At 40.0% G+C, this 144,179-nt stretch overlaps 3 protein-coding genes across 8 annotated transcripts; 1 reads left to right on the forward strand and 2 right to left on the reverse strand.

The window, feature by feature from the left end:
* Positions 1–409: 409 nt before the first annotated feature.
* GMNN (geminin DNA replication inhibitor) lies at positions 410–13,404 on the forward strand. Of its 2 annotated transcripts, none has more exons than XM_070747387.1 (7): positions 410–872; positions 2,798–2,872; positions 8,062–8,157; positions 8,799–8,934; positions 10,742–10,824; positions 10,898–11,008; positions 12,334–13,404. In XM_070747387.1, the coding sequence occupies exons 2-7, from the start codon at positions 2,819–2,821 to the stop codon at positions 12,508–12,510; spliced, it is 657 nt and encodes a 218-aa protein (XP_070603488.1). In that variant the 5' UTR covers positions 410–872; positions 2,798–2,818; the 3' UTR covers positions 12,511–13,404. The 2 variants fall into 2 exon arrangements, with proteins under 2 accessions (XP_070603488.1, XP_070603487.1); XM_070747386.1 differs by having other exon boundaries at positions 732–872; positions 8,059–8,157.
* A 948-nt stretch (positions 13,405–14,352) lies between these two features.
* Positions 14,353–18,256, reverse strand: ARMH2 (armadillo like helical domain containing 2). The gene is made up of 2 exons (XM_070748633.1): positions 18,058–18,256; positions 14,353–14,798 (listed from the first exon to the last, which is right to left on the reverse strand). The coding sequence occupies exons 1-2, from the start codon at positions 18,254–18,256 to the stop codon at positions 14,353–14,355; spliced, it is 645 nt and encodes a 214-aa protein (XP_070604734.1).
* A 915-nt stretch (positions 18,257–19,171) lies between these two features.
* On the reverse strand, positions 19,172–115,820 carry RIPOR2 (RHO family interacting cell polarization regulator 2). 5 transcript variants are annotated; one of them, XM_070747389.1, is made up of 22 exons: positions 115,753–115,820; positions 75,327–75,453; positions 73,866–74,021; positions 72,871–72,949; positions 71,340–71,363; positions 70,704–70,757; positions 66,770–66,919; positions 64,258–64,321; positions 59,590–59,633; positions 58,679–58,804; positions 48,659–48,807; positions 43,560–43,689; positions 41,301–41,978; positions 36,890–37,071; positions 34,875–35,043; positions 33,395–33,530; positions 32,279–32,440; positions 30,124–30,282; positions 28,843–29,048; positions 26,272–26,355; positions 23,111–23,201; positions 19,172–21,618 (listed from the first exon to the last, which is right to left on the reverse strand). In XM_070747389.1, exons 1-22 carry the CDS (start codon positions 115,811–115,813, stop codon positions 21,518–21,520), a joined length of 3,132 nt encoding a protein of 1,043 aa, XP_070603490.1. In that variant the 5' UTR covers positions 115,814–115,820; the 3' UTR covers positions 19,172–21,517. The 5 variants fall into 5 exon arrangements, with proteins under 5 accessions (XP_070603490.1, XP_070603489.1, XP_070603492.1 ...); XM_070747388.1 differs by having other exon boundaries at positions 34,875–35,052; XM_070747391.1 differs by lacking the exon at positions 115,753–115,820 and adding an exon at positions 113,810–113,848 and having other exon boundaries at positions 34,875–35,052.
* Between the last annotated feature and the right edge of the window lie 28,359 nt (positions 115,821–144,179).

The following is a 144,179-nucleotide window of genomic DNA, read 5'->3' on the forward strand; positions in this document are numbered from 1 at the left end:
TGAGATTGACCTACCTTTGGCGACAGGAATACTAATTCTTGCCTTGATGATTATGTTGCCCCCCCCCCCTTTATTATTTGCGGGCATGTTATGTTTTGCAACCGCAGAAGTTTTAATTATACAGTACTTGTGTTTTAGCAGACTCTTATGAAGTGGATGGCCTACAAATAAAGGGAAATCAATCCATTGATTGTTATTAAGGGGTCTTTTTCAGCCAGGGCACATCTTCCCATGGATCTAAGATATTAACGCCTTTCTACTCGCTTATTTGAAAGCACATCTCAAATCTTCAGACGTTATCACTGAACTCGGGAATGTTTACCTTTGATTGACGCATGCGCAGGATTGCGCCACACCCGGAAACCTTTCTTCCAGCAACCTCCTCCCCCCTTGACCCCCAACCCTCCCCACAGACGACTTCTTCCAAATATCAAGGTAGGCCAGGGGTAGGCAAAGTTGTCTCTTCTATGACACGTGGACTTCAACTCCCAGAATTCCTGAGCTAGCATGATTGGCTCAGGAGAGTCTGGGAGCTGAAGTCCACAAGTCATAGAAAGAGCCAACTTTGCCCACCCCTGAGATAGGCAAAAGGCACAACTCACGTGGAGGGGGGGCGGGATGGGGGGGCGGGCAGATTGAGGTGAAGGGAAAGCCCCGATTGGCTCTAGGTTTTCCGAATTCGGGATTCGATAGGCTAAGAGGCATTGGACAGTCGGGCGACTATTGGCGGCGAGCCGACGTACGTCACAAATCCCGCCCGCCGACGCAAGCGAGGACTTTAGGGCTGCGCGCGAAAGGCTCCTCTTTCAAGCGTGCGCGGGAGTCGCGGTCGGAGCGTTGGCGGCTTTTCAAAAGGACGCCTCGAAACTCAGGTTTGCCGTTTCTCCCTTTTCCTTCTCGCGGGTTCGGACTCAGAGGCGTTTTTTCCCTGAGGGGAGCATGAGGGAAGGGGGGGGTACTTTCAGAATGGCAATACGGTTGGCTGTGGACTAAAGGAGAGGAAGGGGAGCCATTTTCCATTGGGCGACCCGCCGCCCCTTGAGTCGCTCCTGGGATCCCTGCGCTGCTCAACCCCATCGTTGCCGGGGATAATGGGAGATGGAGTCCCTCCTCTTTAGGGGTTCTCTTGAGGTTGGCTAATTGGGGCATGCATTTCATCACCCCTAAATTTGAGGTTAGCATTAACATTTAGACTTATGTATCACTTCATGCTTTTACAGCCCTCTCTAGGTGGTTTAACAAAATCAGCCTATTGCCCCCAATATGTCTCCATATCAAACCATGGTTTGACAAAACAATCGGCTTGACAATATCTTTAACTGAACAATTATATTACATTTGTTCATAGTGTAAATCTCAATAATCTTAAAATCTCAATATCTTAAAAGCAAGAAGTTATACTTAATTGTTGCTGAAGTGTTTTATAACAATTTCAGACAGTTTTTAAATCAATAAAATAAATATTGTCATTGTATGCATGTACATAATATGTCTATACAATGAAATTCACACGATGCCTTTATCAAGGGTCAATTTTTAAATTTCCCCAACCATATTAATTTCCAAAACATTTAGCTAACTGAAATACTGATTAAAACGGAGGTCATCAAACTTGGCATCTTGAAGACTTGTGGACTTCAACTCCCAGAATTCTCCAGCCAGCATAGCATCTTTGCTGGGGAGAATGGGAGACAGAGTCCGTCCTCTTTAGGGATTTGCTGAGGCTGGCTAATTGGGGCACACATTTCATCACCCCTAAATTTGGGATTAGCATTAGCATTTAGACTTATGTACCACTTCATAATGCTTTTACAGTCTTCTCTGAGTGGTTTAACAAAATCAGCCTATTGCCCCCAACAATCGCTCCTCATTTTACCCACCTCGGAAGGATGGAAGGCTGAGTCAACCTTGAGCCGGTGGTAAGATTTGAACAGCTGAACTACAGCTAGAAGTTAGCTGAAGTAACCTTCAGTGCTGCACTCTAACCACTGCCCCCCCCCCTTTTAAAGGGGGGTTCCTCCCTTTAAAAACAGCTTCGCTTCCCTCCCCCTTTAAAAACAGCCCTTTAAACCTTAAAAACAGGTTTAAAAGATAAGCTGGGGCTTCAGAAGTTAAAGGTTGAACCTACCTATGCTCAGCTGGGCTTAGTTCGGACTTGCCTATTTACATTTTATTAAGTGCATGTCTACACAACAATTTATGTTGCTGTCAAATGATACTCCGGTCACTTAAATGAGGGATTGAGATGCTTTCTAAATGAGTGATCTATGAGTAAATGATCTATTTTGGGGTTTTTAAATTGTTACTATATTGTTTTAAAATGTCCACTGCCCATAATCTGGCAGGAATTGGGCGATTTATAAATCAATTAAATTAAATGAGGCTTTCAACCCATTTAAAAAAAGAGAGTGTCATGCATGCAAATGAAAGCCCGAGAGCTTGGTTTAGTCTTGGCGGAAAAAAACATGTAGCTGCAAGTGCTGCTTTTTTGTTGGTGACCTGCTTTCACCTTAAAATTAGAGGATATTGGTGCAAGATGCAACATGAGGCTGGCTTAGTTCTTTTCACAGAAGCCCGTTAGGGTTTGGAGTTTTTCTTTTTTCTTTTGGATGTTGTGAATTGTTGTTCCAAAGTTCTCAAGTTTCTTTTCTTTTCATTTGTGAGGTTCCAAAGCTTCCAATGTAGAAGGACTAGCATGAAATTTTAGCCTTGAAAATGTTTGAAAAGAGCTTGAGGGGACTTTGGCTGCATGGGATAATTCTGTTTGTCTTAATGTTTTCATTGTGTTTGTTTTTAGGTTTTGGCTTTAAAAAGAAACATGAATTCTAAAAAGAAGCCACAATCCAATACCGAAAAGCATCCCTCTGTGAAGGTAACTAGCATGTTAACAAAGTGAACTGATGTCGACACTTTTTAAGATGTAACACAGATAGTCATCGACTTTCAACAGTTCATTTAGTGACTGTTCAAAGTTACAACAGCACTGAAAATAGTGACTTATGATCCTTTTTCACACTTAGGATTATTGCTGCATCGCGTGATTTACATTCAGATCGATGCCTGAACCTGATGGTTGCAGTGTCCCGGGGTTATGCAATCTCATTTTGCGACCTAGCAAGCAAAGTCAATGGGGGAAACCAGATTCACTTCACTGGTTTACTAATTTAACAACTTATTTAGCAAATGTGGCAAGAAAGGTCATAAAATGAGACAAAACTCACTTAACAAATTTCTCAGCATCATAAACTTTGGGCTCAATTGTGGTTGTAAGTTGAGGACTTACCTGTAGCTGTAAGTTGCTGTTCATATATTCTTGTTATTTCAATGTTACATGTCCTAGAATAGGTGAATATTAAACTGGTATTGTATATAAAACTAATAACCTGGGCTGATAAATTTAATTTTAATATATGAAGCACAATTCTATGTTACATGAATCACTTGTTCAAACTATAGCACTCTGGTTTTTTTCCCTTTACTTCTAATTTAGCATTTGAGAGAAATCATTCTGCTGTCAAGTTGCATTGACAGAAGATACACAAAATGCAACCATTTTACTGAAGTTTGTTTTCTGTTGAACTGCAGGGCACTCAATAGACATCATTTTGATGCTTAGGGTTATTTAATGTCTTAATTAAGGGCAGGTGAAGGAATAGCTGGTGGAGGGCTAATTGCTTCATACTTTTGAGATTAAATTGGCCAAATTCAGTGGGGACTGGAAAGAGAATTGACAGAGAAGTCCAGTTACAAATATCCTGTACAATTACATGTTGATTATGTGAATGAGAGTTAAAGTTCAAAAAGAGCCTTTTAACATGTCATACATGATGCAGAACTTTTCCTAAATGGGTTTATATATTTAGAACTGCTAGCACAATATGAACATCTTAGTCATCTCAATCCTTTAATTCACTTCTTTGTCCCAACATTGTAGGACTGATTTTTATAATTTTACCTACAAGTGCAAAGGAGATTGTCAGGTTGTCAATTTTTGTCACACTTCCAACCTAACAATATTTGAAATAAATTATAAAGAGATCAGTACTCTGCCCATGAGCACAAGTAGTAAACAAAATGGGATCAGAACTGTTTGGTGAAGGAACTAGCAAAGTTTTATCTAGAAGATTTGCTAGCTTAAGCCAGGGGAAGGGAAAAAGCTCAGATGCTCAGAAAAATGTGGGAAAGGCTGTTGGACAGCAAGCCAGAAAATTGCTGACTCTTAGGTATAAGTCCCTTTCTCCCTGATTATATGATCCTTACCACCACATTTGGGACCAGATCATCTGTTGCTAAATGATGAGGTTGTTAAATAAGCCATACCCTATTTTATAACTGTTTTGTCATGGTCATTAAGGGAATCGGACTTCATTGATTTTGCTTTTCAGAAGGCCATGGAAGGTCACACATAGAAATCACGTGACCCTGGGAAAAGCTGCCACTGGCATAAATATATGCTGATTGCCAAGCACTCAAATTTTAATAGCGTCACTGCAGGGTTGCTGTGATAGTTGTAAGTGTGAGGACTTGGTGACTTTTTCCAGCACTTTCAAGTGGTCATAAGTCGAGGTTTGCTTCTAAAATTTAAAGGGAGGACTGAACATTGAACTTTGGGGGTGTTATGGTCATATAACATCCAAACAATAGTTAACTTGACATGACTGAATAAATTTAACTCAATATGACCAAAAAAAGACTATTCTGTAAAAATTAAATTTAATTCTCCAATAAAATTATTTAATTATTTGAAAGGGTTTACTAACTTAACATGAAATATTAAGCTTCCCGTGATACTCAAATGTGTCATGCAAACAGCACTTTGAAGTTTTCAGAAAGTGAGCTTGAATATTTCCAGAAATGGACAAAATTTAAAGGTATAATATCCAAAGTTAGGACTTCAGCACTAAATGCTGTTCTCAATAAGCTTGTCAACAGATGTACATAAAATAATTTTCATTTCTAGAATTTTGCATTGCTAAAAGTATATCTGTCAGGGTTCCAAATAGCATTTGGAATTAAATCAGAGTCCAAGGCATAGTGTTCCTTAAAGTTCCAATTTATTAGCAGAGCCATGTTGTCACATCTGTGAGAAACCCGAATCTAAGGCTACCAAGGTTTCTCCACTCCTTGTTCCCATACACCCCAAATTCATCACATTGACCAGTCTCCTTCATGCCGACATGTCCGTTACTCCCATCCACTTCCGGGTAGGTGTTGAACAAAGAATGATCTTGGGAATCTAGGAGACTACATTTCTACTTCCTTCATGCAGCAACCCCTCCCAAATTCCCACGGCACGATACAGTCTAGTGCATATGTGGCAGGCCAAAGTCTCCATATCAAACAATGGCTTGGCCTGACAATATCTTTAACTGAATAATTATATTACATTTTTTCTAGTGTAAATCTCAATATCTTAAAAGCAAGAAGTTATACTTAATTATTTTCTGTTACTGAAGTGTTTTATAACAATTTCAGAAGTTTTTAAATCAACAAAATAAAATAAATTTTTGTCATTGTATGTATATACACAGTATATCCATACAACGAAATTCATATGATGCCTAAATCAAGGGTCACTTTTGAAATTCCCCCTACCAAAACGTTTCCAAAACATTTATCTAACTGAAATACTGATTAAAACAGAGGTCCCCAACATAGCTGGCTGGAGAATTCTGGAAGTTAAACTCTTAAAGTTGCCAAGGTTGGAGACCTCTGCAAAGCAGTATTTTCTATACATTCATATCCCTTGCTATTCCAGGGCTGGATTTCAGGGTTTAGCTCAGACCTTTAACTATACTAATTGTATAGTTAAAGGGTTTATCAGGCATTGCTGAGATGGCAAAATTAGCATGGAAGTGGGAATTAATGAGCAGCATTATGTATACATAATCTAATTGAATAGTGGTAAGTTTTCTATATTGACCATCTATCATGGTAGTGCAAGAAAAAAGATAGTATCATGCTTCCCCCCAAAATAAGACTGTTATATTCTTTTGAACCCTGAAATAAATGCTTGGCCTTATTGCCATGTGCTCAAAAGCCTAATTGGACATATTATCAGGGGATGCCTTATTTTGGGAGGAATTTATGTGTTTCATTTGAATCATGGCTCATTACTGCCTGCACTACCATATTCTGGACCAGTTGTTGTTTTCAGTGGTTCTTCAAGGGTAGCTCCATATAGAGCACATTGCAGTAATACACTTGGGAGATCATTAAAGTATGACTGACTGTAAGCAGAGTCTTGTGATCCAAGAAGCTCGGAAGACAAAGTTATACAAAAATGGTTGAGTTGTAGAATAATCTAAAGTAACTTTTAAGTCCAGTTTCACCTTCAGTTTCAGAGGTGAAACTTTGCCCTTTGAACTTATCTCCTTGTTCACCTAAGAGGTAATGATTGGAGCTTGGGTACTAAGTATACAGGAATGTATTATGACACTACTGGCAAAGAACAGAAGATGGAATAATAATTAGATAAAGAAGACCTACATTGTCTCGAGATGAAATGGGTATCGGACTAATGTGTTCTTTGCTTATCATCAATATTCTTCGTGTTTACTTTGTACTTGCTATCTTTTTAACCTTCATCGGTACTTATTTGGTTAAACATAAAATATTGCAAGTAATAGGTTAATCCAAGCAAGGGATGTCTGTGAATATTTCAATTCAATACCTACAGTTACAATCTGAAAATTAGTGCAATGTTTGTTCCCAAAGTAGCTGGCAGTTGTCCTCAAGTTCAACAGTAAATTAATTGGCAGCAGAGACCTTACCGTGGGAAAGGTTAGCACTTGTCATGTGAAATATAGTGTGAATCACAGACTTTCTCACGCTAGTGTGACATTATGTTCCTGCTATCCCTGTTTGATTATCTACTATTGTTTACTATCTCATGGTGGCAGTGTAACTTAAAAAAAAAGAATGCAGGATATTGCTATTTACACATGACAGGGTGCCAGGCATTCTTTTCTTCCTCCCCCCAGGTCCCCCCCCCCTCCAGAAACCCAGTGCCCTGGCTAGATTGGTATATTGTCTCTTAAACAAATAGTAACCTTAAGAACTATATACTCTGCAGTATTTTATTTGTATATATAAATCTCTCTCTAAAACTTTCTTCACTAATCTTCATTATTGATGAAATTATAATAAACGGAACTACTTTGAAATTAACTTCAATTCCAGGCAAAGGGTAAATACCACTGTTGATACAAGACCCAATTATGGAATTGGTTGAAGTGCACAGGTAGACTTTAACAATGCATAAATTAACCTGTAAATTTACAAATGTTTAGGGATCACCAACTTAACTTCTGGAATTTAAAATAATGCAGAGCAAAACTACTTCTGAATGAATGTCTCTGGTTATGATTTCTGTCATGAGGGCAGTGCCAGGAGCTTCCTTGGTCTAATTTACAAGTACAGTAGTACCTCTATCTACAAATGCCTCTACTTACAAACTTTTCTAGATAAGAACCAGGTGTTCAGGATTTTTTTGCCTCTTCTCAAGAACCATTTTCCACTTAAAAACCTGAGTCTCTGGAACTGTAACCGGAAAAGGCAGGGAGAAGCCTCCATGGAGCCTTTCTAGGAATCTCCTGAGAGGAAACAGGGTCAAAAAAGCTGGGGGAGAAGCCTCTGTTGTGCCTCTCTAGGAATCTCCTGGGAGGAAACATGGCTGGAAAAGGCAGGGAGAAGCCTCCATGGGGCCTCTCTAGGAATCTCCTGGGAGGAAACAGGGCCGGAAAAGGCGTAGAGAAGCCTCCATGGGGCCTCTCTAGGAATCTCCTGGGAGGAAACAGGATCTCCACCCTCCCTGTGGTTTACCCAATCATACATTATTTGCTTTTACATTGATTCTTACAAACTTTTCAACTTAAGAACCTGGTCATGGAATGATTTAAGTTCGTAAGTAGAGGTACCACTGTATTGACTTTACATGTTTTAAATCTGAGAAAAAGTTCCCATCAGTCATAATAACACTCTTACTAAATGTGAGCACGTTGGTAATGTTTAAATATTAATATGGTCCACTTAAAAACTCTATATGTTGTTTCTCAGCAGGTTTCTACAAATAATACAAACTGCACATCACAGAGACAGACCCTTAAGATGATACAGCCATCTATTACAGGTTGCCTAGTGGGCAGAGCAAATGAGGTATGTTTTTCTTTTGGAACGGAATCTAATTAGAAGTCGATTCGTTATGAGCTGGCACAGGAATTGCAGTTTGCTTTTAATTAAACTGTAATATGTATTAAGAGTCCTAAATAAATGTTGGGCAATCCTATAAAACAACAGTTCTGAAGTACAAAAGAAGATCAAGCTATACAGCCAACTTGGAGAACAGTGTACCATGTCTACTTTTCACTCTCATGACACCCCCCCCCCCCCCCCAAGAGGTTTCCTGCCCTGGTTAAACTACTATAACTGAACATTAAAGTAAGAGAGATCAGTGACTCATTTTCTGTCATCGTAGCTCAAGGTAATATTAATATGAACTCTAACTGGATTCTCCAATAGAAGAAAATATATGTAGCTCAGGTTTAAACTTTAGTGCTCTCTGAGCTTGGTTGCAGACATTTCGGTACCCAGGTAACATCATCGATGCAGGTGGGGGTGGGTGAGTGGGTGGGTTGCTTCCTATTTTTAGATAGTGGCCTCCCAGTTTGGGGGGGGGGCTGTGGTTTTCTCCTTGGTAGTTCCTTATTGGGGTATTATTTTCTGGACTCTTCGTTTTAAGTTTAATTAAATGGTTGGAAATATGTAGGTTGTCTTTCTAACCTGCTTATAATTTATAGCAGGCTAAGTCGTCAATCAAGAAAAAATGTTGGGATGATCAACTTATTTCAAAAGTATCCAAACCTGAGGCTACTGATAAAATAGAACACAGAAACGTAAGCGGAGTGATCCAAGCTTCTGATCTTACAGCAAAAGGTTTGTTCCAATTATAAGCACCATAGCAAATGATCATACTGGATTAGATCGGTGGTTCCCAATCTTTCTGCTTGCCAGTCTGGCATGTGAGTGGTAGGCACATGCTCACAGCTCCATTTGTGAGCAGTGTGTGTGTGTGCCCTCCATTTGGAGCTTCATGTCTGAGGGCGGAGGCTGCTTGTGCGCGAAGGCCCACGCATGCTAGCAGCAGACACGTATGCTTGTGCGCGAAGCTCCACTTGCCTGAGGGAAGGGTGCTTGCAGTTGCTTGTGAAGTGCCGTCCGCTTGTGTAAGTGGAGCTTCATGCATGGGCACTTGCCCATCTTTCCTGCAGTCCAGTTTGGAACAGACCATGGCCCAGGGTTGGGGACCCTTGCATTAAAGGGAATGCCATCTTATTTTTTCCAACATCTAGCCAGAGGCTTTGAACACCCACAGCAGAAGAAAAAAACTCTTGAATTGGAGTTATAACCAAGTAATAATATTTAGAGGTACTGTATTTACTGCTGAACCTAGAGCTGTAGTTTTTTAAAATTATCTGATCTCATCTTTTATATTTAATGCATTATATAACTTCTCCAAAAGAAAAAAAACCCCAAAACTTAGCTATTGGGACTATGAAAAATCGAGTTACTGGTCTTTTTGTGTTCAGTATATTTGTGCAGGCACAGAACCAAAGTAGAGTGGCACTTGATTGGGACTACTATGAAAGGGGGATGGAGGTGATGGTTAAGTGACTAATCTCATGAAAAGCAATTTGATGTTATTTCACTTATGTATCATATCAGCAGAAAACTAAAAAAAAAGAACCCAATAACTGTATAAAACTCTCATCATTAAAAACTAAACACATGAGCAGGGAGGATGATAGCCATAAGGGAGTTGTTACAGGATCTCCCTGAGATATCCAAGTGTTGAGAGATTTGGAGAATATTTGAAAACGAGCTACTCCTCATTTCTGATGAGAAGATTCCATAATGCGGATGCCAAAGCAGAGAAGGACCACCTTCTAGGACCTGCCCAGTGTAATTTTTTAATAGAGGGACCAGCTGGATGCCTTCTCTGCCAGTTTTGGTGGGACAAGCAAATATAGTCAGAACAGGTGGTCACTCAGATAACACGAAGGGCTCTAAAAAGATCAAAACCAACATCTTGAATTGGATCCAGAAGCACACCTGGCAACCCGTGCAGCATGTAGAGCAAAGGTGTAATGTGTCATGGTGGGGCATATAGCTGCTTGGTCTCAGCCTAGAACTGGGCTTCCAACAAGTGGAGCCGAAATAAAATCCTAATTAGAGTCATGTAAAGAATAAGATTGGATAGAAAAATAAGGGCACCCAGATACTGGAGAGATTGTGAGAGACTTTAACCCAACTGTTAATCCTGTGGTTCCAGCTGGGTCAGCCTTCAAGATAACTCTGGAATAATTTGGGAGTGGAGGTGGTCTTTTTCCCTATCTGCCACTACCATGAGGAATATGTTTTTTAAATTGTGATATTACTAAAATTTTGGAACCGACTGTTCATTTTTAAGAACACTGATACCATGTTATTTCATAGATGTCTGTTAAAATAATACTTTACATCTGGTGGGCAACTATGGTAACTTTATGACTTGTGGACTTTAACTCTTGAAATTCGGAGGTCAACATGGTGGCTTTGGAATTCTGGGAGTTGAAGTCCACAGGTTATATAGTTGCTGGGCTTGGCCACCCCTGCTTTATGTGATTTAGAATGTTGCTAGAGTAATTCCAATAAATTATGTCCAGGATTTAATATCATTACTTACGAATTTTCCCCCCGCCAGGCAATCCTTCATTCCAGTATTGGAAGGAATTGGCTGAGGAGAGGAGGAAAGCCCTGCATGAGGTTTTACAAGAAAATGAAACGGTAATGTTCTTACAAATCACAGAAGACATGCTTTGAAAATTAGCATTATCTAAAATCATCTTTTTTTCTCTAGTTGCATCAAGAAATTGAATTAAAAACTAGTGAAATTGCTCATCTAAAAGAAGAAAACGAAGAACTGGCAGAACTAGCTGGCCATGTTCATTATATGGCAAACGTGATAGAGGTAAGCTGCTCAGTTGATGAAACAAAATGTTGATTGGAAATTGGAAAGAGTAAATAATTTAATCTATGTGGGGTGGAGGAAACAGTGATTCTGAACATCCTGCTACAAGTGCCCTTTGCGTGGCAGATATATGATCTTTTGAACCCTGGTCTTGATTTCTCAACTTAGAGGTTGAGAGTTTTGTATTGTTCCATAGTGCTTTGCAGCCCTCTCTGAGCAGATAACAAGGTCAGCCTATTGCCCCCAACAATCTGGGTCCTCAATTTACCCAACTCGGAAGGATGGAATGTTGAGTTAACTTTGAACCTCCCTCAGAATTTAATGATACGCTGGGGGAAGAGTTTGCCCGCAATAACAATGCCGTCTGGCGGGACACAGGGGGAGAGCCTTCTCTGTGGCGGCCCTGACCCTCTGGAATCAGCTCCCCCTGGAGATTAGGATTGCCCCCACCCTCCTTGCCTTTCGTAAACTCCTCAAAACCCATCTTTGTCGTCAAACTTGGGGGAACTGAGACATCTTCCCCTTGCCTATGTAGTTTCTGTGCACAACATGACTGTATGTATGTTTTTATTTACTGGGTTTTTTTAGATTTTTTATATGTATAATTGCTATTTTAGATTTTAATTATTAGATTTGTCTCTGTGTACCGTTTTTATCACTGCTGTGAGCCGCCCCGAGTCTACGGAGAGGGCCAGCATACAAATCTAATAAATACAAATACAAATACTGTATCCTAACCACAGTTCCATCAAGGAGGATGAGCACCCTGTGTAGACTATGTGTTAATCCTTAGACCTTTTTTGTATATCAATTTTTTATGCCTGCTCATCTCACAAGGAATGCCTCAGGGTAGGGTATACAACACTAAATTTAAAAAATAACAAAACAAATCACAATTAAGAAAACAGAAGGCACAATAGGCAATGAATGCTAATGCTAGTAAGAGAGCAACCTCAAAAATCTCACCAGTGCTTACCTGCACTCTGGCACCTGCCTTTAGTGGCCCCTCACACACACTCCACCATTCTGTAGCGTCCATCTTCAGCACCTTGGTTGCCCCAGAGCTCTCACATTCCAGCTTGTTTGCCTGTGATCCCTGCCTCTTCCTGCTTAATGACCCATGCAGCCCTAGCGTTGCAGCAGTAACAAGGATTTTTGAGATTGCCTTCACTAAATGAAGTCATGTAATGTTGTGTTTCACCACTTGAGTGGCTTAGTGATGGAAATTTGGCCCCAATTGCTATATTATATAGATATAATTTGAAATTTAAAGCTAAATTTATCAAGACTAGAATGTCTTTAACACCATTGTTTCACTTATTTAGCAAATAACTGGAAAAGCACCAGAAAGCCTAGACATTTTGAAAAACGTAGATCTGGAAGAAATTGAATATGAAGAATATGATTCTGCTGAGGAAGATTTAGATGGTGAATCTGAAGAGGAACAGTCAAACTTTCCCAACAGTTCTACGGATGAAGTTGCAGATGTGCCTCTAAATTGAGAAAGTAACCTCTGAAAGTATTGGGCTCCAAAGTGGGGGGAAGACAGCAGAGCAATCAAGAAATCCTCTGAAAACTACAGATTTATCTAAGATTTTGAGGATGAAGTTGCACAACTAATGTGTTGACAGAGTGACTAACAGTCTTACCAAAAGTATTAGATTGGATGTAGTCACTTATTAATTGGAAATACTGTGTATTTGAGCTTGTAAATAAGTTTTTATTCATTTATGACATTTGTAATTACCAAATAAATTTACCCACACAAATATATGGTTTTCAAAATGGAACTTATTTCTTGATACATCATATTATACAATCTAGTTTTATCTGACATGTATCTATCCTTGCTTAGAGACTTCCATTATAGCACAATTCCCAAGTAAATATTTTGAAATTAATAATTTTTCTTCAGTTCTTCCCAAATCAGACATGTTTTCCAGCATTAATTTGCAGATTTATCTTGCCTCAAAAGGTAGTGCCTTTTAAAATGTAAAACACTTTTGTAAATGACTTTATTAAATCCACATCTTGAAACCCCTCAGTCTTTTACCCTATAATTAGCCCAGTGTATGGAATAGACGGTTTTTGGAAGAAACTACCATATTTTGTTTCTAAGCTTATTGTTAAATCTTTATAAAATTAGTGCATTGTAAGAGAACATATTTAATTCAACCGGGTTATATTTAGCTGTATAGATTAATCATTTAACAGGGAAATAAATTGCCCTGACCACTTCACTTTACATAAATATTTAATCTGTATATCATCTGACCTGTTTATTGGCCTGCCTTCTTCTGATTTTTGTAACTTGGTAAAGATTTCAAGAAAATTTGAGAGCTGCTTATTATTTTGTGTCATTTTGATTAGTTTTATTAAAGTTATCTTTCTGTGGATCTCATTTTTTTCCCTTTTACTGGACAAAACTTTTTAAAAATGTTTTATTTTGAAGTTTTGACTACATTTAATTTAATTTAATATTTTTATAATATAATATTTATTATAAATATAATTATAACATAATTTATTTATATCTTTATAATTTATTAAATTAATGAATTTATAATAGATGGGATGGAAGGGATTGTAGCTGTTTCCAACTGGACCTTCCCCTGATAAAATAATCTACAGCCATATCACCCCAGTCACTCAAATTGAATTTTTTTTCTCCACAAATGGTAAAACTTCTTCCCAATCTAAGACCAGATAGATCCATAATTATCAAATGTTTAGCTTAACAGGATCCCTAACAGTTTTCAATATTTTTTAATGGTAATAGTGCATGAGGTATTATTTGCATAATAGCTCATTTGTGTTTGAATGCTGTTAAAATCATTTTCACAAAGCATTTCTTCAGATTGATAGCTTGTAGCAAAATGAAAGAAGCCCATCACCTAGCCCAGGGGTGGGCAAAGTTGGCTCTTCTATGACATGTGGACTTCAACTCCCAGAATTCCTGAGCTAGCATGATTGGATCAGGAATTCTGGGAGTTGAAGTCCATGAGTCATAGAAGAGCCAACTTTGTCTACCCCTGACCTAACCAATCTTGGCTAAACTCAGAGATAGATAGCTAAGGGGACTTCAATGTGAATAATTCTCGAAAGACTGTCAGGAGATCCCAGGGTTAAATGCTAGACTAATACATTGAACATCCAGGCCGCAAGCAATAGAAATCAGTTCTGTTGAGTTTAACGTGGGATATTTCTCCTTTTTTATTCTTTATTGATTGAATAAATCGTAGAATTACACATCAGTTTAAACACTAAGCAGTAATTTTATTATGAAGAAAGTAATACTTAATGCTAAGTCAGTAGCAGAATTATTTGTTTTGATACATATTCCCTTAATTCTCTTTGTATGCCTCCATGGCTGGATATCCCATAAATATGTACATTAATGTAGCATAGTTTTGGGGCCAGCCAAACCATTCCATATTAGAAAGATATTCAAGCCTTTTCTCTAGCATTAGGCCACCGATTTCATGAAATAATTTAATATAAGACAAATTATTACAGCAGACAACAGTCATGAGATAACAAACCCAGAACTTCACCAGGACTATATCTGGGTCGGCATCTGCAGCATCTTCATCTTCTTCAAGATAAGAAAGCAAAATTTCAGGAAGGTGGTGATTTTTGGCTTCATTTTGGTTTACGGGGTTAATGTAGCATACACTACACAGTCCTTTTAAAACTAAGATTCTTACTTTTGTGGATGTATCTGGCATCATCAAAATATCAATCATGTCCCAAATATATTGTGAAGCAAGACTTCCAGCGCCAACCCCACCTGTAAAGTAATCAGTCCGTAAATTCTGGGCCACTTTCTCATTAAGCAAAGACATTTCCCAAATTTTCAATACATGACGAGACGAAGCAGATGCTACTTGCCCCTCTCCTGCCCTCATTCAACTTGCAGAATTTGTTCAAATGATTTGAACGCAAGGGGTCCGTCCCTGCTGCCTGAAACAAAACAAAAACAGCCGCCAAAATGGCATTTCTGCTTCTTCGTTTAACCCAGAGCAATCACTTCTGAGCCCAGCAGAGCAGCATGGGATCTGCTGAAGGTGTCTGCAAAGGAGGCATCAGCTGAAACTGGAAATGTTACTGTGGCAAGCAGAAGTGTCTGCTACAAACGGATCCATAATGGGTATATGATTGGCAAGTGCTGTATGGGATTACATGGTGGTCTTCTCCTTTTACACTCCACAGCCCTACATGAGTCCGTTTCTAAAATAAACTTATTTGAGGAAATTTGCAGTTGAGTAGGGGAAAAAATCCTGAATGAAAAAAATAGCATAAACAAACTGGAGGAAAGTACTTTTCCTGCATAATAAAATGTACTATCCAGGTTTTCCTGAAAATAAAAGTCTTATATTTGTGGTTCCAAAATAAGCACTAGGGCTTATTTTGAGGTGGGGATTGTCTTATTTTCCCCCCATGTAGGAGAAGTCCACTTCTGCTTGTTCGCAGCTACAATGGAGTAGGAGACTGTGGTGCATAATTGCCACCACTATGAGGTGGGGGAGGAGGCTGAAGTTGCCCCAGGCACCTTGCACCGGTTTACCTCAGGATACCTCAGACAGCTTTGAAATTCCCTCAGGGCAACAGCTCCAGTGGCCGTCCTGAAGGATCCCACTGGTCCACTTCTGCTTGCTTGCAGCTGCAATAGAGCAGGCAGCCCAAGCCAATGGGACAGAGTGGGCAGCCTTCCTGCTCTGGCCTACAGACTCTTGTCTTTCCCACATCCCACACGGCACGTCCAAATCACGTGACTCCCCCCACCTCTGCCTGCTCTTTGGACAGTTGACCAGTGCTGTGCAGGCTGCATTTGCTGCCGGGCATGATTAGCCCCTGTGCCCTCGCCACCTCCGGTGTTGGCCATGCCCTCTTGCTGCTGCTGACCTTAACTAGGGCTTGTTTTGGGGGTAGGTGCTATTTGTGGTAAACAGTATCTTTGCATGATTCCACTCTACTGCCGATCTGGCTTGGAGAGAAATTCATTGGAAGGATGGGCTTTAAAGTTTTCTCTCTCTTGATTAAAAAGACGAGGTATGATAGAAACATAGAAGACTGATGGCAGAAAAAGACCTCATGATTCATCTAGTCTGCCCTTATACTATTTTCTGTATTTTATCTTAGGATGGATGTATGTTTATTCCAGGCATGTTTAAATTCAGTTACTGTGGATTTACCAACCACGTCTACTGGAGGTTTGTTCCAAGGATCTACTACTCTTACAGTAAAATAATATTTTCTCATGTTGCTTTTGATCTTTCCCCCAACTAACTTCAGATTGTGTCCCCTTGTTCTTATGTTTACTTTCCTATTAAAAACACTTCCCTCCTGGACCTTATTTAACCCTTTAACATATTTAAATGTTTTGATCATGTCCTCCCTTTTCCTTCTGTCCTCCAGACTATACAGATTGAGTTCATTAAGTCTTTCCTGATACGTTTTATGCTTAAGACCTTCCACCATTCTTGTAGCCCATCTTTCGACCCGTTCAATTTTGTCAATATCTTTTTGTAGGTGAGGTCTCCAGAACTGAACACAATATTCCAAATGTGGTCTTACCAGCATTCTATATAGCGGGATCATAATCTCCCTCTTCCTGCTTGTTATACCTCTAGCTATGCAGCCAAGCAAATAAATGATGACAGCAAATAAATCAATTCATTGCCATTCTCGCTTCTAAACACGATTTAATAACACCTCTCTTTTAAGCCCCAACTAACAGGCAAAGCATAACTTCAGGGTCTGAAGCATCAATTTTAAACTTAAGCTGCTGATACTCAAAAAGACCAGTTTGAAAAATGGTGCAATCGGGCCCCATGGCCCAGCAGCCCCCATATTACTTCAGTCTCTGTTCTCTTTCTACTGACACCCCCTTCTGGCTTGACGTTATTCCAGATTACACAAGGTCTGTTCTTGAAGACTGCTGTTCATAGCAGCTGCCAACCTCCCCCCCCAAAGCATGCCTCATTCATATGGAACTGCCTTCTACCTCATACCTCCTTCCAGCCAATAAGGGCCTACAGAGTTGACCTTCTCCAGGTCCTGTCCAATAAACAATGCTGGTTGGCGGGGCCACGGGGAAGGGACTTCTCTGTGGCAGCTCCGATGCTCTGGAACCACCTTCCTCCGGAAAGCCGCATTGCCCCCACTCTACCGGTTTTCTGAAAAACCATCAAGACCTGGCTTTTTCAGCAGACCTGGGGCTGTTAGGCTGTCATCTGATTCAGCTACAATACTTGAGACTATTTATTTATTTGATTTTTTTAATGCCACCCTTCTCCTTAGACTCAGGGCGGCTTACAACATTGTTAGCAATAGCACTTTTTAACAGAGCCAGCATATTGCCCATAACAATTTGGGTCCTCATTTTACCCACCTCGGAAGAATGGAAGGCTGAGTCAACCTGGAGCCGGTGATGAGATTTGAACCGCTGACCTGCAGATCTAGCAGTCAGCTTTAGTGGCTGCAGTACTGCACTCTACCCACTGCGCCACCTCGGCTCATATTATGTATAGTTTCTTTTTAAGGCTGATTAATGTATTTTTATATTGCTTTTTAATTGCTGTTATTACAGGATGTATTTTACTGTTATTTGATTGCCGTTTTTTGTAAGCCACCCAGAGTCCAATTTGGAGTTGGGCGGCATATAAATGTCACAAATAAATAAATAAAGATTGCCCCCTCCCCTACGTGAATTCCAGAAGAAGTTGGGGTCATGTAAAAATAAACCCCCTGTACCTGAAGTCTTCACAGCCTACAGTTGCAATAATGGGGTTGCTTTGAAAAATAGTGGGTTGATGAATGCTGGCATGACACAAAATGTTGCATGTCGCCTTTGACACATGTCATAGGTTTGACGTCACTGATTTGAGGATAATATATTATTTCAATTAATGTAGTACATATTACTCCCCTCCCTTTGAAACCCTTGAATCTCCTTGAGTCCTTTGGGATTGGGCGGCATAGAAGTCAAATTAATAATAAATAATTATTATTATTATCCCAAATTTAGCTCATTTTTTCATGCATACCTGTGTAAGTTAGTAGGCCTATATATAATGCAGCCTTGGCTCTTTCTTGCAGTGGAAGCTCTGTATTTCTTAGGTCCATGGCATATATTTTAATTTTGTGGTGGTGGAAGATCGGATCTGTCATCTTGATCATTGGTTCCCTTAATGAATCACGATACGCGTCATAACAAGTTTTTAGTGCACTAAATACAATTCCCATGTTGCCTAAAGAAGTATACTTCTTTCATCAAGTAAAGAAATGCTGGAAAAATCAATATATTGATTCAGTTACTACAAAACTCACTCATAACTGGTAACTAGGGAATGAATTCTGTAAACAGAATGTGCGATGTAACAGCGCAGGTTCTTAATGATGTCACGCGTGGAGTTATTCCTCTGTTTTACGAGTTTACTTAAATCCTATTTTAAAAAATATTTCTCTATTAATTTTGCAGTCACCCTTTTAACTTTTCCAGGCACCAACTGAGATTAATTAAAACGGTACCTTCTTCAGCGCCACATTTCAATAAACAGCAGAACAACAAGTTCTAGCTCACGGTTGGAAAAATCCAATATTTAAGAGCACTAGTTGAACTGTGTTCTAGAATTAGCAAAGTTGATGGTTAAAATTCCTTTTAAAAAATACATTCTACCAAAAGTAATAAGGCACCAAGGAAAGCTTTAAAATAGAAGGAAAGAGTTTGCTTTCTTCTAAATATTAAATCATAGCTTCCATCATCTGGGAGCACAGGATACAACTGTTAACAATTCATTGTCAAGGAATATTTGCAGGAAGATGATGACTAAACCCTGCTTTAAAAGCCTTACAGACACACAAGCCCTTACAGGTAGTCCAGATTAGAAGTACAAGCTCTGCCTTTATTGCAAGGTTACATTAACAGAATTTTGCAAGACTGAAAAATATTTCTTCCCTCTTTTCTTTTTGCCTTCTGTGAAAATGGGTCAATCTCATCTGAAACATTTCCTCTTCCCTCCCTCCTGTTATGGGCTGAGAAAACTTTTACACGCTAGTTGTCTACTCTGCAACTCTTCCTCCTGCCTTCCAAAATCATTTCCACATACTTTTACAGGAACTGACAGTCAATAAATGCAAGAAAACTTTAATCACATGCTATTTCGTATTTCAAAAATAATGTTTATTATAACTTAAAGGAAGCAGTAAATACCAGAAATAACAAATACCACAAAATTAGAAGGCATATATAAGTCAAGAATCAGTACAAAAGACGACCATAAAAGGTTGCAAGCTCATATGAGCAATATTATAAAAATCTGAAGCATAATACTTTCACATATTATGAGAAATGCTTGCTTTTTTCAGTAGAATTTTCAGTAACTGTACAAATGTAAGTTTCACCAAGTAATGCTTAGATGTGATTTATAAATATACAGATATATACATTCACAAAAATAATGTCTTAACCATGCATTTGCAAAAGAAGGGCTTCATTAGATCATATTTCTAAACAAAACTCCAAAATCTACCTGATTCAGAGAATGCTTGATTGTTTTTTTTCTGCTTGTAGACACCAACAGTAGCAGAGAAACTAATTGTTTTCATAATTGCAAATCCACAAAAACAGTAGCAAGAAGTTCTAGGGAGCTGCAATTCTATTCATTCTTGTTGGTCAGTAAACAGGATAATCTCAAAAGGACTTTCAGAGAACATCTACATCAGATTAAGCTATAAACTATTTTGATCACTTTATGCTCTGTAAGGCAGTCCAGAAATCATTTTTGTTATCATCTGTCATATTGAAGAAAAATTTAAAGAAATCAAATTAAAAGTAACAGGTAAATTTCACCTCCCTAAAATTTTGTCATTAAGTATACTTCCCTGTTAAAAAAAAACCAAATCACTTTTCACTTGCTTTATATTATACAACTGGTTATCAAAAAAAAAAAAAAGTATTTTAGTATTAATGTGCATTCTGAGTGAAGGGTCAGGGGGAATAAAGGAAGAATGGACATTTAAATAGGGGACATAAATTTCTGGAATTTCACATCCTTAGTTTGGCCTAATTTTGAGTATTGCTTATGCTAACCTAGATTGCTACCAGTAATAAAATTAGACAGTCAGATACAGTGATACCTTGTCTTACAAACTTAATTGGTTCTGGGATGAGGTTCTTAAGGTGAAAAGTTTGTAAGATGAAACAATGTTTCCCATAGGAATCAATGGAAAAGCGATTAATGCGTGCAAGCCCAAAATTCACTCCTTTTGCCAGCCGTTTTAGCGCTGCTGGGATTCCCCTGAGGATCCCCTCCATAGGAAACCCCACCTCCAGACTTCTGTGTTTTTGCGATGCTGCAGGGGAATCCCAGCAGGGGAATCCCAGCATCGCAAAAACGAACGCTTTGCTGGCAACGGAAGTCCAGAGGTGGGGTTTCCCAGCAAAGGGAGCATCATGGGAATCCCAGCAGCACAAAAACGAGTGCTTCGCTGACAGCGGAAGTCCAGAGGTGGGGTTTCCCAGCAAAGGGAGCATCATGGGAATCCCAGCAGCACAAAAACGAGTGCTTCGCTGACAGCGGAAGTCCAGAGGTGGGGTTTCCCAGCAAAGGGAGCATCATGGGAATCCCAGCAGCACAAAAACGAGTGCTTCGCTGGCAACGGAAGTCCAGAGGTGGGGTTTCCCAGCAAAGGGAGCATCATGGGAATCCCAGCAGCACAAAAACGAGTGCTTTGCTGACAGTGGAAGTCCAGAGGCAGGGCATCCCAGTGGCAGCGGTGGGTTTGTAAGGTGAAAATAGTTTGTAAGAAGAGGCAAAAAAATCTTAAACCCCGGGTTTGTATCTCGAAAAGTTTGTATGACAAGGCATTTGTAAGACGAGGTATCACTGTATTTGATGAGATTCAGAAAAAGTGAGAGTCGGAACAGCTTTAAATAGCAATAGCACTTAACTTATATCCCATTTCACAGTGCTTTACAGGGCTCTCTAAGCAGTTTACAGAATCAGCATATGGCCCCCAACAATCTAGGTCCTCATTTTACCGACCTCGAAGGATGGAGATTCCAACTGCCAAATTGCAGGCAACCAGCAGTCAACAAAAGCAGTCTGCAGTACTGCACTCTAACCACTGCACCACCTTATTTAAATGTTTGCTTTTCAATGTTTTCAACACAGTATCACATATTGCAAACTGGCACAATTATGCCCACCAAACACACACTGCTCTATATTTAACACATCTTATAATTTCAAAACATCTCTCATTTTTCCAAAGCTTTACAACAATTACATGGATTTCACAAAAAAGCAAGATTATCGTCAACAAATCAATATTTCACTACATAGAAGAGCCAACAGCAGCCCATACATTAAATCCCCTCTCTCTTTTTTTAATGCTGATAAGTTCCTAAGTTAGAAAACAATTTTCAAAATAATGGGTTTTGAAGTTTCAGGGTTCATCATGGTTCACATGAAATTGGCATATCTTAAAATATAAACTGAACAGTTAAAAAGCTGTAGCCACTTCAGCTGTGCGTCGACCACCAACTTTAACAAATTCACGGGGGAATTTGTCTAGTTGTTCGTATGCCAGGCGCCCTTCTTCTCCTGAAGAGCAAAAAAAAAAGAACAATAAATATTTCATGTTTTCAACTTGTGGTTCTAAACTGCAAGTCACAATCTCACATTTCAAAGAACTCTGATTATGGACGAGGATTACCGGTAGGTCTCCTTTGAGATGACCAGGAGTCTTGGTGATTCCATGGAAGTGGCCTTTCAAGTTTTCTTGGCCACAGTAGTAGCACTCTTTTGTCCATGGGCTTCTTCCAGATTTTTAATTTTGCTTCCTTCGAGGGTTATCCAGAAAGTAAGGTTGCAAGGCACATAGCTCTCGTGGGGAATGTTCGTGGGGGAAGTTGGTATTACTATCATATAGTGGGAAGTGGGCAGAAGAGAACAAGCAGTTCCAGTGGTCAGTAGATCATTGACTGGCATTGTGGTGAAGGTTAGAGATGACTATCCTCATTCCGTTTCCCTCCAAGTGCGAAGTGCGCACTACAATAGGCTACCTGAATGCTAAGGGCATGAACACTGCCATGATGGGTACCAAAGATGCTTACTAAAGTGCACAAAATCAACAGAATCAGGGCCACCCGAGAATTTCTTGACTGTTTCAAGATTGAATTCGAGGCTTTTCTCAACTGTATAGTGACAGGAGAGCAAACATCAATCAATACAGTGATGCCATACCCGTTCTCCTGCAGCCAAAAAATTCAAAACTCAACAATCGGTGAGAAAAATCTTGGGCACCCATCGCGCACAAATCTTGGGCACCCATCGCAGCAGTGTTCATGCTCCTAGCATTCAGGTAGTGTATTACAGCATACACTTCGCACTTGGAGGGAAATGGAATGAGGACGCTCATCTCTAACCTTCATCACAATGCTAGTTGATGATCTATTGACTACTGGCACTGCTTGTTCTCTTCTGCTGTCTTCCCGCTACATGATAGTAATACCAACTTCCCCCGTGAGAATGACGTATCTTGCAACCTTACTTTCCGGATCACCAGGGGTGGGCTACAGCCTGAACCGGGGGGGGGGGGGGACGAGGTAGTAAAAATGGAGCTCCACCCCAGAGCACCCAATTTGCACTGAAAGATGTTAAAAGGAAATGCAGGACATCCTGCATAAGTCACGCTCACAATGTGGTAGTAAACATTTTGGTAGCCCTTCACTGTGGATAACCCTTGCAGTGTAGCCTACAGCCCTGCAATTTTTTGTAAGATTTCTTACCTTTCCTCTCAATAGATGAGGAAGAAAAAGGAGGAGAGAAAAGGAAGCCAGGGAAATTGCTACTTCTTACTTTTGACCTCTTCCTGAGAATTCCAGTGATAGAGAAAGGAGTACATGTTTTTATACAGTAAATCATTTAATTATGCCACTATGTTCATGTCAAGAGGAGATTAGGTAAATTTGGTAATACTATCTCATTTCTATTTTGTAGGGTTTTTTTGATTAACCCTAGATTGCGTTCACTAGTTTTTATTTTCCCATCTGGAGTAAAAAAAGATACCAGAAACATAAAAAACCCAACCTACCAAGAGAGAGCAAGGTTTCGGAAGCTGTATTCCTAACTTCTTCATTGTCAGACTGGCAAAGCGTGACCAGCATTTTAATACTTTCAGTTGCCTATAAAATGATTAAAGAAATAAATATGTAATTCAGTTCTTGTATTACAGAAAATCATCTTTATAGTGGTGAATAGTAATGCACATCTGAGTTTTTAAACCTGTATATACAGAATAGAGAATAAGTGATGGTGAATATTTTTGGGTTGTGTGCCAAAAAGTGGGTGGGGGGAGGTCTGTGTGCATGCGTGTATGCCAACACCTATAATTCCATGCAGCCCCCCCGCGCATGTATGCATGACAAACTCCCCCTTTGCTGGCACACAATGGCACACCCTTTTTTGGTTTCCCCAGGCTTTAGAATCTTTCTAGGAGCCTGGGGAGGGCAAAAATGGCCTCCCCCCCGGAGGTCCTCCTGATGCCAGAAATGGCCTGTTTGTCAAGTTCCCATTGAACCAGAGGTTCCTGTGTTTTTTTGGTCCTCCAGGTTTCAGAGCATTTCTAGGAGCCTGGGAAGGGCAAAAAGGACCTCCACCCCACCCTGGAGGTCATTCGGAGGCCAAAAATGGTCTGTTTGCCAACTTCTTTCACCCTCCCCAGGTTCCTAGAAAGGCTCTGAAGCCAGGGGGAGAAAAAAAAACCCCAAACAAACTCCCCCCAGAACTTCCAGTTAAACAGGAACTTGGGAAATAGAACAGAGGGAGGAAGGCCATTTTCACCCTCCCCAAGCTCATAGAAAGGCTCTGGAGCTTGGGGAGAATAAAAAATAGGTCTTCCCCATCCCCTCCAGAGGCTGAAAACAGGCTGTTTCCCAACTCCTAGTGGGCTCAGAAGCCTCGGGAGCTTGGGGAGAGTGAAAAACAGGCCTTCTGGGCCCACCGGATGTTGGGAGTGGGGAACGGGGAACAGGCACTCATGTGTATGGGGATGGGGCATGTGTGGGCATTGTATTATAGGTGTGGGCACACACATGCATATGATAGCCCGTACACGCTTGCTTTCGACACCTGAGGAAAAAAAGGTTTGCCATCATTATAATAGACTATCTTGACAAAATTATCCTTCAGTTAGATATACCCATTTCATGGGGGTGGAGGGTACTTCTTGACTAAAATCTATGCTAAATGGGTCTAGGGAAAGGAGGAATTATTCTCTTTTATATTTCATCAACTCTCCTCACTAAATCGTTGCATTGGAGACATTCTTGTCAGAGAGAAGTTCCCTGAAGATGGGTTCTGGCATAAGTCTGAAATCTCGGAAGATCAAACTTCTGGTTCCAGTGACCGACCCAAACTGGATCCTGCAACATTATTCTGCGACACATATATTTGCTTTCATTTGTTTTTAAAAAATGTACATAGGTTCTAATTTCAGCCCAGGAAACATTTTCATGACAGAAAGGATGAGCTACACACAACAGGATTTGCCTTAGAAATCTTTAAAAGCTGAGGGAGTTAGCAGAGATGGTAAAATTGACTGTTTGATTAAATAAAAGAATACAATTAATTTTATTTTTACTTGGAAACTGTTTCGGACTTTGTGCTGGGGTGGAAAAAAATGAATATTTGATTTGGGGCTTTGCCGATTAGACAGGTTTGTTGTTATAGAAATGGCTATAAACATAAAATTGAAGTGGTATACAGTATTATTCTGCACCAAAAGGAGTCCGAAATAAACTCTTTCCTTTTTCTTTTTCTGCTTTCCCCTGACTATTTTTCCTCTCCCATTTTCCTATTATTTTCATTTTCTTTGTATTTTTGTATTTATATTCTGATAAACTAATAAAAAATATCAAGGGGGGAAAAGGATTTGTCTTAAGAGATGTTTTTGTAATGGAAATATGAATGAATGCATACACAGCACGTGGGAAAAATCTTACCCAGCCAAATACCACCTCCCCATATTCTAAACTTCATACAATATGAATCCGAGTGTACAGGCCCTTTTCCAAATATGAGGGTCGCCCAGAAAGTAATGCACTACATTTTTTTTCTTGGCCTACAGTAATAGTACTGTAGACCTACAGTAATAGCTGCCCCGAGTCTACAGAGAGGGGCAGCATACAAATCTAATAAGTAATAATAATAATAATAATAATAATAATAATAATAATAATAAGAAGAATGTGAAAATTTAGATATACAGTTTATATCTAAACTGTGTATCTAAATATACAGTTTTGAATTTTGAATTGTCAGGAGCGCGTGTATAAATATTGTGTTTCTTCAGACAGATAGCGTAGCTGCAGCAATGTTTAGAAATGGTGTTTGTAAATGATATACGTTACAAACAGTGTGACGCCATTGAATTTCTCACTGTGGAGAAAGAAACTGTTGGGAACATTCACAAACATTTGTTTACAGTTAATGGAAAATCTACAGTCAACAGAAGTACGGTTAGTCGCTGGGCACAGAGGGTGAGACCATTAGAAGACGGTTCGGCAGAGCTCCAAGGCTTTGTGACCAGAATAAGGAGTGGTACCGACAGGGCATACATGCCCTTGTGTCTCACTGGAGGAGGCCATATGTTAAATATGCATTGAAGCAATGTAAATAGTTGAATCTGTGTTGAGCGTCTCTGATTGGTTGAGACTTTGACAGTTGGGTTTCGGCGGGAAGTTAAAGAGTATAAAAGGAGTGTCTGGCTCTGTAAAACCAGTCGCATTCCTAGCTGAAGTCACTTTCCACTAAGAGCTGAACGAATAAAGAAAATTCTTTGGAACCAACTGCTTCAGACTTTTCACTGGCGACGTCGGACGGTCGAACCTACAACCTGCCTGTCAGAAGAGCTCCTGACTTCTTCGACCCAGATGGAGATAACAGAGTGTGGAAAAAACATCATTCTTCCTTGTGTGTGTAAGTTTCATTGTGTTCAATAAATAATTGTTGAAGAAAAAAAATGTGGTGCATTATGTTCTGGGCGACCCTCTTATATTGTTAGACTATGTGCATCAAATCCCTCCCATTTTGGTAAAGTAATAACTGGACAGCCAATTCAGGAGAACAATGCTCTTCTTGTTGTGTATTCAAGAGGGGTTATTGAAACTTCTAGTGGTTGGGTTTTCTTTTTTCTTTTTTGTTTTGGCTTGGCCTTTTGTAGTTCATGGGAAAGTCAAGAAGGCAGAAGTTTACCTGAAGGCATTTCAAGGCCAGGCAAGCAGCCTTCTGCAGATGGAGGCTGGGCTGGGAAAGGCTCTGGCAGTAATAAATTAAAGCCTGGAAGAAAAAAGAGACTGTGAGACTGGAGAACAACACCCTTTCAAAACAACAGCAAAAAAATTAAAAAATCTTCTGCTTAGAAAAACTAATTCACCAACTAAAAAACAAAGCAGCATTCATCTCTTTGAAAGGAGAGCATTGATTGTTTAGGTGAAGGGGTGGGGGCGGGGGAAGGCAACCAATTACCACAAAAGATTTTTTTTACTTCCTGCCGCCACCATTCCTGTGTAGGATGCAACCAGAGATGTGTAAATATTCTATGAATGGAGCATCACGCTACGTGTGAAAAAGCTGCTTTGAGCTCATGCCCGACCACAACATTTGTTTTGAGGCTTTGGGTCTGTGCCTGGTCTAAAGTGAGGCTATTCTAGGCTATTCTAGGCAAAAGGAGCTAGGGAGATTGAAGAGCGGGAAAAAGCCGGCTTTGCAAAGTGGAGGAAAGAGAAGGCTGTTGTGCGCTGTTGCCTCTTCCCCTTCAGCTACTCCTACCATGGTATAGACCAGTGATGGCTAATCTATGGGACGGATGCCACAGGTGGCACGCGGAGCCATATCTGTTGCCACAAGAGCCGTTCCCCTAGCTCAGCTCCAACGTGCACGTGTATGCTGGCCAGCTGATTTTTGGAGCACACAGAGGCTCTGGAAGGGCATTTTTGACTTCCAGACAGCTTCCTGTAGGACGGTGGATGGTGTTTTTACCCTCTCCTGGCTCCAGGGAAGCCTTTGGAGCCTGGGGAGGGCAAAACAGGAGTCTACTGGACCCACCAGAAGTTGGGAACCTGCTGTTTCCAGCCTCCAGAGGTCCTCTGGGGGCGGTGGCGAGGAAAGCTGTTTTAGCTCTCCCCAGGCATTGAATTATGGGTATAGGCACTCACACATGTGTAATAGCACAATCACATGCATTTTTGGCACCCAAGGAAAAAAAGGTTTGCCATCACTGGTATAGACCCCACCAGTCTTTTTATTTATTATTAGAGTTGGTAGCAGGTTCAACCCCCTGTACAGGCAGGAGACTCTACACCACCCCAGACAGATGGCAATCCAATTTCTTTTTGGAGAGAGTTAGAGCATTCACAACCTCCGCTGGCAAGCCGTTGCACTGGTTGATTGTTCTCACCGTCAGAAAGTTCTTCCTTATTTCCAGGTTGAATCTCTCCTTGGTCAGCTTCCATCCATTGCTCCTGGTCTGGCCCTCTGGTGCCATGGAGGGGCTCTCTGTGACAGTCCCTCAAGTATCTGAAGACTCCTATCATGTCTCCCCTGGACGTCCTCTTTGCTAGACTATCCATGTCCAGTTCCTGTAACCTTTGCTCATATGTTTTGGTTTCCAGTTCCTTTATCATCCTGGTTGCTCTCTTCTGACCTTTCTCTAGAGTTTCAATGTCCTTTTTATAGTGTGGTGACCAAAAGTGTATGCAGTACTCTAGATGTGGTCTAACTAGGGCATTATAGAGTGGTATGAGTACCTCCCTAATTACTTTAAACTATCCACAAATAGGTAATTTGAATAATGATTGACACCCCCGTAACCATGGATACAGAACAAAAATGGGTACGGAAATACAAATTCAAGGACTGAAATTCACAATGAAGAAAGAAGTGGATGTCTGTCTGTTGTGAGTGATGACAGGGTACAGAAAATTAAAGACAATCATCTCTCTGATCGCCGTTCAAAAACTTTTCAAGATTTTTCTCGCTGATTGCTGAGTTTTGAATTTTTTGGCATCCTCTCCATAAACTGTACCAATTTTGCGATGAATCACAACAACGTTCATGCCCTTAGCATTCAAGTAGCATAGTACAGTGCACACTTTGCACTTGGAGGAAAACGGAATGAGGACGCTCATCTCTAACCTCCACCACAACGCCATTCGATGAACTATTGACCACTGGCACTGCTCATTCTCTTCCACTGGCTTCCCATTACACGATAGTACAGTAAGACCTCACCTATCGCTGGTGTTACGTTCCAGACCCGGCCGCGATAGGTGAAATCCGCGATGGGGAATTTATCGACTGATAGTACTTATTTAAGTATTTATATTGTAATTGTTTGGTAAGTTTTCATTGTTTTAAGTGTTTATAAACCCTTCCCACACAGTATTTATTTTAGATATAGTATTTAAATACAGTATTTACAATTTTAGATATATATTTTTTGAAAAACCTGCCGATCGAGTTCCGCGGGCTGTTTAAATCTGCCAATCGACTTCCTCAGAAACCCGCGAACCAGCGAAGATCCGCGAATGATTTTTCTCATTAATGTTTCTTGAAAACCCGCAATGAAGTGAAGCCGCAGTAGGTGAAGCGCGGTATAGCAAGGGACTGCTGTAATACCAGCTTCCCCCACGAATATTCCCCCCAAGAGCTACATGCCTTGTAACCTTATTTCTGGATAACCCTTGTATTATTTAACATGATGTTTAAACACATCTAAAACCTGGTAATGCTACTTATGTCTAATACATTTTCTGTAAGACTTACCTTTTCCCTGAAATGCTTGTTTTCTGCTGCAGCAGTTGACAATATTGTTACCACAGCTTCATAGGTTTCCCCTTTATTTTCAGTTAAAAGGACAGCCAAAGATTTCAGCACTTCTTGTTGAGGCGAGAGACTGATGGAGGTTAAATTGGTCTTATTCTGCAAGAACTTTTCATCTCTTAAAGACTGTAGAGTTTGTACCATTAAAGCTAAAACACAAAAACATTTAACGATTTGTTCCTTTTTGGAGGAAGTTAACAGAGACTAAAAAACGCATTTGGAATAGCATGCCAAACATCCAACAGTATCTGTGAAGTGTAGAATAATTTTAAATATGTGAGAAGGAGCTATGCTACTACCATTGCTGAGTTCAGTCTACAATCTCCAGCATCAAACTATAGATCTCACGTCTGAAACAGATGGCTTAATTTTTGTTTTACACCCTCTTTTTTGTATAGAACAAAATGATGAAAAAAACTCTACAAAAAATGGCTTTAGTATTAGTATTAGTGTGTTGTGGTTAGCTCTGGCCCAGCTCCTGCCCCAAGGACTGTGGATGTGGGGGAGACATCCACATGCTGCAGGTCTGTTTTGCCACCGGTGGAATCTGCTGATGAAGGCTCCTCTGACCAAGAAGACATGAGTGACAGGGAGGAGGAGAGTGGGGCAGACAGCTCAGAAGGAGATCAATTATCTAGCTCCTCCTTGGATTCAGAACAAGAGTTAATGATACAGCCACGCATGAGGAGAGCGATGCATAGGCAACAACAACTGAGAAATTAGTATCAAAGAAAATGAGGCCACCTGTGGTTGGGTGGGGCTGTGGGTTGGCCATTGTGGAGGATTATCTGATCGTTGGGTTTCGTGACTGCTTTACTGACTTTGACCTTTTGTGTGCTGATTTTTCTCCGCTTTGAAACTAAACCAGGGCAAAGTGTGTTTAACTTTGTGAAAGAAGAAGAACTGTGAATTGCCTCACAGCTGCAAGCTAAGTATCACAGAATTGATAAGGGACTTGTACAAATTACCAGTTTGTTTGGAGACGAGTGCTCTTTGCTATACCAAAAGAGGGCTTGGTTTAAGTGAATTTTCATTATAAAGAACATCGTTTTGAATTTTCAAACGTGTGTGTGTCTGAAATTTGTACCTGTGAATTTTTGGGAGGATTCTACCAGAGAGCCCGACAGAACATAGTGTTAGATGTTTTTCTAACAATTTAGTTGTTCCTACTAAAAGTATTGCTGCATAATGGAATTTGAACTTCTAAAAAAGCCTGTTTCTTACCTTCTTTTGCAAGCTGAAGCAAATAGTTTGCCAGATCACTAACATTTTTGTTAGCAAAATAGTTGTAATACTGAAAAACTGTTATGACTTCCAAGGGCAGACTGGAGGAGAGGAGAGGTTCTGCACGGTCCATGATATGAGAAATCAAAGTTCTGAACACTACGTATAACCAGATAAAAGTATTAGTTAGCAAATGAATCCTCATTAATTAGAGCAACATAAAATCACTGGAGATAAGTTGTTTTTAGAAATGGTCATGTGTTTTAGGAAAAAAATAGACCACTTCATACTTTCTAGAAATGTAGCAGTATAATTTCCGGAAAGTATCAATATGACAATTATTAGAGATTATGAAAACTGTAGAATATTGGCAATCTCATGGAAACTGATTGGTACCTCTGCTCTACAATGACACTCAATTCAAAAGTCATTATATTTCTATCATACCCAAATAGAACAAATGGAAATACACTACTGGTATGATATGACATGGATTCAGTTAAAAAAATTATTGCTTAAAAAAACTAAAAATAATTTATTTAAATAGCAATTTTAGAAACTTCAGTTAACGTTACAAATAATGTCATTGTAGCTATCTATCTCTGCCTGTTCATGGTGCCATGTATACAAAAATAGGCATGACTGTAATATATACATTTTGTGTATGTGTGTGTAACATATTTTTGCTGATAATGAAAAGGAAGGGAGACTAGTATAGATTTATTTCAAGCTATTTTGCTCTCATCAGCTAGCCATACCCTTACCAAGATTTGAACCTGGGCAGTCTGCCTGTAAGGCAGTAGCTTTAACCTGTAGGCCACAGGTTCTCCTCCTGTCTCTACACACACACAACATATTTTTCACACAATAAGATGCTCTGGACTATAAGCTGCACCTGGTTTTGGTTGAGGAAAACAAGAAAAAAAACTCCTGCCTCTGCCTCCCAGCAATTTGCCTCCTTGCAGCAAACAGCCTGGTGAGTTTCAGCACAGCCTAATTTATCATGAGCAGATGATTGGCAGTTGGATTGGCCACCTGGAATACCCCCAATTAACTGTTCCAGGCTGCTGAGATTGTCGCTGCCCATCACCACCGACTTTTGTCACCAATCCCTGCTGCCTGGAATGGGCCGTGCAGAGGCCAAAAATGGGGTGTATGGAGGCTGAAAATGCAAGTGGCAGCGAAAGGCGGTGGTGGCAATACCTGCAGCCTGGAATAGGTGATCCGCAGTATTCCGGGAGGCCGATCCAACCACCAATCAGTTGCTCAAGCTAAATCAGGCTGTGCTGAAGCTGACCAGGCTGTTTGCTGCAAGAGAAAAGTGTGTCCTATAGACTGAAAAATACAATATGCAGTTTTCAATCAAAACTAATTTTATACCTCTGGAAAGCTATTCATTTACGTGTTAAGTTCGTAAGTAGAGGTACCATTGTAATGGTACCTCTACCTACGAACTTAATTCATTCCGTGACCAGGTTCTTAAGTAGAAACGTTTGTAAGAAGAAGCAATTTTTCCCATAGGAATCAATGTAAAAGCAAATAAAGCGTGCGATTGGGGAAACCACAGGCAGGGTGGAGGCCCTGTTTCCTCTCAGGAGATTCCTAGAGAGGCCCCACAGAGGCTTCTCCCTGCCTTTTCCAGCCCTGTTTCCTCCCAGGAGATTCCTAGAGAGGCCCCACAGAGGCTTCTCCCTGCCTTTTCTGCTTGTTTCCTCCCAGGAGATTCCTAGAGAGGCCCCACAGAGGCTTTTCCCTGCCTTTTCCAGTTACAGTTTCGGAGGCTCAGGTTTGTAAGTGGAAAATGGTTCTTGAGAAGGGGCAAATAAATCTTGAACACCCAGTTCTTATCTAGAAATGTTTGTAAGTAAAGGCCTTTGTAGGTAGAGGTACTACTGTATTACATAATATTGTATAAGAATAGTGCAATCACATACATGATGTTACAGAATGTAAGGCTCACATTGATTTATTTCAAGGTTAAATGGTTATATAGGACTTAAATCTCAAATTATGTGACAGACCTAATATCTGAATCGTGAAAAACCAAATACTCAGCAGAAAGTACCAATTACTATGTTTTGAAATAGTTGATTAATTACTGGTAATTGTGATCTTTGCAACCACTTTTTTCTGGAAGCATAATAGGTTTCTGTACCTGTTTCTGAAAGTCCTGGATATTCGCCATTTACCACTGTAGAAAAAGTGATATCCAATTGTTTGATCATTTTGTCTGCAGAGGTGTGATACAACCCAGAAGAATTGGTACACTTATTCCAGAAAGAAAGGAGGGATGTCTTTTTCTGAAATTCTGGAATTGCTAATGGAAAGGAATACCATAGTAGTGAATTATTAGTATAAGTTAAAATTGGACAATAGTCAGCTCTATATTGAAAGGAAATGGAAAGAAATTAGTAGAGGGTTATACATATTTACTTGGAAAATGGAACAAAAATAATGTTCTTTGAATGGAAAGACAACAATAATTTACCGACCATGTCTATCATTTTTAGGATCTTGGTCAACGTTTCTTAACCTCAGCAATTTTAATATGGGTAGACTTCAACTCCCAGAATTCCCTAGCCCTGCCTAATGGATCTATTGAGGTTAAAATGTCATGCTAGAAGAATGTTCATAGGAGCGGGGTCATAGGTGGGCCATCTTTGCTGCTCTTTAGACAACTCTCTGTGGTTTTAAACTGTTTTTTCCTCATGTCCTTCCTTATCATAACTTGGAATTCTGTGCATGTTCATAGTTGGCATGTTCAGACCTCTGTTCTTTGCCTGAGATACTGTCCTTTTTCATCCAACTTGATTCCATAAATATTCCCCTGGTTTAATTAATACTTTTCACCAATAGGCTGAAACTTTGTAGCCTATTCCCACATAGGTTTACTTTAAGGTGACCAGATGTCTCATTTTTGGTGGGACAGTCCCAATTTTTAATAATTTTTCCTTCATCCCACAGGATTTTTAAAAAGTCCCGATTTTCTGGGGGCTGGGAAGAGGAAGAATCTTCCATTTTTAATCAAGGATCTCCCCCACGCCCGGTCAATGGTGTCCCGCCTTACCAATGTAAAAATCTGGTCACCTTAGTTTACTTACAACAAAGTTTATGGTATTTAATCAGGCTTACACGGAATAAATAATTAAACAACAGCAGCCTTGCAAGAGTAGATCTGAACATGCACAGAAAAGAAGTGCATAGAATAGGATAAGAAACAGGAAATACATACTCATATATTCACACGAATATTGTCTGTGCTATTTCTCACCTTCACTTATTGGTTTGAAACTTCCCAGGATTTCACTGCTGATCTCTGCAAGATTCTCAATCACTAAAACTTGTTGGGATAGTTTATCCAGAAGAGACCTTGTGACAAAGGGAGTTCTGCTAGAGAATACAATTTGCTGGTAAAATAGGAAAGAACAGTGTAAATATTACTCACCCAGAACGGTCATTAATTAGGTCAAAATTCCAAATGTGAACTAATGCAAATTTATCAAAGAATGATATTATAACTTTATGTGTTTTGAAAACATGATCTTTATCATACACTTTAAAAATGGGATTCAAATGTGATATGTTTCTGTTAATTGCTAACCAGCTATATTGGATTGTGTATTATTTCAGATTGAATTTGGGTGGGAGGAGGAGGAAGAAGAAGAGGAGGAGGACAGTCGTTGCCCAGAGCGAAGGGAGCGTTTCTTTTCTCTGGGCGCTGGAAGAGGTTTATTCCCTCTCCAAGTGCCCAGAGAAAGGAAAATGCTTCGTTCACTCTGGACTGCCAAAGCCTCCTTAAGCACCACCGAAAGGCTCCTCTGGCAGCCCAGAAAAGCCCGAGATGGCCGGGATTAAAGGGGAAATGGCAGGAAACTGGCCAGGCCTTCGTGCCACTCTCAAATTTCCTGGGAAATTTTTCTGGGCTTGGGTTCTTAAGTAGAAAATGGCTCTTAAGAAGAGGCAAAAAAATCTTGAACACCTGGTTCTTATCTAGAAAAGTTCTTAAGTAGAGGCGTTCTTAAGTAGAGGTACCACTGTATAAACTTACATCTCCAATTTAAGTCTAGCTTAAAACCTAATCATCTCATTAGGTTTTCTGCACAATTAAAACCCTGTTTTTGTTTTTCAAACAACTTTGTGCATTCATACCATAGGCCAGAATGAAATGTTAATGTTCAACGGCCCTAAGCCTGCCGGCAAAGGTGAGTTTTTAAGGCCAGGAGGGTGGGGGCGGTGCGAATCTTTGAGGGGGAGTTGGTTCCAGAAGGCTGGAACTGCCACAGAGAAAGCTCTTCCCCTAGGCACCACCAGTCGGCATTGCTTAGCTGACGGGACCTGGAGAAGGCCAACTCTGTGGGACCTGACCGGCAGAAGATGGTCCCATAAGTAACCTGGTCCTAAGCCATGTAGGGATTTATAGGTCATGACCAACACTTTTAATTGCATCCAGAGACCAATCAGCAACCAATGCAGCTCATGGAGTGAGGTGAGATATGCGTATGGCTAGGAAGGCCCATAACTTCTCGCATGGCTGCGTTTTGCACTAACTGTTTATTTATTTATTTATTTATTATTTGGATTTGTATGCCGCCCCTCTCCGAAGACTCCGAACGTTCTTTAAAGGTAGCCCCATGCAAGAGTATAAAGGAAATTAGGTTCCAACAAACAAGGCTGTGTTCACAACCCAGAAAACAAGAGCAGTTGAGTCTTAATAATCTCTTTTTAAAAAACCATGCAACCCTATGGGATACCTGGATAAGCTGTGTGCAGTACTGCAAGTGCTTGACTATGGTGATATCAAGGCTTTCACTTCCGGTGGTCAATGGCAGAGGACTTCCAGCCACGCTGGTTCCAACTCCTGTGTCTTCTGTCAATGCTTCGCTGGGATGCCCTCTGCCTTCTGGGTGTTCTGACCTGAAACTGTTCAAGCTGGGAGGTAAGTGAGCAGTTTGATTTTCGTTTCATGTAAGCAATGCAGAAGAGAAATTGTTGAAAGCACTCTCCTGTAACCCAACAGCTCTTCATAGGCCAGTAACCTTTTAATGAATACACTGTGTCTCAAATTGGCAGGAGCATTAGGTAAAAAGTGCCAAAAAAGTGTCTGCATCTAAAGGATATATCGGTACCACACTAGCCTACTTGTTTCTTTTCAAACAATCACTTTTTTGTAAGGAAGTCTTCCTAAAAAGTCTTTGAAATCAACCTTTGCTATAGCTTTTCTTTTCCTTCCCCCCCTTTTCACCTCTGCTTTGTTGACAACATCCTTTGCCAAACTTCTCTGTGGATATAACTGAGGATATAGGTTTGTGGTTTTCAAAAGTTATAAAATTAAGATGTAATATGCCAGTCCTTTCCAGACATGTGATTAATTGTCCAACTTAAAAAAAAATTAAAAGGCGTGAGGGAGAATCTGTTGGAAAGGAAGTCATAACTGATTGACAAAGAACAAACACCAATTTTCGGATTCCTTTATTCACAGCACACAAAAACCTTTGTTTAAACATCTATTTCGTTCCACTGACTAATTTAAGTCAAGGGGTTTTAAAAGTTTTTTAATGAAATCTTGACCTCTCGGCAGCTTCCAATATCATCAATTATGGAATACATCTACATCAGCTTTGGGAGTTCATGTGGGGAAAAATTTTGATCCCCATTCTCCTCCATCCCCTGTGGTAGATACTCATCACATTGATAGGAGAGGTGAAACCTGCAAAGGCCCACTTTTGTGAGGTGTTACAAATGCCTCAATGCACACTCCACTTCTATTTATTATTTACATAAAACTGCTGGATGATATGATATTCAACTTCCCCCATGAGAGCTACATGCCTTATTTATTTATTTATTGGATTTGTATGCCACCCCTCTCCATGGCCTCGGGGCAGCTAAAAACAGTGATAAAAACAGCATGTAACAATCCAATACTAAAACAACTAAAAAACCCTTATTTATAAAACCAAATATACATACAAACATAACATGCATAAATTGTAGAGGCCTAGGGGGAAAGAATATCTCAGTTCCCCCATGCCTGATGGCAGAGGTGGGTTTTAAGGAGCTTACGAAAGGTGAGGAGGGTGGGGGCAATTCTAATCACTGGGAGGAGTTGGTTCCAGAGGGCCGGGGCCGCCACAGAGAAGGCTCTTCCCCTGGGTCCTGCCAAATGACATTGTTTAGTCAACGGGACTCGGAGAAGGCCAACTCTGTGGGACCTAACTGGTCGCCTTGTAACCTTAATTTCCAGATAACCCTCGTAGATCAAGCAGAAGGGTCATGCCTTGGTCCTCATCAGTTATAGAATGTCCTCTTGTGGGACACAGAAAATGTGCCCTTCCTGAGGTGGTACCTGTCCCCTGGAACACTTCATCCTCTGAGATCAAATTGATCAAATTGATTCTAAGTGTCATTGTTCTCCTAGGCACAGGGATTATGAAGTAAGTGAAACCTGATTCTACATCCTACATTATAGACAGAGATGAGGCAATGGATTATGTACATATAATCTGATAAATACAGAAAAACATTACCATATTCTTTTTCCTTTTCTGTAAATCATTCTGAATGAATGTAGAATGTCTCAGTTTACCAAAGGAATATATCTGGAACACCTATAATCTGTTCTGCCAACAATTTTCTTAGTACTCTTGTCAAAAATTACAAATCTAGGGGCTCTAATATTACATTTCATCTTTCTTGAATGATCACTGCATACTATTCTTGGCAGAAAGGAATAAACTTGAGAAGCATTCAACGCGGGCATTCTTACCTGTTTTTCTCAATTTCCGTGTCTGAGAACACAGAGTCTGCGCCACGAACACCACCGCAAAACTCATCGGTACCACCTTCATCCTCAAAGTCAGAAGTGTTGAGGAAATCAAAACTTTCCAGTGCACTTTCAACTGTTAGGCTTAAGCTGGATGACCTGCTGTGACTTACTACTGGTCTGCACTGCAAGGGCAAAACCAAAACAATACGTGAAGAACAGTTTAGCCATTGAAAATGGTTTGGTTTCAAGAATATGGGTGTGAGAGCTTCTCTTAAAATCCACCAACGATGTCTAACAGTTGGCTTGTTTGGCTTTGTCACCCATCATTTAATTTCCAGGTTTTAGGGTTTCATTTCTCATGTATTTTGAGAAACAGAGGAGGATCTAATTATGGAAATTTATTTAAGCGGTAGATGCGGTTGTCTGAGATTTAGAAAAATCAGATCTAAATGGATTGAGATTTCCATGACTGAAAAAGCCCTACCCTGGAAAACACGAAGTAATTCACTTCCCTAACATGCTCCACTGAGAAGTGATGAGGAAATTCCAAAAAGAGATTACAGTAGCACCTCTAGATACGAGTTTAATTTGTTCCAGAAGGGAGCTTGTATGTCGAGCAACTCGTATCTGGAACAAATGGCTTTAGACTTTGTTTTTCCCCTCCGAGATAACCAGAAGCAAGGATTCTTGTGCCACCTAGTGGATGCTCGGCTCGTATCCCGAATTTGAGCTCGGGTCTGGAACAGAAATTTCTCTCCCCTCGTGGCTCGTAACTTGGAATACTCGCATGTGGAGCAGCTCGTATCTAGAGGTACTACTGTATTTGACTTTTGAAAATAGGGTTAGATCAGAGATGTGAAACTTGAATCATCACGACATCATGTGACGTATTGCGACTCCCCCCCTTTGCTAAACCGGTCATGGGCGTGGGCAGTGCATGATACCTCTGGCCTTGGGTGAGATATAATTCAATCCAGACCCAATCTTACATAGCCCACCTGAACCCTATTGAGTCCATTGGGATATAAGTCACAAGTAGTCCTTGGGTTAAAATAGCCATAAAAACTGGAAGATTTTTAAATGATACAATTGTAAAATGTGATGTCATGTGCTAGGTGCCACTTTTTTTCTTTCTCTCTCTGTAGTTCCCTTAGTGCTAGCAGTTTCAATAGTCCCAGATTGCTGTTGTTAAATGAAGACCTACCAACTTCCTGTCTGCCTGCCATTTGATTTCCTTTGTGGGAAGCCAGTGGAGAATGTCAGTAACTGCTGTCATGTGACTGTAGAGATGGCGGGATAGAGGGAACTCTGAACCAGTTGTAAGTCCCCCTTGTTCAGTGCGGCAAAAAGTTTGAACAAATGGATAATAAATTGAATGGATATACAGTGATACCTCGTCTTACAAACGCCTCATCATACAAACTTTTCGAAATACAAACCTGGGGTTTAAGATTTTTTTGCCTCTTCTTACAAACTATTTTCACTGTACAAACCCACTGCTGCTGCTGGGATGCCCCACCTCCAGACTCCTGTTGCCAGTGATGCACCCGTTTTTGCGCTGCTGGGATTCCCCTGAGGCTCCCCTCCATGGGAAACCCCACCTCTGGACTTCCATGATTTTGTGATGCTGCAGGGGATTCCTAGCAGGGGAATCTCAGCAGCGCAAAAACGGGTGCTTCGCTGGCAATGTAATTCTGGAGGTGGGGTTTCCCAGCAAGGGGAGCCTCAGTGAAATCACAGCATTGCAAAAACACAGAGGTCCAGAGGTGGGGTTTCTCATGGAGGGGAGCCTCAGGGGAATCCCAGCAGCACAAAAACAGGTGCTTCGGCTGGCAAAAGGGGGTGAATTTTGGGCTTGCACGCATTAATCACTTTTCCATTGATTCCTATGGGAAACATTGTTTCGTCTTACAAACTTTTCACCTTAAGAACCTCGTCCCGGAACCAATTAAGTTTGTAAGACAAGGTATCACTGTAAATGGTTATAAACTGAAGATTATTCCTATATATTAAATAAATCAGCAAATAAAATAAGATTAAACTAACATGTCAACCACCAATGTCATGACAACTGCTGTCCATGATATCAATTAATCCTCACATTGCCATAAATTTAGAAGAAAATGTGACTTTATCCACATTTGAAACCAATGGGCTGATGGGACTGAAATAGAAACTGATAGGCTCATATCTTAAACCCCCTTTTTACTCAAGTAATTAATCTAATACATTTTACAATAGATTTTAAATAGGAGACTTAAAAATCCCTACACTACGTGAAAAAATTGTCAACATTTTGCATCTGATCACTATCAGTTATTTCCAAACTGTAATGGTTGGCTTTCAAATCAGACACACACACACAAAATGTGTGTGTATGTGCGTGAGAGATTTAAAGTATTTTAATTTGTCTGTTTCTGCATGGATATATGCATTTTATTAAACAAATCAAGGCTTAGGGCTGTGACTCCTGTCAAAATGACAACTCAGGGAGTCTGAAAATGAAATAAAATGTAAGTTTTCAAACTTCAAAAGGTATGATTAAGTTCGCTGCTTTATTAGATATTGAATGTATATTCTCTTACTCTTCATATATTTTATTTTAATTAGTTTTTAACAAATTCTAAAATTGTGATTTAATGTTGCTGTAAGCTATCCAAAGAAAATTGGCTTTAAAAGAGTGATGTAAGTAAAAAAAAGAAACCTACTAGCTTTGAACATGCATATGCTGAAGAAAATGAAAATCAGAAACTCAATTATTTAGTGTTTTAAAACTATTTAATAAAGCTAATTTTAAAAATTACATTTCCTGTACAAACAAAGCTGTATCTGGTAACATGAACTGAAGAGTGTAATGCAACATTTAATGGTCTTCATCAGAGCTATTATATTCTGTGGTAATTACTCTAGTACATTTTAGTTGAAATCAAAGTGTTACATGAATTTAACCCAAGATTATCCAATGAAGTGCTAATGCATTTCCATCAAAGTGGCCAATTATAAATCTGGAAAAAGCGTGTACACTGAAAAGCCTCTGTAATACTAATCTAAAAATGAAGTTCAAGAGCTATTCAAACAGAAATAATGCAATATTATAACATCCAAAATATTCATTGACTTGACTCTGAACCAGACATTGACTGACTTGTATTGTACAAAAAATATACAATTAAATGGGATTAAATGGATTACAAAAATGAATTAAATTTATAGAGATGTAAGAAAAATGTCAGGCATTATCTCCAGACATTTCTGTATTAACATCTATAAACTATTCAATTTACAAACAGATACCTTAATAAAATAGCTTTATGATAATGAGTGGTACTTTATCGTGTTCCCTGTAGTATTCTACTATATAAGAAGCATATCCACAAAGACATCACTAATTCAATTTGGCACTGGTTCATTTGGTATGCCAATTTATTATGACATGGAACCAAGATTTAGTTTTGCATATTGCTGTACGTGAAAACAGAACATGGAATTACTTAATTATCAGTCATATTACATCAAATTAAAAGGGAGGAGAAAGGAAAATTTAAAATCTCTTTCAAATTCAAACTTCTTTTCTATAGGCAGAGGAATAATTAATCTCAAAAATAACAAGCAAAGCAGTAAACAATAAGCTGGCTAATATTTTAATGAGAGGCCCCAAGAAAAATTACAGACTTGAAAAACATTGCAGTAGAGAATACTGACAAACCAATTCTGTATTGCAATTAAGAAAACTATATCAGCACGTCCTTATTTAAATTAATCCAACCACCTGCCAATTTAGATTAAACAAGGGGGGAAAACCTGTAGTTCAATTCAGTTTGATGAGCCATATACCCAGTGATGGGCTACCAAATTTTTTATTACCATACTGTGGGCGTGGCTTACGCATTTTGTTTCAACATCTTTCAGTGCAAATTGAGTGGAGCTCCAAATTTTGCTACCGGAACTGCGTTCCTGACCGTTCCCGTAGGAGCCCATCACTGCATATACCTGACTGATTTTGAGATTTCAGTTGGTGAATCTGCCAGTATCTCCTTACAGATATTACTGGAATAGGTGGGCAGAATGCATCAGAGTGTCCACAATTTTGTTGTTTTAGCTTATCTAATGATTGTTCTATTTAAGGATTTGTTTTGTTATGTGGAAAGTACAACTATACTTTAGATTTTAACAGCCAAAAGTATAATTCAGCAATAGCTTGCTGGGATTATTTCATTAGACAAAGACTTGATCTGCCCCCTCCATTTTGTGATTTCTTTCTTGGTCATTCTTATATTGAATGTAAATGGCGAACTGATGCTTGGTATCAAGAAAGCTACTGTCTAAACAATTAGTTTTATTACTGAAGATTAGATAATAACAATTCTTCTATTCACAACGAATGAAATTTGTTATTTGAAGCTGAACTTACTTTTAGGATCTCATCTAGATGTACAATTCCTTGGTCCAATTCCTGGAATTCTTTAAACTGTTCTTTATGAGGTTCAAGAGCTAATAGCAGCCCCTGAAATGCTTCTTCTAGACTTCCATCAACACATGATTTATAGCCTTCAGATTCTCCACTAATTGACCCCTCACAATGATATTTTTCAGGTGTCATTGGCCCCTCTCCAGATGTCAGTCTTTTAACCAGCTGCTTTGTGATATTGCCTTCCAAGGTATCCAGCTCTACAGGTTTGACGTCTGATAACTCATCTGTATCGGGAAGAAGTGACTCCGAGGCACTACTTGTTAAAATCACACTGTTGCCTCTCAAATGAGGAGAACTTTGGCAAAGTTCAGACTCTAGATTTGTGGTGATTTTTTCACCATGCTCTTGTGATGTGAAGTTGTTGGATTCAGATGTGGAGTCCTCACACCCTGAATGAATATTGGGCACAGTGTCAGGTTTGGATAACCTTTTCCCAATGGGATCTGGGAGTGTGACAATAATTTCAGGATTGGAATTATCTATCGTAGAGGACGAGTCCGTTGAACTGTATGATGCAGTGGTACAATGTTCACTGGTAATGTCAATGAAACTCAAAGATAATGAACTTTTCTCATTTTCTGCTGTTCCATTTTCAAAAACATCATCTGGTAAATTTGACTGCAAATATAATAAAAACAGTTAAAATTAAAATTTCACTGAACTGATGTTAAATATTGTTTGAAAAAAGATACAATTTGCTACTTTCTGTTAAACTAGGGTATTTGGAATTATGAAATAAATTCATTTAGCTTTTATGCTGCTGATCTTTTTTAAAGTGACAGGAAGATACCAACCCCTAGTGAAGGGCTACCAAAATTTTTACTACCACACTGTGGGCGTGGCTTATGCAGGACGCCCTGCATTTTCTTTCAACGTCTTTCAGTGTAAATTGCTCCCCCCCCCAGTCCAGGCAATAGCCCACCCCTGCCAACCCCCCACCCCACCCCACCCTGTCCCAAAGCCAGAAAATCAGAAGGATCAGAAGTAGCCAAGAACGTGTACAGGAAAGTTCTAAACCAATTATGAAGCTTTTTTGAGCATTGCAAACTCATTATCTTTATGAACAAATTAGAATCTTTTATTTTGCTGATCGGATTTTATATAGGGAAAGTAGGTTGAAGAAACAAAATGCACACCAAGAGAATGTTATATGTCATTAAGTGATTCTACAGTGCAGTAGATTACACCATAAATATATAGGGATTATCTAGTCCTTTTATTCAGCAATGCTGAAATAGTTTCAAATCTTAAAGACTAACGTCTTAAATATAATTAAGCAGTGTCAATGTTGTAGCCTGAAATCAATGGAGATAAAATGTGAATTTTTCACTATGTAGTTTATGGACAAATATCAAACCATATACAGATATAAATATGTTCATAAAATATTTCAAACAATAAGTGCTTTCTTATTTTAGACTTTTCTTTAAAAAGAATTTGCAAAACTAAAGCCGGTCAGAGTTTTATCTGACTACATACATAAACAACTTGTGCCGATAGTTATTTGGCTCAATAAATAGTCAGAAAACAAGATAGATCTTAAAGAGAAATGTCAGATTTAGGACATGCATCAAACCAGAGGAACTGCTCGAGAAATGCAGTAAGGTATTTTATCACACCATCTGGACTCACATATCGTTCTAGCCCTGTTCTGGACCTCAGCCTGAGAGATGGCAGGTCACTAAATGAGCGACTCCGCAATAGCTTGTCAAAGAAAGCATTTTGCAGAGTCTCCAAAATAGCAGAGTGGAGACTGTCTTGTGGAGGATGTCGCCATTTCTTGAAGCGTTAAGGCAAAAAAAATGGGGCAATTAGTTGACTACATCATCTTTTAAACACACTGTAAGTGTACAAAGTATAGATTGATAAGAAAATATAGTGCAAATCTTCACAACCAAAGTGCACACTAAATGAGTTTTTATGGAAGGTACCCTTTGTCTATAAGTGGGAAATATCACGCCTTTTTTCCTAAAAAAAGAAGAAGAAGAAATGGTGCAATTCATTTTAGCCATATCACATATGGAAACTTCCTTTCATTTACAGGACCTTCGCCACTGAATCAAGAAATAGGCTAGGAATAGAGAGAAAAAAATAACCATTGCCAATGCTTCCCTTTTCCTTTTCCTCCATTTCTGTTACCTCAAACAAAATTGAGCAGACCGTGCTGCTTAGCCACTAATAATTTTTGCTATTACTTACAAAGAATGACTGATCCTTGAAAGTTGGTGTTTCTGGGGTGCCTTGACTATAAATGGACATTCTTCTTTGAATAGCTGATGCTTTGTTTGTGTTGCCTGTTGATGGGGTGATGTCCTCCACATCAAATGGACTGCAAAAATATAAATCTATTATTACACTGAATCAACAGGAAGCTGTTATTCTACTGAATTACAAGGTTTTCTTTTCACTTAAGGTATTACAGTACAGCATGTGTAATTCAGCTTTTTTCTAGTGAAGTTCTGTACATTGTAAAACAGGTTCACAAAATAGTATTCTTGTATATACTGTGCACTGCTCAAAAAAATAAAGGGAACATTTAAACAACATAATATAACTCCCAAGTAAATCAAACTTCTGTGAAATCAAACTGTCCACTTAGGAAGCAACACTGACTGACAATCAATTTCACATGCTGTTGTGCACATTCAACTTTGTACAGAACAAAGTATGCAATGAGAATATTTCATTCATTCGGATCTAGGATGTGTTATTTGAGTGCTCCCTGTATTTTTTTGAGCAGTATATTTTCATTTCACATTTTCATATCAGTAGAGTGCATACCATGTTTTCCCCAAAACAAGACAGGGCATTATATTATTTTGAACCTTTCTTCAGGGTACAAATATATATGTAGTTTCTAGAACCACTAAGTTTATAGTCAGGGCTGTTCAGATGAGAATATGTTTTATAGAACATATTGGGGTGGCATGCAAAGGAGATGAACTCACTTAAGAATATTTTATATCAGTATCTTAGATTTGTTTAATATTATCCTTTGCACGAGTTATATTCTCATGTTTTACTACTCAATTTTAGCATATTATACTGCATTTTAACTTATTATTTATTCAAATTCCCTCTATTTTAGCCAATTTTATTGTACAGTGGTACCTCGAGATACGAGTTTAATTCGTTCCGGACCTGGGCTCTTAAGTCGAGCAGCTCTTATCTCGAACGACTTTTCCCCATAGGAATTAATGTAAATAATTTTAATTGGTTCCAGCCCTCAAAAAACTCACAAAGTTAGTCTAAATTATGCAGAAAGACATGTTTTTAATGAAGAAATGTACATGTACATATAAATGAATAATGAAGTTTCTTTCACTTAACTTGTAAACTTTCTTAAACTTTTAAATTTACATATGTTCAACTTCTCTGCCACCCAATCCTGTAGGACAGAGGTCCCCAACCCTTTTTGCACCAGGGACCGGCTTTAAGCGATCAAGAGAGGAATGGGTGAATGAATGGACGGAGGGTGGGAAGGAAGGAAGGAAAGAGGGAAGGGACAGGAACAGAGGAAGGAAGCAAGGAAACTTATGAAAGGGGAGAGTAAGAGAGGAATGAGTGAAGGGAGGGAGGGAGGGAAGAAGGTGGGAAGGAGAAAGAAAAGAAGAAATAGAGGAAGGGAAGGTAAAAGAGAGAAAGAAAAAGAGCAAGCAAGAAAGAAAGAAAGAAAGAAAAGAAAGAAAGAAAGAAAGGGGGAAGGGACAGGAACAGAGGAAGGAAGCAAGGAAACTTATGAAAGGGGAGAGTAAGAGAGGAATGAGTGAAGGGAGGGAGGGAGGGAAGAAGGTGGGAAGGAGAAAGAAAAGAAGAAATAGAGGAAGGGAAGGTAAAAGAGAAAGAAAAAGAGCAAGAAAGAAAGCTGCAAGCACCCCCCCCGAGCCCCCCAGGCCGGCTGCAACCTTTTAAAACACGCGCGCCGCTTCGCAGCTGTCTCCTGAAGCCGAACGTGGAAGTTAGCGTTTGGCTTCAGGAGACAGCTCCTTGGCGCTTGTATCTCGAATTTGGGCTTGTAAGTAGAACAAAAATATCTCTCCCCTCCCAGCTCTTATCTCGAGTTGCTCTTAAGTAGAGCAGCTCTTATGTCGGGGTTCCACTGTATTTTAACCAGTCACAGTTTTATGACGACCGGTGTGGTCCTTTTTCTCACTTTGATATGGTCGATTGACTAATCAAATAAAGTTGATATTGGATTATTTTGAACCACAAAATATGGCCTTGGCCTTATTATCATGTGTGTGTGTGTTTGCATTATTTTAGGAGTGCAGCAGGTGGCAAGTGTGGGACTGGATGTCCCATTGTTGCTGCCTCCCCTTCCTGTTCTTGGTACTAGCCGAGCAACTGGCCCACCAATACCACCTCGTGGAGCAGACCCCTGCAAGGCTTGTTGTGCTGTTGCATGCATAAACTGCAGGACTGCCACGAGCTTCATCATACAGCACAGCTAGGGTCCTGCTGCCATTTGTGCATGTAACGGCACAAGCCTGCAGAGTCCTGCCCCACAAGGCAGCAGTGATGGCGTGCCGAGTTTCACAGAGACTCATTTCTGGCAGGTGGAATGTGTTGGGCCTTGAGATGTGTGTCCCATCTGACACTTGTAGCTCCGTCACATTCCTTGGGGAGAGAAGCCCACTGTAAAAGAAACCTTCTCACAACTTCAATCAAACTTCTCGAACACATGAGAAGTTTTCTTTGACAATGGGCTTCTCTGGACACAACACCGAGGAATGCAACAGACCTTAAGGTATTACAGTACAGCATGAGTAATTCAGCTTTTTTCTAGTGAAGTTCTGTACATTGTAAAACAGGTTCACAAAATAGTATTCTTGTATACACTGTGCACTGCTCAAAAAAATAAAGGGAACACTTAACCAACACAATATAACTCCAAGTAAATCAAACTTCTGTGAAAGAAACCTTCTCACAACTTCAATCAAACTTCTCGAACACATAAGAAGTTTTCTTTTACAATGGGCTTCTCTGGACACAGCAACGAGGAATGCGACCGACCTACAAGTGTCAGGTAGGATGCGTGTCTTGCGCTGAGGTGCAATTTGGGGGTGTTAGGTTGGGTGGGGTAGAGTGGTCCACATGGGACTTGTAGGTTTGTCGCATTCCTCGGTGTGTCCACTAATCCTCCCTGCCTTTGGCTCTCGAATGAAGCAAGAGGGGAAGAAACTCTTGCAGGCTCCCTGAGGAAGCCGAGCTAACAGCCAAACTTCTAGCCGGTCTCAGTGGCAGAAGCAGTCATACGTGTGCTTCCTTGTCTCTACCAAACATGCCTCTCTCTCTCTCTCAGTAGGAGAGGGGAAAGAGTGCACTTAAGACACAGCACCAGAAGAAGGAACATTTTGGCTGTACACTGTACGCAAGAAATCTTTCTCCCTTTTTGCTCCAAGAGGCTGTGCAGGCATGGTGAGTCTCACAAAGACTAATTTCTGGTGGAGTTTGGAACAGAAAAAGATTACTTACATGCAGCGTGCAGCCAAAAGAGATGGGGTGAGGGAAGGAAGGAAGGAGGAAATGTAGGTGCTTTGCCTCAGGAAGCCCAGGAGAGTTTCCTCCCCCTCCCATTTCTCTCAAGAGCTGAGAGGTGGGGGAGGGTCAGTGGTTACAACACCGAGGAACGGGTGATTCCCATGCACCGCCCTCACCTGCACCCCACGTCTGAAGGACGTGGGGAGGGCAGATGGAGAATGAGCGGCCTAAGTTGGCGAGTGAGAAAGGGAAGCGGCGGCAGGAGGCAGAGCTGAAGAGGCGGCAATAGGGACAAGCTGGATGTGCCTGTCTACTACTCAAGGCCTACACTTGTGGGCAGCCTTGTTGCCTCCACGCAGGCAGGAGCGCATTTCAAAACACTGCCAGAGAAAGCCCAGAGGAGCTGAGCTAGTCCCATGGGGGTGTGTGTGCGCACCTGTCTCTCACTTGCTCTTGCTCTTCGGGCCGGGAGAGAGAGAGAGAGAGCACGAGAGCAAGCGAGAGGCAGGTACACGCACACCTCACAGGACTGGCTCGGCTCCTCTGGGCTACTGCACATTTCAAAATGGCAGCATTTTGAAATGTGCTCCTGTCTGCAAGGCAGGGATTGGTGCTTGCCTCCTCTTTCTTGCAGGCAGGAGTGTGTTTCAAATTGCCGTAGGCAGAGCCCAGAGGAGCCGAGTTAGTCCCACGGGATGTGCACATGCCTGCCTCTTGCTTGCTCTCGCTCTTGCTCTCCCAGCCAAAAGAGTGCCCACCACAAAAAGAGTTGCTAACAGTATGTCCTCACCCTTTCCCTGGAAAGTAGTGTGTGTGTGTGTGTGTGTGTGTGTGTGTGTGTGTGTCTTATTTCAGCTCAAGTGCAGAAAAGGCTAATTGGCCTTATTATTGGGACATGTCTTATTTTCAGGGAAACACGGCATTATCTATGGGTGCCATCTCAAAATTAACCTACAATACTGTTGTGGTTAGCTCTGGTCCAGCTCCTGCCCCAAGGACTGTGGATGTGGGGGAGACGTCCACATGCTGCAGGCCTGTTTTGCCCCCCTGGTGGAATCTGCTGATGAAGGCTCCTCTGACCAAGAAGACATGAGTGACAGGGAGGAGGAGAGTGTTGCAGACAGCTCAGAAGGAGATCAATTATCTAGCTCCTCCTTGGATTCAGAACAAGAGTTAATGATAAAGCCACGCATGCGGAGAGCGATGCATAGGCAACAACAACTGAGAGATTATTATCAAAGAAAATGAGGCCACCTGTGGTTGGGTGGGGCTGTGGTAATTAGTGAGGGTGCTATAAATAGCAGCCTGTGGGTTTGGCCATTGTGGAGGATTATCTGATCGTTGGGTTTCGTGACTGCTTTACTGACTTTGACCTTTTGTGCGCTGATTTTCCCCCGCTTTGAAACTAAACCAGAGCAAAGTGTGTTTCCCTTTGTGAAAAAAGAAGGACTGTGAATTGCCTCACAGCTGCAAGCTAAGTATCACAGAACTGACAAGGGACTTGTACAAATTACCAGTTTGTTTGGAGACGAGTTCTCTTGGCTATACCAAAAGAGGGCTTGGTTTAAGTGAATTTTCATTATAAAAAACATTGTTTTGAATTTTCAAACGTGTGTGTGTCTGAAATTTGTACCTGTGAATTTTTGGGAGGAGTCTACCAGAGAGCCCGACAGAACAAATACCATCTTGCTTTTTAAAGTCTAGCGTGCCAGTTCAGTAGAAGTATATCCCAGAATTTTATTTTCTGTTGCTGTTGTTACTGGAACAACGGCTGATTTGCAATGATGATGGCTCTCCAAAAAGCCAGCTTTACTTACTGCCAAGTGATTTCCAGATTCAGCTTTATTGTGCCAAGGTCATTGATATCCACAGCGACAATCTGAGGCTGAGCAGCAAACAAATCTTTCGTTTCACAAGTAACACTTCCAACCAAAATATGAGTGGCAAGACCTTTAACTTCTGTGACCTTTGTGTTAATAATTAGAAAGAAAAGAATTGTCAATTAACAGCTCATTATTTCAGTAGCATCTTCAGATATCAAATATTCACCTTTTTTGTGTACTAATCCTTCTAAGACCACATTGTTTGTTCAGAAGTGTAAGAAATACTGGGACTTATGTGTCATTATTGTGTATTGGTATGTGAAAATTACAAGGATACTAAAATGCTTCAGATTTACACAGGACTTCATGCTTGTATGGATGGCATTTTGTTTTGCCATAAAACAGAAAGTTGAAAACCACTTATAATATATTACTAATGATACATTGTTTACACAGTTCAGAGTCATAGAAGCTAATAATAATTTATTTGTGGGAAACTTCAATGAATGAATGAGGAAGTAAGAATAAGGGGAAAATCTAGTACAGTGGTACCTCTACTTACGAACTTAATTTGTTCCGTGACCAGGTTCTTAAGTAGAAAAGTTTGTAAGAAGCAATTTTTCCCATTGGAATCAATGTAAAAACAAATAATGCACGCGATTGGGGAAACCACAGGGAGAGTGGAGGCTCTGTTTCCTCCCAGGAGATTCCTAGAGAGGCCCACGGAGGCTTCTCCCCACCTTTTCTGGCCCTGTTTCATCCCAAGAGATTCCTACAGGGCCCCCCACAGAGGCTTCTCCCAGTCTTTTCCAGCCCTGTTTCCTCCCAGGAGATTCCTAGAGAGGCCCCACAGAGGCTTCTCCCAGACTTTTACGGCCCTGTTTCCTAGAGAGGCCCCACAGAGGCTTCTCCCCACCTGTTTCCTCTCAGGAGATTATTCCTAGAGAAGCCCCACAGAGGCTTCTCCCTGCCTTTTCCGGTTACAGTTTCAGAGGCTCGGGTTTGTAAGTAGAAAATGGTTCTTGAGAAGAGGCAAAAAAATCTTGAACACCCAATTCTCATCTAGAAAAGTTCGTAAGTAGAGGTATTCTTAGGTAGAGGTACCACTGTATGTAAGAGTATGGCATAGGTAAAGAATGCCAAAAGGTACCATATTTAAAAATTAGATCAAGTGGCTGGATTTTATATAAAATAATAATAAATGGTCATGAATACATTAATTATTGTGTTAATGACTGCTATTTTCAAACATTCTCACCATTTCTAACTCTTCTTTCACAAACGCTGCCTGACTTACCTACCAGAACAATAGCATATAAAGAATATTCCTCTTTACATGCAGATGATATAATTTGCAAATAAAAACCTTAATCTCTTATGGCATTACAAAAGACATTGTTCTTTTAGTTGTCACTGAACAAAAATTCTAAAACATATTATTTTGATTATTAATAGCGAAGTTCCACTATAATGTTAATACATATATAATTTTTCTTTTGTTAATTAGTCTGATAAAATAAAATAATTTGAAAGAACAAAGTATAAATTTCAGAATCTCTTTTATACTCAAATAAAAAGTACTGAAAGTATTTAAAAAATGAAAAGAAGTTTGTGTTTATTCATTCAATTGAAAGTGCCTACTTCGTAGAAACACTTAACATTTTATTATTTGATTCTTTTACATTTAATACTTCAATTGAATATTCAACTGATAAGCATCATCTTAGAAATTATATATGAAACTTTCAATTGTGTTCTGTAATACTGATTGAAATGTTGATCATTTATGGAGACTCTTCCCACAAAGCTACTTAATCCGATTTTAAAGTTATGATGGTTACTTAATGACTGCTGAAAAAAATGATGAAAAAAAAGGAGCGGTGACTCACTCAACTAACACAATGACATAGCACCATAATCCTGGGCTCAATTATAGTCAGAAGTTGAGAATTATCTGTATAGAACAGGGCTGTCAAACTTGTGGCCTGCATGTGTCACTCAATGGCTAGGCCCACCCTGGTTTGGTGAAGGGGGGGAAATTATTATATGTCATGTGACGACAACGTGACGATGCGAGTTTGACACCCCGGGTATAGAAGAACAAATTCCCAAATGTGAGTAATCTCTTGAAAATTACAATAAACTGATTCAGATAAATGAAGCTATAAAGCACTTAGTTTCCTTTAGTGCAGTGTTTCCTAACCTTGGCAACTTGAAGACTTCAACTCCCAGAATTCCCCAGCCAGCGAATTTTTCTCAATAGAATTTCACAGTAGAATATGTAAATTCATGCAAAATATTATCAATACATTCAGGGAATTAAGGGAAACCAGAATGACATTGCCTATTCTCCATAGATCACTATTTCTAATGGAATGCATTAGTAGTTTTAAGGAAAGAAGGGTGATTGCTGCCTAGGAAACAATCAGATAAGACAATGGTTCTCAACCTTCCTAATGCCGTAATCCCTTAATACAGTTCCTCATGTTGTACTGATGCTAACCATAAGCCTAGCACCAATTCTCTCAACAGAGCTTTAAGCTGAAGGCAGGAAGGTCGGAGGGACACTCCCACTGTAAACACCTGATTGGCCAGATTGTAAAAATATGTCCCAAGGCGCCAGAATAGAAGTTTAGTTCTAACACCATGGGAAATTTGTCTTTTCCCATGGTCTTAGGTGACCCCTGTGAAATGGTTGTTCGATCCCCAATGGGGTCCCAAACTCCATGTTGAGAGCCACTGAGATTAACGCCGGCTGACTCACCGGCCCCACGGCGATGTTGCTGAAGGGCCGGGCAGACTCGGACCCTTCAGATGGCGGCCGCCATCTTGGTTTCGGCCGAAATCTCGCGAGACGAGATTTCGGCCGGGAATGCCCTGCCCACGTGGCCGGGCATGACGTCGGGTCCGGGCGGGGCCTGCTGGCCCTATTTAAGGGGCAGCAGGCCGGGAAACAGCCTTTTCGCCCGGACCTGGTTGCCTGAGCAGACACTTCTTTGGTGCTGCTCGGCCGCCATTTTGGGTCTCCCTCGTGTTGCGGCCGCCATTTTGTGGCCTGCCGAGGGGGTGAAAAGTGCCGTGCTCGTTGCGCAACGAGGTTTCTTGGAGTCGCAGTAAAACTTTTCTTGCTAAGACAACGTTGAGGCCTTACTCCTCTCCACTTGACAGCAGTCTGCAGGATCCCCCTCGGGCCCGAGGGGACTGGTAACCTCCTCCCGGCTGGGAGGAGGGCGCGGTGGGGGGGTGTTCAGTTTGGGCCCCCGGTCTTGGGCGGTTGTTGTGCGGGAGGCCGGGTTCGCAGGCCTTTGAGGCCTGCCTGGGCAGGGAAGGCCTGCCATAGGGCATATAAAGGGATAAATAATAATAATTTGTATCACTATTCATTTAATTATAAATATTATAATACCTTAAAGGGGTCGTGGTAGCAGGGGCTTCCCCCCCCCTTTTTTCTTCTCTGGAACCAGGCCCTAGGTAAGGCCCTGCGGTAGGGGATTTGTGCCTGCCACTCTTTCAAGGGGTCCGGTTCTAGGTGTTTTTGGTGGCTCATTGCATTTTAGGAAAACCTGTGATGGCTCCTAAGAAGAGGCCTGCCACTGCTCCGTTGGCTCCGCCAGCGGCGCGCCCCAGGAGGGCCCTTAGGCCTTCTGCCCGGGCTCGGGCCAGTAGGGAGGGGACTGCGGGGGTGGTCCCTGACCAGGGGGGGTGGTTTCGTTGCCTACGGCCCCTCAACCTGATCTTTCTCCTGCTTTGTCTTGGGCCAGGGTGTTGGAGAGGCTCGACGAGCTCGAGCAGTGGAGGAGCGGTGCGGTCCCCAGAGCGTCCAGCGATCAAGTGCCCGCGGCGTTGGGGAGAGAGCCGGCGGCGGCCCAGGCTGGGCAGCCGGCTCCGTTCGGACGGCAGGCCCCTGCAGGGCCGATGGCGGCTTTCCCGGGCCCCACACCATTGGGCCCCCCGTGGATGTCTTCAACCCCGTACGGGACAGGTGAGGCTGCACCACACACCACATCCCTGTCTTTTCTTCCTCCCCCTGCCCCGGGTTTCCCCCCGGCGGGGGTCGGGAGTGGGTCCAGCTTTTTGGGGTCCCCCGCGGGCACATGCGGGCAGGTGTGGGCTCCGCCGGTTCCTCCTCCGGGGCCACCGGCGGCCAGCGCCGCTCTGTTGTCCGGGACGGGTCCTGCGGGGACACCAGCGGTGCCAGGGGCAGGGGGGGTGGGTTCCTCCGGCCCCTCCTGTCATGCCCCCGCTCCCGGTTTTCCCTTACCCCCATGGGGCGGGGTAGTCTTTGGCGTGGCGGCCAGCTCGGTGTGGGACCCCTTCGCTTGTATTAAAGCGGGGGCCATACCGTGCGGGCTGCCGTCCACCCCTCTAGGATGCCACCTTCACCCGTCGGTCAAGGAGGCTATTTGGCGGGGTGAATACGTGGATCTTTTTTCGCTTTTGAACCGTGAGGTTCCCAAGCAGGAGAAAGAGATTGTCCCGGGGGAGAAAACAAAGAAGACCAAGGTAACGAAATGCTTCAGCTCTTGGCTGTATGCCTTTCTTACCTATGGGTCGGTGGTGATCCAACGGCAGCCGGCTATGGCCTCTGCCATGTTTAAGTACATAGACTTGATTGCCAGGGCCCATTTTGAATATAAGGGCACCATCTGGCGCCATTATGATAAGGGTTTCCGCATGCGGATGGCGGTGGAGCCTAACTTGCCGTGGGATATGGTGGTCCCGGACCTGTGGTTCCGGGCCACGCATATGTCCGGGAAGGAAGGGTGTGAGCGCACGGATAGTGGGCACTTTATGGAGGAGGAGCCCGGCGCGGCTTCGCCGGCCAAGGCGACTCCGGGTGTGGCTGGCAAGGGGGCCTCGCCCGCTTGTCATGAGTTTGCTGCAAAAGGGGCGTGTTTTCGTCCCTTTTGTAAGTACAAGCATGCCTGCGGGAATTGTGGGGGGTCCCATGCGGCTTCAGTCTGTCCCCGCCCCAAGAAAGGGGCGGAGAAGAAGGGCGGGGGTCCAGGAAAACCTCCCCCACCAGCTGGGGGAAAAGGGGCCCAGCCCAATTAATGTCTCTGTGCTTGAGGGTTGGTTGATCGACTACCACCCTCGCCCGAGAGCCGAGTTGCTCTTGAGGGGCTTCTCCGAGGGATTTAGGATCCCTTATGTGGGTATTAGGAGGGCCTTCATGTCCGACAACCTCAGGTCGGTTGTCGGACATGAAGACATTGTACGGGCTAAGATTCGAAAGGAGGTGGCTGAGGGCAGGGTCCTAGGGCCCTTCCCGGAGCCGCCCTTTCCGAATCTTCGTGTGTCCCCCTTAGGTGTGGTCCCCAAAAAGGCGAGTGGTGAATTTAGGTTGATTCACCATTTGTCTTTTCCGAAAGGGGAGTCAGTGAATGACTTCATTCCTGACGAGCTTTGTTCTGTCCGGTACGCATCCTTTGATGCGGCCGTGGCTATGGTTAGGGAGTGTGGGGTGGGAGCCCTTATGGGTAAATGCGACATTAAGTCGGCATTTCGGCTCCTCCCCATTCACCCAGGCGACTTCGAGCTGCTGGGCTTCCATTTCGAAGGTGGGTTTTACGTGGATAGGGCATTGCCGATGGGCTGCTCTATTTCCTGCTCCCTTTTTGAGAGCTTTAGTACCTTCCTCGAGTGGGTGCTCAGGAGGCGGAGTGGCCTGGGGTCCGTCGTTCATTACCTTGATGATTTCTTGATGGCCGGGCCTGCGCAATCGGAGCAATGCTTTGCTTTGATGCGGGACTTCGAAGCCCTTTGTGCTCAATTGGGGGTGCCTTTAGCCTCCGAGAAGACCGAAGGCCCTGCCACCAGGATTACCTTCCTTGGTATTGAATTGGATTCGGTGGAGCAATCTTCCAGATTGCCCCTGGATAAGTTGATTAAAATCAGGTCCAAGCTTGAGGCGGTCCTGGGCTGCAGGAAGGTTACTCTTCGGCAGCTCCAGGAGTTGGCTGGGATTCTTAATTTTGCCTGTCGGGTAGTGGTGCCTGGTAGGGCTTTTTCTCGCCGGTTGTATGATGCGATGAAGGGGCTAAGTTTGCCCCACCATCGTACCCGCTTATGTGCAGGGGTCAGGGCTGACCTCTGCGTGTGGCGGGAGTTTTTGGAACGTTTTAACGGATTGTCGTTTTGGCGGCAGGAGCTTCTTTTGGAAGCGGAGCTGCAGCTGTGTTCCGACGCCGCAGGGACTTGCGGTTTTGGGGTAGTGTTAGGTGACCAGTGGTGCTGGTCGGCATGGCCTCCGGAATGGAGTGCCTGTTCATTGGTTAAGGACTTAACTTTTTGGAGCTTTTCCCCTTAATAGTGGCCTTAGAGCTCTGGGGGGATCTAGCGGTTGTCCATGTTGTGAACGCCCTGTCCTCTAAGAGTGATAGGGTAATGCGGCTTGTCCGCCATTTTGTGCACAGGTCCTTGTCTTTGAACGCCTTGTTTTTGGCTAGGCACGTCCCTGGTTTAGATAACGGGGTGGCTGACGCCTTGTCCCGTGGTCAGTTGTCCAGGTTTCGGACCCTGGCCCCGTGGGCCCGAGAGTCGCCAGAGGTGTTTCCAGCCCACCTGTGGAGCCTGGGCGGGCTCTCGAGAGCTGGAGAGACGAGGCCTCCAGGGCGATCGCCTTATCGGTAGCTCCTAGTACCCTGCGAGCTTATCAGCGTGCAGGTAAGGAGTTTGGGGATTTCAGGCTGGGTAAGGGTTACCCCCATTGCTGGCCTGCCCCGGTTGAGCACCTAGCTGAATTCTGTGTCCTGCTGAAGGGGCGTGGCCTTTCAGTGAGGACTATCAGGGCTAGGTTAGCCGGCCTCGCCTTTCTGTCCAAGGCGGGGGGGTTTGGTGATTTTACGGGTGATTTTCGCATCCGGAGGATGCTGGAAGGTTGGGTGAGGGAGCGACAGGGGTTTCCCTCTGACACTCGTCGGGCCCTGACGGTTCAGCAGCTGTCTCTGATTAATCAGACGTTTGGCAGTCTGTGTGCCTCTCCTTACGAGGCTCGGCTGTTCAGGGCAGCGACTTGCGTTATGTTTTTTGGGGCCCTCAGGGTCAGCGAGGCAATGGCCTCCTCGCAGTCTGACTTGTCGCTCCGCGCCTTCCAGCTCGCTGATCTGACCTTTAGACAGGGGGGTGTCTCTCTTTTGGTGAGACACTCCAAGACAGATCAGTTACACAGAGGGGTTAGACTTGAACTTAGCGCAGCCACCGATAAGTCTGTTTGCCCGGTGGCTGCCTTGCAGCAATTTTGTGTTTTGCGTGGGTCAGGGCGTGGGTACCTTTTTATACACCAGGATGGTTCCCCCCTGACCCGGTATCAATTCTGGGCGATAGTGTCTAAGGCTAGGTCTCAGGTAGGCATGGACCCCGCCGGCTATGGAACGCATTCGTTCCGTATCGGCGCCGCCACTAGCGCGGCACTTTCTGGTCTCCCGGCCCAACGGATTCAGGAGATCGGCCGCTGGCGGTCAGCGGCATATTTGGGTTATGTTAGGCCCGCTGAGGATCCGGGGCAGGGTTTAGGCTAGGTAACCTCTCTGTGTGTGTCCTCTTCCAGGTTCCCAGTCCAGGCAGAAACCGACGGCGCTGCTGTGTGGCCACAGCATGGTCTTCTGGGCCGGCCGCTCAGCAGCCAGAAGTGCCATCGGGACCCAGCTGTCGTTGGGACGGTGGGTCAATGTTGTTTGGATGGGCCGGAGGGGTATGCGGTGGGAGGGCCTCCTACCGACGCTGCTGGGTACGCAGCATCTCAGGGCGGTACCCGGCGCTGCTGGGCGGGCGGCTACCCAGGGTCGCGCCCAGATGGGACTGGGTGGTCGGCAGCCCATAGCCGCACCCAGATGGCTGGTCTTGCACCTCGGTGGCAATGACCTATGCCTGCTTGGCGGTCTACCGTTGATCGTCCAGGCGCGCGAAGACCTGCGGCGGCTTCGCACGTTATGGCCCACCACGCAAGTGGTGTGGTCAGAGATCCTCCCACGGATCGTTTGGAGGGACGCCATTTCCCTTAGGGCCATCCACCGGGTTAGACGCAGGGTGAATAAGGCCGTGGGGAAAACTGTCAAAGAATTAGGGGGGATTGTAGTGGCCCATCCCCTCATCACTGTAGATCGGCCGTGGCTTTACCGGGCCGATGGCGTTCACCTGTCAGAACAGGGGAACGCCATTTTCTTACAGGACCTGCAGAGGTCTCTGCGTGAGCTGGCGCAGATAGAGGGGGGAGTCGGGGGGCCAAGATAGAGATCTGACCCCCGCTCCGTGGCAGGTTAGGGGCGGAAATCTGGGTGGTTTCAGCAACTGCGCGTTCTCCCTTGGGCATCTTTGGGGATGATTGACAGGTTCTCTCCAAGACCATGGTGGGTGCTACCTGCGCACTTGGGGGAAACCTGTCTTTGGGTCCCGCTATTGAAGTCCCAGGGTAGGGGTGAGCCGGCGGGACCCCCCTCATGCGAGTGTATGGCAGGGTCTCAGGTGAGGGAGAGGTCCCTCACCTGGACCAGCATCGATTACGCCCATAGTTGCCCAGGAATGTTGACCTTTTACGTCATTTCCGCCCCGGAAGTGTTTGTTTGACCCTGCAGGTCCATTTGGTTCCGGGTCATAGTTGAGTATGTTGATTTATGCAAATTTATGCTAATTCATGCTAATTTAATTAATAAATTATGCAAATTTATTATAATAAAAATGACCCAAGTTTAAATCCAGCTCTTGTGTCCGAGTCGTTACTCCGTCTCTTCTGCAATAACGCCGGCTGACTCACCGGCCCCACGGCGATGTTGCTGAAGGGCCGGGCAGACTCGGACCCTTCAGATGGCGGCCGCCATCTTGGTTTCGGCCGAAATCTCGCGAGACGAGATTTCGGCCGGGAATGCCCTGCCCACGTGGCCGGGCATGACGTCGGGTCCGGGCGGGGCCTGCTGGCCCTATTTAAGGGGCAGCAGGCCGGGAAACAGCCTTTTCGCCCGGACCTGGTTGCCTGAGCAGACACCCACCCGCCCTTCCCTATTTTGCAGTGTGCCTAGGGGTCGCCTGCGGGGGCCGAATGGGAATTTTTTGCAGTCTCGCCCATTAGGCCAGGCTGTTTTTTCGCCCATTCCACACTGGGGAGATGGATGGGCGGTTAGGGGGGGTTTGCATTTAATTAGGTTAATTGGCTTACCTCTGGTCATTGGGTAGGCAGGTTAGGGGCGGAAATCTGGGTGGTTTCAGCAACTGCGCGTTCTCCCTTGGGCATCTTTGGGGATGATTGACAGGTTCTCTCCAAGACCATGGTGGGTGCTACCTGCGCACTTGGGGGAAACCTGTCTTTGGGTCCCGCTATTGAAGTCCCAGGGTAGGGGTGAGCCGGCGGGACCCCCCTCATGCGAGTGTATGGCAGGGTCTCAGGTGAGGGAGAGGTCCCTCACCTGGACCAGCATCGATTACGCCCATAGTTGCCCAGGAATGTTGACCTTTTACGTCATTTCCGCCCCGGAAGTGTTTGTTTGACCCTGCAGGTCCATTTGGTTCCGGGTCATAGTTGAGTATGTTGATTTATGCAAATTTATGCTAATTCATGCTAATTTAATTAATAAATTATGCAAATTTATTATAATAAAAATGACCCAAGTTTAAATCCAGCTCTTGTGTCCGAGTCGTTACTCCGTCTCTTCTGCAAAAGAGAAGCAGGAGCCTACAATCACTGAACAGCAGATAAAGAAATTGAGAAAAGACTGTCCCTGGCAATTAAAAGTGGCAGATCGAAAGTTTGTACTTTCAGATTTGCAAGATTCTTTTAATGTAGTCTTACAATAAATAGAATTAGTTCACCTAGCCATATTTCCTGAGAGGGCTGGCAATATTATGGTTATATTACAGTTCTATTTAAGAAAGCCATTTTAGGAAAAAACATTTATTTTCTAAAGCCTTTCAGTGTTAATTGATTTTAATTTCATCAAGTACCTTTTATATTTGCATTTTGTTTTAACTGTTGTAAACAGAAAGACAGGGAATGTATTTAATAAGTAAACAATACATCCATACCTTAATGGAGATTAGCCCAGAAATAAGGGGGAGGAAGATCATTTCTTCTCCATCCCAACTTTGCTTATCATTGACTTCTATTTTGCCTTTTAGTTTCCATCTTTGACGGCCATACCTCATGAAAATCTGTGAAAATGAAACGTAATCTCACTGATTATATTCATAGTTACTTTGTTCTCATTCTACCATTCTGAATCAACCACAATGAGTGAAGAACCCAACAGAACTAATGGATTTGCTTCAACCACAGAAGTGGTTATGTTTTGGATTGGAAAATAATGCAGATCATATATTTCTAAGGAAAAAACTGGATAGAATTCTTAGTACATCACTCTAGAACATCACAAAGAAGAGAAAGAGAGTCGCCTTAAAGTGAGATGAGTTGAAAACAAATCTAAACAAACAAACAAATAATAGCTAAATAAGGTTATTAGCGTAAATATTATTTCATGAAGCCTTACAACATGACACATAAACGCAGAATCATAAAGTATTCAGACTAGAGATATGATTTTGTTCTTGTTCTTTGTTTTAAATTTTCCACCTTGCTACCTGTTGGTAAAATAAAATATCTGTCTCTGGAGGAAAAAAAAAGTTGTCTTGAACTATTGATCTGCTCTACTCTGCCTGTCTTAGTTAGATTTGAGAGGCACCAGAGGGAAAGGACCTATGCCAAGAATAAAATATTTAGAGACTGCTGTCAAGCTTCCAAGACAAAGCTAAAGAAAGATCTGTTGTTATCTCGGAAGGCATCAATCAGCTCTCTGAGACCAATCTCATAGTTTTTATGTGGGAACTGTTCAGAGTGCATTCATCCATAAACAGAGAATAGTGGGACCTTTCTTGCTGTACAGGACATGAGAACAGTAAGAAATGCATGATGGAAGATGACATTTACAAAGTTACTTTACCTCATACTGGTCTCCAGGGCAAAGTCGAGCAAAGCCAGCCAGACCTAGAAGCCAATAACATTTAAAAACTGTTTCAGATGAAATGCTTATGTCTGAGAAGTGTTTCAGATGAAATGTTTGTGTTGTCCCCATTTATGTTAAGGACAACACTCTACAATGTTGCCAGAGCACTTATGAATCTAAAAGAGCAACTTTCAGAGGGCATTTTATCCTCTTCTCTTCATTAATACAAATACAGTAATCCCCCCCCCCCTTCAGCTTCTCTGAAGGACTGGGAATAGTAGTGACTGAAACCTGATTGTTTGCTGTTGCAAAGATTAATATAATGCATGAGAACACTGTTAAATCACACTGGGGAACAATTTGTAACACAATTTCTATTGAGTTTGATTTTTGAGCTTTTTTATAGTTAATTAGGCATGCTGGTTTCAAAACTGTAGTTAGTTTTCTTCTACCACGTCAATTTTTTTCTCTACACCTTATGAGAATGTGACCACTCTTTGCGGAATCAAGAATGGATCATAGGAAGCACTATTGCTTAAACACTCCAGAAAAAGCTATAAGCGAAAATTTTTACATTAATATATAATTACCGTTCGATTAAAAAAAACAACTATTTGTATGAACACAATTTAGCTGGCAGTAACTATTATAGCCTTTGTAAGAATAAAACTATTCTTTGTAAACAATATATTTGTTCAGTCTTTACTTTCCTTTCCTTTATATGCACAATTTGTATGACTTTTGAGGGTATCCTGTAGCTTAAAAAGTTGACGTGATAGACAAAAACTGTGGTTATTTTTGGATCCAGAGTCCAAAAGTTACTTGAAAACAAGTCACAGATTTAACACCATGAAATTGCTGTTCCCCAGTGTTATCAGCCTCTAACTTCTTGAATTCTGCATGCTCAATTGGCACAATCTGAGAATTAATGAATTAGAAATGTAAAATGTAACTTTTAAACTCATATCAAGAAATTAAATCATGTTCAAATAAGGGATGCATTTAGTTTTCACTTCTCATTCAAAGTCATAACATTTGCTTTCTCATGTTAACTATTGGGAAACACTGTCCCTAGAAATAGGTATCATTATATAGATCGAAAGTGAGCAGAAAGAGACATTTTTTACTATGTTTATTTTTTAACATGCATTAAACCCAAATATGGACCTTTTAAAGATATATTTAATTCCTTTGAAAATCCTAGAACTCTAGGTGTGAGATCCTTATGTAAACATGTGTGTGTATGTGAGGGGGCTCTCCAGAGACGAAGAGAAACTTCAAGAGATGAGAAGGAGAAGGGAGTTCTCCTAATTGAAAAACCATTGGTTTGCAATTCCTGAGTTGCAAACTATTTTCATAGTCTTTTCTCTGGAGCAAAATCTGATTCTACAGTTAAGTAGAATTCACAGTTCCTCAGCTTTCCCCCCCCTAACTCTTTATCAGTACTTTAGTTCCATGACAGCAAACCTATGGCACGTGTGCCACAGGTGGCACACAGAGCCATATGGAAGGGCACGCAAGACTTTTCTATGTTTCAGCTCCAGTGCGCATATGCGTGCTGACCAGCTGATTTTCAGCCTTTGGAAAGGCAGTTTCATCTCCCAGATGCTTCAGGGAAGTTTCACTGAAGCCCCAGAGGCAAAAAAAAATCCCCAAACGGACAAAATGGAAGTTCTGAAAAACGCACTTCCGGTTTGCCTCTCTAGGCATTTTTTTTCAGTGGTGGGTTCATACCGGTGTGGTTCAGAGAGCCGTACTGGTGTGACCCCACTGATTTTTGACGATTTTTTCCCGGGCGTCTCCATATGAAAGAAGCCTTCAGCTGTGCTTCGGATAGAAACATAGAAGACTGACGGCAGAAAAAGACCTCATGGTCCATCTAGTCTGCCCTTATACTATTTCCTGTATTTTATCTTATGATGGATATATGTTTATCCCAGGCATGTTTAAATTCAGTTACTGTGGATTTACCAACCACGTCTGCTGGAAGTTTGTTCCAAGGATCTACTACTCTTTCAGTGAAATAATATTTTCTCATGTTGCTTTTGATCTTTCCCCCAACTAACTTCAGATTGTGTCCCCTTGTTCTTGTGTTCACTTTCCTATTAAAAACACTTCCCTCCTGAACCTTATTTAACCCTTTAACATATTTAAATGTTTCGATCATGTCCCCCCTTTTCCTTCTGTCCGGATGAAGAATAAAGGTCAGCATTAAGATGGGGGGGAGCAGGAGGGCTTCTTCTGACATGAAAACGCCATCAATGCTTTAGGTTGTCAATGTCTTTCTGAAATATGGTGTTTAGAATTGCATTTACCGGTAATATTCTTGCTGCAATCTGATCAATACACAATCGAAAAATCATAACTTTTCTTGACTTAACACTAAGTATTTACTAAAGTTCTCATCTAAGAGTCTCTCCCCACCCACAAATATTAAAGTGAAGGGATTGGATTTAGTTGTATGGAGCAACAACAAACTCCTATTGACATTAGAACAAACTTTTTGATCTCTAGGTGGCAGCAGTCCCTCATAAATTCTTGCTGATTGGTGTTTTTTTTTTAAGTTTAGCTTTTTAAAATATTGATTTGTAATCTACATTAATGATAACTACTCTTTAACCTCAATCAAATGTTATAGGGGAAGTCTATTAAAAAGTATGATCGTAAGTGAATACCCTTAGTATTGTAGATAACAGTACAGATAACAAAGATGATGACATAATATTAGACACCATTCACCAATAAATCAATGAACCAATTGTTTCAATAACCATTTCCCCATGCTCAAAGCAAACATTAGAGGTAAACATGGTTCAGATTCTTCTTCTTCCCAGACGCTCAATATTCCAGTTATTGGAACCATTTAATTTTTAGTGCTATCTTGTAGTAAAGCTTTTTTAGGGGAGGAAGTGGGTGCCTCCAAATCAATTTTGGATTTGGATTTGTATGCCGCCCCGAGTCTTCGGAGAGGGACGGCATACAAATCCAAATAATAAATAAATAATAAATAAATAAATAATTTTGACTCCTGGCAACAGTCTGTACAGTTTTGGTGGCAAGATTTCAGTAGCGGTTTGTCACTACTGTACTTTGTTCCTAGGGCTGAAAAAAAAAGTGATTGGCTCAAGACCATTCATCTAGCACTATGGTCAAGACAGGACTAGAACTCATGGAGGTTTGTTTTGTTTCTAGCCTCATGCATTAGACACTAGAGCAGTGATAGCAAAACTTTTTTTCCTCGGGTGCTGAAAGAGCATGTGTGTGCGCTATCGTGCATGTGTGAGTGCCCACACCCATAATTCAATGCCTGGGGAGGAAAAACAGCTTCCCCCTGCCCCTGGAGGCCCTCTGGAGGCCAGAAATGGCCTGTTTCCCAACTTCTGGTGGGCCCAGTAGGCTCCAAACTTCCCTGGAGCTGGGGGAGAGTAAAAATGTGCTTCTCCATCCTCTTGGAGGCTCTTTGGAAGCCAAAAACACCCTCCCAGAGCCTTTGTGGGAGCCAAAATCAGCTGGCCAGCACACACACATGCACGCTGGAGCTGAGCTAGTGCAACGGCTTGCATGCCAGAAGATATGACACCCGTGCAATAAGTTCGCCATCACTGCACTAGACCCACCTGTCTTTCTTACTGCAATTCTATGGATGCCTATTTCAATTCCTTGCATGAAATACTAATGCAGCATAGAACTATAGAATCTGCTTAAAGCCAAACAAAAGAATCAGATGGCATATTTTTAAGAAAATGGCAGGGGTAGCAGCAATTAAGGCCCCAATAAGCAAGAGGATATGTAAAAGAAGAAGAATGGGAACAGCTGGATATGTAGACCTCTGACCTAAACAAATTACCTTTTTTTAGGAGGAAATGGAAAATTAACTTAAATTATAAATAAAAGTTTTCAGTTTCCGTTGGCACACTATACAAAAATAAGGCTTGGAATATGAATCTAACTGATGAAGCTGGAAACCATGATTTTTCATTACATTTGCATCAAGATGTCCTTTAAAACATAGTAAATTTGATAACTGGACATGGCTGGTTTTAAAAAGTGACATATTTGCATCAAAAAAAGAAGAGAGATTTGAGAGACTGGAAGTAAGTCTATTCTTTTACTAAGCCTTTTACTAAGCTATTATGAGATACCCATTTTTTGTTATCATCTTTAAAGCCGAAAATGCATGGGTGACTCACAAATAGTTACCATGTTAATAGACAGCGTACGGTTTCTCTAGCAGATATTAAGAGTGCAACTCCCATCAATCTTTACTATTCTCCAAAATCGTTTAAGGCTATGGGATACAGAATACAACACCTATAAAGTTGCACATGGCTTATGCCAACAGCTAACAACACAATTGAAATACTGTTCATAATGTGGGGTGAGGGGGAATGGGGCTTGGCTATGTTATTTAAAAGAGGTATTGATGCTTACCTAATATGCCTCTTCTTGTAGGATGGAGTTATCATCCAGAATAAGTTATCATCCAGAAAAATCATCCAGTTTTATACCCTAACCTTCTGTGCTCCCTCCGCCCCCACATATGACCCAATATGTTCCCCCACCCCCATGCATGCATGTGCAATCCCACGCATGATTCCTGCTCAGAAACCGCACAAAGAGATCCCTTGCTGAGATGTTTGTGTAGAAAACAACATGAGAAATTACCTTTCATTTTGATGCAGAATTCCCCCATTAAATTTTCCAGCTCTCCTTCAATGGCACACATGTTCTGTGTAGGAAAACGGAAGACTAATATTAGATCAACTATTCCAAATGAACAAATGGTGCCTCTTCCTGATATTGTGCAGCATCTCAAAATGTAGAAGCATATCTCCGGGACCGCCTTCTGCCGCACGAATCCCAGCGACCAATTAGGTCCCACAGAGTTGGCCTTCAACTAAACAATGTCGGCTGGTGGGACCCAGGGGAAGAGCCTTCTCTGTGGCGGCCCCAACCTTTTGGAACCAGCTCCCCCCAGAGATTAGGATTGCACCCATCCTCCTTGCCTTTCGTAAACTTCTTAAGACCCATTTCTGCTGTCAGGCATGGGGGAATTGAGACATCTCCCCCGGCCTATATATTTTATGCATGGTATGTTTGAGTGTATGTTTTATTTTAAATAAGGGGTTTTTTAATTTTTAAATTATTTTTAATTATTAGATTTGTTACTGTATATTGTTCTTATTATTGCTGTGAGCCTCCCCGAGTCTACGGAGAGGGGCAGCATACAAATCTAATTAATAATAATAATAATAATAATAATAATAATAATAATAATAATATAAAGGTACCTTAAAACATTGAACTGTGTTCATTACCACTACCCTGTTTTCCCACAAATAAATCTTCCCTGATAATAAGCCCAATCAGGCTTTTGAGTGCATGGCAATAAAGCCAAGCATTTATTTCAGGGTTCAAAAAAAATATAAGACAGGGTCTTATTTTCAGAAAAAGACGGTAATTATAATGTGGTGAATTCTGAACTAGGCCTTGGTTGAGTTTACAATAATAGTATTGGGTGAAAAAAAATAAGTTTTCCCTTGGAAATCATGCCTTTCTGGTTACCCAGGAATCAAAATCCAATAGTTTCTTCAAGATCACTGACTTTTATTAAAATGAACCATATAAGCAACCATTTTTTCTGTCCATGGGTTCAAATATTCTAGCTGCTAGCAGGACATTTGGAAAACTATGATAAACAATTTATTTCAGTTATAAAAATATCCAATGAAATACAAACACGGGCACTCTTTATACATAGGACTAAACATTTTCATTAATTTCCACATCAAAGTGCTGTTTGTTTTGATAATAGTAAATTCTAGTATAAATTATTGTACTTACATCATATATTAGAAGACATTTAAAAAGTAGACATTTCTATGTATTCCTATGTATGTATGTATGTAACATATTTTTTGCTGATAATGAAAATGAAGGGAGATCTATTTCAAGCTATTTAGCTCTCATCAGCTAGCCATACCCTTACCGGGATTTGAACTTGGGCAGTCTGCCTAGAAGGCATATAATCAATTCTACACCAAAAAATTTAAGAAAATGATTTTAATTAAAATTACTAAAATAATCATGCTTGATGAAGAATTAAACCGTGTCTAATATTTGCAGAAATGTTAATATTCCACTCCGAGTTACTCAAATGTCCTAAAATCCTGTATTCTGGAAGGGGACCTTTGCTTTACAAACTACCAAGTGTGCAGTGACTTCAACACAATGTTTCAGATTTGATTTTAGAATTACTTACTTACTTACTTACTTACTTACTTACTTACTTACTTACTTATTTGCTTATTTATTTATTTATTTATTTACTTACTTACTTACTTATTTATTAGATTTGTATGCCGCCCTTCTCCAAAAACTCGTCTACAGCTGGCCTACACCTTTTAAAACTATGGTGCCTCTTCATGAGATTGTGCAGTATCTCAAAATGTAGAAGCATTCTTCTACAAAATAGCTAAAGTGGCTTTAATGAATTCCAAATGGATCCTGTTAGGCTCCTACTGGGTGTGTCAAATTCTTCAACTTTCAATTTCCAGACATTAGAGATAGTTAAAAGACGACAAGCCTTGGGGATTGTAAATATATTTTGGTTACTTTAATCGAATTTAGATGTGCTTGATAACTTTTTAACATTTTGTTTATTTCATTCCTACAATCTTGCTTGAGTTTGCTCTAAAGCATCTTGTGGGAATCAAACCTCATGTGCTAAGCAGGCAATTTTGAATGTCAGAATACATAATGCTTCATAAATGTAATAATTATCACTGTAAATAAATTTTATATATATATATATATTATATATATATATTACACAGGGCAAAACCCGAACTCAGAACAATCTACATATATATATATATATATATATATATATATATATATATATATATATATATATATATATATATCCCTGGTGCAGAGCTGAAGGGATTGGATACTGTAGCCTAGAGGTTAATTCTCTGCCTTACAAGGCAAAGGTTGCAGGTTCAAGTCCCAGTGAGGGTATGGCTAGCTGATGAGGCCAAAATAAGGCCGAAATAGATCTATCCTAGTCTCCCTTAATTTTCAAATTCAGCAAAAAAAACATGTGATATATCCATAATCTATTTTTTTTCATAACAACTATTACAGTAATTGCAAAAAGTGCATCATTTTATACCTCAGTATATTCTTTATAGGTTTTGTTGATTTCCGATAAACTTTCCCGAGCTGCCTTGCTAGCAGGGGACAACCCATATGCTTGTTTCATTTTGTTGGCACCATCACGAAGCCGCCTTTGGATACAGTAAGCTTCAAAAAGTTCATCTACCTGATTGGGGGGAAAAAACAGCAAAACTGAGATGTTGGAGGGAAAAAAGAAAAACCCCCATAAACAATCAAAAGGTGTTTGAATTATTCAGGTGAAAATATAGTAATTCATAGAGAAAAGTGGACAATTTCAGTCCTGATGGTGTCTTTGTATTGAAAATAAGTATCTGTGTAAATGACATCATTCTCTTGTTGTTTGACAACAACTATTTTTCAAAAATTAATATTTCAGTTTCCCCAGTGAATAACGGGGAATAATGAACAATTATTATGGTCAGTGATCTAATTTTATGCTAACATGTTTTTCATTAAGGTTTCTTTCAACACTGATTATAATAAGCACCTAATAATTTCTGAGTCTGGTAATTTCATTTAATTCTCGGAATACGTAAAGACAGCAGCAATATGCTACTGTAGTATACAAAAAAGTTTGCTTCAGAAGAAGCCTTGAAAAGAATATTACATTCTTACCAATATAAGATCTCCTTCACAGTACTGAGCAAAAATTGGAAACCACACCCCAAATATTTTATTCCTACTAGACAAATTATTACAGATTAATGTTATGCTTGTTTCCTCACAACAGGGGCCCATCAGGCTTAGTGGAGCTGACTTCCAGACAAGAAGTAAAAGAAAATGTGGTCCCAAGAACTAGGCATAGAATTTTTCTATGTAGGCACAATATATTTATTGCAAGATAAAATAACACAATTATCATTTCTTACAGTACATTATATACAATGATAGTTTGGGCTTTTATTGATTCACCATTGTACTCTAACCTGTTTCTATTTTTCTAATGATTAGAAGACTTTTTATTTATTTATTTTCATTTATTTTTGTTTGTCAAGTATATATTGGTAATATACAATAGATATAACAATTTATATACATAAGATGGGTTTTGATAAGAGGGAACATTAAGACAGGGACATTGTAGTAGGGTACTGCACAAAGATATGCAATGAATGAAAAATATGTGTCTTTAATATGCATGGGAATAGTTTCCAGGAACAACAGCAAAAAAGTAACTGGATGCAAGAGACATATCAGCAGATATTATATACTAGACTATCTATCTATCTATCTATCTATCTATCTATCTATCTATCTATCTATCTATCTATCTATCTATCTATCTATCTATCTATCTAGTTAGTCCAATACACAATGAGGGTTTTAGTGGGTATATATCTATATACACATAGTAAAATACATGATGAAGGTTATAGAGGAGATACTCATAGTAAAATATATCTAAGAAATAATAGAAAAGAAGATATAGTAATATATATCAATGAAAGAATAAAAGAAGAGATATAGGAATAGAAGAAAGGAATAGAAGATATAGGAGAGCAATAGGACAGGGGATGGAAGGCACTCTACTCGCCCCTTACTGACCTCTTAGGAATCTGGCACTAAAAAAAAATCAGTACAGGAGATCCTTGACCTATGACTAGTCGCTTGGTGACTATCTTAAGTTATAATAGATCCATCTTGGTGTTACTTATGACCTGATTCAAAGTTCTGATGGTCATATATGAACTTTGGCCTCTAGCAGCTCAGATATGGTAGCTTGAAACAACCCAGCTATAGCAGCAGGATATATTTCTTGAAAAATGTGTAGTTCCTGTATACTACAGATCCGTATAAATAAATTCATTGTAACTACCAAAACTATTATCTATTGGTCTAGGGTGTCATCTGAAGATCAGAATACCTGGCCATAAAAATTGTCACTTTACAGTATTTACTTCTATTAACAAGATTGCTGTACATTTACCATGAAACTGTACTTTTTTTCCCCTTGTCAACTCGAGCAGATCTACCACAAACCCATCTGTGACATTCACAAGCTGTCATGGCCACATTTCCTTCCTTTACTTCCCTTTCAAAACTTAAATTCAGGACTCAGCTTTCACCAGAAGGCTAATGTGCATTTCTTGTCATAGTGATCAAAGTTGTGCAATTTTCCTTGAAATGTTTTCCATTGCAATTGCTTTTGTTTTCTTCTAAAAGCCTTGCTTCACATAAAGTTTTCCATGTGTGTTACCATGGGTTACAGAACAAGCTAACATACTGAGTGATTTGGATGTGGGTTTAGTTCCGTAGCAACTCAGTCTTATGTAAAACATCAAAATCATTTTGTTCTGAGTGGGAGAGACTCAAACAAAAAGTACCCACTGCATGAGCTTGCTAGCAGGAAACATCTATTTTGGATTTATTTTCTTGATGAATATTTGATTTATGAGCATGAAATAAATCAGAGGGTTATGTTTTGAATGTTCCATAAAAGAAGGTTGCATTTTTTTTTAAAAAAATCACAAGATCATTTGAAAATGTCCAAAGATACTTCACCAGAAGAGCCCTTCACTCCTCCACTCGAAATAGAATACCTTACGAGACTAGACTTTCAATCCTGGGCCTAGAAAGTTTAGAACTAAGACGCCTTAAACAAGATCTAAGTATTGCCCACAAGATCATATGCTGCAACGTCGTGCCTGTCGGCAACTACTTCAGCTTCAACCACAACAACACAAGAGCACACAACAGATTTAAACTTAATATTAACCACTCCAAACTTGACTGTAAAAAATATGACTTCAGTAACCGAGTTGTCGAAGCGTGGAACTCATTACCGGACTCCATAGTGTCATCAGACTTCTATGTTTCTATGTTTCTATCCCCAAACCCCCAACACTTTACCCTTAGATTATTTAAGGTTGACCTATCCAGATTCCTAAGAGGTCAGTAAGGGGCGAGTACAAGTGCACTAGAGTGCCTTCCGTCCCTTGTCCTATTGCTCTCCTATATCTCCTATACCTTTCTTCTATTCCTATCTCTTCTTCTATTCTTTCATTGATACGTTCTATTATTATACCTTCTTTTCTATTATTTCTTAGATATATTTTACTACGAGTATCTCCTCTATAACCTTCATCATGTATTTTACTATGTGTATATAGATATATACCCACTAAAACCCTCATTGTGTATTGGACAAAATAAATAAATAAATAAATCAGTCTATACTGTTTGACGTCCATTGTTATAGAAAAAAGGGAACCTAATCTAAGTGCAGGTCGGCCTCATGCAACAGCCTTACAGCTAATTTCATTTCAGTTACATGCACCATTTTCAAATACAAATGGTGCAGCAATAGAAACTCATGTCCTAAAATATAGCCCTCAGCAACAGGCACTCAGCCTGACTGAATGAAGTGCTTTGTTGCACTTAATGGTGTGAAATATTTTATTGTACAAATGAAAGAGAAGTAACAACTCTCTGAATATGCCTATGTTATTCCATGTAGATACAAATATCATGTATCATGCAAATATACAAGGCAGAGTGATAATGAACTATTAATAGGGGATGACCCTTATAAGGGTGTTATAAACATTCTGACAATTGGATGAAAATTAAGAGCTCAGCTGAAGACAAGGTTTCTGTCAAAAATGAAATGTTCCATCTAGAAATGTGTTTATCCTTCAGGCAGGGAAAGATAAGGCTGTTAATAGTACATTAATTCTGTTATGTCACCTCATTTCCTCTTGTTCCAGGTCAGTTTGGCACAGACTTGCTACAACTCAGAACACCTTGAGGAACTTTGCAAATTCCCTTATAGGCTGTATTCTGCTAATTTGCATAAAATTACTTGCAAGCCTTAATCTATGTTTATCCAAAGAACTGCTTTGTGAGATGGTTTGTCTAGACTACAGTATTGCTGGGCAGGCTTTTTTTGAAGAACAAAGTTGGAAACAGAATGAAAGAAAGTTAATTACCTTACTCATATGAAACTCAAGCTTTCTCATATATCTTTCAATTGCTTTCATTTGCTGAAAAATAAAACAATCAAAATAAGAACAGGTATCTGAATTTAGCTGAATCAATGCATACTTTTCTGTATGTCTAATAGTCTCATGAAAGACCAGTTTGATATTTAAAAGTAATCCAATACTTCCTTGAAAATGAGAAGCTTCAGCTCTATCTGGGCAAGGAAGACACCAGAATTGAAGTGCTTTTAATTCATTCTAAATTTACAAAATAATCACTAATGGTTTTGGACAAAACAGGATTTCCTAGTTCCATTAGATGATCTCAAGTTACGGTATAACAGGGTTCCAAACTACATACATGCACTTACTGAGATGTCCCTAATCAATCACTTTATTTGAAATTGATTTTGTGGACTGAAAGTGGTGTTTGCAAGTAAATGGAGGAAAAATGATAGATAGGATTTATTTTACTTTATGAGTTCTCTAACTAATGTGATGCCATGCTGCAGCCTTCTCCAGCTTTTAATATGTGTTGGGACTACACATCAACAATTTCCAATTAGCAGGAATATTTTTTTTTCTGCTACCACACATAATTGAGATTATTTGTCTACTTAAGTATGGTTATTACAAAACACTTACCTTGTCAAGTTCATACAGCACCCCCTGAAATAAATGAAATGAATGTATTACTAAGATGCCCTTTCAATGAAGATGTGATACTTTTCAACATAGTGCCCTAACAAACTGAGCCAAAATGAATCAACTGCAATAAATAGCATTTATTTACAGTTTAGGGTGAGAAGAAATAGGGGAACATAAATTCAGTTCTCCAGAAAACGTTTACATGCAAAGCATAGACAAATAGATAAAATGACTTCCTGCCGTTGTTGTAATCACTCATGTAAAGAATGCCCCACCCTGTCTGAAACTGATTTAATATACAAAAATGCAACCTTAATAATTTTGAGAAAAGTAATTACAATAACTGACTGGAGTATTGTACTTAGTTTTTACAAATAAATTATCTCTTTTTTCTCCCAGTATCCTCGTCTCCCTTTGCAAAAGTCATTATCATACAAAAATAGTTATATACATTGTTCACTGCAGTAAATGTTGAAATAGTATGATATAGATCTAAGGGGAAACACATCTGTGAAAACAAAGATCTGGTATATCAACATCATCTGGTAATATGGGGATATTTACAATCAAATGCCTGAAACGGCAGAATATGTATTGTATTTGTTATAAAACATAATTAGCCCTTAGTTTCATGTGCAGCATCCCAACATTAAAACCCAATTCTTAATTTCCTTGCTTTGCATAGAGTTCTCTACTACAGTGATCCCTCGATTTTCGCGGGTTCAAACTTCGCGAAACGGCTATACCACGGTTTTTCAAAAAATATTAATTAAAAAATACTCCATGGTTTTTTTCTATACCACGGTTTTTCCCACCCAATGATGTCATACGTCATCACCAAGAGTCACTTCTCTCTCTCTTTCTCTTTCTTTCCTGTCATTCTCTGCTTCAATCATTTTCTCATTTCTCTTTTTTCTCCCCTTTTTTCTATCATTTCTCTCTCTCTCTCTACCTTTCACTCTCCCCCTCTTGCTCTCTCCCTCTCTCTCTTTCTCCCTTTCTCTCTCCCTCTCTGTGAAAATGCCTGCCCCGCCTCTCCTGTAGCCCCCTCACTGATAGCTGGGACGAAAGCGCTCTCAGCTAAGGGACTGTGAGAGGGGCGGGCATTCTCAAAGCGCTCAGAGCGGCTAGCGGCCGAATGAGGAGGATGAGAAGCCGTAGCCGCCAGCGCTGCTGCAGGAGGACCCGTATCCCAAGAAAGCCAGTGAGAGGGGCAGATCGGGCGGGCGGGGGGTAGCAGCGAGGGGGCCGGAGGCGCTGGGGGAGGTGGGGGCAGCCGACATTCAAAACAATCTTTGCCGGCCTCCGCACTTTCGTCACTCCCCGCCCCCAACTTCAAGCCCGGCTCCTTGCGCTGCCTTGAAAAAGGGTGCGTGGGGGGGTAGTTTTTGGCTGTCCATAGCCAAAAATGGTGTTTTTACTTCCACACCGCTACTTCGCGGAAATTTGACTTTCGCGGGCGGTCTTGGAACGCAAGCCCCGCGAAAATCAAGGGAACACTGTATTCTGAATCTTTAGACAAGCATACCAGCCGTGAATTTCTTTTCATGTCCTTCAATTGAGTACTTAATTTATCCAGTTTTGTTTGATGAACTTCTAAATATTCACTGTAAAGAGAATACAAAATAAAAACATCAGCAAAGTTATATTCCCATATAGATCTAAATAAATAAAATGTAAGTTTTTAAAGATGAAGCATTATTTCTTTATAAAGTAAATATTTGGTTGAAACAGATACTTTTACTCATAAATACAGTTCATCTGTGGAAAAGAAGACAAAGGCAAATTTTGCTGCTGTGATTTATAAAACATAAATAAAAAATTACCGATATGCATAAAACTTTCTCACTTATGTTCACCGTGTCCTCAGAGGACCACAGAAAGCTGCAATAACCTCTCGCATCAGAATCACACTTCAATTTGCTTAATTTGAGACAGATTCTCTCATTCTCACAATGTTTTCATATATTGCAATAATTGCAGCAGGCATGGAAGAAAGTGAAACTTGAAAAAAGGTGCATTTATAAAAACCAGTTAAAGGCCAAATCACAATGGACATACCGGGTTTTTTTAGTTTTCAAAGGCAATTGACAAAGCCCTATATAACTTAACTCTCGCTCAATTCCTAAAATAACTTAATTAATATCACTAGGTTGAAATATACCACTTTTAGGAACAGAATTTCCTCATTATTGTTACAAACCATGCAACATGCCATATCCTCTAGAGTTAAACACAGAATCATTTGGGCATCAGCTGAAATAACAAAAAGTAGAGAGTCTTGCAGCTATTATGCACTAAAACTGAAAGATAAAAGGCATCTGTTGGACTGAAACTATCCAGATGACTAAACACCTATGGATCGTGCAAATCAGTCTTTAGGCTATCAACAAACTAGGTACTTTTGCTGGTTGGAAACGGATTAGCTATCTTTGACATCAATAGATAAGCTCTTGTTTATCACACAGAACTGTTTTTTTTGTCTTTTTGAGCAGTACATCCAGCAGTAATAAAAGTTCTTACTCCAATCCATTCTTCAAGGCCTTGTAAACTTCCTCCAGTCTTTCAGGCTGCGGCTCCTTAGCTGAGCTGTTACTTTTGTGCCCCAAATGATGTGCTTTCTTCACTTTGGCTTGTGGTTTTTTGAGTGCTGGAGAATTTTCAATAAAGGAATTACATCTGCAAAATGAAGATGGGAAGAGTTTTGCCTTTGAAAATAAAAACATTAAGTGTGGAATATTTTAATATTTTCTAAGAAGCATTTCCTAATATTTCCAAGCAAAAAAACATAATGTTGCCTGCCAGAGAAGTAAAAGGGGATGGATTATGAAGCCATCAAGGCAATTGACTAGTCAGCATCTGATATTTAGCTTGCTAATGAGTCCAGTGCTTTTATCATTCCATTCATTCATTTACTTAAATCTCTATTGCAAAGATTTAGTGGCAATAACAACAAATTAATATACACCATACATATTCAATAAAATGAAGAAGCTTGAAGCTTGATGAGCAGCTATTATTTGCTTGGTCACTTACAACAGCAAGTAGCATCATTGGCTTTAATAGCCATTTGCCTTTTTGACTCATTTTCAGACAAAATGTAAATTATTACAAAACAAAAACATGATCTCAATGAGCTAAGCAACTTGGAATTTGCTTAACCCCTTTGAATTAAACTTATGCAGAGAAGTGTAACCCTTGCTGCAAAATGCAACCCTAAGGAAAAAAAGATTCATAATACTTCCATCCAAAAAAGTGAAAGAGTTTTAGTATTTATGGGCAATCACTTAAAAAGCACAGTACATGAAACATAGAATTAGAGGTAAAGCCCCCCCCTCTCTACACACACACACACACACACACACACACACACACACACACACACACCCTTCAAAAGACAGGGCCAGCTGTAGGTTTGAAAACTGTTTAGGCAGATATCCTTGCAAAGTGGAGGACTATAACAGGCTATAGCCATGTTTCTCTATCTAATCATCATGTATTTCCCTAATGCATGGTGGATTTAATATGCTCAGTATTAAATAGGGAATGACATTTCATATGGAGAGCTATTCAGATTAATGTACTCATCACCAATGCCTTATGAAATATTGCTGTAAATAGTTACCTGGACCTACTGTATAACTAGGTGTAACAAGAATCAATAAATTTAACAAAGCAAATAGTCAGCCTTATCTTTGAACCAATGGTGGAGGATGGGGAAGAAACTGTTTTCATTTCCAGCCCTCTTTTCCATTCCATCCTGTAGAGCTCATGGAAGCTTATTGGAGTAAAAGGGGAGATCAGGTCAAGTAGATAACCTTTTGACAATGCTTGTCTAGTAGTTTTGATCACAAACAGATTGTCAGATTTATAACAGAGGCAGAGATTCCCCCCCTGAAATGAGAACAGATCTCCTGCGCTAAAGTATTTGAGAAATATGCACTTTCCCTTGTTTTACAGCTTGACTTTGGAGATGATACTTGCCTGGATCTTCTCTCTTGAAGACCGCTGAAACCAGCAAAGGACTGACTTCTAATGATCCCATTAGGGCCTCCTGGAGAGAATGAGTAAGATCCTACTGACATGATTTCCGGGGATCGGGAAGGTATTTCTGGAAGATATAACGATAAGAATGTAGGCCAAAATGGTAAGGTACAAATGGGTTTAAATCAAGTCCCAACAATCTCTAATTAAAAAAAAGATATATTTTATTTATTTTATTTATTTGTTTGTTTTGTCAAGTACATATTGGAGGCATGTAAAGATATAATAATATTTATATACATGATACTAGTAAAAAGAAAAAAAAGAAAAAAAACCCATTAGATATAATAATATTCATATACATGAGATTAGTAAAAAAATATAAAGAACATTAGGACAGGGGACAGAAGACACGCTGGTGCACTTATGTACGCCCCTTATTCATGCAATTTAATAATAATTGTTAGGACTTGATACTGTATTTAAGTTTCTGAATGGTGACAATACAGTAGAGTATATGAACACTACCATAGTCTATTTTAGCCTGGAGCCAAAAAATGTGTTTGTATTAATACGTGAAAATATATCATTTTATTTCTGTGGATTAACAAGTTCAGTTGCTCAATAGCATTTGTATTAATGGCATATCCAATCAGTACTAGAATCAAAGCTCATATACTATTAGACTAAGAAACCATAAACTATAAATTCAAACTTGACAGATTATTTTGCTTAAGAATCTTTACATCCATTAAAAATAAAACAAACTATCCTAAACAAAATTAGGGTAAATTGTAGTCTAGGTGCTAAATTGAGAACCAAATGGAATTATACAACAGGAATTCTTGTCTACAGATATTAAAAAAGCAGAATCTTTTTTCTTTTTTAGGAATTTAGTACTATGAGATTAAAATTAAATATTGACTTTCAGTAGTTATTTACCTGCTTACTTAGAAGAAAATAACCATGGTAAGTATATATAGAACTGTGACATTAGCAAACTATAAAACATTTTAACTTCTTGAAAGTGCTGAGAAAGGAACCTAATTATATAGTTGCCAAGGGAAAAAAATACTGAGAGAATTTACAAAAGTTAAAAGGACATTATAGAATTCCTAAACAATTGATAATTAACTGCTATTTAATACAACATTTATATTAATCTCTTTCATATAATCTGAACAAAATCAGACAAGAACTCTTTCCAGGCAATATATCTACACTTCTAAACAGAGGCTTTAAAAGAAAAAGCAAATCACTCCTTAGTCCTGGAAAGAGGACAGAGGCATCTGCAGAGGTATGATGGAAAAAAGTTAAGACGGCTTAACCATGCAATCAAAACCCAGTCCTTTTTTCATGTAGATCTCATGTATGAAGCAAAGAGAAAGAGCTTTGCTCATACCTGCCATCTTGATAACTGAGATGGAACTCTAATTATTCCTATATTACTAATGATTGTTGAGAATGACAGAGATCCAGTCCTAATTGGCTCTGCTTGGAGTAGAAGATGATAGTACTTTAATAATACAAATACCGTATATACTCGAGTATAAGTCGCTCCGACTATAAGTCGAGGCGCCTACTTTTGCCACAAAAACTGGGAAAATTTATAAACCCCTGTATAAGTCGAGGGTGGAAATTGCAGCGGCTACTGGTAACTTATAAAAATGGAAACCAATAAAATTACATCAATTGAGGCATCAGTAGATTAAATATTTTAGAATATTTATTTCAAAGAAAGCCAGTAAACTAGCTCTGTAAGTTTAAAAGAGGGTAAACAGGTATATATCCCCCAAGGCAGGTATAGGCAAAAAAATTGCAAGTACCTAGGTACTTACCATACCTTAATCCCCTGCTCCTGCTGGTTTGGGTTAGGGTTAGGATACTTGACCTCTCCTTGCCTCAAAGAGATACAATTTCCCTCTATATTTACAATTACTGAACATCCAAAATATACTTAATTCTATGTATATATGCCATATGTGTAAATAAATATTACACACAGGCACACAAAAATATACTGTACATTATCTACTATATAAACTGTATGTGTATATACAGAGAGAGAAAGAGAGAGAGCTCTTGTAAAATTATATATGGTACATTCAACCTCACTGTAATAGGAAAACAAACCCAGAGTCCACTTTCTGCCACACAGTTAACCATAACTAGAACATTACACATGTCTTCAGATGTACCGGTACTTCCCTAGCTTGCACATCACTGTTAGAGCTAGGAAATGTCATGGATTGAGTAAAATGTGGTGATTTTCACTTAACAATGCTTTTGCTTAACAACAAATTTTGAGCTCAATTGTGGTCATAGGTCTCTGTCTGTCTGTCTGTCTGTCTGTCTGTCTTCCTTTCCTGTCTGTCTGCGCCCCCCTCCTGTCCCCTCCCCGGGTAAATTACAGAGTCAATACTGTATTGTTTTTTTATTTAAGGTTACAAAGCAAATGAAGAATCATTTTGAGTATTCTTTAAAATTTCTTCAGTGAGATCCATAGCTAATCTGGCAAAAAAAAATTCACCTGGCAAAAAATTTTATTGTTGACATTAGGCACAGCCAGAGAGATGTCTTAAAAGGCAAACAAACTGTCAAAAAAGTATGTTTTTTAAAAATATAATATTTTGGTTGTTGAATTTAATTCTGCCTTGGCGCGGGGCAGCCCCCGCAGATGGGTGGCTGGCAAGGACCACGCATTCCCATCTTTGTGTCCGCTGGGGTTAAAGGAAAGTTTAGGGACCCCCGCCCCTTGGAGAAATGCCTCGTTGGTGACATTCTGAGCGTTTTTGCCTCCCCACTCCGAAAACCCCACTTCTCGGCAGCTTGCCGAGGCTGAGAGGAGAGTGATTTTAAAAGGCACTCTCAGCTTGGGGTTTTCTCCCCGCTGAAATGTTGCTCGGCCGCCGCCCTCAACACCCGCTTTGTCCTCGACCCGGCAGAAGAAAACCGCGTCCTTTCCTGTTGCTCTCTTCCCGAGAGGTGGGGTGAGGGGGTGTTGAGAAGACAAGCAAGAATCCACCCCCCCACACACACCTCATCGGCTTTTCCCCCCTCTAGCGCGGCATTGGAGTGTTTGGCTGGCTCCTTTTCTTGCGGGGAGAGGGGGGAAAAGCTGGGGGGGGGATTCTTGCTTCTATCTTCTCGCCACCCCCCCACCACACCTCACCGGCTTAGGAATGTCGTTGCCTCCCACAGCCACTTCCCCACGCGCTTCGGATGTGCCTGCCTTTCCTACAGCGAAGACAGGCGGCACCTTCCCGAAGGGCTCAGCTAAGCGGGTGGGGGAAGGGCTGGCCATTTGCCGCCTCTCTCCGCTGTAGGAGGGGCAGGCGCAAGCAAAGCAACGTTCCAAAGCGGTCTCCGGGAAGCGACCGAGGGAAAGGCAATCGTCTGCCTTTCCTTCAGCTCAAAAGAGAAGGCAAATGCCCTGCCTTCCCCCAGCCGGTTAACCGAGCGCTTCAAGTTAACCGGCTGGGGGAAGGCGGGGCATTTGCCTCCTCTTTCGGGCTGAAGGAAAGGCAGACGATTGCCTTTCCCTCGGTCGCTTCCCGGAGACCGCTTTGGGACATCGCTTTGGGAGAGGCGGCAACTGCTCCCGGTTTAAGAAGCAAGAATTCCCCCCCCCCCAGCGAAACGGCTTTTTTCTTGTTTAGCGTGGCGTTCGAGTGGTTGGCAGGTTCCTTTGCTTGCACGCAAGAGCCAACCACTCGAACGCAGCGCTAAACAAGAAAAAAGCCGTTTGGCTGGGGGGGGGGGAATTCTTGCTTCTTAACTGGGAGGAGTTGCCGCCTCTCCCAAAGCGATGTCCCAAAGCGGTCTCCGGGAAGCGACCGAGGGAAAGGCAATCGTCTGCCTTTCCTTCAGCCCGAAAGAGGAGGCAAATGCCCCGCCTTCCCCCAGCCGGTTAACTTGAAGCGCTCAGTTAACCGGCTGGGGGAAGGCAGGGCATTTGCCTTCTCTTTTGAGCTGAAGGAAAGGCAGACGATTGCCTTTCCCTCGGTCGCTTCCCGGAGACCGCTTTGGGACATCGCTTTGGGAGAGGGGGCAACTGCTCCCGGTTTAAGAAACAAGAATTCCCCCCCCCCCAGCGAAACGGCTTTTTTCTTGTTTAGCGTGGCGTTCGAGTGGTTGGCAGGTTCCTTTGCTTGCACGCAAGAGCCAACCACTCGAACGCCGCGCTAAACAAGAAAAAAGCCGTTTGGCTGGGGGGGGGAAATTCTTGCTTCTTAACCGGGCAGTTGCCCCCTCTCCCAGAGCGATATCTTTAGCGGTCTCCAGGAAGCGGCTTAGGGAAAGACAGCCGTCTGCCTTTGCTTCAGCTCCAAAGAAGTTCTGGGAGAGGGGGCAACTGCCCGGTTAAGAAGCAAGAATCTACCCCCTAGCCAAACGGCTTTTTTCTTGTTTAGCGTGGCGTTCGAGTGGTTGGCTCTTGCGTGCAAGCAAAGGAACCTGCCAACCACTTGAACGCCGCGCTAAACAAGAAAAAAGCCGTTTGGCTAGGTGGATTCTTGCTTCTTGACCGGGCAGTTGCCGCTTCTTTCTAGCTGAAGCAAAGGCAGACGGCTGTCTTTCCCTCAGCCGCTTGCGCCCTCTTGTGGTGACATGTCAGTCACCCGATTATAAGTCGAGGTCGGGTTTTTCAGCCCATTTTTGGGCTAAAAAAACCCGACTTATACTCGAGTATATACGGTAAATCATGGAGAAATATCCTTACAATGATTCTGCTACTCTGGGGCTCCTAAAAACCATCTAGAGGGCTATGTTTGTGTCAGAGTAACATGAAAGATGATACACAGATTACCACCCACCCGTTTCTGCATAAGGGGTGGTGTATGGATAATTCTTCAATTAACAGCAGAGGTGTAATGGGATTTTATAGATAGAAAATGAAATAAAATGTTGAAGTACTTAATGTATACAGTATCTCAGTGATGGGCAGCTGCCGATTCGGACTGGTTCAGGCGAACTGGTAGTTCCGACCAGCAGTTGGTGTTATTGCGTCGTGTATAATCATAGGTTTTTCAATGCTGCGCACATGTGCATAAGGAGCACATACAAGCAAAGCAACTTTTATGACAGAAGCAGCATTTTAAAGTGAATGTTCCTAGGACAGCTGAAACTGGGGTTTTCAGAGATTGTCAACATTACTTTCTATTTATAGAGTAGATAAACCCATATAAATGTAATATAGTAGTAATATCCATACTATAGTACACAGTATTACCACATATGGTACTATAAATCCATTAGTCATGTTGTAATTCAAATTTCCAATCTACTTTTGATCTTAAAATAGAGCACAATGGGTAACTTTTGGAACCATCCTATTTGTAAGATCTATGGTTTCCTGAATCTGCTCAATTTGAACTCCCCAGCCAGTTCCAAATATACATTTATTTAGGGTCACAATATGCTACATTAACAGTTACTGAGCTGCTGCTTGGCTTATATGAGTAGCATTCTCTTAAATGTTTACTGTAAATGGATTTGTTAAGGAAAAAAGAGCTTGGAAACTTTGTCAGCCTGTAGAAGTCCAATGGCAAGAACTTTCTACAGCACATAAAACAGAAGGATAATCAGGAAAGGTTGTTAGTCATGAAGAGCTTAATTGCATATGGTGAGTTGCTTCACAACCAAAAGCTTCTTCCTGTCAAAATAAAATAAAACAATGCCAACATCATGTGTTCCATCATGTTCCTGTTAAAGTACATAAGGAACAAGAGGCTCATAGTTGTTATAAAATGGATATCTGCCAAACTGAAGAGAGATGTTTGCAAGATAATGAGTGAAAAAATCAGGATAATAATTTATGTACAGGAAAATAAAGAAATGTAATAGAAGCAATTTTAAAAACAATTGAAGTATCAATGGAAAACCAAACTAGAAAAAAGGCAAAGGAATACTATACAATTATGTAGTTATTATATTAATTGGATTTTAGACTTGATATTGTATACTGTTTTTATTAGGTTGTGAGCCGCCCCAAGTTCTCAGAGAGGGACGGCATACAAATCAAATCAAATAAATAAACAAACAAACAAACAAATAAACAAATAGCATGCATATAATGTAACCTCTAATGTCATATATGTGTCTCTCTCTCTGTGTGTGCACAGTATATATACACACACACGTTTAATTTTTATTTTCTTCTTAATTATTATATTAAATCTTATTTTTTGAATTTTCAAGACTTAAATTCTTGATAATGTAATAAGGAGTCATTTAATTTCAATGACCTGACTTTGAAAAGAAACCCCCAATGTGGAAACTTCCAAATAACTTGTAAATGAAAATTGATGAAGTTACTTGGGTGAGTAACAAAACGTTTCAGATATCTAGTTGCCATGATCTAACCTTTTAAAATACTTTTGGCCTAGATAATTGAGTCTTCATAGATGTATTAATATACCTTTGGGGGAGAAAGTCCTGCAGTTGGTGTGGCAAAAGTTTATTTATTTATTAATTTTATTTATTCATTTGTCCAATACAGAAATACATAGGAGGAAAAATAGACATGTAGTAATATATATAAGGGTAAAAGTGAACTTAGAGGAGAGGATATATGAAAGAAAGAAAATATATATGATAAGTGAGAGAAAGGAAAGACAATTGGACAGGGGACGAAAGGCACACCAGTGCACTTATGCACGCCCTTTACTGGCCTCTTAGGAACCTGGAGAGGTCAATCATGGAGAGTCTAAGGGAGAAATGTTGGGGGTTAGGGGTTGACACAATTGAGTCCGGCAATGAGTTCCACGCTTCGATAACTCGATTGTTGAAATCATATTTTTTACAGTCAAGTTTGGAGCGGTTCGTATTAAGTTTGAATCTGTTGCATGCTCTTGTGTTGTTGCGGTTGAAGCTGAAGTAGTCATTGACCGGTAGGACGTTGCAGCATAGGATCTTGTGGAAGTTAGTACCTTTCAATGATACTCTGCCTCTCTGCCTAACTAATTTTTAATTTTGACTAATGAAGTTACTTGGATAAGTAACAAAACATCTCAGATTAAGGAAGTTTGAGCCAGTTGCCATGATGTTAAATGAAAGCTCCAGTATTTTTTAAAATCTTAGAATCCTCCTGAATAGAGTCTGAACATAATTGGTCCAGAGATCTCATTTCGTTAAAATATATATATTCTAGGAATCTATTCCTGTCAGTGGCGGGTTCTAAATTAGATCACCACTGGTTCACGGTGCACTTGCGATGCTTCTGCCCATGCCCAGAAGTATCCCAGGTGAGTGAGTGGAGCCTCCTGCCGCTACTAGTCCTAAGAACTACCGTCGTCCAAACCGGGATCAACCCACCACTGATTCCTGTATATTCTACTGCCAGATTGTGGGAAGCTCCCAAAAACTCTGCTGGAAATCAGATCCATAATGTGGGCCATCTCCCAAAGAAGTTAATGTTGCCATTAAGTCTTGATCCAACCACCATCAAGATATGATGTTAATATTATATTCCCCTTGCTCCAAACTAAAAACATATCAAGTTTGTAAACCCAAGTAGATGTCAAGCCATGCTGATGTGGAATAAATTCGTGGTAGTCATGGAAACCATGAAATCCCAAATCACTCCTAACCCTAAATCCAAGCATGGAGGTGGACTGTTTCTAGCAGGGAGAATCATTCACCAACAGTACCCCCAGCTTTATATAGAAATAACAGTAATCCAATTGAACATAAATGACCAAAATTAGGCACAATTCCTTTTTTTTAAAAATAGCACATAATAAATACATTTTGTTTTTAAAAACCACTCTATCCACTATTATGCAGGAAAAGCAATGAATCTGCATGCATCTTTAAATTGCTGATGGAATCATTTCATATAGATTACAGCTTTACATCAATTTACACATGACCTTCAGGTTCTCAACCATAACATCTATGAAATCAGTTCCACAAGGATAGAAGTATTCATGCTGATATAACACCATCTTATATGGCTATACATGCAGAATACAGAATTCAGTACAAAAATCAGAAATACCAGGAAAGAGTTCATGTCTACAATTAATTAATTAATACCATCATTTTTCATTTATAGAAGATATTCCGATATATGGCTGTTTAATTTCCTTCTGATGCATTTTTATGGCGGTAGTTGATCCTGTTTTGGTATGTATGTGAAGCTCCCTGAAATAATCACATGCATTCATTCTTAATTCTTTGTTATTTCTACACTAGTGCATCTATTTAATGAAGATTCTGAATAAAACATTTAATTCTAATTCTTCCCTTGGAGGGTTCAAAAGTAACAAATTGAAGAGGCTGTTCTGTCTTATCAATTATGCTGATGTTTATATTCTGTTGATTATGGTTAATTAGTAGAATCACAACTGTAAAAGTCAAAGCAATAAAGTTCTTCTGAAGGATTTGAAGAACTGAAAACATTACATACACTAAAATCCATTCACTGTATTCAGAATGAATATTCTTTTACAGCCTAGCAAAGAAGCTCTTAGCCTTGGGGTCCCATACATTCCCATCTATAACCATGTAGCACAATGATGATCAGAAATGGCAGTAGTTGTAAATTCAATACCTAAATTACTAAGAAATCTTTGATTATTATAATTATGATAGAATTGCACCAAATTCATTCCCATACATTTCCATCTATAACAATGTAGCACAATGATGATCAGAAATGGCAGTAGTTGTAAATTCAATATCTAAATTACTAAGAAATCTTTGATTATTATAATTATGATAGAATTGCACCAAATTCATTCCCATACATTTCCATCTATAACAATGTAGCACAATGATGATCAGAAATGGCAGTAGTTGTAAATTCAATATCTGAAATACTAAGAAATCCTTATTATAATTATGATAGAACTGCACCAAATTCAATCTAACTACATTTTAATAAACCTCCCTGAGCTATTCAGATAAATGCATGGAGGATTAAAACTGTATAAGAACTGAAGCCATCCCATTCCAGCCATCAATCATGTTGCTAAAGGGAATATGTACACCTGTTTGCCTTTTTTCCAGCCCAGTTTGCCCCCATACAATCTGTTAAATGACTAAAGATGGCTCGATACTTGCTCTAATCTCGAATCCCTTATGGACAAAACCATTAGTGCTCTGCGGAGAAGTAAATTTCACACGTACAACAGGATCTTTGAGCAGACTGGCTAATTCAAGTGAAACAATTAGGAAAATACTTCTAAATGCACACTAGCAACTTTTCAGGCTTTGGTTCAGATGGATCATATAACACAATTTCTATGAGACACTGGACTAAAGTCACAAAATATCCTTATTATAAAGGACCCCAAGATTTCTAAAACTGCAGACGTAATAAACAATTCCACAAAAGTCATCTGAGTGACACTGTGCAGGCTTGAAGAAGAAAAAGAGGAGGAAGGAAGCATTGGTCGTTCTGAATTATAGAACTCTCTGTGTCTCTCTCTCTCACACACACACTCACACACACACACTTACCATTTGCTAAAAGCAAAAATCCTTTCAAGAAATTTTTATACTGAATACACTTTTTAAAAAAAGAAATAACATAACTAACACCGTAGACACGTTGTTGTGCAAAATACCAAATCGGTCTTCTTTTCAATAAATGTTTAAGTAGTAGTAGTAGAAGTCTTAGAGAAGATCTTCTTTAAATTTTTCCACTGCAGCTTTTTATGTATCAGGAATGTTCTCAATCTGACTTTACAGCAACTCTGAGTTTCTATAACTTAAGTATATGGCTCTCAAGATTACTTTAACAACTGCTGCACCAATTCAAAATGGTTTGAAATAAAAAAAAACTAGGGGTAAGTAATGTTTGCTTTCCTCAATTAGGATTAATATTACATACCGGTAACTAGAAATACAGTTATTGCTGGAAGCTAGCACACTTTGTCATTTTTCTTTCAATTTGATTGGTAGTATTTGAAATAAATGAGACTCAGACAAGGAGTACAAGATGGTTCCGTTTATTCAGCTCTCTCGAAGTGACTTCAGCAAGGAACGCATCTGAGCTGTCAGTGTCAGAACAGCCCTTTTTATACGTTTAAGGCTCGCGCCTAAAAGAAACGGCCGTGCGTCTTAGCCAATCAGACGCGGCCAAGGTTTATTCATAGTTTAAACAGTATTTACAAGGTCTTTTCTTTTACAAGATTTTACATTGGTTATATACAGACTTAACACCCCTCCCTCATTAGTTGAGTCAAACTGTCAATCAGTGAGCCAAGTGACGTAGTCCTCCAATCGATTGGGCCGGCGTGACGTGCGCTCAGACCTGCGCAGATCATTACCGGCTGGTATGTCTATGGTGGAGGTTGGCTCGTCGTTGTCTCCTGTCCGCGGCTGGGCCCAAGTTGGGGCTCTGGCCTGCGGAGACAAGTAGGCTGATGGCGCACCGTGCCCAGAAGAGGAGGAAGGCTCGGCGTCGCTGGAGGATGCATCTGGCCGTGGTAAGTCCTTTTGTAATTCCAAAAGTTCGAGTTGCGAATTAATGTCTGCTCGGGGGGAAGAATTTCCGTTAGCGGCCGGCTCTTCATTTGGTGTTATGCGCCCCCTTAAATGATCGATGTGCCGCCTCCATGTGCGGCCATCTTCCAATTGTACCACATAGGATTTTGGGGCTGTTTGTTGCATTATCTTTCCTTTCAGCCAACTCAACCCCCCATCAAAATTTCTAGCAAAAACAAGTTGCCCTAGGTACATATTTCTTTCAGGTGCTATACATGTTTCATTATTTACATTTTGAGTACAATAACGAGGGTGCAACCTGTCCAGGGGGGACCTTATTTTTCGACCCATTAAAATCTCTGCTGGGCTTTTGTTTGTGATGGAATTTGGGGTGATATGCTGCATTAGTAAAAATTGATCTAATTTGTGTTGTATTTCCCCTGGGCCTGCCCTGCGCAAGGCTTCTTTGGCCACACGTACATAACGTTCTGCAAGGCCATTAACCCATGGCGAGTAAGGGGATGTGAGTGCGTGTCTGACCCCTAAGTTGCTTAAAAAACACTCAAATTGTCTGGCAGTCAATTGTGGCCCGTTATCTGAAACTAGGATGTCTGGGCATCCATGTGTGGCAAACAAATGGTATAATGCCTTAATGGTGGCACAAGTAGTAATGTTTTGCATAGCAATGATTTCCACCCATCTGGAGAACGCGTCTACCACAATTAAAAATTTTTGAGTTCCAATAGGCCCTGCGAAGTCAATATGAATGCGGGACCATGGCCCAGTGGGTCTTTCCCATTCCAGAGGTGTTGTTTTCGGGGGATTGGGTCGTGACTCCTGGCAAGGGTCACAGTTTGCTACCCATTGCTCAATGTCCCTATCTAAACCTGGCCACCACAAGTAACCCCTGGCCAAACCCTTCATTCTGACAATGCCTGGGTGGCCTGCATGCAACATACTTAGTACCTTCTGTTTTAAGGTATTGGGAATGACCACCCTGTCACCCCATAACACGCATCCCTTCAAGTAGGATAATTCCAACCTTTTAGATTTAAATTCTGACAGCCCAGTTTCCTCAGAGTCTCCCAACCATCCTTTTTGAATACAATTGATTACTTTTAACAATAGTGAATCCTTCTTCGTGTGCTCAGCCACCTCTTTGGCAGTGGTCAGGCAGTTTTCCTCAAGGTCAATTAGTAAAACATCCTCTGTGGGGGTTGGATCTGAGACTAACTCGGGCATGGGGCATCTACTTAAACCGTCAGCATGGTTTATTGATTTTCCCCCCTTATGTGTTAGATGGTATTGGTATCCTGACAGGAATAGAGCCCATCTTATTAATCTAGGGGACATGAAGGGAGGAGTTGGTTTATTTGCAGCTAGAAGACCAAGCAGGGGTTTGTGATCTGTTATTAGTTCAAAACTCCTCCCACAGAGATAGTAATGGAATTTCTTAACACTAGAGACTAGGGCCAATGCCTCTTTGTCTAATTGGCTGTAATTTCTTTCTGCCATGGACAATGTTTTAGAAAAGAAGGCGATGGGGACCTCTGTATTGTTTGGCATTATGTGATCTAATACGCCGCCAACCCCATACGCCGAAGCATCGCACGTGAGCCTTATTGGCAAAGTTGAGCTATATTGAACCACTACGCTTTTAGAGGTCAATAACTGTTTTATTTTATGAAAAGCTTCGCGCTCCATTGTGCCCCAGGTCCAGGGAACTCCCTTCTGCAGCAGTCGGTGTAGCGGTTCTGCTGCCGTTGCCTTCTGTTTCAGGAAGACAGAATAAAAATTAAGGAGGCCCAGAAATGCTTGGAGTTCTGTCTTATTATTTGGCTCGGGTGCTTTGGTTATGGCCTCTAATTTATCTGCTGTGGGGTGTATTCCCTCACTGTCTATTCTATAGCCCAGAAATTCTATGCTATTGGCTCCCCACACACATTTGTCTGGTTTTACTTTTAACCCCTTAGCTTGCAGTCTAGCCAACACTTCTCTGATGCGCAAGTTTAATTCTGCTTGGTTTTTTCCTGATATAAATATATCGTCAAAATATGGGGAGGTTCCTTTTATACCTGCCAATAATCGTTCCATGAAACTTTGGAAAATACCTGGGGCGGTACTGACCCCGAATTGCAGGCGGGTGCACCTGAAAGCACCCCTATGGGTCACTATGGTCTGGGCCAGGGATGTGGCCTCATCGACCGGAAGCTGTTGGTACGCTTGCGCCAGGTCGATTTTTGAAAATACTCTCCCTTCCCCCAAGGAATGTAGCAATTGTTGGACTACTGGGATCGGGTATGGATGGTGTTGAAGGGCTTTATTGATAGTGGCTTTGTAGTCTGCACAGACCCTTAAGGAGCCATCAGGTTTAACTGGGGTGACTATGGGGGTTTCCCATGGCGCTTGTTCTACAGGGACTAAGATGCCCTGGGCAATCAATTTGTCCAATTGGATGTCTAGTTTAGGCAATAGTGGTAGGGGTACCCTGCGAGGCTTAAGTCTGACTGGGGGTACCTTGGGATCTAGAGAGAAGGAGATAGGGGCCCCATTATAGGTGCCCAAAGTAGGGCTGAAAACCTCAGGAAATTCTTGGATAAAGTTAGGAATATCAGTTTCAGCATTTACATGACAAAGACCCAGTATTTCAATACCCAAAGGAGACATCCATGTTAACCCCAGGAGGGAGTGTTTGGCTCCCTCAACCACAATCAGAGGAAGAAAATATTCACAATTTTTAAATTTTACAGGCACATCTACTTTCCCCAAAACAGGTATAATATTACCTTGAAAATCCCTTATTATTAAAGTTGAGTTAACAAAGTCAGTTTTAAGAAAATTTGGCATATACATTTTGAATTTGTCCCAAGGCATAATAGAATGCTTAGAGCCTGTGTCTAATTCTAAGTTACAGGGTTTGTTATTTAAAAGTAGCGAGATGATAATCTTGTTCCCTCCTTTAGCAGTTGCACAATTTACGTAAGTTTGTGCTTTACCTCGTGCGTAGTCACGGTTAGCGGTAGAGTCGTTTCTGCGATTGAAGCCTCTGGAAAATTTGTTGTCTCGCGGTTGTTGTGCCTGGTTGTTGAAACGTTGTTGGCGGGGTGTAGAGAAGGACTCCTCTGGAAGGGGCGCTCTGCAAGCCTCGGCGATGTGCCCGCGTCGATTGCAGCGGCGGCAAATGGCGTCCCTGAAGGGGCAACGCTGTCGTGGGTGATTTCCTCGGCAACCGGGGCATGGGTTGGAGGGACGTTGGTATCTGGGTTGTCTGGCTTGCTCGGATGGCAGCAGGAGACAGGTGTCGTCGTCCGTGGCAGCTGGGCTGAGGTCATCTGTGGTTTCGGCGCGGGAAACAGCAATGGAGATTTTGGAAACGGTCTCCTTCTTTTCGTGTTCCTTGAGTTCTTTGGCGGCCGCGTCAGCTACTTCGGCTGTTTGAGCCAGCTTGATGACTGACTGAAGCGTTGGGTCGTCCTCTGTCAGGATTTTGTTTCGGACCGTCGCATTCTTCATCCCAAAGATCAGAGCGTCTGTGAGGCGAGCTTCTGGGCTGTCAAATTTGCACTTTGACAGTACCGTGCGAAGTCTCGTGGCGAATTGATTGATTGTCTCAGACTCACGCTGGGTCATCCTGGAAAATTGATGTCTGTAGACTACGGCAGGCTTCGTTGGTTTGAAGTGGTTTGCAAGTCTTGCTTGGAGGTCGTCCCACGGAACGGATTTAGCTGGAAGCGGGTCGGTGAGCGTTTGGACGAGGTCAAAAATCTCAGTCCCGCAATAGTTCAAGAAGATCGCCCGCTTCCTGTCGTCTTCAGCTTCTCCCATTCCTGCCGCTTCTAGGAAGATTTCAAATTTCGCCATGTAGGCGTCCCAAGACGACTTCTCGGGGTCGAAGTAGTCGGGAGCCCGGCCGATCTGGAGGTGATTCATGCTTGACTCGTGGATTCTTCGTTCTCTCGTCGCCAGTGAAATAAATGAGACTCAGACAAGGAGTACAAGATGGTTCCGTTTATTCAGCTCTCTCGAAGTGACTTCAGCAAGGAACGCATCTGAGCTGTCAGTGTCAGAACAGCCCTTTTTATACGTTTAAGGCTCGCGCCTAAAAGAAACGGCCGTGCGTCTTAGCCAATCAGACGCGGCCAAGGTTTATTCATAGTTTAAACAGTATTTACAAGGTCTTTTCTTTTACAAGATTTTACATTGGTTATATACAGACTTAACAGTATTTAATAAAATAAGACTGGCATCTTTGGATAAAGATAGAGATCTGATTGCCATTGGCCCGACTTTCTTTCTAGTTTTCCTGTTTGCTAGCCCAGCCAGGAAAAACAATCTAGCCAAATTACTGTGACTGATCTCTGGTACACACAATACATCTTCAGCACAACCTTACTGTATAGATGACTGAGAATGCCCGTACATAAATCTGAAAATAAAAAATGTTGGCTGCAACGTTCTACCTGTCAATGACTACTTCAGCTTCAATTGCAACAACACAAGAGCACGCAACAGATTCAAACTTAATATTAACCGCTCCAAACTTGACTGTAAAAAATATGACTTCAGCAACCGAGTTGTCAAAGCGTGGAACTCATTACCTGACTCAGTAGTGTCAACCCCTAACCCCCAACATTTTTCCTTTAGACTATCCACGATTGACCTCTCCAGCTTCCTTAGAGGTCAGTAAGGGGCGTGCATAAATGCACCAGTATGCCTTCCGTCCCCTGTCCAATTGTCTCTCCTTATCTCCTTTATCTTTTCTTCCTTTCTAATATGTTCACCTATATTTTTATATCTTTTCTTCTATTCTTTTCTTTACTTATATTATTACATATCTTTCTCTTCAATGTGTATTATGTATTGGACAAAATAAATAAATAAATAAATAAAATAAAAAATAAACTGATTGCTTATGAAATCTGAAAGCCAAGCTTCTCTATATCGCCAATGAAGCTGTTGGTAAGATCATCTCAAAGTCTGGAATTTCTCTTTCTTTTTAATTTCTATCTTGAACTTGGAAAAATAGCGGAGATCTTGAATTGTAGTTACTTGACTGGAAGAACACAAGATTTACCGGTGATTAAAGTTAGATGAAAGTATTTTTAAAAGTCCTCACTTTTATAGCTGCAACCCAACAGGACCGACACAGACTTCAGAGGATAATCAGAATTGCAGAAAAAACAATTGCTGCCAATCTGCCTTCCATTGAGGACCTGTATACTGCACGAGTCAAAAAGAGGGCGGGTAAAATATTTACTGACCCCTCGCATCCTGGACACAAATTGTTTCAACTCCTACCCTCAAAACGTCGCTACAGAGTACTGCACACCAAGACAACTAGACACAAGAACAGTTTTTTCCCGAACGCCATCACTCTACTAAACAAATAATTCCCTCAAAACTGTCAGACTTTCTACTAAATCTGCACTTCTATTCTACTAGTTTTTCTCATCATTCCTATCACCCTTTTCCTCCCATGTTGACTGTATGACTGTAACTTGTTGCTTATATCCGAAGATTTTTATTAATATTGCTTCTTCATTGCTTATTTGACCCCTATGACAATCATTAAGTGTTGTATCACATGATTCTTGACAAATGTATATTTTATTTTATGTACGTTGAGAGCATATGCACCAAGACAAATTCCTTGTGTGTCCAATCACACTTGGCCAATAAAAATTCTATTCTATTCTATTCTATACAATTAAAGGACTTGTTCTTTCCTGAAAGACTACATTCCTAACAAAGGGATAATCCTGATTTGCAATTGTTCATTACTGTATACGTAATTACATTTTAAAAGGAAATATTTTAACAATCTGGTGTGCTAAATATAACTTCTAGAAATCACAATTAGCCATTTTTATTCATGGCAAGTCATGATAATAAAATAAGATTGCTTTTAAAGTAGGTATGAAAATTTCAACTGATCCAAAATGCAACCACCAACTCTTTGACCAGCATGTAAAATGAAGTATACACATCCAATTCTGTACATTTCTGCAGTATGTACAGTATATCTCCTTTTAAGAATTAGTTCAAGGCTACCAGTTGCTTAAGACCAGGAGAAATCAGCTTGTTAGAGGCAAATCAACCTTCTCTCTATAACATTATAACGAAGAAATATAGCATTGGCAGGCACTGAGAGAATGCATGCGGGTTACCGTAGTAACTTGCATTCAAGAAGACAATTGCTCCCTATGAAACATGCAAAAATAGTGAGTAATAATTTTTATTGCTGGAAAAGGATATTTCAATGAATTTGTCAACTACATTTGTTTATGTAAGAACATGCTAGTGTCAATTAAGAAACAGGATATTGATCAAACATGGGAATATTTTGATCCTAAAAGTTCATTTTTAAAAACTATATAGCATATATCATAGTTCTTTGTTACAGCGACAACCCAAAATATCAAGAGGTACCAGCTTCAAATGCATGTCACACACTTTTATTACTTGTTTTGCCTTAATATTGTAAATGATCTGGTCAGTAATGGGCAGCCAAAAATTTTACTGCCACACTGTGGGTGTGGCTTATTTTGTTGGTGTGGCTTGATGGTCATGTGACTGGGTAGGAGTGGCTTGCCGGTCATGTGACCAGTTGGGAGTGGCTTGAGCGATCATCATAATTCAAGTGAACTGTTAAGTCCTCGACTTACAACCTCACCAGTGTCGCTCTCTGGGGTGATAATTTGCTTCGTGTTTCCCGCGCTTTCCTTCCTGGGTCGCCCCCTGCCTCAGGCTGGGTAGCTAGGCGAATGGGTGCCGATCAGCTGTTGAGAAAATAGAGGGAGGAAATGGGCACCCTGCAACTCCTGCCGGTGCTGGTCTCCCTGCCGATTTCCGAGGAGGAGGAAGAGGATGGGAGGGGGGGATAGTCAGCTTGAGCTGGGCACACAGCTTCATTTCGGCCAGTGGAACTGCATTCCACCCCGTCCTGCCTGCTGCCCACCCCTGGATCTGGTAAATATTACTACTATGTTAGATTTTGGAATCCTGTACATCATTTCTTAACTCTTAAGAATTTCTTTCACATAGATACTGAAGAAAAATTAATATGGAAACAATAGGTGAGAATTAACTGTGATGCAGAAAACGGGTGAAAATCTCATGAGGAATACTGCACTGTAAGTGTTAGCACACGTGAATTTAGCAGATTTAGCATCACTGCATGTGTAAAACAAAGCTGATTAACATACAATTTAAATAGGGGGGGGGGGAAACCCAGTGTGTGCTTCTGTCAGCAACTGGTAAAGACAGAATCATTTTAAAATGTGGCACATTTGTTTCATTATACTAGAAATAAAATCCATGGAAATATCTGCTTCGCACCTGCTGTTGTTCCTTCACCTTCACAAAAAGAAAAGTTCGGATGGTGGTGTGCAACATAGTTGGGCTGAGAGATGGGGCGTTGGTTTTACCAACCACCTTCTCTCCCAGGGCAAAAAGGTACTGCTTCCTCCCTGAAGAGGTGTTTACCAAACCTGAAATGCAACTGCTCATAGCCAGCAGTTACCCAAAAGCACCAGGAAGCTCAGGGATCCAGCCTCAGATGGCCAAAGTCATTGAATTGAATTGAATACTTTATTTGGTCAAGTGTGATAAGATACACAAGGAATTTATCTCCCGTACAGAAGTACTCTGTGTATTTGCAAGGAAACAGACAAGAAGGAGAAGGAGAAGGAGAAGAAGAAGAAGAGGAAGAGGAAGAAGAAGAAAAGTGATAATGATAATAATGATAATAATAATGCTACCACCAATAAAAGGATAAAATAAAAGATAATAAAAGGAATGAACATTAGACATACTCTCTCTCTCTCTTTCTCTCTCTCTCTGTGTATGTATGCTTGTTTTCTGTTATTTTCTTTTCACTTATCAACAAAAATATGTTACACACACACATTTGTTTTCATAGATTTTCACGGGTATAGGTATGTAGGTCTTGGCATATCTGGGTCTTTTCCCATGTACGATTGACAGAATCTTGGTGATGCTTCAACAAGGTCCTATTCATCCTCTTCAGGCTGGTGTTTTTGACGAACAAAGCGTGGTCGGAACTGCAGTCGTTCTATAAATATTGGAGGCTGTGTGTGGAGTGCTGGTTTGCTGTAAGCGGGTTGGTTGGCTCTGAATACTCGGAGCCAACCCAAAACCTGGGATGTTATACCACAGACATACATTACAAAACAGCCCACTAATCTGCAAACAACAACTGCAGCAACTACTCAGGATGTCACCCCAATCTGCAAACATCAACTGCATCAACCAGTGTTCCCTCTAATTTTTTTGTGGGGTGGGCAGAAAAGTATAGTGTCTGAGCGGCAGTCCCTTTGGGACTGGGCGGCACAGAAATAATAAATAAATAAATAAATAAATAAATAAATAAACAAACAAACAAACAAACAAATAAAAAACCCACCTTGTTTTGCCTCAGAGAATTTAAAAATAAAATACTGTACTGTGTGTCTATAACAGTGAGCTCATAATAGGGCAACTCTATCAATATCAAAATGCCACTTAAATAGTTGAGCTAGTTTCAAACTAGATTTTGATTTCCTTTCTCTCTTCCTTACTCCCATTCTTTTTCTTTCTCTTTTCCTTCCTCTCTTTTTTCTATCTGTTTCTCTCTCTTCCTCTCTCTCTCCTTCCCTCTCACTCTTTCCCTCTCGGCATCTGGGCAGGTTTGGAAAACTCTGAGTTGATGATGATTTTTAAGTGAGCGATTGCTCACTGCTCAGCTTAGAGGGAACTATGGCATCAACTACACAAGGTGTTACCCCATCAACTGTTAAAACACATCCAACCAACCTCCTTACAGCAATTAAACCAGCATGCCACACACCCCTACCAATACTGGTTCAGTGGCTAGAGCTAAGTTGGGGCATGTGACTGAGTGGGCATGGCCAACTTGATTTCACTCACACCACTCAGTCACATGACTTCCCCACCTAGTCACGGTCACAGAAAAAGGTAGGAACATTTTTGGAATTTCCAACTATCTACCTCCGCCCTCCCTTCACCAGTTGCTCCCATTTCCCCTCCTTTAGTGGCCCCAGCCCTAGCCCTGCTTCCTCCCTCACTGCCGTTCAGGATTTTTACCATCTGCAGCGGCTGGTCCAGAGTCCAGAAGGCAAGCTGACTGGAGTTTTCAGTGGCCCTGCCAGCTTCCATCTCTCTTTCCACCAGCAGTGGCAGCTGGCTGTAGGCAGACGAAAAGTACCAGAGGTGCAGAAAAAGCTACTGCTGTGCCATCAACATGTTGTTTGTACATGCACATCCCATTTGACTTGCAAGGCAATGGGATGTGCATCTGTGAAGAACATGGCGGCAATGAATATGGCAGGCGGGGCGAGCAAGCAGTGGCCAGCCAGCCATCACTACCAGTTCAATGACCTTGGTCAAATTTCTGTCAACGGTTCATGCAAACCAGTGCAAACCAACTAAATACTTCTTCTGGGCTGCTGGTTTTAACTTAATATTTACATGTTTATTTGATTGTTTTGATCAAAGAAAAAAGGACAAATACTTTTTACAGTACTGCCATTGTAACTTCAAACAGTCACGAAATGAACTATTGTTAGGTCAAGGACTACCTGTATTGGAAAAATCAGGGGCATAGAGAAATATGGACGACCTTTTTCCCCACTGATAACTCAGCTAATTAATTACTTCCACACTTTGGGCTGAATGTCTCCCCTAATTAAGAAAGTAAGGAACAGTCTTTTACTGCATTCCATCAAATACACCCCCTCTCCCATGACTTCTGTACCTAAAAAAACGTAGCCTATAACAACATGCGTTTTTAAAGGGCTTAAATTACAAAAGGAAAATTCTGTTTTTTGTTGTGATTGCTTTCTGCTGGATAATCTGTTAAGTAATGAAGCAGAGCGAATGTAGCCAAAATATCTCTAGCTCCTTGGCATTTTTAAAGTACTATGTACTCAGGATGCCTTACTGTTCATTAAGAGGATTGTCTAATAAAAGCAGTCTCCCAATCAACTTTAAGGAATGCCCTGCCTTTGCTACTACATATGTGACAGTACCTTGGAAAGCGTTACAACATTCGGTTCCTTTGTTGTCTCCTGTCAGCTTTAGTTCTTTATTCATTGAACGCTTATGAATACAAGAACAGAATGGCTTAGTCAGGCAAATGAGAACAAGCCATAACTTCCTTACATTTGAAAGTAATTATTAAAATTAATTTTTTTATTCATCATTTTGAAAGAAAAGGCAAGTAAAACATCTTTTTTTAAATTTCAATCCACACAACTTCTCAGGTACAGGTAATCCTTTACACCAGTCAATTATACTACTTTACCTCCTAAAAACTGCTTGTTTTGAAAACTTAATACAATAGTTAACAATGTAATGCACAGGCATAATATTAGTTCTTCCATTCATCTTGCTGTAATATGATAATCTATTGGCATCAAGTCCATGTTTCTCAAATATCATTCAGAATATTTATTCCTTCATGGAGAAAAAAAGTGAAATCATTTCAACAAAAAAGTTTCAAATTTATGTAGGTACAACATGATATTTTATGTTTATTTCATGTTTATTTTTATGTTTAATTTAAACTTACTTTTAGCAGTAATACTTTTTATGAGGAACATTAAGGCGCTTCTTAGTTTTATTGAAGAACTTGTTGTTAATCGCGAATTCATGTCCAACCCATCACGACCCCATGGACAACTTGAAGAACAGAAATGCTCAAATTGAAGCATCTGAATAATTACATATTAGAACAAATTACTAAAACCACAACCACATAAAAGTATAAAGCATGATTAGTAAGCTTCAGTGATACTGTTCACATTTTTTTACTTCCTACTGTCTCCCTGCAAGTTCAGGGTCTGCCTTTTTCTTGGATCAAATAAGTTTTGATCCGTTTGATTGCAACACGAAATTGACCAGCCAATTTATTGCCCAAGCCTGACATGAACTGAGAGAGAGTAACTGGCCCAAAGAAATCCAGCTGCCTTTCATATTTTAGGCAAGACTAGAATTCACAGTCTCCTGGTTTCTAGCTGGGTCCCTTAACAACTAGATCAAAATGGCTCTCTAATTGTGTTCACACAATTAATACATAATAATTAATATATAATGTATTAATTAAATGCTTGGGTTCACTAAGGCTCTAACTGAGTTCAGATGATGTACCAAACAACGAAGCCAACCAACAATTTAATGTACTGAGCAGTTCCTACCTCTATGACAATTATATAACTGAAGGGTAATTTATACCAGAACACTGATTCAACTTTGATACTATTGCTCATTTTGGCAGCATTATTACCTGAATAAATCTAAGACAAACCTGCCACCTATATTTTAACCAAACAGCGTAATAAAATTGACTGGCTCACACAACACATTTCTTTGCTTTTATTTAGCCACTGGATTTTATTAACTATAGTGATAAAGTTCCATGTATTATTAACCCAACCATTGGCTGGGTTCATAAATTACACTAATCCTTAATAAGGTTTCTTTGATTTTTGCTAGAATTGTATGAACTTAGGTCTTGTAGCCAATATCTAAGGGCACCCAAAACATTCTATCAAAATTATAAATCTGCCCAGTGATGTACTTTTAGTTGGGTACCTTTGTTAATTAATCTCCCTCAACCAAGTCTCTTTCCAATGTGTTCGGACAAGAGATTCCAACATTCTCTCCCTGAAAAAGTCAGTTGTGTCCCCCAAAATATATATAATGCATAAGGTGGGAAGAGGCTAAGAAAAAATAATGTACTAGAGTTAAGTGTCTCATGTTATACTATGTATATAATTATTTTAAAAGGAAGAAATATACATTTTCTTCATAATGTGATGCCTTTCAGCAACCCAAAGAAATGTTCTATCTCTTATACTGCTTGATGGTTTATATTTAATTGTCGAATTGTGGCTAGAGAAGAACATATTGATATAATTTGCCATTAACTTTACTAGGTGGGGATAGATAGCCAATATATTCTCTTCTAAATTACCTTACCAAATATAGCAGCAACCACACCTCTCTCCATGTACTTAAAAAGTTACAAAGAAATGTGTGTATTCAAAGTATGGCAATAGCAGAGGAGGAAAGGAAAAAGAAAGTTAGCATTGAAGCTATCTTCCTGGAACTTTGGAGAACCATCCTCACTGAAACATCTCTGCTTTGTTTCCTTAGAAAATCTGCTTCTGAACTCCAGTTGACAGTGGTCAAACGCAAATAGCCATGTTTACAATGGTCCTGTCTATTTCCTTAAACACAAGCACATGCACACAACCTATAAATAAATAAACTAGAAGCAATTAAATAATACAAAGTGCTTCAAAATACATGTTATGAAAAAATGGTGGAAAGTGGAATGATAGACAGACATTGGACAATACAGTACAGTACAATAAGGTCACAATATTTCTTCAAAGTCAGCAAAGGCATTTTGTCAGAGTAGAAGAATGATAATACTCACACACCTTTATGATTTTATGTTAGAAATTGGTGTGAGTGTATGAAAGGATTTTAGTCATATCTTAAATTTGCAGGGCCAGAACATAAGAAAACCTAAAACAAATTAGTGAAGCTCCATTGAAGGATACATAATTCAAATACTGTTCTTTAAAAAAAGCATTCCACTTGCAGAGAAAGCACAATGCATAGAAACAGCTTTTTCAATGATCAAGTAAAGCATAATTAATTAATTATGGTATTTTCTTGAAAATGGGAGCTTGACTTGGAAATTATTTTGGCAAATTGTGCTAAAAAATTGTATCACCGCCATGGATTACTTTACATTATTTCCCATTGTATGTGTGTTATGTTAATAACAACAGGATCTTATATGTCTATTCTACAAATTTCAGAAAATAAAAAAATAGGATCTGTCAATCACATTAGTTCTAAAGTCACAGAAAATTTATTCAGTTAAGATTTCCTCTTTTAAAACAAGGTACATTGCAGGCTAAAACATCAACTGGTTTTATAAATGCAGTTACTCATTTTGATATTGGAAAAAATAAAATCAAAACTGAAAATATTATTTCAATTAATACCCATGAAATGAATTTTCCTCTATGTGGTTGGTACACTTGCCTTTTCAGGCACAAGGATAGAGATAGACTACCTAGCATTTAATTTGAAAAAGTAACTTTGCTATATTCATTATGTCTTTCCACATCACTGACTAATTAGATTATAAATGTTTTAAACAGCTGTTATACACAAACATGATGCTATTCAAACACTAGAGAGAATTACAATTATGCTGCATTTGATAGGCAACCTTTTCAATTGTCTTGCAATTAACTGAACGACTTCTCAATCTGCAAAACACAGTGCTGTTAATGTGAAATGCCATTGGAACATTCTTCAATAATCACAATATTTTCACAGGTGAATGTTTTATTAACAGCAATTCACGACTGAACATCACAAAGATGAACACTGTGCCAAAACATGCGGAAACAATTTTGACACAAAATATCATGACAACACTTAGCACAACAATATTTAAAAGGAACGAGAAATAGCCCACGTGTCAGAGAAAAATTAAACAAAGGGGGAAACGTCACTCACCTAAATGTACTGATCCACACTCATAGTATGGTGGTTGAAAACAAAGGCTTGCAAACCCAAATTTTCTCTTCTAGGTTTGACTGTCATAAAGAAACAGAAGACTAGCCTAGCTTGCACTGCTGTCTCTCCTGTGCAGCTAATCGTGGCTGAGTGTTCCTCATTTACAGGGGGGGGGGGAAAGACTACCGTACAGTGGAAGGAGGATGGGGAGGGGAAGAGAGAGAGAGAGAGAGAGAGAGAGAGAGAGAGAGAGAGAGAGAGAGAAAGCAGCAGCCACCAGCTTGTGCTCAATCAGTAGCTCCTCTGACTCACTCCACTGCCAGCAGAAGCATCAGGTTTGGTTTCCCTGGTAAAGTTACAGTACAGAGAAGAAAGAATGTGTGTGTGTATGTGAGGCTGTTGCACAGTCTGACTCCAGCATCATCTGTGCTGAGAGTTCAAGGATCAGTGAAACAGCTGTTTGTCAGAGACTTAACTAGCTACTGTATGGGGAGAAGATCTTTTCTTTATCCCTTCATTTGATCACTCTAACATTCTTGTTTCCTCTGCAAATATTTAGGTAATGCAAGTCCGCCATACCTCTCTGGAGCCTGGAGTTTATTTTTTACACAGTGCCAAAGGGGATGCCACAGAAAGCCACCAAGTTCAATTTCCAACACAAGCAGTGATATAGCAGTTATCCCAAACTGTGTGTGTGTGTGATGGTACATTATTGATTTGGTGTTGGACATTGTTGGTGGAAAACGACAACAGAATTTTGGCTGACAAGAAAATAGATCCCATTTTTAATTTGCTATTTGACTGCCTTATCTTATACATACACATTCTTCAATGTGCATAAACTTTTCATAAAGTGCATTATTCTGAGATAAATTCTATAATGGTACTGATAATACTTGCTTATTTTTGTGCCATCCAATGTATGACTTACAAGCTGTTTCTGGGTAGACTTTCAGTACCAAATGCAGAGCAGTCTTTTGTTTCTTTCTGTCATTCCCAGTGTTGCCACTTGGAGATGGCATAAAAATGATAATTACCCTATGACACAAATGATACAAAGCATGCCAACTGCATACCATTTAATGAACATGGAGAAATGCAACAGATATCCTTTCTGCAAAGTAATCCAGTAAATGAAGGTTTTATTGTTTGTGCGTTTGAAGAAAGTTGTTTCGCATTATCTCTTCAATATTGCAGAAGGCTTGTACTTATAACAACCCATATAAAAGCATGTCGTGCAGAGCTACTAAGATCATGTGGCCAGCAGCATTCCCCAAGGACATGAGACAAAACATGAGGCAAGATGGTGGATGGAGTCTTGTGATCTATTCTCTGTTTTTTTTAATGAAAATGTAGGGCAAGGCTGCCGTTGCAAGGCTCCATCTGCCATCTTGTCAATTCTGTCTGCCCCACACACTCCACTGTTCTTCTGTAGCTTCTACTGAAGAGTAATTTCCTATTCCATAAGAAATGTCAATGAAAGAACAAATACAAGAAGGAAGTTCACTCTAAAGCAGTTGAAAGAAAGCAAGATTGCCAGAGCGAACCTGGATTTTTTTTAAAAGGAGGGGACGGGGTTGCTTTAAATTTAATTTTGCTGTATTAAATGCCATTAGAAAATTCTATCATTCAGTATGTTATTTAGCTCAGTGTTTCCTAACCTTGGCAACTTAAAGATATCTGGACTTCAACTCCCAGAATTCCCCAGCCAGCATTCGCTGGCTGGAGAATTCTGGGCATTGAAGTCCAAATACCTTCAAGTTGCCAAGTTTGGGAAACACTGATTTAGCTCTACTGATTTATGGCTTAGTGAGCCAGGCCATTATGGAAACCACAACTTCTCCTTGCACATCTATCTTGGCCATACACCTGACAAGCTCACTACCCAAATGCTATACTGTATTCTTTAAAATCATTTATATTACCGGGCATAATCTAGAATAAGGTAATATTTTAAAATACAGGAACATGGACTTGCAGTTGATAAAAACACGATCCTTCTGATTGAAAAGGCAACCTTATTTTTCTATGCTCCCCAGGCACTGGTTTTCCAGCTCTGTAACCTTGTAAATAATGCATTGATGATGGCAGTCATTTGTAGTGCTCTTTCTCCCTTCCCCCTCCTTTTTTTATGGCAGAAGGAAAGAACTCACAAGAGGGCTTCACAGAACGGCACATTCCCATTTCTTCTAACGCTTAGCAACCAGAGCAAGCAAGAAAATTCTTTGGGCATTCTGTGTGTGAGAAAGAGGAGGGCGGGAGGGAGGAAGAGGAAGAGGGAGGAGAGATCTGTACTAGTATAATCAATGCATATGAATGGTTTCTGAAAACCAGTTAGGTTTTAAAATTAAAAAATGAGAGATGTCCAAAGATGATCTATGTAACCATACTCATGAGATCTATTTATAAATACAGTACAGTATATTCTTAGGTTTTGTTTTCCCTATTTTCCTGTGTTCAAATATAAATGTACAAGGCAATTTTGGAGGGATATGTTACGTTTGTCTCAGCATGAATGAAATTATAAGTCAGGACCATGTGTATCTAAATCACATATTCAAAGCAGAATAAATAATATTACAGGTAGCTACTTCAATCTGTTGCTTTTCAAATGTATAATTCCTTTAATAGTGCAAAGTTCCATTTTGTCATCTGGAAACTTTGTCTGGAAATTATTAGTCTTCTGAAACATTATTTTTATTACTATTATTACTACTATTATTATTATTATTATTATTATTTAGATTTGTATGCCACCCCTCTCCGCAGACATAATTTGGAAAAAGTTTGTAGATATTTATTTACTTTCATATCTTTATAAGCCCAGTTCACAAGACTCTGTACAGTTTATAAGAATCTTAAAATAGACATTACAACCCATCACTTCCAATATCTTACAAATAGTTGTGTCAAAATACAAAAGTGTAATAAAAAATATCAACGGCAGCCTGATTTAGCTATAAAAATCTAAAAGAAAAAAAAAATCCTACGAATCCAAAATCACTCCCAAAAACTCAATCATATCAAATCGTTTTGATGATGGCTCTTTAAAAGGCCAAGAAAGAACCTTCAATGACCAATGGCCAAGGAGAATGACCAAGGACAAGGTGTTCTGCCACAAAGAGTTCACCAGAGAAAAATTGCGATGATTTGAATGATTGAGTGGATCCTAAGCATCTCCTCCCTGGAAACAAATCCAGAAAGGTAGAATCCAACAGGAGGTGATGGTCGCTAACATTTCCTGAAGTAAAGCCATAAAGAGCTTTATACGTCAAAACCAGCATTCTGAAATGGACTCAGAATCCTATAATAAAGAAATTGACTTTAAAAATCCTTAATGAAGAATACATAACATTCAAAAAAGGGGTGAAAACCAGATTATATAATATGAAGTAGCATCATCCACTTTATGGTTCTGAATCAATTATTTTTTTTTTCTTTGCTCATGTACTATGATGAATTAGTTTTTAATAATAATTTTATTAAGCATTACATTTACAATAACTGATACAAATTGTAAAATAAATGAATAAAAATTAGAAAATGCAGAAGAGAAAGAAAAAATGGAAAGGAAAAATATTTAAAGAAATAATTTCCTTTTTATGACAAGAAGTAATAACCATTTTAGCGACTTACGAAATTCTCCTAAAGTAAAACTAACAATATCTTCTTTCCACAATCTCTTATGTTTAAACAAATCTTTAAAGTATTGTTGTTCTGTCCAAGTTAGCAAAAGACCATATTTTATTCTTTTCTGTCCTGTTATTAGCTAGTCAAATTTAAATATTCTTCTCATTTAATAGAAGTCTTTAATTCCTTCTGGTTTCATCTAGTAGCCAACCTGCAACCTATATATATTTTAAAAAATAATAATATTGAAATAGTAGCAGAATGCAGCTGCGAGAGCAATCATGGGCTTCCCTAAGTATGCCCATATTACACCAACACTCCGCAGTCTGCATTGGTTGCCGATCAGTTTCCGGTCACAATTCAAAGTGTTGGTTATGACCTATAAAGCCCTTCATGTCACCAGACCAGAATATCTCCGGGACCGCCTTCTGCCGCACGAATCCCAGCGACCAGTTAGGTCCCACAGAGTTGGCCTTCTCCGGGTCCCGTCAACTAAACAATGTCATCTGGCGGGACCCAGGGGAAGAGCCTTCTCTGTGGTGGCCCCAACCCTTTGGAGCCAGCTCCCCCCGGAGATTAGGATTGCACCCACCCTCCTTGCCTTTCGTAAACCTCTTAAGATCCACCTTTGCCGTCAGGCATGGGGGAATTGAGACATCTCCCCCGGCCTATATATTTTATGCATGGTATGTTTGAGTGTATGTTTTATTTTAAATAAGGGTTTTTTAGTTTTTTAATTATTTAATTTTTTAGTTATTGGATTGTTACAGTATATTGTTCTTATTATTGCTGTGAGCCGCCCCGAGTCTCCAGAGAGGGGCGGCATACAAATCGAATAAATAAATAATAATAATAATAATTTTCCTATGGGAAAGATTCTCACAATTACTTTCAAAATATTATTTCAAATCAAATTTGTCCATCTATATCTTTCCAAAATCATCGTTCTAATCCTGCTTTTGCTGTTTATTTAAAGAATGGGCTTTGATAGCATCTCTTCCAAATGGAGAGGCTTTGGATTTGTGACCAGAATGATTCCAGGAAAATTCCATCCCTGATTCTGAATAGGGCTGGGCTCCCCTGTTTAGACATTATCTGCTATTGGGGACTTCTAAATCACAGCACCTGTTGTGGAAGTACATGGAAGCTATGGCTAAAAGGGTTCACACACGTTTACATTCTGTGTGCCAATTGTAACTTTTTCCATTAGGAGAGGCTGCTCATAGTTATTCCCGTTCTAGTCACTTCCCAACTGGATTGCTGCAATATGCTCTATGTATTTTCAAAAAACCCATTTGAATGAAACAGCTGGTGCAGAATGCCATGGGTTGGACAATGATAGATGTACCTCAATATAATTGGGTGACTGGGTAACCCGAGTGCTTTGAGAGCTGCACTGGTTATTACTCAATTGCCAAGTGCAATTCAAGGTGCTAGATTCAATTCAATTCAATTTATTAGATTTGTATGCCGCCCCTCTCTGAAGACTCCTTAAGGTCTTACCTAACTCCAGACATGGTTATCTGAAGACCCACTTTTTTCTATATCTAAATAGATAGAGCCAGGGTGGTGCAGCAGGTAGAGTGCTGTACTGCAGGCCACTGAAGCTGACTAGATCTGTAGGTCAGTGGTTCAAATCTCATCACTGGCTCAGTCTTCCATCCTTCCGAGGTGGGTAAAATGAGGACCCGGATTGTGGGGGCAATATGCTGGCTCTGTTAAAAAGTGCTATTGCTAACATGTTGTAAGCTGCTCTGAGTCTAAGGAGAAGGGTGGCATAAAAACCGAATTAATAAATAAATCCAACTAGATCAGGGGTTTCCAACCTTAGCAACTTTAAGACTTGTTGTCTTCAACTCCCAGAGTTTCTCAGCCAGCTTTGCTGACTGAAGAATTCTGGGAATTAAAGTCCACAAATCTTAAAGTTGCCCAGGTTGGAGACCCCTAAACTAGATCAAACAGGTACAATTCCCTTGGGGAATTATGCTCATGTCAGTGTCAACTTGGAGGTGGGCATTCGTAATGGCTGTCTCTATTCTTTGGGACTTTCTGCCAGTAGGGATCGAGTCAGCTTAATTCCTCCTAGGCTTCAGGGAAGGTTTTGAAGTTCTATCAGTTCTATATTGCAGAAGAGAAAAGTGGTCTTTGACTGGAAAGTGGAATTTGTGCCCTATAACATTTGGGGGTGTTAATTTGTTTCTTTTAAATTTTATACTTATATGTGCAGGTAGTTTCTTGGGGTATTCTACATGTCTTTGTTAGTCATCTGCAGGAATATACAAAACAAAATATAGTGGTGGACCTGTACATACGCCCAAAAATTTTGGACACAAATTAAAAGAATAATGGACCAAGTCATATTGACAAAGATTATAATTAAACCAGAGCTATTTCTCCTGGGCATTTTTAGACAGAAATTAAGTAAAGAAGACAGATACCTCACCATCCAAATACTAATGGCCGCCAGACTAACATATGCACAATATTGGAAAAACGGAGGCATTCCGACAAATCTAACCATCATTACTAAAATTATGGAATGTGCCGAACTAACAAAATTAACAATGGAAATTCAGAACAAAAATGATTCAGAGTTCTACAAGGCCTGGGAGAAATGGTTCAGATGGCTATCCAACTCTAAAGATGACAAAGCGAAAAATAACCAAAATTGTTTAATATGAACCAAAATAATGATATGTATAACCAAAAATCGGATTAAAAATAACTCAATCCCTGTCTGAGTTCAATCCATTTGATAACTATTAGAAATCTACTAATACAGTGGTACCTCAAGATACGAACCCCTCGTCTTACGAACAACTCGTGATACGAACCCGGGGTTCAGAAAAATTTTGCCTCTTCTTCTGAACTTTTTTCGAGTTACGAACCGGCGTTCGGAGACTGCTGGGAAGCTGCGCGGCTGTTTTAAAAGGTAACAGCCGGGCGGCGGGGCTTCCCAGAAGCCTCCCGAACCCAGGTTCGGCTTTAGCGTTCGGCTTCAGGAGACAGCTGCAAAGCGGCGCGGCTGTTTTAAAAGGTCGCAGCCGGCCTGGGGGGCTTCCCAGCACCCCCCTGAACCCTGAACCTTTGCCGAACTTCCGGGTTCGGGGTTCGGGGGGGGTGCTGGCAAGCCCCCCAGGCCGGCTGCGACCTTTTAAAAGAGCCACGCCGCTTCCCATCTGTCTCCTGAAGCCGAACGCTAAAGCCGAACTTCCGCGTTCGGCTTCAGGAGACAGCTGCGAAGCGGCGCGGCTCTTTTAAAAGGTCGCAGCCGGCCTGGGGGGCTTGCCAGCACCCCCCGAACCCCGAACCCGGGTTCGGGGGGGTGCTGGGAAGCCCCCCAGGCCGGCTGTCACCTTTTAAAAAAGCCACGCGGCTTCCCAACATTCGCCGAAAGCCGTTTTTTTGCGGGGGTTTTTTTGGTTGCACGGATTAATTGACTTTACATTGTTTCCTATGGGAAACAATGTTTCGTCTTACGAACCTTTCGTCTTACGAACCTCCTCCTTGCACCAATTAAGTTCGTATCATGAGGTATTACTGTACTACAATCTATGATTAAATTCTACTAACAAAAACAATAAATATAATCCATCTAAGTCGCCACAACCCAAACGCCTTCTTGCTTGCAGGTACTACCTCTCATTTGCTATCTCTCTCTTGTTTCGCTTTTCTCTCTTTTTTTTTCTCTCCCTTTTCTCCCCTTCTATCCTTTCTCTTCCCACATTACTGTTGGATTATCAAATATTGCAGCTATAAGATATTTAATTAAGAATTCTGAATACGAAATATTTACATATGGACAAATACCCGAAATGTATATACAATAATATATATAAGCTGTGATATAACAATACTGTTTATCCCACTCCCCTCCCACTTTTCTTTTTCTGTACTCCCATCCCCCTTTCCCCCTGTTTTATTCCTTTTTGTATAAATTAATAAAGTATATATATTTTTAAAAAAATATAAAAATACAAACAAAAATGTCAACACATAACTAGAAACAAGGCTAATAGAGCACTGCTAATTTTGCCACTGGCAAAACTGGAGTCTTGCTTAAACAAAACACACTAACTGAATCTGCAAAAACGTAAACTTACTTTATAAGGCTGGTGTTATTATTAGAAGACAAATGGGAAGATTGTCAGACCTGGATAACTAAAGCAAGATGTATAATGTAACCACCAAAGACAATATTCTTAAATGGAGATGATGAAAAATGCTTAGTGAAATAATAGCTTCCCTGTGATCTGTCTAAGCTATATAAAGTAAAGCCACAGCATTTTCTCTGGCTAAGCTGGTATGTACGAAGTGACTTTTTTACCAATATATGTCTGGAAATACTAGTGTGGATGCATAAATAGGGATCGGAGACAGGAAACAGATTTGCAGACAGTTGAAGAAGATATGAAATATCCTCCTGGTGTGTGTGTGCATTCATTCCAATGTCATGCCTAATGAACAGGTTTTGCAATTCTTTGCAGTCCTTCAAGTACCATAAAATCTGACAGATCGGATAATACCCTGCGATTTTTATGAACACACAGTGTGAAGTTTTATCAATTGTTCCTATTCTGTAATTAAGGTACAAGTCATTTCCAAAATGCAATTATTTTGCTCACAAAGAAAAGCAAAGATGAGAAACACTTTTTGTCATTTCAGCTGCATTAATTAAGTCTCTGCAATAAGAACTGTTATGTGGCAAAATAAAATCTAACTATGAAAGCTATTTTAGTTGTTGGGTTATAATGTATGTGGCATAATATAAAGGCATAACTATAAATGTACAACTTAAGATATTTATATTTATATAAATCCAGAGCTTTTAATGGAAAAAATTAAAAAAGTAAAATAGGCTGTATTGTATACACTTCTCAAAAAAATAAAGGAAACACTCAAATAACACATCCTAGATCTAAATGAATGAAATATTATCACTGAATACTTTGTTCTGTACAAAGTTGAATGTGCTGAAATTGATTGTCAATCAGTGTTGCTTCCTAAGTGGACAGTTTGATTTCATAGAAGTTTGATTTACTTGGAGTTATATTCTGTTGTTAGTGTTGCCTTTATTTTTTTTAGCAGTACAGTATATTAAATACATTGTTAAATTCATTCATTTCTAAAGATTTGTCTTATCTGGCTGCTGGAGAGGATGCATTCTTTCCTTGTCCTTGTTTCCTTCTTAGCTTTTATTGCCTCTTGAATGATGCATAAATGTGGTTTATCTCTCTATGTCTATTGGTGCCTATTGCCTATTTGGCTCTTCCAAGAAATTAACAGATTGCATGATGAAACAATATGTATGAACCCCAAAAACTATTGATAACCAAGTCAGTAGAGTTAAAGGGGAATAAAGTGAAAAAAGATAACTTTAATAGAAATCATGAAAAAACAGCAAATACTGTATATGCATCTAAATATCTTGGTAGACTTGAAAATAAGAATATGGATGATAAGACTTGAAAATATTTATAGCAGATAAACTGGTAGATAATGGTCTTTTTGTTGAAGGAAGCAAAAATGATTTTGTATAATAATATGCTTCTATTTTGTCATACTGAAGTAAGACCTGGAAATGTTAGTTTGTATGTATCAGTAACAGATTATTGAAGAAGCAAGTGTGAAAAAACAAGAAGAGATATGACTATGAATAAGTGTTGAATTAAGTGTTTTAGTGAGATAAAGAGAATTAATAAGACTCTTATTGAACAGTAAATATATAGAAAGGAATTGTTGATCACATGTTCCATAAGAAAAATGTAAATAAGGCCAAGAGAGTAATTAATCAGTGAAACAGCTTGCCTCCAGAAGTTGTGATTACTCCAACATTAGAGGTTTTTAATATGTTGGATAACCATTTGTTTGAAGTAGTGTAGGGCTTCCTGTCTAAGCAGGGGGTTGGATTAGAAGACTCTAATGTATTTTCTTCTGAACTTTTTTCCTAATACTGTATCACCAATACAACTATTATTTTCTCAGAATCCAAAGTTTCAAGTATTTTAGAATTCATTAGCAATAGCTAAAAACATGCCGTGTAGTGTGTAGTGTAGTGTAGTGTATGTGTAGTGTAGTGTATGTGTAGTGCTGGTGATGATTGAAAAAGCAGATATTGTTAGGAGCAAGATAGAGTTCTACTTGAAATCCATTTTAATTTCTAGTGACTTGTAAAATACAGATTTGAGTGATGAAAATGGAATATGCAAGAACATGCAATTCTAATTAAATACTAATGAATCTTCAGAAATTTGTTCCTATATAGCAAGATTTCTATTTGCACTGAATGTTCCTATTACGACATAGAATGTAATGGTTCAGAGGGAGGTTAGACGGGAGGAATTAATTGCAAAAGCACTTTACTAGAATTTGTCCTGGCACTAATTTAGTTGCAAAAATTTGCCATCTCCTTACTTCCTCTTGCATAAAGGAAGAACATAGGAAGGAAGAAGCACCAAATGATGCAACTGAATATGGGAACATCATTGCAATTTAAAGTAAAATACATTGCACTTATATTTTAGGGGACATACCCAACTACAATACAAAATATTTGAAGATATTCTCCATCTCCCTCTCCCCATCCAATAGAATATTTTTTTATAGACATAGTTACATATGGTTAGTAGTTCCATAACAATTCTTCCATTTTCACTATTTACTATTTGGAATGGGATATTTGAAGAACAGACAGCCTTCCTTAAGTGATAAGGGCTGTGCTGCTGAGTGCTTCAGATTAAAAGACAAAAATTGCACTAGAGCAGGCAGAGTGGAAATGTAACCTTTTAAAGAAACTCTGTAATCCCAGGAAAAGAAATGGTTAGTTTAAGGCAGGGGTGCCCAAACTTGGCAATTTTAAGACTTGTGGACTTCAACTCCCAAAATTCTCTAGCCAGCTATACTGGCTGGAGAATTCTGGGAGTTGAAGTCCACAAGTCTTAAAATTGCCAAGTTTGATGGTTTAAGGAGCTGCAGATAAGTGCTTTATTTGTACCCAGATGCATTCTGAAGTGTTACACAGTCCTAGTAAATGCTAACTGTGAATTAAAAAGGTAGAATATTTGTAAGAACTATAAACCACTGAAACTGAGGAGGTAGCAACACCAAATAACAACTTTATTTGGTTGAAAAGATACAGAAAATTTAAGTATCAAATTTTTAATATCTGATAAGCCAAATCCAGAATATTTTAAAGGAAATTTTTAACTTTTCCATTTTCAGAATTTTTTGATGCTTCTGTTTGTTTTAAGTGGTTCCCTTGGCCCCATTTCTTCTTTGTCTTTTCACATTCAGAATATGCTTGCAACATTTTGCAGTGTTTTAAAGTTTTTCTATTATCCACACTTATTTAGACGCCATGTCTTCTGAGATATAATAATTTGCAAGGTCTTGAACTCTTAGGTTTCCTCCTTATTTTTTACATCTGAGGCATCTAGGACACTGTTCTCTTTCACACATAATCTTTTATGGCTGTGAAAAAGCCATTAAGCCAAATATAATTTCCTGGTTAAAAAGACACTTCAGGCTCCTGAGGTACCTAGATAACTTCAAATAATTAAATCATAATATCTAATAAAGGGGGAGGGAATTACATTTTCAATTTAATTGAAATTCAATGGGATTTCATTTCTGAGGTACACTGTTCCATCGAAGCAAAACAAAATGTGGCTGCGTTGATCCAAAAAAGGACTCGTATGAATTAGAGACAGTGGTCGTCTATCACTCTTTCCCATAGAGCAGTGTTTCCCAACCTTGGCAACTTGAAAATATTTGGACTTCAACTCCCAGAATTCCCCAGCCAGCATTTGCTGGCTGGGGAATTCTGGGAGTTGAAGTCCAAATAACTTCAAGTTGCCAAGGTTGGGAAACACTGCCATAGAGGACCCATCATTACTGAACTCCAAATAATATTCAGAAATTATATGAATGTTCCAACTTCAAAAAGTTTTACGTTAGCATTTTAACAAATAAATTTGAATAGGCATTGTTTGAAGGGTAAAGAAACAAATTTAACTGGTTGAACATCAGTAATGTTATTTATTTATTTATTATTTATTTATTTATTCGATTTTTATGCCGCCCTTCTCCTTAGACTCAGGGCGGCTTACAACATGTTAGCAATAGCACTTTTTTCACAGAGCTAGGCTATTGCCCCCACAATCCGGGTCCTCATTTTACCCACCTCGGAAGGATGGAAGGCTGAGTCAACCTTGAGCCGGTGATGAGATTTGAACCGCTGACCTTCAGATCTATAGTCAGCTTCAGTGGCCTGCAGTACAGCACTCTACCTGCTGCGCCACCCTGGCTCATTTATATGAATGTTCCAACTTCAAAAAGTTTTACATTAGCATTTTAACAAATGAATTTGAATAGGCATTGTTTGAAGGGTAAAGAAACAAATTTAACTGGTTGAACATCGGTAATGTTATGTTACATTATTTATTTATTTAATTGGATTTATATGTGTGCATAAGCGCACCATTGTGCCCCCCATTCCTGTCCTACTGTCCTCTTTTATTGTTACTTTTTTATATTATGTTCATACAAATTACTACCATCCTATACATCAGTGGTGGTGAACCTATGGCACAGATGCCACAGGTGGCACACAGAGTCATATCTGAGGGCACGCAAGGCCCTATGTCAGCTCCAGTGTGCATGTATACACTAGTCAGCTGATTTTTGCCTTCTTTTCAGCTGTTTTCACTCTCTCCAGGCTTCAGGAAAGCCTCCTGAACCCTGGGGACGGTGAAAAACAGCCCAACGGGCTTACTGGAAGTCCAGAGGCTTCAGTGAGCCCTGTGTGCATGCATGAGGGGACTATGTTGTACATGGGGCAGTGTGAGGATTGTGTGTATATGCATGGGACAGGGCATTGCATTATGGGTGTGGGCACACACGCACACACTATTGCACACGCAAACACCCTTTTGGCACCTAAGCCAAAAAAGGTTCACCATCACTGCTGTACATATTTGACCAACCAACCAACCAACCAACCAACCAACCAACCAACCAACCAACCAAACAAACAAACAAACAAACAAACAAACAAACAAACAAACAAACAAACAAACAACTTTTAATGTTCATTTCTAGTAACCCTCTTGAGCCCCTCTTTTGAACTTCCTTTCCTGGGACCTTTTTCGTTTGTCTGTCTTTTCTATTATTCTCTATCCATTACTCTTCATCTCCCTCTTGAAAAATATACTCACCAGTCCATTAAATTGATTCACATATAAATGTGGTTGTTTGTTTTGGTTAATGGGATAAACTTTAGTAAGTAGCAAAATGAATCAGGTGCTTTATTTTGGCAAGCACCAGTTTGGCTATCTCGTTCAAGGTTCCCCACAAACTTCTGGTGTTGAGGAATGAATTTTTTTTTAAACAAAAAATGCACGTTTCTGTAATTCTAGTGAAGAAATACTGAAAATGTACTTAAATTAATTTTCAAAGGCACGAATTATTTCCATTAAACAAGTGATTAGAACCTTTGGAGCATTATTGCTTAAGTACATTCAATGAAAAACATAGAGTAGCTGTGTGTACAACACTACACTGAACCAGTTGATTATACTGGAGAACAGTATCTCCGCAATATTTCCAGTTACAAAAAGTAGAATAATGTATATAAAAACCTGATGCTTTGAAGAAGATGCAAATGCAATTTTTTTCAACACATTTTCATATAGAAGGTGCTCTGAGTTGAAGAGGTGCAAATTACTTACATAATTGCAGAAAAGTACAGAAGAGTGTTTACAATAAGAATTAAAATACTACTGCCCTTAAAAGTAGAACATTATTTAGTAACCTCATTCTGTCAAAGTAAATAAATGCAGCAAGTTATCTACTGCAGTTTCTTTAACTCCTGATGTGCAAGTATTTGCATTTGCTGTTTGAGAATCACACACAATTTGGATAAGGATGCCTGTAGTTGCAAAGAGACAGCATGGCACATCCAGAAACTGACTTGGAAAGGGCCAAACCAGGTGTGCCCCTCATCAATTGCAGGAGGAAAACCATGGTAAAAATTAGGCGAGGCTGGCAAAGGCAGTAGTGTACAGCGTGACCACCAGAAAGGCAGAGATGGGGCAGGCGGGGTTGGAGATGCAGAGGAGGCAGTCTATTACCTTATTCAGACTTAGAACAGGAGAAAACTACCTAGGAATGGCTTCCATCAGGATGAATCCTCACCTAACAATCAAATGGAATTTGGTTAACAGCAGAAACCAGGACTGCTGGGCTAAGTCAGGGATCAGGGGTGAAATCCAGCAGGTTCCGGAGAACCGCTAGCAGAAATTTTGAATAGAGCCAGCAAATACCACCTCTGGCTGGGCCCCAGGTGGGGTGGGAATGGAGATTTTGCAATATCTTCTCCCATGAGGGGTGTGGGAATGGGGATTTTGCAATATCCTCCCCTTGGCCACACCCACCAAGCCACACCATGTCCACAAAGCCACGCCCACAGAACAGGTAGTAAGAAAAAATTGGATTTCACCACTGTTAGGGATTCCCAACCCCCATGCTTTGACCCATCGGGCCAAGACCTGTTCGAAACTGGGCTGCATATGAGATGGGCAAGTATGTGCATGCGCGAGAAAAATTCCACTTGCAAAAGGAGCAGGCAACTGAGTACATGAAGCTCCTTTGTGCTTGCAAGCAAATTTTTATTTATTTTTTATTTATTTGTTTTGTCCAATACACAAGAATACTCTATTTGTTTGCTTGTTTGTTTGTTTATTTATTTATTTATTTATTTGTTTGTTTGTTTGCTTGCTTGCTTGCTTACTTACTTACTTACTTACTTACTTACTTACTTACTTACTTACTTACTTACTTACTTACTTACTTACTTATTAGATTTGTATGCTGCCCCTCTCCGTACAGGCTGTAGAGGATATAATCAGGTAGAATGTCTTAAAGGGGGAATAGAGGAGAAAATAAAGGAGTGAAATATAACTATGAGAGAATAGCAGAAAAAGATATAGGTATAGAAGAGAAGATATAGGAGATATAGGAGAGACAATAGGACAGGGGACGGTAGGCACTCTGGAGCACTTATGTACGCCCCTTACTAACCTCTTAGGAACTTTGTGAGGTCAACCGTGGATAGTCTAAGGGTAAAGTGTTGGGGGGTTAGGGGATGATACTACAGAGTCCGGTAGTGAATTCCACGCTTCGACAACTTGATTATTAAAGTCGTATTTTTTACAGTCAAGTTTGGAGCCGTCTGCTCAGGTGCAAGGCTCCATTGGCATGAGTGGAGGGCACACCTGCCTGCCAGTTGCAACAATGGAGCTATCCACACATGCATGTGCCTACCACTTACTTACACCCTGCTGCATCAGGATAGGTTGCCAAGCCCTGGACCACTGCCCTAAGTGGTGTGGTTATATGACTATCATTTAGAAATGGAAATTCTGGTTCCAACTACTATTGTTAACCAAAGAATAACCTGTACAGTGGAGTAGTATACATATTTTATGAATATGTTTATTATTTGTTTGTTTGTTTGTTTGTTTGTTTGTTTATTCATTCATTCATTCATTCATTCATTTATTTATTTATTTATTATAAACATATTGGAAATAGAAATCTCCATCAATGCTTATTATTCCAGTTCACACCCCTTGGTCTTCTAGCAAGCTTGCTGTTAAGAGTCCACAAGATCAATGCTATGGGAGGCGTACAAGTGTCTTGCTAATTATAATGTTCATCAATGAAGATATGAGAATAATGTGCATGTTGCCTCTGATTTTCTAACATACCTGAGCAAAACACTGCAACCATCTAAAAATTCTTTGCCATTTCTTAATGTGTGTACTCTTGGAAGGTTCTGGAAAACCCACAACTTCATTATCCCTGCACTTGCTTTGGTGTTCACCCATATGCTTCATACAATTTTGTTTTTCAGAAGAGTTTCCAGGATGCCATATTTTGAATTAAAGTCTCATTTTAAATTTAATTTATCCAACACGGATTTAACATACATACAAGGCTAGGAATTATTTATGTAAGATTTATCTACATATATACTTTTCTCTAAGGGGACATATACAAAGAAGGTAGTTGAGTGGTACCAGCTTCATAAAATAAATGAGAAATTGATGTTAAAGGTAACATTATTATTATCTATGACCCCACAAACAGTTCATGACTGATTTAAAATTTCAACTGAAAAGCGAACATTAAATTTTATACATGCTGACAATTCAGAGAGCAAAGCAGGATAAACTATCAATACTATATCCATTGCCTTTATTTTTGTAATTTATATGAAAACTGGTATCTTTCATTCTGAAACTGAAGAGATACGATTATTGTACTGAAACTACTGTAATTTTTTTACCTGCTGAAAATGAAAACTGTATTAGTGCAAGAGTTACAACTAGAGTTGCTGAAATAATTTGTTGATTGCAACTACAGATAGTTCATATTTATATAATTCTTGTGGAATGTAATTATAATTTAATTTAATTTGGATTACAAATTAAACTGCAATCTTGTGTACTGTAGACTTAATAGGGAGTAACTCTCCTATCGAGTCCTACTTCTGAGTGAAAACCTCTTTGCAAAAATACTTTTAGAGCTCATTCCACTACTTAATATAAATCTAATTTATTGTTATGCATATTCTTCTAGAACTTTATTTAACAAAGACAACTTCTCTTTGTGAAAGATTTATCCTTAGTCTTCTTATACTCAACATTTGGACCTTTAAGAAATCAAAAATATGCTATCAACCTATGACCAGCATGTAACAGTTAAAAGAATAGTGTAAGGGGATGTAATTTACCTTCACAGATTGTATCATCCATTTCATCAAGCTCAAATGAATTTTCTTCCAAGTACATCATGATTGTGAGTAAGCTGAACAGCTACTGAACGTTAGTTAGAGTTGCTTTCAATACTACAACACATCTACTTCCTTGATGAGCTTCTTCTGTCTAGTTGGCTGTAACAACTTCCTCATCTGCACTATTCGAGCAGTCTCATTTACATACATATGGTAGTTTCTGCTTTCTTTCCCCCATTTCTGTAGCTTTTGAGACTTGAAGTGACTTACTGTATTTCCTCTAAGGCAAAGAATATAAACTCCAGGACTCAGAATGCAGAATAAATCCATTTCACTGCTAATCTACTTCTAAAAGACTAAAGAGCTCTGTTAAATAATTAGCACATTGTTAAAAAGAAAAAGCCTGGTTCTATTAATTTGTTGTTGTTTTTAAAAAAATGAATATTTCACCCCACAAATTTTGTAAAGTTTGACTGTATCATTATATATCAAATATATAATCATAAATAATGGTCTTGTTAAATCAGAGGCTGGAGGCCAATGAAGAGGATAACAGCTCTTTATTTAATAAGCAGGAACATCTAAAGTGACCAGCTCGCAGGCAGGTAGTGACTTAAGAAACAAGCGGCCAAAACCGCACCTTATATACATTGTTACTAGCGCAGGGATTGGTGACAATGTTTCAAAACTTCGTGCTGGAGCTTCCTATTGGTTGAGCCCGGAGGCTCCTTATTGGTCGCGCCCAGGCTTCCCATTGGTTGTGCTAGCAGGCTTCTTATTGGTCGCCCTGCTCCAATCAGCGATCACCTTTATTCTAGCAACTTGCAAACATAACAGGTCTCATAAATTAATATTGTTATATAGAAGAGATTTCAACCTCTTGAAATCTACATGTAAACCTTCATGTATAAACAGTGTGCAATTTATGGTTTGTGCATAAGTTGGGAAGTAACTAGCAAATTTACCATGAACAATTTATGGCAATCTGAACGACTTCTCAAGTTCTTTCTTAAAATAGCCATGTTCTTTTTGAAGAAATTAAATATGAATTTTCAGAAAGCTAGTAAATATTTGATAACGGTTCTTGTTTAACAACTATTGTTTAATGACTGTACAAACTTAGGATAGTGCTCTATCAAGTGTAGTTAAAACTTGACCTTATAATTATGGCTCTCATAGCAGTAAAAGTAATATAGTGGTTAGAATGCAGTACTTCAGGCTACTTCTGCTGGCTGCTTGCCTGCAATTGGGCAGTTCAAATCTCACCAGGCTGAAGGTTGACTCAGCTTTCCATCCTTCCGAGGTGGGTAAAATGAGGACCCAGATTGTTGGGGGCAATATGCTGACTCTGTAAACTGAGTCTTGAGGCTCACAAATAGGATATGAAGTCAATTAGTTTTATTTCTCCCTACCAAACAGTAATCAAAATCTCATATATGAAGATGCCACTTTAGTTAATTTTACCAGCAAAAATGAAAACCAAGTACAGGTTCTACTTTAACTATTATAACAGTGAACATGAAGAAGGAAGATAAAGAGAAAAAGATGATGCCCCCAGATTTTACCATTCCTCTGGTGAACTTGTAAAAACATAGCAATGGAAATCAGCAACCAGTACTTGAATGGTAGAGACCCATTCCTGAAGTGTATAGTGTTGTGTTTGGGCCTAGGCCAGCCGTTGCCACCACAGATGGGGGAGACGCGGCACACAGTGACTGTGAAAGCCTGGCTGACAGCCAGGAAGATGTAGCAGACAGTCAGGAAGATGTAGCAGACAGTCAGGAAGATGTGGCAGAGAGCCAGGAGGATTCAGCAGACAGCTCAGGGGAGGTGGCTGGCAGTTCTTCAGACAGTTTGTCCTCTCTCAGTTCGTCTGCAGGGCAATACATTAATTTACGCAATCGAAGGGCCTTACAAAGAAGGGATCGCTTTAAGAAGTATGATAAGGCATGATAGGCACACCTGGGCTGGGTGTGGTTCCCTTAATGAGGGCTAACGGCATAAAAAGGGAACAGGGGCCAAGGCAAACTGTGGCTGTTTATCTGGGTGGTTTGTGCAGCGGCGTTGTTCCTGCTTTGAAGTTTCTGCTCTTGGATTTCAACTCAGTGTTGTGGGAGTTGAAAACTCTGGGACAAGCTGCTGCTTTTGTGCCGTGAGAATTCAGAGACCTCTTGGAACATTTATGCTACGTGACTTTTGTATTTGTTTGCTTTTTCATGAACTTTGTAGGTGGCTGACTTTTCAACTCAACCTGTGTTTTACTCCTGAAAGTAAGGACCATTTTCTTTAGACTTTTTCTTTTCTGTTTAATACAAGTTTGCTGACTAACTATGCACGTGTGTGTCTGACCTTCTTTCCTGGACCGTTAATCATTGCTTGAGTCCGGTCAGGCAGAACATATAGTAACCAGTTAGGACATAGGTGTTCACCAACAATGAAACACATGCTAGCATGTGTGAGAAAATTCCTATGTTTGACATGTGGTAGAATAAAAAGGGTAGGGGTTGTTTTCCTGGTGGGCTGGTTTGAGGTGCAAAATATGTACTGTATTATGTATTCCTTTCCTCATGAAATAATCAGTGGGGTAAAGGAACTATCAACTCAGACAAACAAGCAGTAAACGACAGCCTAATCAATGAATTATCAAAGAGAAGAAGAAAAAACACCCCACCTACAATGACAGCAAGCTACTGTATATAAATATGGAACAAACCTCACTTCCTTTTAGCATTGAAGATATTACCTAGTCAGGTAATGAAAAGCCTATAGGCAAATAACCAGCTCAGACAGCATCGAGGACATCCATTGAGCTGTGGTTAGTCATCTACTGAATGAACCCTAGTTGAATGGATTCCTATAACAAGCTATATAATAAAGTTTAAAGCTATTCACGGCTGGGTTATTGCAACAAGTTAGATGAAAAGCAAAGCAGCCAGATTATGTCATAGCATGACACAGAAAAGTCCAGAAGCATTCAAACTTCTAGATGACTTCCAGTATCCTTTTGAAATATATTTTCTTGAAATAAAATATTTTAGCTTTTGTGTTTCTGATTTATTTAATTCTTAAGTTCGATTTCTTTGTTTGGTTGCAAGACTCACTATGCATCCTTTGCAAAAACAGCACAGAAGTGTTTATACATTTTATAGTTTCTCAAATGTTAAGGAATGAATCAAATCTTGGACGTTCTTTCCTTGTTATTACGCTAGTTCTCTCTTGAATTTGGACCCAGTTTTCTATATGCATCCCTGTTGTGGTTGGCTCTGGCCCAGCTCCTGCCCCAAGGACTGTGGATGTGGGGGAGACATCCACATGCTGCAGGCCTGTTTTGCCCCCCCCGGTGGAGTCTGCTGATGAAGGCTCCTCTGACCAAGAAGACATGAGTGAAGGGGAGGAGGAGAGTGTGGCAGACAGCTCAGAAGGCGATTTATTACATAGCTCCTCCTTGGATTCAGAACAAGAGTTAATGATACAGCCACGCATGTGGAGAGCGATGCATAGGCAACAACAACCGAGAGATTATTATCAAAGAAAATGAGGCCACCTGTGGTTGGGTGGGGCTGTGGTAATTAGTGAGGCTGCTATAAATAGCAGCCTGTGGGTTTGGCCGTTGTGGAGGATTATCTGATCGTTGTATTTCATGCCTGCTTTGCTGACTTTGATCTTTGTGTGCTGATTTTTCTCTGGTTTAGTTTTGAAACTAAACCAGAGCAAAGTGTGTTTCACTTTGTGAAAGAATAAGGACTGTGAATTGCCTCACAGCTGCAAGCTAAGTATCACAGAACTGATAAGGGACTTGTCCAAATTACCAATTTGTTTGGAGACAAGTGCTCTTTGCTATAGAAAAAGAGTGCTTCGTTTATTTGCATTTTTCGGTATAAAGAACATTGTTTTGAATTTTCGAACGTGTGTGTGTCTGAAATTGTATCTGTGCATTTTTGGGAGGTTTCCATCACAGAGCTCGACAGAACACATCCCTTTTAAAATGCCAGAGGTCTCAACTACTTTTCTCTTGACATGCATTATTGCTACTTTTTCACAACCTGAAAAAAAGCATCAAAGGTTGTTTTCTTTTGGGAAAACAACTGTCACCCACATGAACAACCCTGCTAATGAACGCCCAGATCCAAGTTCTTTATTTGAAAAGCCCTTAAGAAGTTTCTCTATTCCTTTCTTAAGTGGTAACCTAATATACAATAGAGCAAACTACACGTACACATACACAAAGGACAGTGACAGAGAAAATTTGACATTGTAGGGAAAAAAGGTTTCCAAATTGTAATTATCTACAGATTTTTTAAAACCTGTCTCTTTTAAATATTCATTATTTTTTAGTGGCTCTCACCTGAATGGTTATATTTTTCTCTTTTGTATGCTGCTCTTAAGATTTTTCTGTTTTCAAGCTTTTATACCTTAACTTTTGTTTGGAAAAATGTTCTGCATTTCTTTTTTCTCTTCTTCAAAGAACACAAAAAGTTGCCACAGCATAGGTCAGAATATATCTCTAGTCTAACAGAAAAGTTTTAAATAGAGGGACCTTCCTAGTGAAGCTTGTCAAAGTGGGAAAAATCAGCAACTAATATTACACAATTTCTGTTATTCTCAACAATTCTCAACTCACATATAGAATAATAGGGGTGGGCAGCACGCAGGACAGGATGGAACAGAGTTCCACCGGCAGAAATGAAGATGCATGTGCAGCTCCAGCTGATTGGCGGCTGTCACTTCCTGGATTACTGGTCTCAACTTGGCTCTCCTTTTTTCCCCTGCTGCTGCTACTGTCTCTGCGCTCCTTGCTTTTTTCCTCTTTCCTCCTTCCGGCCTTGGACAAGTTTCCCTCTCTCTCACCTGAGGTGCAAGCAGAAGGCGTGGGTGGAAATGGCACTGGCAGCATTTATGCTTCTGGCCGCACCCATTCGCCTAGCTGCCCAGCCTGAGGTGGGGGAATGTGACCCAGGAAGGAGCGCGTGGGAAACACGAAGTAAATTGACACACAGCGAGTAACACTAGTAAGGTTGTAAGTAACGGACTTGACAGTTCACTTGAACGATGATGATCATTCAAGCCACCCCCACCTGATCACATGGCCGGCAAGCCACTCCTACCCAGTCACATGACCATCAAGCCACACCCACAAAATAAGGCATACCTACAGTGTGGCAGTAAAAATTTTGGCTGCCCATGACTGTAGAAGAGGCATTAATGAATGTAAATGTAAAATTCAAATCATGTTCCTAATTGCAGGGCCTATCTTGGAAACCAGAAGTTTATTATGCACTTAGATGTTGATATACCTGTGATGGTGATCCTATGGTATGTGTGTCAGAGGTGGCGTACAGTGCCCTCTATGGGCATGCAAGCTGTCGCCCCAGCTCAAGTCTGTTGCGCATGCACGCACACCCCACTGGGCAGCCGGTCTTTGGATCTCTGCTGTGCATGCATGTGGCAGGGCACATGTGGAGGGGCATGTGCATAAGTGGGGGTCAGGGGTATGCATGGGGGCCAGGGTACATGCAGGGACATGTATATGCAAGGTGTGTGTGTGGGGGGGCTGTGCACACATTGCATTTTGTGAGTTTGGGCATGCACCCATGCTTTGGGCTCTCAGTCTGGAAAAGGTTAGCCATCCTGTCTGAACTGAATTGCAATTACAGTGATACCTTGTCTTACGAACTTAATTGGTTCCAGGAGGAGGTTCCTAAGGCGAAAAGTTCATATCCTAAACTTCTCTCTCCAGGCCGCCCATCCCTTTTCTTTCTTCAAAAAAGAAAAAAAAAGAAGCCCCTTCATCCCAGCAGTGGCGGCTTGTGTTCATAAAGTAAAAATAGTTCTGAAGAAGAGGCAAAAAAATCTTAAACACCGGGTTCGTATCTTGAAAAGTTTGTTAGAAGAGGCGTTCGTAAGACGAGGTACCACTGTCTATTCATTTTTTTTAAAGTAATTTTTATTAAATTGTGTTAAAAAGTATAACCAAAAACGTATATACATTTGTATATTTGCAATACACAAAAAAGGAAAGAAAAAATGCACACCAAAACAAACAAAACAAAACAAAAAACATAAACATCAAAATCAAAATGAGAAAAATACGAAAATGTACAACGAACAATTACAAAAATACAATTACAAAAATACAAATAACATAAAATAAAAAATTATCTCATCAATATCCTCCTGAGAGGAGGAAATTTACAATCTTTTCTGATATCAAATTATTTTCTGGTGAGTAAAAACCATCGGCATTCAATATTGTTCTTTTTGGTTATCAATGTCTTCTTTGTTGTTATTATTTTTTAAACCGCCTTCTGTACACTCTTTGTTAATTAATTTAGTTACATAAAGCTTTTGTCTTCACAAAAACAGTTGTATATACATCATATCTCATCTTTCTGTCAATAAATACATGTCTTAACACATTGTTATTATTGTATTTTAATTTAAACTTCTATTTCTCCTCTTAAACCAATCATAAAATGAGTTCCATGTTTTATAATAATTGGAGTCTTCTTTGTTTTTTAATTTTAAAGTTAAAGCATCGAGTTCTGCACAGTCCAAATTTTTTTAAATTATTACCGAGTCTTCCGGAGAATATAACACTGTATATTCAATCCATTCCCAATTTTGTGTATTCTAGCTTTAGATTAATATAAAGTCTACCCCAAAAAGTTAAATTATCTATGATTCTACTCAGATAATAAAATACTGCTTGTTTTTGTATGTGCTTATAGAAAGCAGAAAAACTTCAAAATACTTTTTCAAAAATTATAATATGCAGTGAAAGATGGATGCTAAAGATCTCATAGTTCATATCATAAAAGAAGAACCCTGATGACCAACTAACTTCAAAAATAACAATAAGATTAACATGGATATACAAACTGATGGAATGCATTGTACATTCATCCGATGTCAATTGGACACAAGTGTGATACAGTGATGACAGTTTAATTACACATGCCTAATTGGATTGATTCTCATGTGATGGAGAAATAGACAACAAAAATATCTTAACTCCAACTGGATTATCTCGGCAAAAAACCATGAACAAATATAAATATCTCTAGAACCAATCACTTTGGATATCAACTTTATCCAGATGAATAGAATAATAAGATTTGATATGTGTCAGTGAATAAGGCATATAGGCACTTAATTTAAAGAACAGCAGTGAATTCTAGAATTTTGCAGCTAGCGCCAAAGTACTAATCTAGTACCAAAAGAACTACCATATTTTTCAGAGTATAAGTTGTTCCGGAATATAACATGCACCTAGATTTTAGAGGAGGAAAACAAGGAAAAAAGTATTCTGAACCAAATGTTATAGTGATATATTATTTAATAAAATACCAGTGTAGCAGAATACTTTTTACAACCATGTATACTTTTTACAAACTTCAAACTTGGTATCTTTAAGACTTCAACTCCCAGAATTCCTCCTCCAGTCATGCTAGTTCAGGAATGGGAGTTGAAGTCCACAAGTCTTAAAATTGCCAGGCTCTTCAAACCCTAACCCTAGAATCCCTAACCCAGGGGTCTTCAATCTTGACAGCTTTAAGATTAGTGGACTTCAACTCCCAGAATTCCTCGTTCAGTCATGCTACATGGCGTAATTAGAAGGAAAAAACCACCACCGTTTTTACAAAAAACTGGCTGTTTTGCATTCATTTTTTCCCCACAAAAATTGGGTGGGTGAAGGGACTGGGAAGCCTGGAGGATGGCAAAAAAGTCCCAATTTTTGTGAAAAATGGGCCTTCCCCCCATTTTTTCATAAAAATGGAGGCTTTTTTGCTTTCCCCCGGAGCTCTCTATAGGCTTCCCAGACCTTCTGTCAACCCAATTTTTATGAAAAAAAGGGCCCATTTTCGCAAAAATTGGAAGCAGGGGTGGGGCTTTGGGGGGCCCTCTTTTAGGGGGGAAAAGTTGCTTCTTGTACAGTAGGTTTCCCACAATGCCATTTAGACTGTGAATTCCCAGGAGGATGCTATATCAGTCAAGTCAAATCTATTCGGAATTGGATGTTATGGTTGAGAAGATATGGTTGTTCAAATTCCTATTCAGGCACAAAGCTTACTGAATGATTTCCCATCGGGCATTCTCTCCGAGGAATTCTGGAAATTCTTGCTGGAATTAATAGGGAGTTTTTGAGCTCTCAAGAGCTATACCAACAGTACCATCTCTCCCTCTCTCCCCACAGAAAGAGAAAACTACAATGAAATCATGTGCATCATTTAAGAATTGACAGATTGATATATCCAAGCAAGCAAAAATAGATCTTCTATGAAAATAGGGGTGACAGTACAGCTGCAAAATCACAAGCATATAAAATGGAGGTGGTCAGCATGGTCATAAGGAGAAGACTCTCTTTTTTATTATTATTCCTTTTTTATATTGTATATAGGTATATGAGGGGTTGCCACAGAGAGGAGGGGGCCACTCTATTCTCCAGAGGACCAGAGGGCCGGATGAGGAACAATGGCTGGAAGCTGACCAAGGAGAGATTCAACCTAGAAGTAAGGAAGAACTTCCTGACGGTCAGAGCGATCAACCAGTGGAACAACCTGCCTGCGGAGGTTGTGAACTCCCCAACTCTGGACACTTTCAAGAGGAGATTGGGCTGCCATTTGGCTGGGGTGCTTTAGGATTCCTGCTCAGGCAGGGGGTTGGACTTGATGACCTGCATGGTCCCTTTCAACTCTAACAATAAATGAATGAATGAATGAATGAATGAATGAATGAATGAATGAACGAACGAACGAACAAACAAATAAACAAACAAATAAATAAATATTGTTTTCTTTTTAATATTCTGTCCATCACCCAGAGTTCCTGTCATGAGATGGATGGCTATAGTTTAAATCAATCAGATTGCAAGATGGAGAATAATTATCTATCATAGAAACATAGAAGATTAACGGCAGAAAAAGACCTCATAGTCCATCTAGTATGCCCTTATACTATTTCCTGTATTTTATCTTAGGATGGATATATGTTTATCACAGGCATGTTTAAATTCAGTTACTGTGGATTTACCAACCATGTCAGCTGGACGTTTGTTCCAAGCATCTACTACTCTTTTAGTAAAATAATATTTTCTCATGTTGCTTCTGATCTTTCCCCCAACTAACCTCAGATTGTGCCCCCTTGTTCTTGTGTTCACTTTCCAATTAAAAACACTTCCCTCCTGAACCTTAACCCTTTAACATATTTAAATGTCCCCCCTTTCCTTTCTGTCTTCCAGATTATACAGATTGAGTTCATTAAGTCTTTCCTGATAAGTTTTATGCTTAAGATTTTCCACCATTTTTGTAGCCCGTCTTTGGACCCATTCAATTCTATCAATATCTTTTTGTAGGTGAGGTCTCCAGAACTGAACACAGTATTCCAAATGTGATCTCACCAGTGCTCTATACAGCGGGATCACAATCTCCCTCTTATCATATCATTTATGATTTCCTAAAATTATAGTAATCTGTAGAAGGGTGCCTTGGAATTTATTGTTGATCCTCCTCCTAATATCAAACAATTTTCCTACCCTGGACATCTATACCCTGAATATAAAATTTGCATAATAGAAATGAACATATATTTCTTAAAAACCAAATAAAATTTATATTTAAGAAAAAATGTGTTTCAAATTAACTGGCACTTTCCCCCTTCTATTGTTCTATGGATACTCTGGTTGAAAATGGGAAAGTACCTCACATTTTTTGTACATTTGAAGAAGTTTCATAAGACATAAACAAAACCTTGCACTATAGCTACTAGGCCAAGCCTTAAGATCTTCTTAAACAGTCTTTCTTCTCTATGTAATGGCTAGGTAAATGCAAATTTTAACATGCAAATTTCCGCAAATCTTTGCAATAGCTCCATTACTTCCATGGCAGTAACCTGGGAATAAATCTTTTAAACACTTCCTTTAGTATTTGTATCAAGCTTCAAAATGGTTGTGATGCAAAATGTCCTTTCCCTGTACTTACCAATGGTTGCTACATCAAATGTTCACAGAATCTTCTGAATAATTTCAACAGTGTTGTTGTTTCCTTTTTTTTATGAACCACAAAATAAGGAGTACACATGAGAACGGAACCTGTGGTAAGGGAACCCAACCACAAGTAATGCCCCGCCTGCTCAATTTCCATTCTGACCAAAAAAACCCAAAAAAACCCAACCCTCTGAATGTAACAAATGTGCAGAAAAAGAAACTCAAACTTCAGTGACTACTGCAATACTAAGGCTGGATTGCTTCATAAAGCAGCTGAACAACAAAACTGATTCTTATATTACAAGACTCTTTGGAAATGAGAAGGGGAAAAAATATACACATGTTAAATTATCATAGATCAGTGTATCTCAACTTTGGCAACTTTAAAATGTGTCAACTTCAAATCCCAGAATTCCTCAGCCAGTGTTTTAAGGTTGCCAAGATGGACAAACATTGCCATTGATAAAAGATAAATGGGGGAATCCATATTTAATTAAAATCACCCTTTAATTCCAAGGGGTAAGTACTTTAAATTTTACCAGAGGAGTGATATAAGGAAAACTGAGACGGATTTAAAGGAAGACTTTCTGGGGGGCCCAATTTAAAAAGGACATTGATAAACTAGAGCAAGTTCAAAGGAGAGTTACAAGGATGGTGAATGGTCTGGAAACCAGGTCCTATGAGGAACGGTTAAAGGATCCAGGGATGTTTAGTCTGCAAAGGAGAAGACTTGATAACTGTCTACAAATATCTGAAGGGCTGTCGCAGAGCAGAGGAATCCAGCATTGTTCTCATTACTACATGGAAGGACTAGAAACAATGGAATGAAATTGCAAGGGAGTAGATTTAGATTAGATATCAGAAAAAACTTTCTAACAGTAAGGGTAATAAACCAGTGCAACAGTTTGCCACAGGAGGTGGTGGGCTCGCCTTCACTGGAGGTCTTCAAACAGAGACTGGACAGTCATCTTTCTGGGATGGTTTAATGAATTCTGCATTGAGCAGGGGGTTGGGCCCGATGATCCTGGAGGTCCCCTCCAACTCTATGATTCTACGATGCCTTGGCAGCCATAGCCTAACATAGTTATAGCCTAACATAGCTTAGTTGGAGCATTCTATTAATGGGTTGTATGGCTTTACACATCATGCTATCCACAAACCACAGCTTGTTGGTCATATAGCTGGTTTCAGAAATTATACTAAGCCAAAACAGACAAATTTTATTGTGGTTTAATATAATTAAGCCATAAGTCTGTAAGGTCGGTAAGGGGCTATTCTATTGCAGTGTTTCCCAACCTTGGCCACTTGAAGATATTTGGACTTCAACTCCCAGAAATCCCCAGCAGCAAATGCTGGCTGGGGAATTCTGGGAGTTGAAGTCCAGATATCTTCAAGTAGCCAAGGTTGGGAAACACTGTTCTATTGTCTTCCTACTATCTTGTACATGTTTGAATGAATAAATAAATAAATAAAAATAAATAAAACAAAATAAAATGGGTGAATAAAGTTATGATGGTCTCTCTAATCAGATTTGATGTACCTTGTTTTATATACCTTTCATTTAAAACATGTGAAATTTAAGATGTATATATAAAAATACTAGAAAAAAACATTTTTCTACAAACGTGAGCAGCATTTTTATGAACTATGCTTAAACAGAGTGGGGAATAAAACTGTTAAATCATATCTGGAAAAGGACCACTTGCATACAAATCCAAGTCTAAGTACCACATGATTTTATTCTAAAATTGGCTCAAATAGTGGTAAATTAGTTCAGATAATAGAGGTTTCAAATAGAAGAACTATTTGAAATGTTCCCCAGAAGAATTCTGTTTTTCTATGACGCATTCTGATCTATGATTACAGTCCCCATAAATATCAGATATCCTGCTCTCTGGTTCATGCAAAGCAAAAATGATTAGATAGTGTCATTGACATAACAAACGTAAATTTGGGCAAACTCCAGGAAATGAGGGCCTGATGTGCTATGATCCATGGGTCACAAAGAGTTGGACATTAAATCATGTGACAACCTGTACATACCTTATAATTTAGTCCAGCACATTGTATAAAATATGGTGGGTTAATTTATGTTGTCTAATCAGAATCTATCTGTCCTGTATGCCATATTTTTCAGAGTATAAGGTTTGGAATACTTTTTTTGGCAGAGAGTAACAATGAAAGAGCTTGCAAGCTGGGAAGAGCTGGGAACATTGTTAGCACCATTTTCCAATGGGTTTATACACCTATTCTTTGCTTACACATCTACCCTTTTTTCAGAAACTGTTCCAAGTTATAGTGGCACTGAATGAATGCTAGTTATGACCCATCCTTGAAGTTCCAGCCATTACAGTGTCCTATCACATGATCCAATTTCAGGATTCCCAATTTTTTGCCTACACTGCACAGCTTGACTTGACTGATACAAACTAAGGTCTTTTTTAAAAATGGTGCATAAGTGCACCAGTGTGCCTACCATCTCTGCCCTAATTTTACCTCTTATTAGTACCCATCTCATGTATATAAACAATGTTATATCTATGCATATTACCAATATGTACTTGACAAAATAAATAAATAAATACTGACTTCTGATAGGTATTTTTTTACTTTCTCACATTTATTAAAAGAAGAAATCAAAGCATAAAAACAAGTATCTTCAACTGAAAATTTTAAATTGTACTAGTTCTATTTATATAAAATATTTATAGATATAAATCCTAAATCATACATGAAGAACAAAGGCTGACATGAAACTACAGCACAGCAACTTTTGTTTCCCTTAGGAATCTGAAACTTTTAGGCTCCCACACATATGCTGTATATAGCACAGCTAAAAACTGCCAAAGGTTTGTAAGAATGGAAGCTGAAATGTCAAACCATTAACTTGGAATGTAAGGTATTTCTACCCTTGGAAAAAAATGGATATCATATCAACTTCAAATATTCACTGTATAATATATACCCTCCAAAAAATGCAACAGGTTGTTTTAGAAATAAACGCTATAACAAATTCCAAATTCTGTAATCTTTGCTAATCGACAATTTACCTTGAAGTAGAAAATAAAAATGTAACCATCGTGTTAAGTGCAAAAATGTTGTAATATGTTAATTTAACTCGTATAAATAACAATAAGTTACTGGTGTGAAACATGTAGGGCAGTGTTTTTCAATCAGGGTTTCGCGGAACCCAAGGGTTCTACAAGGGCCAATCAGGGGGTCTGTGACTTAACAACAAGGCAAGGCAAGGCAAGGTAGTTCCACCCTTCAATCTTCACCCACTTCTGCAGCTGGGCAGCCTCTTCTTCCATCTCATGTCGGGCAGATCAATCATGCACAGCAGCAGCAGCTGCCAAGCAGGAGGAGTAGTGGCAGTGGCGGCAGTGCCCCTGTAGCCCCTCGCTGTAGCAGCGGGGCCAAAGTGCAGGCTGCAGCAGCAGGAGGAGGAGGAGGAAGAGGAGGAGGCAGGAGCGGTTGCCTCTCCAGCACCTCCGACATGGAGCTTCCCAGTCCAAGGCCGAGGTGGTTCAAGGTTCTCTCCTGCTCCTCCTCACGCCTCCTTCCTGTGCCTGTGTATATGTCGCTGCGCTCGGCCAAGCGGCCAACTTGTTATCCCCCTTTTCTCTGCTCAGGGCACTGTCGGAGAGTGTGCCCTACAACTCCCCTCATGCTTGGGGCCTGAGAGGGAAGGGGGAGCAGAGTGGAAGGCATCCGTCCAGCTTTGCTTTCACTCTGACCCTCCCACTGGCCCCCACAGCCGCCAAAAAATGGGGAGGGAAAGCGGGTGGAATGGAGCGAACGGCCTCCACTTATTGCCCCGCTCAGGCCTGCCACTCCTAGTGAGGATACGCGGCACAGCCTCTCTCTCTCTCTCTCTCTCTGATACTCCACAGCCACGGACCCACACACAGTAGCAGCACTTGCTGATTCTGCCTCCATCCTCTAAGGCTGCATTAATATTACTATTAGCCTTCTCATCATTCCTATCACCGATCTCCCACTTATGACTATGACTGTAACTTGTTGCTTGTATTCTTATGATTTATATTGATTGTTTCTAAATTGCTTATTTGACCCCTGTGACAATCATTAAGGGTTGTACCTTATGATTCTTGACAAATGTATCTTTTTTTAATGTACACTGAGAGCATATGCACCAAAGACAAATTAATTGCGTCCAATCACACTTGGCCAATAAAAGAACTCTATTTCAGCTTCAGGATGTACAGCTTAATGCAGTGTTTTTCAACCAGGGTTCCGCCAGAAATCTGATGACACCAAAGGGTTCCCTTGAAGAAAAAAGGTTGAAAAACACTGACGTAGGGTGTGTGCCTTCAAGTCCATGTTGACTCTGGAGAATGCCTGGGGTTATTTTGGAAAGGTTTTTCAGAAGTGGTTTGCCATTGCCTCGTTTTTATGTCTGGGGGTGAATGGCTGGCCTAAGGTCACCCAGCTGGGTTTATGCCTAAGGCAGGACTAGGATTCAGTCTCCCAGTTTCCAGCCCACTGCCTTAAATACTAAACCTAATTGGTTCAGTATAAAACACAGAACCATGTAAAATATATTTTCCAGGCAAACATTTATTTTCCCAGTAAGTTATCCAAGAAGAACCTCTGGCTTTTCTAACCAGAAAATTCGTCTGCTGCTGAAGGGAACTATCACAATGGATTTCTATCAATATTCACTTCACCAAAGAAATTTGATTAATTTGCTTGTAATAGCAACTAGAGCTGAAATAACAAAGGGAACCAATTAAGATGACCCAGATTTAGTATATACAATATATTTTCACTAAGAAATGCTGAATGTAAACAATTACCCTTCATTTTAAAAATATATTATAAAGCAAAAACATTTTGAATGCTTGATAAAATAACAATTTCCATCTAAATCAACCACCTTTACAGATATATATCAAATGGGTGAACCACAGAGATTTTTTTGACTTCAGGGACTGCAATTTAACGCTGATTAAACTGCTCATATGTTAACTTAGTTCACACATAATATTTCCCAATGATATACAGTGGTACCTCTACCTACAAACGCCTCTACTTACGAACTTTTCTAAATAAGAAGCAAGTGTTCAAGATTTTTTTGCCTCTTCTCAAGAATCATTTTCCACTTACAAACCCAACCCTCCGAAAATGTAACAGTAAATGCCCCCTCCCCCGATGGGGTCTCTCTAGGAATCTCCTGGGAGGAAACTGGGCCTCCACCCTCCCTGTGGTTTCCCCAATCGCACACATTATTTGCTTTTACATTGATTCCTATGGGAAAAATTGCTTCTTCTTACAAACTTTTCTACTTAAGAACCTGGCCATGGAACGAATTAAGTTCGTAGATATCACTGTATTCTTATATTGTGTTGAGATCAAAAGAATGCTGGTTAGATTGATACCTAATTACTGTGAAATGGAAAAAGGAATAGGGACTTCTAAATAACTGTTGTTTCACTCCAGCTTGGAAAGCACATCTTAACACAGGTTCATTGCTTGTCTTAGAGTAAGAGGATCGTTTACTTTACTTTTCTTTCTTTCTTTCTGTCTTGATCTCTTTCTTTCTTTCTCTTTCTTTTTTCTGATACGTATGAATTAATAGTCTCCTACTTTTCAATGGTTTCAGAGTAACACACAGCTTCTCTATGGAGCAAGGGGTTGAGCATGAAATAACAAGTGTTTACTCACTTAGAAATAGCTCAAAATAATTTTGTTAGCAAAATTCTTGTGGGTCACTTAAGAATAGAGGTGGGCCTGTAATCAGAGACCTCTTTAATCATTTCAAAAACTTAATGCACTTCTTAAAGGTTTATACAATCTTGCTATTGTTAATATTGGGAGAAGAATCATCAGGCCAATATATTCCCACATACTACTGATTGCAGTACAGTGATGTACCCAACACTAAGTGCTGAGTGGATTGATCTTTCTCAAATCTTCTCTGAAGTACCAGGAACAAGTCATCCATTTCCATCACAACTGTCGACTTCTGACACTTTATGATCCAGTGGACATTATCTTTCCAGGTTTATTTCTCAGTACCTGCTACATTGAGGTCTTTTAAATTCATGCCATTTTTACACTGAAATTCTACTAGCATGTTCATTTCATTCTTTAATCCAGTTATAACTAACCTAGAAAAGGTATCAATTAGTGAGTATGTTCACCTGGCACTATAACCAACCACAGGTTAACTACAAATACAGCAGGTGGCTGCTCCCCCAAGCAATATGGCAACAGGCCATCCACCAATACTCACTTTGGATTCCCACCATAATATTAAAACAAAATGCAAAATTATTCATTCATGACCTACAAATTAGAATGTTTGGATTCATACTTCATTTTGAATAAAAACTACATTATGGCTCAAGTAAGGTAGTTAGTCAATAGGAGAGTGATAAGAATGCAATGTAGTAATCTAGTGATAAAAATATAATATAATCCCTTAAAATACATTGATACTATGAGGATGTGGTACTTTGGAAGTGGTTAATGGAGTAGGTAACATCCCACATCCTTCCTGGGTGTACTCTGCTCCCTCCTTCTCCATCTTGGTCAGTTTTATTTTAATTGAATTTTAAGTTTATGATCCTTATTCATTATTTTATATACATTTAATTGGATATAACTAAGCCACCTAGTCACCTCTGCCAAGATAGGCGGCATGCAAGTTTAATAAATAAATAAAATTCTGGAGAAAAATAAATAAAATTATTCCAAAAAAGCAAAAAATAAATTAATGCAAATGCATCATTTAAGTTTCCAGCATGTATATTTGCCTGCTCTATTGTGAATCATCTTCATCATGTTTGTTGTGGTTGCAAATATGCCATTTCTATATTCGATTCAATTGCTGACCAAACATGATAATATGAGGTTAACTATTACAGAACTACTCCTGAACCTGAACATGTGCAAAAAATATGTGGAAATAACCTTAGAGTGAGTATGCTTCAATCCTCCTCACTTCTCTGCCCTACTGTGTGTCTCTTCCTTATTTCTTTTATTAAACTAATGAAAAGGATATGGTGGGGACATTTAATTTTAGAGTACAATTATGGGCATACACCAAATGAAAACAAACGCAGAATGCTAAGGAGAAAGGGTAACTGCACAGTATACTTCTAGGTGTGATGATTCATGAACAAGGGTTACAGCTAATTCTAAATACTGCACCAGTTTACAATGTGAACTACTAGGTGGGGAAGAGCTAGGGAAAGAATGGGGGCTCACCCATCACATGGTGCTTGGGTCTTGAATTGCTGACTTTCTGTTTGACAAATCTAACGTCTTATTTATTGATTTGATTTGATTTGATTTGATTTGTATGCCGCCCCTCTCCGTAGACTCGTCTTAACTGTTTGGCCAACATGTCCCCCACCCTTACAACAGATGAAAAATATCCAAATGCAGATATCAATATTAGTAATGGAGGAAATGGTCAGGGTGGAAACTGGACCAATTTCTGAGAGGTAATATTACCCCACAGTCACTCACTCACTCATTCAACTCAGAGCATCGAAGATTGCATATCATCTATTGAGGTTGATGAGAACCATTCGTTCGTCAGTCTTCCCATGCCTGATTTTAAAGAGGAAACCTAATGGTCCACTAAACAAGAACAAGGTGAAAAGACCTATCTACAATGTTGACCACAAATAACAATTACAACAAGCTTGCATCTCCCCATTTTTGCCTTTCCTGACTGCCTAAATTTTGAATACTAGAAATAGGCAAATGGTGGGTTTTTCAGATATGTGCAGCTGTACGCTGGCAAATAAAAGTAAAAAAATTATAGCATCAAATACCCAGAAACAAAGTCCTTTATCCATGTTCTTGACTAGAGCAATCTAAGCAGTAACGGGATTCAAACTTTTTTACTACCAGTTCCGGGGGTGTGACTTGGTGGGCATGGTGTGGCTTGGTAGACGTGGCAGGGGAAGGATACTGTAAAATCTCCATTCCCACCCCATTCCAGGGGAAGGTTACAACAAAATCCCTATTTTCTCCTGATCAGCTTGAACTCAGGAGGCAGAGAATGGATGGGGGCAGAACCAGTCACAGACTCACAGGTGGTATTTACCGGTTCTCTGAACCAGTGATTTTCAACCTTTTTTGAACCTCGGCACATTTTTTACATTTACAAAACCATGGGGCAAAAAAAAAATTTTTTGGACAAAAAAATTCTCTCTCTTCCTCCCTTTCGCTCTATTTCTCTCTCCCTCTTTCTCTCCCTCTTTTTTTCTCTCTCTCCCATCCCTCTTTCTTTCTCTCTTCCTTCTTTCCTAATTTTTGCTCTTTCTCTCTCCCTCCCTACTTCCCTGTATGTCTTTCTCTCTCTCTCTTTCTTTCTTTCTCTTTCTCTCTCTTGCTTTCTTTCTCTCTTGTTCTCTCTCTCTCTCTTGCTTTCTTTCTTTCTGTCTTGCTTGCTTTCTCTCTTGTTTTCTTTCTCTCTCTCTTTCTCTTTCTTTCTCTTGTTTTCTTTCTCTCTCTGAGCTTCGCGGCACACCTGACTATGTCTCGCGGCACACTAGTGTGCCACGGCACACTGGTTGAAAAACACTGCTCTGAACTATTCAAAATTTCCACTACTGGTTCTCCGACCAACTTCTGCATGGAGATATGGAGAGAAGAAACTATCAACAATACTATCATGGTCTTTGTAGAACTACTGGGTAAAGTTGTATCTTATTCCAAACTGAATGATTCTTTCACTGATTTTCAAGGTAGATTTGATTGAAATCAAGTTGATTTAAATAAAAATTTAAATTGTGATTTAAATCACTAGTAAAAAGATTTGATTTAAATCAATTCAGTTTAAATCATAACTTTTAAAGAGCAACTGTCAACTCTGTCCCACAACAGCTCCTCCTCTGACCCACTGTTAACTCACCAACAGTCCCAATATTGCAGAATATACAACCTCATGCTACATAAGGTACATTTCACGATGAATAAACTAAATTATTAATGTATCTTAAACAGAAAGCTATCTTTAAATAGACTTTTACTCCAACAGCATTTTATTAAAATAAAATTGATAAAAATAAGAAAAATCCATTTTTAAAAAATCATCGACTTTCATCCACCCTGTTGATTTTGCTGATTGAATTACAGGATATAAACCCATTATCCAGATGCTTAATGCTACAGATATAGCTGGGCAAAAGATTGTCCAATTGACAGCTTTGTTATTAATCTCTGCTTAATATATCTAAGCATCTGATGTACTGTCTATTCATCCCCCTTTTGTTGTTCCAATATTTCTTAAGTGATATGCACAACATTAAAACTTGTGCCACTACTTTTTACAGCTATATAACTATAAAATTAGATAGATATGGCTTTATATGTATATATGTAAGTATACCAAGCAGAGAACAATATATGACCTGCTGATTTTGAGACTACAGTATATGAAAATGAATTAGCAATATCTTTTTTTACTTTGGGTTGAGGTTTTATCCACAGGTGAATTTAAAAAATATCTATATATCTTTATATCTAAATTATAAAAAATATAATTTAGGAATATTGGGAAAATCGTTCATTCTACATTAGTCAGATACTTTAATTTATAAACTAATTCTAAGGGACAAGCTTTGCTAATATACAGATGCATTAAGAAAAACTATTAACTGTGATTTCTATTTGTCTCTATGTGTGTGTGTGTGTGTGTGTATACATCATACACACACTGCCTCAAATACACACATGTATATCAGAGGTGGTATTCATTTACTTTCCTTACTGGGTTCGCAAATGTGAGCACGTGCTCATGTTTCTTTCAGGTACGTGTGCACTTTGTGTGCATGTGCGCGGCCTTGCATGCATTCACTTTGCTCGTGCGCATGGCTTGCACACATGTGCACAGCTTCAAAATGTGCCTAAATAAGAACATAAGAAGAGCCATGCTGAATCAGCCAAAACCCATCAAGTCCAGCATTCTGTGTCACACAGTGGCCCACAAATTGTCCATGGGGGTCTTGAACAGAAAGAGAAGGCAAGACCCTCCCTTTCCCTTGACCCCCAAGAAATGGTACTCAAGGGAATCCTGCCTGCCTCAACCAACATAGAGGCGGGACACAGACACCCGTTTCAATAACCACCAATACACTTGGCATCCATGAATCTGTCTAATCCTGCCTTGAAGCTATCAAGGCTGACAGCTGTCACGACCTCTTTTGGAAGTGAATTCCATAAACCAACGACCAACGAAATAGGAGGGCATATTGCAGACCCACCCACAGGTTGCTACTACCGATTCACTTGAATTGGCCCAAACCACCTGAATACCACCTCTAATGTATATAATAACATTTGGTAACAAAAACAAATTAAAATAAGGTACAAGGATTTAAATACCATTCAATTTTTGAATTCAAACATTATTGTCAGAGTTGATTTTTATACACTTTTCTCCCCATCTCATCTACAAGATTCCTATACAATGCCTCTAGATCCAAATTCAAATACTGTTTTGCATCTCCAGTTCATCATGTTTCCATTTGATACCAATACTATAATTGGTACTATCTGCTTCTCTGTTTAAATCGGATGATTTAGATGCTATTTTACCATAATCTCCAGCTTGTGTGGCTACCTCACTTCATACCAAATTAATAATGAAAAAAGAGAGGAGAGTACCTAATCAGATAGCTACTCCATTATATTAGCCGCTCCGAATCTAATTAATAATAATAATAATAATAATAATAATAATAATAATAATAATATTGTAAGCCATGTAGAATAGCAAACAAATGTAACATATAATTAATAAATGTTAACTTGCAATTAAGTTTGATCATTTGTAACTTGGAACAATATATGAATCTAAATATGTACATTAAAAACCATAAATCGCTGAATATTTAGAAGCAATACACTGAAAGGGTACCAGAATAGAGAAAGAATCTTTAGCGTTTCAAGAATGACAAATCTTTGCCAGTCACAAGATGGCTGACAATCAAGAGGTACCAAATATCAAATCTGGAATCTCTTGCATGCAAATTATATCCTATATCGCTGAGCTGTTCTATAATAAGATTTCTTTAAACTTATTATATCCCGCAGTTCCTTTGAAGTGAATACTGGAACAGTAAATTTAAAAAACAGCTTCATATCTCCAACAGTCTTAAAACGTTCAGATTAGAAAACCTGCCGAGACAAAGATTTTCCAACTAAGTATTTCAAATGAGTGGAGTAAAAACTTTGAATATAGTGACAGTCCAAAAAGGGAAGCGAAAACAAAAGCAAAATATTCCATATAATTGAACAGATGCTAAACAATGGTCCCCTGGCACCACCTTTGGGCCTGTCCCTCCAAGCTTCTTCCTGCCAAGGAAGATGATTGGTGACAGAATATATCGGGGATTAAAGCAAATATATATTCTGCTTGCCTTACCTTCTTTTTGGAATTCCAGCTCCGATTCCAGCTTCCAAAGCAGGAAACAAACACAACAGTGCCAAAGCCTTATGCACTAACCTCCCCCCCGCCCCGCCCCCTTTCTCTCTCAATGGAACAATTGAACTTTTCTCATTCACTGTTTTCTTTCTCTGAATCAACACTACAATTATAAAAACATCAGGGGGGCAGCACATGTTTGATATATATAAATATATATAGATACAGATCTGCCTTATCTGGCATATAGGCAGGTGCATAACAAATAAAAAAGAACAAGCAGTTTGGGGGAAAAGCAAGCTGCAATGGGGACAGAAATTAACTGAAAATATTCTACTATAATTTAGGTAACATCCAACACTTATTCAGATATGTCTCTCCTGCACATCTGTTAAATGAAGGTTCTTTCAGAGAAGCTAAGTTGGTGGAAGAAAGTTATTGTGTGGCTGCCTTTGCAAATGAGTTTCTTTTTAGATACACACACATTCATCCTATTAGCCACCCAAGGATTGTTGAGAACAGTTAGTCTGAGCTACCATAGCAACTAGCATATGCAATCCTTTGAGGTACATGGCAATCCAGAACAAAGCCTGGCAATGAATATAAGTCGCTTTGTTAAGACTGGAATGTTTCTGTAGGAAAAGAAAAATGATAACAGAAGAGAGGGCATCTCAAGGTTGGGTCTTTGCTCCAACAAATCTCCCCACCTTACTGATCTCACACTATCATCTGGGTTTGGCAAATGAGTGGCATATTTAGAATACAGTGATACCTCGTCTTACAAACGCCTCTTCATACAAACTTTTCGAGATACAAACCCAGGGTTTAAGATTTTTTTGCCTCTTCTTACAAACTATTTTCACCTTACAAACCCACTGCCGCTGCTGGGATGCCCCGTCTCCGGACTTCCACTGCCAGCAAAGCACCCAGTTTTGCACTGCTGGGATTCTCCTGAGGCTCCCCTCCATGGGAAACCCCATCTCTGGACTTCCGTGTTTTTGTGATGCTGCAGGAGAATCCCAGCAGGGGAATCCCAGCAGTGCAAAAACGGGCGCTTCTCTGGCAAAGAAAGTCCAGAGGTGGGGTTTCCCAGCGAGGGGAGCCTCAGTGAAATCGTAGCATCTCAAAAACACAGAGGTCCGGAGGTGGGGTTTCGAGGACTTCAGTGCTTTTGCGATGCTGCGATTTCACTGATGCTCCCTTCGCTGGGAAACCCCACTTCCGGACTTCCGTTGCCAGTGAAGCACTCATTTTTGTGATGCTGAGATTCCCCTGCAGCATCGCAAAAACACAGAAGTCCGGAGGTGGGGTTTCCCATGGAGGGGAGCCTCAGGGAAACCCCAGCAGCTCAAATACAGGCGCTTCGGCTGGCAAAAGGGGTGAGTTTTGGGCTTGCATGCATTAATCGCTTTTCCATTGATTCCTATGGGAAACATTGTTTCATCTTACAAACGTTTCACCTTAAGAACCTTGTCCCAGAACCAATTAAGTTTGTAAGACAAGGTATCACTGTAATTGCAAAGGCAATTTATCCATTTGCAAAACTGAAACTCTGCAGAGTCTGTAGGCAAGTCATCTTCCATTGATGGGAAATCTAACTGGATTCTACTTCCTGGCTTTTTAGAAAGTAAGGGAGATGAACTTGACATAGATGTCTGTCTCTGTCTGTCTATCTGTCTGTATGTCTGACTTTCCATCCATCCATCCATCCATCCATCCATCCATCCATCCATCCATCCATCCATCCATCCATCCATCCATCCTGAGATAAACTGAGACTGTTGAATTGGCAGATACTTTATTTCTCCATATATCGGGAACACAATGTTGCTCTGATAACTCTACTCCAGACGCCAATGAATCACCGTATCGGTTTACAGCTTTTTATACTTAGTTTCTTCCTGCTCAAACATAACTGACCGTCACTTAAATTTCCCGGTCATTTGTTAACCAATCAAATTCAAACATTCAATATACAACTATTTACATCAGGTTAATGAATATTCAACACATCCATCCATCCATCCATCCATCCATCCATCCATCCATCCATCCATCCATCCATCTATCTATCTATCTATCTATCTATCTATCTATCTATTTAATTGGACTTATATGTCGCCCCTCTCCGAGAACTCGGGGCGGCTTGCAACATATAAAAGTACAGAAAACAAAAACAAATCCAATTCAAAGTCCAATGTTAAATAATTTAAAAACCCAATTAATAATCTAAAAAAACCCTTTAAGAACCATACAACTCACAGTCATTCATACCCCAATCAACTTCAAATTAACGGCCAGAGCAAAATGTTAAAGCTCAATGGCCTCAGGCCTTCTGGCACAAATGAATTTTTAAGGCCTTCCAGAAGGCCAGGAGAGTGGGGGCAGTGCGAATCACCAGGGGGAGTTGATTCCAGAGGGTTGGAGCTGCCACAGAGAAGGCCCTTCCCCTACGGCCCGCCATCCGGCATTGATTGGTTGATGGGACCTGGAGAAGGCCAACTCTGTGGGCTCTGACCAGTCGCTGGGATACGCAAGATCATTGCTAGCACAATGAGGAATGAAACATATTTTAAGTTCACAACTGACCAATAACATTCAGAATTGATTCAGACAGATACCTCCCTTATTCATTCATTAATGTATAAAAAGGAGATGAGCTACAGGTAGAAACATAGAAACATAGAAGTCTGACGGCAGAAAAAGACCTCATGGTCCATCTAGTCTGCCCTTATACTATTTTCTGTATTTTATCTTAGGATGGATATATGTTTATCCCAGGCATGTTTAAATTCAGTTACTGTGGATTTATCTACCACGTCTGCTGGAAGTTTGTTCCAAGGATCTACTACTCTTTCAGTAAAATAATATTTTCTCATGTTGCTTTTGATCTTTCCCCCAAATCAAGACTTGCAAGATTCTATTATCGTAGCAAATTTCAATAAAAGTAATTTTAGTCTTCATATGGAGCTGATTTCTTCATCTGGTCTACCTAATTTTGCTCACAGGCTTCTGGACTTTAGCAAACATTAATCTCTTTTTCATTTCATACAGCAGCAGTCCCTAACATTTTTTTGGCACCAGGGACTAGTTTCGTGGAAGACAATTTTTCCATGGACCAGGGGAGGGGAGGGGGATGGTTTTGCTTTGTTGCCCACTGCTCACCTCCAGGTGATGAACCTCCAGGTCATGAACCAATACTGGTCCATGGCCCAAGGACTCCTGTCATTGATTCTTCAGTGTCCTGTTCCAGGTGCCTGACTGGAGGCATTCTAAGCAGTCTTCCCAATCCCAATCACTGCAGCAATTTAAAATCATATTTTAATAGATACTGGGAAATGCTCCTGATTGCAAAACCATTTCACTTCAAAATTCAGAAAACATTTTTAGATGAAACAATGAGTTGGAATTTTTTCAGCCAGGAGCTATGTCTCTTTCTTTTATGTTTGTTATTGTAATTTGTGGGAAACAAACATTTTCATGGAAATAGAAGCATGCTGGCATTTTTATTATAAGTTTTCCATTTCAGCCTTGTCCAACATTTGGGATCATTTGCTTGAACGTCCACAAGTTTTCAGTTTGGAATATAGTTTCAAATAAGCTTTTAAAAAATCCACATCCACTTATCTGAATTGCAAGATTGCAAGGCTTTGAAAGATCACAAAATCTTTTCAACGCTATGTTTAATCCAGTGAAGGGCTGCCAAAAATTTTACTGCCACACTGTGGGCGTGGCTTACGAAGGACACCCTGCATTTTCTTTCAACATATTTCAGTGCAAATTGGGTGCTCTGGGATGGAGCTCCATTTTTGCTACCTCACTGCATCCCCCCCCCCCATCCGGGCAGTAGCCCACCCCTGGTTTAATCACATATAAATAGGTAGATGTACCCCATAAGGGGTGAGTACAAGTGCACTAGAGTGCCTTCCGTCCCCTGTCCTATTGCTCTCCTATATCTCCTATTCCTTTCTTCTATTCCTATATCTCTTCTTCTATTCTTTCATTGATATGTTCTATTACTATACCTTCTTTTTTATTATTTCTTAGATATATTTTACTATGAGTATCTCCTCTATAACCTTCATCATGTATTTTACTATGTGTATTTAGATATGTTTATGTGTTTATGTTTATTAGATTTGTATGCCGCCCCTTTCCGTAGACTCGGGGCAGCTCACAACACAATAAAAATAGTTCATGACAAATCTAATAATTTACAATTTAAGATATTTTTTAAACCCCATTATTAAGCAGACATACATGCAAGCACACCATACATAAATTGTATAGGCCCAGGGGAGATATTTCAGTTCCCCCATGCCTGACGACAAAGGTGGGTTTTAAGGAGTTTACGAAAGGCAAGGAGGGTAGGGGCAGTTCTAATCTCTGGGGGGAGCTGGTTCCAGAGAGTCGGGGCCACCACAGAGAAGGCTCTTCCCCTGGGGCCCGCCAACCGACATTGTTTAGTTGACGGGACCCGGAGAAGGCCCACTCTGTGGGACCTAATCGGTCGCTGGGATTCGTGTAGCAGAAGGCGGTCTCGGAGATATTCTGGTCCAATGCCATGAAGGGCTTTATAGGTCATAACCAACACTTTGAATTGTGACTGGAAATTGATCGGCAACCAGTGCAGACTGCCCACTATATACCCACTAAAACCCTCATTATTGGACAAAATAAATAAATAAATAAATAAAAATAAAATAATAAATAATCATCACAATTATGACAAATCATGGCTTGAACTATCTTGCCTTGCATGTAATGAGTCTCTCTCATAAATTATGTTCCACCTTTTAAGTTGCATTACTGAAATAAATGAACTTTTGCACAATATTCTAATTTTTTGAGTTTCACCTATACAATGGGTCGTCTTAGATGCATCCATCACAGCATCCCCATTTAGCAACTAGAGTACAATCATAATGTTATACTATCCCATGCCATTTGTGATATTCACTGCTGGTTTTCAACAAGCAAAGTCAAGGAGGTTGCACTTTGTGATCACATAACAATAGGTTATGGTGCCCAGGTTCGCCTGGTGCACCAGTTGCGGCCCTACCTGGACCGGGACTCATTGCTCACAGTCACTCATGCCCTCATCACCTCGAGGTTCGACTACTGTAATGTTCTCTACATGGGGCTACCTTTGAAAAGTGTTCGGAAACTTCAGATCGTGCAGAATGCAGCTGCGAGAGCAGTCATGGGCTTACCCAGGTATGCCCATGTTTCACCATCACTCCGCAGCCTGCATTGGCTGCCGATCAGTTTCCGGTCACAATTCAAAGTGTTGGTTATGACCTTTAAAGCCCTTCATGGCACTGGACCAGAATATCTCCGAGACCGCCTTCTGCCGCACGAATCCCAGCGACCGATTAGGTCCCACAGAGTGGGCCTCCTCCGGGTCCCGTCAACTAAACAATGCCGGTTGGCGGGCCCCAGGGGGAGAGCCTTCTCTGTGGCGGCACCGGCTCTCTGGAACCAACTCCCCCCGGAGATCAGGACTGCCCCTACTCTTCCTGCCTTCCGTAAACTCCTCAAAACCCACCTTTGCCATCAGGCATGGGGAAACTAAACATCTTCCCCTGGGCACGTTGAATTTATATATGGTATGCTTGTGTGTGTGTGTATGTTAGTATAGGGGTTTTTCTTAAATTTATAATATTTTAATTAATTGGATTAATGTATTGGATTGTCTTTTCACTTGTTGTGAGCCGCCCCGAGTTTTCGGAGAGGGGCGGCATACAAATCCAAATAATAAATAAATAAATAAATAAATGATGTAGTTCTGCAGAATTCACCTAATTATAGAAACTGGAACTGCCAGAATTGTATACACATGGTCACATGACACAACATCTTATAACAGTATCACTTAGTGGCAAGTGTTTCCAGTCCCAAATATTATTAGTAAGCAAAGACAACCTGTATATATGGTACATTAAACAAATTTCTACTCTTGGTCCCTGCAAGACCTCCAAGGCTTCACCTCAAAAATTCATCAAAACTGATACAAAAATGGAAGATTCCCACCATTTTTCAGTAGGAATCTAAAAAAGATGCTGCATTAAGCCATTAATAAATTTAACTCATTTAAAAAATGACATTAATGACTTAAAAGCTCTGCACAGAGGTTGAAAAAATCTATCATGCCTCCCTCACGTGTTCTGTCTGGGTCACTCCAACCCAAAAAGAGAAGCCAGACACACTGGTAAAAGGCAAAGGCAGTTTTATAAAATTCAAGAAAAACACAGGTAACAGAAAATGTCCTTACAAACAGGAAAATGCTGTATCTTCAGATATATTCACGAAGGCCAAAAGTCCATGCAGCAATACAGAATTCTTGCTGCCAAGCCAAGGCTGTAGATAGCAGACCTACACCTCCCACGGATCTTCCAAAGCTGCTGGGCCACAAGCCAGGAACAGAGACGCCGAGAAACAAGACAGGATAACGCCACGCCAAGCTGATAACGCTCCACATGGCTTCAAGGGCTTGCCTGCCTTTTAAACCCTGCTGATGAGGACCACACCCAAACCCAGCTGTTTCTACTTCAATTGTGATAATATCTCTTTAACTGCTCCTTTCGTTGCTCTGAACGTCGCTGTCTCATGTCAATGACAGCTTGTGCGTTATCACCTAATGACTCCAAGCTACTGGCTGGGGAGAGCCCCCCCCCCCTGGGGCTCTCATGCTGTTCTCCTTCATCCCATTCCTGATTTTCCTCTCCCCCGTCCGACTGTTCAGCCCCCTCCTCTGCGCTGTCATCCTCCTCTGGGCATGGAGCCAGCAGAGAGACAGCTGGTCCCTGAGCAGCCTCAGGCTGAATCACAACATCACGTAACATCACTGCCCTGCATCATATGCTTGCTAAAAAAGCAATTTTAAAACTCTGCTGTTTCCCCCTTTCTCTAAAAAACAGGTGCACAGGCAGCCTGGGGGCTGGGGTGGGTGGTTAAGCAAACTGATATTTTCCCTAAACTCTTTTTTTGATGCCTCTAGTCTCATATGTCCTTGAGGAGAAAAAAACAAAACAA

Source organism: Erythrolamprus reginae, chromosome 3 (genome assembly GCF_031021105.1).
Source record: "Erythrolamprus reginae isolate rEryReg1 chromosome 3, rEryReg1.hap1, whole genome shotgun sequence".
NCBI lineage: Eukaryota > Metazoa > Chordata > Lepidosauria > Squamata > Dipsadidae > Erythrolamprus > Erythrolamprus reginae.

Coding starts and splice junctions, on each gene's coding strand:
- GMNN (XM_070747386.1), top strand. CDS start 2,819: ATGAATTCTAAAAAGAAGCCACAATCCAATACCGAAAAGCATCCCTCT. Junction 2,873..8,058: donor AAAAGCATCCCTCTGTGAAG/GTAACTAGCATG, acceptor GTTGTTTCTCAG/CAGGTTTCTACAAATAATAC. Junction 8,158..8,798: donor TAGTGGGCAGAGCAAATGAG/GTATGTTTTTCT, acceptor TATAATTTATAG/CAGGCTAAGTCGTCAATCAA.
- ARMH2 (XM_070748633.1), bottom strand. CDS start 18,256: ATGGGAATTGTATTTAGTGCACTAAAAACTTGTTATGACGCGTATCGT. Junction 14,799..18,057: donor AGGCCTACTAACTTACACAG/GTATGCATGAAA, acceptor ATTACTTTACAG/GTGGGGTTGGCGCTGGAAGT.
- RIPOR2 (XM_070747388.1), bottom strand. CDS start 115,813: ATGATGTACTTGGAAGAAAATTCATTTGAGCTTGATGAAATGGATGAT. Junction 29,049..30,123: donor GCTTCAGCTTGCAAAAGAAG/GTAAGAAACAGG, acceptor TTTGTGTTTTAG/CTTTAATGGTACAAACTCTA. Junction 26,356..28,842: donor ACAAGCATTTCAGGGAAAAG/GTAAGTCTTACA, acceptor TTTTTCTTCCAG/GCTTTAATTTATTACTGCCA.